Here is a 133,264-nt window from a genome sequence, read left to right as displayed (position 1 = left end):
TCATCTTTTGTGCGGAATTTCAGAATATCTTACATTAAAGCACCGACTTTCTAATAATCTTAAAATATAAGTGGTTGTTTGAAGAAAGATGTTATCTTAGTTCTGTTATTCCAAAATCTGGAAAGAGTTTAAAAATGGTTTAATCTGTCTGCTCCTGTGTGCAAATCTGCTATAATATTCTTCCAAACTCGAGCTTCCAGCTGGTTTTAAGAAGGTCACATTACTAGTTATTCTGTGGGTTACGAAGTCAATTAATAATTTGGCTGAAGAAATGGAGTTATCCTTCTCAGATAAGACTGCTTGTCATTAAGGCCGTGTCCTAGATTCTGACCAGGCATGAACTTTCTCATAGAGGTATATCCTCTAAACTGATTGATCAGCGTTGACAACATGTGTTCTTGCAGACGTTGCTGCAACTTCCAAATTCCTCATCATTGACCATGATGACTAACATTGCACTTAAGAGACATGATACACTCCCAGAGCCTCTTGTCCCTCACCCCAATGTCATTTCCACAATCCAAATTTAGTTTGTCATCCATCTGACCCTGTGTCAAAGACATTCATTCAGAATAATTATATAATTATTCTGAATAAACAATTACATTTGTTCCTTTGTTTGATTTAAAAAATACATGCTGATGAGCGAATGACATGCCACCACAGTTTTATATGTCCTCAGCTTCATAGATACAGGTAGTCCTGGACTTGCAACCGTTCACTTAGTGACCATTCAAAGTTACAATGGCATTGAAAAAAGTGACTTATGACCATTTTTCACACTTACGACTGTTGCAGCACCCCCATGGTTATATGATCACAATTCAGCTGCTTGGCCACTAGTTCATATTTATGACCGTTGTAGCATCCTGGGGTCACGTAATCACTTTTTGTGACTACCTGACAAGCAAAGTCAATGGGAAAGTGGAGATTCACTTAACAATTGTGTTACTAATTTAACAACTGCAGTGATTCAATTAACAACTGTGGCAAGAAAAAATGAGGAAAACTCACTTAACAAATGTTTTACTTAGCAGCATAAATTTTGGGCTCAATTGTGGTCATAACTTGAGGACTACTTGCAGGGCTTTTTTTCTCATAGAACGCTCAGAACGGAGTTCCGGCACCTTTTTTGGATGGAACCTTGTAGGGTAGGCAAGGCGGGTTGTATGACGTGTGTGAGCTCCGGCACCTTTTTCTTTTACAAAAAAAGCACTGACTACTTGTATAAATAAAGTATGAGAGAGAGTAGTAAAAGCATTCCCCTGCTTATGTCTACCCACTGCAGCTTGATTCCACTGTTATTGGACCACAGTTCTTTTCAGTTTCAGCTTCAAAGGGAGGGCCAGCTTGTAAGGCCATTTTAACCCAGCTCATTTCCTCTTCATTAGCTCTTTTCAATTATTATCATCAGATTGCAGTCTGTTGTACATTTGGAAACAGTTCTCCCTATAATAAGTTGCAAATTGCAGGTAACAGCTGCATGTGGGGAGCAATTTATGAAGTACCAAATTAGTAACACTTTAGCTTAAGAACAACATGTTGAGTTAAAAACATTTTACACGACTTCTTAAGTGTCTTAACATTTACAATCATATCTAAGCTGTCTGGGGGGGGGAGAGTTTCCCTTTAGATTTTCTCCTTATTTCCTCCTTAGATCTTTTCAATGTCCAGACAGCTGCCATTCCTTTAGTTTCTGGTGACTGCAATATAGCACTCAGGCTCCGTCATTTCTCTGTCCCAGATCAGCCACCTGTCTCCTCACCCATCACCTATCCACAGTATGCACACCCATTATTAACAACTGATATCCCCACTAGTTTTTTTTTCATGTGAATACATTGAGTAAGAACTGAATTGTTTTATGTGATGCTGTAGGGCAGGGGTCTTCAAACATGGCCCTTTTATGACTTGTGGACTTCAACTCCCAGAATTCCTCAGCCAGGCGTGCCTGGCTGAGGAATTCTGGGAGTTGAAGTCCACAAGTCATAAAAGGGCCAAGTTTGAAGACCCCTGCTGTAGGGAGTGTCAGAGTAACGAAACCCATGATATATGAGAAATAGTTGAACAATAGAGCATAATATTTAAGCACAAGCGTGTCATTCAGAGGTCTCGATTCATGGGGCAATAATGAATTGTAAGTGAATTTTTTTCCTAATTAAGACGTACTGTGAAGAACAGTTCTTAGCTACCATATTGAATTTTTTCCATAAGTCATTCAGGTTCTAATAAATTTAGAAAATTATTAATACATTCTGAATTTTGAATACATTATTTTATGAACATGTTATATATACCACAATAAATTTGGAGCAATGTTTTTGGACTTCTACTCAGATAGGTCTCAATAGTTTGCAGTTGAGCTATGACAGCAGTCCTCAGTGATTTTTCAGCTGGGCCACTTACATGCATGGAGATCAGTTTTGGTCAATGGATTGCAAAAATATGAGAAATGGTAGCTCTCCAGCCTAGAGTAAGATATATTTGCCAGTCAGATTCTGGTGGCCATGAACCTTCCAACTAGTCTGTCTTCTTTCCTCTGTTTGGGAAAAATAGTATATAGCCTAGCAACAGAGTGAATAGTTGACAAACATGCTTATTCAGAAATTGATGGGAGAACGAAGGTTTCTGCGATCTCACTACTCTCTTCTACGTAATTATTGTACTTTGATATGCTGGAAACACTGGAAATATAGAAAAAAATTATATAATGTAAGTCAGCTTTCCACACCTTGGAATGAATTGATGAATTGGGACTTACTGCTTCATCCACACTGGCTGGGAATTTTAAGAATTGAAATTTCAACACATCTGAAGGGCATCCTGTTGGAAAAGCCTGCAATATGTTCCACTCCAAACAAATATTAGAGCAACTTCTAAGGCAGGGTATTAACTCCTCATAGCCCCACAATGGCAGTTTTGCCATGACAGTCATGTGAATCATCCCTTGGTCACCAGCCATGGTGTATACATTTCACACTTTCATGTCCACAAGAACTCATAAGCCATAATCCAGCACAGAGGTAAGCCTGCTTAAGACCATTGAAATCAATAGGCTTACACATGTTTATCTCTGCACTGAATTGTAGTACCAATCTCAAACACCAACTAACATTCCATCTCCAAGCAGGCTCTTGACAGCCGAGAGGATAATTCATCACTTTAACCTGACTTTAACCTTTCTGTTCCTAAGACTACAGAAAGATTATTAGCACCTGCCACACTGGAAAGAAGAAATGGACAGGCACAGTATACAAACTAAAATTGTTTTTGTATTTTCGTTTCTATTGAATTGTTAATAGAATTATTCTTCACTCACTTATTTAATTATCTGGGTCTTCTGTCCCATCAAGAATTGCAATTAGGTAACAGACTTTAGACATTCCTGTAGAGTGCACCCAAAGCTTGGGAATGGAAGTACATGTAGACTTAGGCCTCAGGTTGTACATTGTTAATACTCCTCAAAAAGAAACTATTTGCCCTGAATATTTCGATTGCTCAAATCCCAAAAAACCCTGGTGTCTTCTACTTGCCAGTACAATTAAAGTTTTCCATTTAGGACCACTGGTGTCCAGGGAGAGGTTGCACAACAACACATATTAGCATAGCATCTGTTCTCTTCACTTCAGGCTGCACTGATTCTCCCCGGAAGAAGCCTGCTTGGAAAATTTGTGTGTCACCAGCGTAGGGGAAGAGCCTGTTTCACATTCCACAAGAAGGGATAAGAGAGCGGGTGGAGTCAACCTAGCATCTTAGGGCAGGGTTAGAGCAGCTGTTCCAAAATATGTTGCAACTTGTCATTGTCAAAGCATCAGGGATATATGCTAAGTGAATGGAGATTTGAGTGTTGGTAAGAAAGACAGTAGAAAAAGACCTCGAAATAAAATATAGAATTATTCTTTAAGCATCCAAGAAGCAGGAGGAGATAAATTGGGTGTCAGTTTGACAATCAGGAAACAATAGGCCTATCAGTAAGGAAGAACAACATGAAATATTCTGAAAGAATCTCACTGCATTCATTCTAAATGTATCTTTCAATCCTTTGTTTAGTCAGGTCCCTACAAACTAATAATAGCCATGTTATCCATGAGGGAGACAATGTAAAACAAATTGACTTTAACAGCAATAATTTATATTTCCAAAACTGCAGATTTTACCAATATTTGTTTTCTTTTTCTTCCCAGCAATCATCATGATGTAATTTAGTATCACTTCACAGCTGGCAAGACCCAACTTCTTACATGTCTAAAGGTTGCAGTGTTTCCATCTAACAATGTAAGTGGTATAGGCATGATTCCAAAAACAATAAAGATAAGTTTTCCCCTCTACATTTATATTTTTAACTAACTTACCTGACAAAGTGGAGTTGAAATTCAACAATTGCAGCAATGTTGTAAAGCCTGAGTTCAGTTGCAACTATCAATTTTGAATTGTTTAGGCAGGAAAAAGCTAAGTTCATTCTAAAGCTGTAAGAAATACAGTATACCATAATACTAATTTGTCTTCTCTGAATATGAGAAGCTGGAGAATAGAGACTGCCATTCCAAGTGTGCAATATAGGTTTTCTGCTGTTAAAACTGGGGATGAGGCCTTTGAGGTTATAAAAGAGGTTAATTTAGCATAACTAAAGCATACAGACAAAGAGCCAAATTAAAAATCTGCAAAAAATCTTCTTCTAGCACTGGGCTCTAAATCCAGTGCTTCTGTTTAAAAGTATGAGATAGTCATACAAGTATAACAAACGGAAGATGTACTAAAACAATGTCAAGATGAAAAATCACTATTGCCTTCAGTCAGTTCATCATACTTCCAAAAGCCCTTGATTATACTGTAGTTCCAGCCACACTGGATTCCTTTAATTCTCTTTATTTGCCAAGTTTGAAGACAATAGAAAAGCAGCAGTTTGTTACTAAGGCTAGGATATGGATGGAAGATTGGTGATGTTGCAGAACTATAGTTCCTGGCATCTTTGCTATTGATCGTGTTGGCTGAAGCCAATGGAAATGAAATGCAAGCAACATCTGCAGGGTTGCAACCTTGGACTAAGAATAGAGTTTATTCTGTCAGCTTTCTATAATTTATGGTGCTGCCATCATGGAACTCATGATCCTGGCTTTAAGTTTTACATAATCAGGGATTAAACATTTATGGATCATCCTTAATAGTCCTTCAGATTTTCCCTACATAGCCACCATCTCAATTAACAGGTGTGTGAGAAGGTTTCCATCATGGTATCCAGAAGGAAAAATGTCCTGGCAATACTTTGTCTGACCCTGGATATGCATTGTTGTTCTTTAATCAAAATGCAGGTGGTCCTTGCTTAACAACTACAATTGGGATTGGCAATGTTCATCTGTGCCCAATACTTTCCTCTTCAAAACAGCTGTCTTTTGCTTTTCTTACCTTCAGGTGGAGTCAAAATCTGAATATATTTGTTCTGTTCAAGAATTTCTGTCATTTTGTACTTCAGTCTCTCCAAAAGTCCTTTAACATAATTGGCCTCTGCTGGGTATGTTCCAAGATTACTCTTAAATGATACAGCCAAGTCCAAACAGTTGAAGCAGGATGGGGGCAATGATACAGAAATGGTTTGCCATTATCTTCTCCCACATTTGATTTTGGAGTTTCTTACCTAGATTGAAGGCTTCCTTGTGTTTTCAGAGCCTTAGTTTTATTTCTCCCATTTCAGCCTTAACAAGGTGGATCTTAGCAGGAACTCCTTCTCCCACTGGCAGGGCTACAAAACATACTGAATCTTTGCAATATATCAAGGTGGTTGTCAGCTAGGAAGAAAGAGTTATGGGGAAAGTTTGTGGAGGTAAGGGGGATGGAATGGCATGGATTTGCTGTTAATTTATCTAAGAATTTGATATCTGACAAGCCTCACTTGAGGTAAGTCTAGACTCTGGTTAGGTTTCTATCCATCTGAATGTCAAATTTCTTCAGAGATTCTACAGGTATGTATTTTGGATATTTATTTCCTGAATTCACCCATAATATATATAAAAGTTGAAAAAAAATCTGAAGCAAATATCTATCTACAGTTGGAGACCCTTGAGGCAAATATCTATCTACAGTTGGAAACCCTTGAGGCTTTTAGCAATAGCTCATCTTCCCCCACCAAAACACACAAACTAAAATTGGAAAGTGCAACTCTTGCAATTCATACTATGAATTTTCCCAAGACAACTATCCTGCTAATGCACTATTGTATCTTTTAAATTTTACAAATCAGTAAAAAAGCACACTATTGTTATCATTTCACTCTTCTCAGGAGAAAAACTTCTCTAAAATATTTCCTTGAAATTAAACCCCAAAATGTTTCTGCTTTACAAACTCTAATAAAGATCTAACATTTGAAACACAGCAGCACAAAATCTGCTTGAGCTGCTCATTTCAAAGGTATTCTTAATGTGTTGCCTCCTTTGGAATGCATTTTATAGTCCCAGAAGGAATAATCTTATACTTTGGATAAAATATTGACAGAATGACTTGTTTCAAATATTAACAGTAACCTTTAAAGATCATGTTATCACTAGATATCATGGGTTGGGGAAAATAGACCTCTTTATGCATTAGGTGGTAAATTTGCACAATAGATTTATCATGTAAGTTATTTATCCAAATAAGGCAGCCTGGGGGCTTCCAGACATTTTCAGCTTCACTTTTCATTATTAGTGGCAAAGAATACAGGAGCTGTAGTTCAAAAGGTAAACTACCGTGCATTTCTTGTTTGCCCTTTAGAGGTTGTGTTGTTGTTTTTTTGCTACTCCAGTCTAAATCAAAACCTATGCCACCGAAAGATAGGGCTTTGAAGTCTAGATCCTACTGGCCACTTGCTTACAATTACCGGGGGGGACCCTAAAACAAAAATTAAATTTCTTTTCAGGAGTATTTCATCTCCTTGAATTCAACTCGCAATTATCTTGAGAGTACATCATTTTCTTATTTGATATCTTTATTTGCAGGCCACACTGATATTGACATTATCATTAAATGTAAGTTAAAGATATTTAAATGAGTAACATGTCAGTTCAATTCTTTTCAGGAGAGGGCAAAGAGCTGCAGAATTTTCTCAGTATTTCACCACCTGATACTTTGGACACCTCTATTACAGGGCTTTGGGTCATTTTGGAAGCAAAATCAGATTGGTCTCATCCCACATCTACCTGATTTGAGAGCCAAGTTAATAACTTTTGGATTGTGCTAGAGTTTTCTTTGAAAAGTGATGGGTCTGGGGGGCTTACGGTTTTTCTCACTCCTGGAATTCCCTCATCCCCAAGCCTGGTTACAAAACGGTTGATAACATTTCATATCTTGGAAGCTGGGTTTTTTGAAAATAAAATAGTTGGAGTTTTAACCATACTATCACAAGCCCATTTAACTTTTTGGACCGTACCTTGCAGCGTCTCTGTATAACTATCAATTAAAGGGAAGAATAAGATTGCAGCATGTTCATCACTTGACTTTCCAGAGGAAAAATGAGGCATAACATAAATGCAAATAAAAATCATACGCAGCATCCAAATTAGGGTCTAAATTTGGTTTAGCTATAATTTATTACCAAAACAACAATATTTCTGTAATGTATTGGGATTTTACTTGAACTGTTTCATGTGTCTGTTTGAATGCTGCTTAAGGTTGCTCAATTGGTGTGTCTGTGTAACCGTCACTGACTAGCCAGACTTGCTGTCCAAGAAGATCATTGGATGATTTGGGGTGGGAATGGATTCCTTTAAACCTATTGGCCGCCGCCTAGTGGCCAACCGTATAAGTAGCTGCGCAGAAGCCTCTGTTCTCAGTTCTGTTCCTGTTTGCCTCAATAAAGCAGTGTTCCTGTTCACAACCTCTCATCTCGCTTATTGCCAGCAAAGAACTCACTACACAACAATTTCAGTAAAAGTTATGTATTTTCATGTATTTGTGTGTGTGTGTTAACAGCCATCTTTTGAAATTGAGTCTGAAATGAATTATGCTAGATGAGACATATTTCAATACGGATGAGTGAAGAGTTCCTTTTTGCTCATCCACCATAGTGCATAAACCTCTAATTCCATTGCAGTTACAGAATGTTGTGTATTCCTGCAATTGCTCTAATATTTATATATTCCTTGCATATGTCTGTGTTTTATATCTGTTTGTTCTTTTGATTAACCCTGAGTTGACAGGTCACATTTTTACTCCATTTCCTGAATACATACAAATCAAATTTAAGCAACACAATCCATGTGCAATGCCCCCAGCAGTTTAATTTTTCCTGAAAATTTCTCCATGCTATTCAACTTTAACAGTGAAACTAATTAAAGTTTGCATCATTGAAATGAAATGGGCTCAAAGGTGAGTGGAATGTGTTAAAAATATAGCATGTGATTCCTATAATGTTGTGCCAGAAAGCTACCGTATTAAGAGCAAAGCATGAAAAAGCTGGAAGCAAGATTTTCATCAAAAAGGAGCAGGATTAGGTTCAGCATCCAGGAAAGAAATATTTATTTTTAATCATGGTAAATACTGCAGATATATATAATTGATAGGAAACATATGAATCAAGGTTGGTTGAAATTTTATTTGTGTAGGAGGCACTGCAGCCATTCTCAGAGAGCACCCAGAGCACCAATCAGAATCCAAGGTCTGAAACTATGGCTCTGCTTCCTCAAGAGTGCCAGGTGTTTTGGTGTTTTTTCTTCTTCTTTTGAAACAGGACTCATCTCTGCAACGTGACTACTTTTTGTCCTCCAGTGTGAGCTGCCCCCACTCTGGGCCCACCAACTATTCTCCTCCTTTTAAAACAAAAATGTCAGCCCGTGACAGATTGGAACACGTTCACCTCTTATGTGCACAGTGTTGCCTTTGTGTTCTTACCATCAGTGAACATCCATCATGTTCTAACTTGACAGCTGGCAGCAGAGCTTTAATCCCTCCAGCCAGTTTGGAATTACGGAGCCACAAAAGGACCGTCCCTAGTAGCCTCATCCTGGCCATATCCAGGCATGGATTGGCTAATTAATTCCTTGCCAAGCAAACCAGAAATCCTTCCACACAAACCTTCCCCTATACCAGTGTAACCAAATTTAAGAAAAGGTATCACTTGGCTTCACTAGGTAGTAGTCCATTTTACTCTGGGTTCATCCATCCCCAGGTCAGAGTGGAATTGTGGGACTCTTGAAGAAATGCAAAACAGAACAATTTGAAAACTTTTCCAGCTTTTCATCAACAAAGATGGTTTGTTCCATTTCAATGGGGTAATGCAGAACCAGCTGTGCAGCAACCAAGTTACAAGTTGATCTGTGCTTCTACTTAATCTGCTGCTGGACAGTTAACCTGGATGGGCAACTTCAAGGGTCAGGTTTGTTCTTATTGCTCTTGATCTTTACACTGAATTTGAACATCACAGTCCTTCAGACAGACAATTGTCAAAAGAGAATGCCCTGTGTAGACTACATTGCAACAAGTTGCCAGAGATACATCCTTTCATAAATTATAAAATGAATCTTATAGAGCATATAAAAAACCCAGTGGGGCTCTAGACTGCCATACATTTGTGGTGCATTTACCCAGAGTTAATTAAACCTCAGTATACAAAATTATTCCAATTTTATTAGGATTTTTAGGGTTGCAGGACACAGGGAAACTGTTATTTGTAATTTGATTTATATCTCACCTTTCCTTCAGGAGGTCAAGATAAGAAACATGGCATTCACTTATCCAATTTTTCTTCATGGTGATTTTTCCAGATAAAGTAGACTGAGAGATGGCTGGGTGAAAATCACCCTTTGGGATACCATGGCTGAGGGTAGGAATGAATCTGACTCTCCCAGTCTTGTTCCAATATCTTAAGAAAAAAAACACGTTTTCTGAGTTGGTATAACACGAGTTACAAACTAGTCAACTAAGTTTGGCTTTTAGTCATTTTAGTCTAGTGTGTTGTGCTAACACAACTGGAATGGATTCCATAAGATACTAGTCTGAACTACGGTGGCCACAACTAGAAAGGACTCACAACAATCTATATACAGTATCCAATATAAGAATGACATTTGGAGCCAAATGATAGTTGTAAGGATTGTCATAGGATTCATATAGTTGGAGTTTAATGAACCATCTTCTTTGAGTGTCCCCCCTCTCCCTTATTTCAGGAAGAGAGAATTGGATACAAAGGCCTAAATGGAAGCTGGAAGCTCTGAAACTGAAGATGTGTTGTGCTTCAGTCCCTGGTATTTTGATGGGAAAACTTTGATGGGCTGTTCTTTATGATCGAGTTAAAATGTTATACATCATTTCTTGAACTGTCCAAAATGTACTAAAATACAATTTGCTACCTCTGTTGGTGACCAATACGATAGTCCCTGACTTAGTGATCATTCAAAATGGCACTGAAAAAAGTGACTTACAACTAGTCCTCACACATAACCACCACAGCATCCCCACGGTCACATGATCAAAATTTCAGCCCTTGGCCACCAGCAAGTATTTATGATGGTTGTAGCATCCTGGGGTCATGTGATCACCATTTGTGACCTTCCCAGCCAACATAGTCAATAGAGGAATCTGGATTTGCTTAATGACTGCATAATTCATTTAACAACTACAGTGATTCTCTTAACGATCATAGCAAAAAGGTTTTAAAATCGAGCACAACTCACTTAAAAACTGCCTTGCTTAATAATGGAAATGCTGGTCTCAACTTTGGTCATAAGTCAAGGACTACCTGTGTCATTCTTGCCACAGACATGATACCAGCAAATGATACTGCCCTTCCTTATACCATACAGAGCATGTTAGATTGGTGGGTTTTGTGGGCTTCATTTCCTCAGCTCCCAGCAGATGTTACAACCTGCATGGAAATTATTCAGGGTGGGGATATCTTGGCTAATTTAATACTATTAAAGGTAATGATTGTTTTCTACCTCAGGAGTAGATTGATGATCACATGAAGGCAATGGATCATGACGGCAGAAGAAAAAACTGGTTGCCGTAGACATGTTTGCTTTACAGTTTGCTGCAAGTGAGGTAAAACTCTTTGTCAGCAATGGCTATTATTGTTCCTTACAGGTCTCAATCCTCCTATATACTTCACTTTTCCACCCTGATTTGTGTTACCATTGAGAGAGGCATGCACACAGGTAGCTGCCATATCAGTGCATTTTTCTTAATTGTTTTTCTTGTTCTAGCATCCCAAATCAGATTTTTCTTGTTGTTTATTTTTTTTACCATTCATTGGGAGTTCAGGATATAAACTGCTGTATACATATGAGTGTGTTTCTATGTGTGAAATAGTGTGGATTTTTAATTTGGTTGGCTCTTGTCTGAGTTTAAGCTTCTTTTTTAAAAAAACAAGAAGTAGACTTATTTTTCCATGTTACAGACATAAGCACCTTCTCTCTTTCTACCACTTATGAAAAAAGGACTGGCTGAAAGTGTGAAATTTCAGGCCCCTAAACACCTCTTATATAGTTATCCAATGTATATGGAAATTACTGACAGACCTTCTACAAGTTCTGGGGTACCAGTTTAGAGGTGCTAAAAGGAAAAATCGACAGGACTTAAGTGCTGGATATACTTCATTTCAGGTACAACAGTAATAATAAAAAGGATGAACTTAATACAAATGTCAGAAGTATTGCCAGTTTGGAGGAGAGAATGGAGAAAGAACTGAAAGAAAAAATAAGTCGGGCAAGGAATGGAAATGACCAGCATTTATTGGGTGTGACAAACAGTGGATGGATGAAAATATAGCAGCTCTGTAATGGTAAAACACAGAACAATTAAAGTGCAAACACACTCACCCCATAGATCTGAGAGCAAGAAGTAGACACATAAAAATATATGAAATTTCAATTGCACTATTGTTGCCACCATCTTCACCTTTTTAGCACATCCTGCCTACAGCCAAGTAGTCACAACAACAATTAAGTTTTATACAAAAAAATAGGAGAGCAGTAGTACCCAAATGGCCTACATCCACGTTTGGAAAATGTCTGCTTGTTCTAATCAGAGGTAATTAAGACAAGCCAAATTTAAATCATAAAAAAAATTGGTGTTACAAAAAAGCCCACTGCCAAGAGTTGAGCTGCCATGAATCACAAAAGTTATGAAGGTGTCACTCTTCTTTGTATGCACATTAATGAAGGAGAATGTGTATGTGCAGGATTCCCCTTGATTTATTTCTATCCACTATCTAAAGTTTAGATGGCCAGCTAGATATTGAACCATCACTTAGGTTATTGTTCAGCCTAAACTTGCAGCTGTGGTAGTAAAAGCAACTCCACAATTCCAGGTATGCATGCAATTAAAGCAATTAGAGCAGATAGGGGTGCCCTACTTTTCTTACACTTTTTTAAAAAATGTGGCAAGAGAGGATCCTTTTCCAGATTGCTGCTTTTGTCACCCAACAACATTGTGACATACTCCATTAGATGAAATTCTCTGCTCTGCATAATAATTAAAATGTACTGATTCTTGAAATCCATCTCTAGGTATGAACATGTGATTTAGGGCAGGTTAAAATAAGGCACATACTTGCAAATAAATGCAAAAGCAAAATTTATTCTGAGTGTCCATGTATGTATTTGCATACTGCACAGATGCCAAAAATTTGAATACAGCCCAAAAAATGTGAGTAAGGGAGGCACATTCTCAAAGCAATTATATTTGTGCTCTGTTTAAAATTAAACATCATATTCTGGTCATAACTTAAGCAGCTCAGTTATGAGCATCCCAAAAAGTTGTAGCCTTCCCTAATGAATCATAGGCTGGTGTGGCTGCTAACTGTGTAGGGCAAATTCGAAACATGCTAGAAATTTCCCCAAAGTCCCTCCCCATTGAGCCTGTGGGCTGAGAAATGTGAATAAAATAGAAAGTCCCTCTGTCTGGGTGGGGGGATTTTGAAAGGAAAAATACCACTTTTTTTTCTTTTTTTGCTGACATTCTTTCCATTGACCAGACCCTCAACTGGTATTTGGTCTGAAAGCCATGCTGGATGAACTGGATGGATGGTAAACTCTCATATCCTAGCATTATGCATGCCAATCAGATTTAAGCTCTGTTGAACATAGTGTGAATTATTTCTGCAAAAACAATGAGTAAAGAACGTGGAGCAAATGAAAAATAAAACTTTATTTAATAAGTAGCTAGAATACAAGATGCCTGGGTGGTGCTAAATAAGGAAATCATTGCAAGGTTTTAAATTTCTCTGTATTGAATTGAAATAGCCATAGCTGTGCACTCAAATCTAAGAGAGCTACAATCCTGTCAATGATGGTGCAAAGTTGATGCTAGATGTGATGGACATTTTGGTTGGATTCCTTTTTCTGTGCTTATCCCATACATAGGGAAAAAAATCCATTATATTTTATTTTTTGGAGAGAAAATTGATTTTGCTATTGATTATCTCAGTTCAAAACACAATAATACATCACAATGAAGCAAAATGGGTTCTTTATAACCAGTTATTTCCTTTTAATTCTCACCCAGACCTTTTGAAGTCCTCTCAAAAACATTTTCTGTTATTTGACTAGAACAGAGATGGGACAGTTGTGGCACTTCAGATATTGGTGATTTCTTGTCATGACTGTGCTAGCTGATAGTCTGACAACTCCTAGATGATCACAGATTCCCAAGCCTACCATAAAACAAGTAATTTTAGGAAAAGACTATGCCTGATCAACTCAACTTTTAAACCAAAGAATCCTTGGATTATAAAATAGCAATTTTATTAGGTCCAACATTTCATGGACTGGAATCAATTAGTAGGATGCGTAAAGTGTTTATCTTCAGTTGAAGAAGGGATTGTATGTGCAGCACTCAAATTTATTCAAGAACAGAAATAATCCATTTATATTCTGCAAAGAATATACATCTTTCCATTCACCACTATTCAGTCAGAACTCAAGAAGCTTGTTGGATAAGAAGCAAAACATTTTCAAGGAAAAAAAACAAGCAAGTCCAGTTGTCTTTTGAAAAGCACCTTTGGGATAACCATGACCTGGATGATTGAAAATTTCCATAGAAATCCATTTATAATAGCAGTCCCTTGTGATTATAGGATTACCTACTGGATCCATGCCTATCTGGTTGATTTTTCTACTCTCATAATTGTTGGAAGGTTGTCAAATGGTTGGGGGAGGGGAGCAGACAAAGGGCCTCTAAACAAGTCAGTACTTAGAATCCAGTGCACTGGAGGAACCAATATGGACTAGTGTATAATCCAGTAAATCGATGTGAATACAGCATGGATAGTGAACAAATATCTTTGGCAAATTTGGCTCCTAAGCAGCTTCAGTATGTTCCAGTGGACATACCTAGTGGTCATTTAGAAACAGAACATGTATAGAAAGTCACGCTTCCTCCAATACTATAGGAAGCAGCCAAAAGTTTAGATTTTAGATTAATTCTAACTTAAAATGCATCCAACCTAAGGCTCAAATTCCACCAAACGTTATGCCATGGAACATTTACCCATAGTTTATTAAATAAATCAGAATCACCTGAGCAAAGCCATAAACTATGCCTTTAATATAATTTATAAAACATATAGCAATATGCTTACAACTTGTTTTGACAAAACCAAATAGAACACATTACAATTAAGCATATGTGAGCCCGTCCCAAAAGAAAGTGTTTTGTATAGCCACCCATTAATCTGGCACAGGACCAAACATTTGATACTGTGGCAAGAGGATTGGACAATGGCCACACAGTGTCATTGCAACTTATAGTCCCCCAAATGCAGTCATCCCCCCTTCCCACCTGTTGCTTGCTGGGATTCTTGCAAAGCATGTTAAATACCCTGGAGTCTGATCTAGAAGCACACTGCTATCGCTCTTAAGCAAGGGCCCATTCTCAGAATCACTTAATGGGGATTAGTTATGCATTAAGCACTAAGAGATCCTGACTATGAACTCTCATTTATGTTCTGCTGGTTGAGTTGGTTCACTCCCAGCACCTCGTGTGAATGACAGAATATGTAAGATGAAATGCAGAAAGAGATGTAACAGAAGATGGTGCAATGAAGCACAGCAATTACATTTTCTGTTTGTATTTGTTTACCACAGCGGTTTATACACCTCCTTTCTCCCAAAAGGTTACAAAGCATCTCTAAAATAAATAAAAGGAGTCCCTGGGCATTTACTCCACTAGTCGTTGCCCACTATAGGGAGCAGTGCTCATAAATAGATAACACTTTGGTGGGAAGGTAACTGCACTCTATGACATCATGCTGGCCACATGAACACTGAAACATCTTGGGACAGTGTTGATTGAATAGCCTCAAAACAGAGATAAGCACCACCCTATATAAAATAAATAAAACAAAATAAAAAAGACATCAAAAGGTATTTCCTGCATTCTGGAACAGCAGCTACTTTCCTTCCTATCCAAAGTGGGCAAGGACTGCCCCAACTCCCAGCCTTGGCTAGAGATAGATCCTATTGCCTTATGCAGATAGATGCTTTTTACACCACCAATGCAGCTTAGGCCATGCAATTTAGTCCTTTTTAGGTCTATTAAGCAGTAACTTTTTAACTGTTAGCCAGCTTTGCTGATTTGGTATAAAAGGTGGTTAGTTCAATATATTTAAAGGATGAAAGGCTAGGGAAGTTTAATGCAACTGAAAGCTGGCCATCTAGTAGTCATCTGGATTTTTGCAGCTCAGATTTGGTTGCCCTCAGATTTGGTTGATCTTTGAAGAGGAAAGCCAGGAAACTGAAGTAAAGCAATCTGAGAACAAAGACAGCTGATAAAGAAGTAAAATGCCCTGGACTCTTGGCCCTGAAGAAATACAATAATCGTTTATATCCAGCCTCATGGCTTAGTTCAATGTGTGAACTGAACTGGCTCAAAGTTACATGGTAAGTTTAATGGTTAGTGGAGAGTTGGAAACAAGTCTTCCCAGTGTTAGTCTATGTATGAAGAACTCCTTACAATAATCCCATCTCAAGATGCCTAAAGAAGGAATGACATCTGGTGAATAGTTCCTCCATTTTATGGGTAGAGTACGTTTCCACTATTAGTTGCATGGGAGTCAGTAAATCAGCAGCCAAACATCTCTAGCATGGAACTGCAGTGCTTGGGCAGCTCAGAAGAATCTAGCCAAATTGTGTCACCTGCTCCAAGAAAGAGGTTGAGGTGAATTTTCCTCTCAGGAAATGTCTGGACTCACCTTTGGGCCTGTCCTGGCCCTTTTCTTCCCCCAGATTCTAGGAAGCCTAAGGACTGGCAGGAAGCGATAACTGAAAGGAGCAGATGAGAAAGGAATGCTAAACAGAGTAGCCAGCTCAGCAACTGATCATCAATATCATTGTAGGAGTGCAAGTGAAAATAAATCCGCGGGACTGTTGTTGGAGAGGCGGCTGAGCTTTTCTGGAGCACATGCCAGTTCCTTCATCCACTCACCCCCCCAACCCCCCCTTTCAGCCACAACACTGCCCCAAGCAGCCAACTAATCCCCATAGGGAGAGTACATGAAATCAGATGGACAAGTTTTGATGTGAAGCAGCAGCTTAGGGCAAGCTCAGGTTTCCTAGAGGTTTGCTATATTTATCTCTGTGATTTAATGCCCACACGGGGTTTAAATGCCACCAAGCAGTTGGTGTGAGGAGCCAGAGTTTCATTCCCCAACACAGACTCTGCTTTGCCAGACGCTTGCTATGGAACTCCTAGAGACCAACCCATATCTTTTTACAGACCGGTTCTATGATGGAGAAAACTACCTGAGCCCACACTTACACAACTACGAACAGGCTGCCTATCAAGACCGAACGGCCATGACACTTTGTCCTGATGGCCGGGCAGGTATAGAAGAAAAAGTCTCTGTTGTGGCAGACCATAGTCCTGGCCAGTGTCTGCCTTGGGCATGCAAAGTTTGCAAGAGGAAAAGTGTGTCCATCGATAGGCGCCGTGCAGCCACCCTGAGAGAGAAGCGCCGGCTGAAGAAAGTCAATGAAGCCTTTGAAGCTCTGAAACGGAGCACTTTATTGAACCCAAACCAGCGGCTTCCCAAGGTGGAGATCTTGCGCAGTGCCATCCAATACATTGAACGCTTACAAGCTCTGCTCACTACCCTCAATCAACAGGAACGGGACCAACCGGAACTACGCTTCTGTAATGCCAGCACCCAGCCAGTGGTAAGTGTCAGGGGTGGGTTCAAGCAACTATCTACAGGGACACAGAACTCACAGCAATAGGAGCCCTTCCAACTATGTGGGCAGGCCACAGTACTGTGTGGCAGGCCACAGTATGTTCAAAATTCACACTGATCACAATAGTTTAGCACATACAGTTGATGTAGCTCTAAAAGTGGATGAGGCAAAGATATGGAGGCTACTGATGTAACTACTCTTGAATCACAGGCAATGTTTCCTTAATGGCAGTTTCTGCTAGTGGCAGTGTTTGGCCATTGTACTGTGTAGACTCTAGCACCACAAGGGGCTTTGGACTAATTCAACAGGGCTCTTATGTTCTGAGGAATGCCAACTTTTCTAGCCTAAGATATTGGCATTACCAATACTGAGTACCTATTACTGAGTAATTCTACTGAGGTTAAAATGATTCCTGCCTGAATCTTTGGAGAACTATTCAACATCAATCATCCTGGGTTAGAAAAACTAATAATCCCTTTTTTAAAAAAATATATGACTGTGTTTGACTAGTTTATTGTTTTTATTTACCCAAACTCATTTCTTATGAGATGGGTGCCATTTAAATGATAAATAAATAAGTAATCTGATCCAGCATTACTACCTTTCTATGAGCCTACAAACAGAATAGCCTAACTCAAAGCAAAACAAAGCAAGTCTGTTGTCTTTTCCAATCTCATTTATTACTTAGTCGTATTCCATACAGTTCTCTTTTCCAAAGGAGCTGACAGCAGTTCACAACAGAATATACACTGTCTTAAATGATATCATTGTAATAAGCCAATATGCCTTAAAAAGCATATAAATTACAACAAAGATTTTGTTATATACCATAAGTAATAAGATAACCATGCTCATTAACATATCTGATCAATTAACAAGCATATAGGTAACTCAATCCTGGTTCAGAAAGGTTTGTTTAAACTGGAAGATTATATACCCAGAAGAACGCATTTTATTTTAATATAGTATTATTAAATGTATATGTTGTTAAATATACATTATTAGTGGGCAATCTTTGACAGCATCATGTGTGTTTCTATAAATTAATTAGGAATGCCAGCTTTTCTAGCTTAAAATATTAATTTGTAACTTTTCAGGACTTCTCATTTAAACTGCCTGAACCCACAAAATATTGACACCACTGCAAAGAGTGTGGAAGCACTATAGTAAACAAAGCAACCCCACAATGATCAAAAACATTTTACAATCATACTTTAGTTGTTTAGAGAAATCATGCCATCGCACCTAGATGTATTTTTCAAGATGGGCACACAAAAAAAGGACAATGATTAAAACAGAAGTGACTGATGGGTAAATAGATGACACGTCAGAATCAAACTCTGGCAGATGTGCCAAAGTAGAGTGAGAGGATGAGCGATGGGTGCTGACATTTCTAAGTTCAAGTGGGTTCCTAGACATTTCCATTTGAAAACACGCAGGGACATTTGGATACAGACTTGGAGTATCAATCCAAAAGGAAGAATTATTAATTAAGAATATCAGGAGTGTTTGTGTGTATGTTTGAAAGAATGAGAGAAATGTGTGTTTGAGAGAGATAAAATCCCGCAAAAACTAGAGTTGTTAATAAAGCTATTGAAATTACATTGGGGGGGGGTGCTTGAAATTACAATAAAATATTCAAAACTTGTAACTTTTTATTTCTATTCACTGTTATCTCAGCTGTCATCTTGATTTTCCAAGGATAGAATTAATGAAACTTTAACATCATACAGATTTTTTTTATTTCCCCTCTCTTTCCCCCCCCCCCAAATGTCCACATCTTTGGAAGAAAACATCCTTTTTTGCCCCAGCTGTTAATTACAGATAATCATCAGGGCAATTCTATTTATTAGCACTAGATGGAGATAATTCATTTTTTTCCCTTAGGAAATTCTCCCTACAAATAACACATCCACATTTGTTCTAAATAACAAGAAGAGTGTGCTAGCAGAAATTTCATAAGCGATGATCACTGCTATATGTCATTTTTGTGCCAACAGATCTAATTTTCCCCTAGCATATTTCCATATTTACAAACTATTTGCTGATTCAATTGGCACAGCTTAAGCAAGTTGTCTTAGACAAGTCATCCAACTTTAATAGTCAGGTGTATTTATTTAAGTTCAAAATGCACTAGAACTGGGTCTCTTGACTTTTTCTAAACTATTTTATTTGAGGAATCTTTTCATACTATATAAACCCAAATCTGGAATGTTTGTGTGTGTACACATGCATAGATACATACATACATTTCCAAAGGAACAAGAGGAACAGCTGCATGCCACCCCCACCCCCAAACACACAAAGAAGAAGCTATTGCACCACTAGTATTTAATACTTTGTCATTACATATATTTCTAACTATGTATAGGTTAATAAGTACAACACAAATCATATACAGAATATCTCATTGTGTTTTTATTTTACACACACATATATAATATCTCATATCATTTCACATACTGTATATCATATATCATAATATAATATGTGACTATAATCCTGTAAATCTCATATCTCAGTATCTATTTTGAGGCTTATCTCTGAACCTACCGCAAAACAAGAAGTGGTGGGGAATAACTCCAAGATAAAGAAAAAATGATATCTCCAAATGTTATGTTGAACATTTTTGAGCCCCATTACATTTCAGTTTGGGTTCTTCTTTAAGGCCTTTCTGCCTTTCATGTTCAACACAGAAAAAATATATATACACTGTAACCATTTTTATTTCTGAAACCTTCAGTCTAGCTAGTTATCAGACTATTGTGGCTCTATTTCCCCTTCTGTGTTTTGTTATGATAAGCGTTTTAATCTGTTTCAATAATATCATCTTTATGTTAGACTCATCAATTTTTTCATTGTGGATTGAGATTCTGAACAGGTGAACAGATGATTCTTCACAAAATATATTTTTGAAGAACAAAATGCAATGGTAGGAAAAGAAAGCAATAAAAATGACCTGTTTGATCTAGTACAACAGAGAATGCAAGGAGGGTACAATCAGATTTTTATCTTCTGATTCCAGGTGCCAAGTGACCATGGATCTAGTAGCACCTCATGCAGTCCAGAGTGGAGCACTCACTTAGAGTTCAGCGCTCATCCTACAGGTAGGCTGGGTACAGGTATCCAAACCCAAATCCAAAAAACCTGACCATTCTTATTTGAAATTAAAGTTGTACCACATTGTAACTCTCTGCCAACTTCCATTCCTGTACATTTTAATATACATACATTTTTGATACTATTTCCATGACCTACAGACAGAAAAAAATAATACAATGATAAAACATTTGTGTTTCTTAAGAAATAGCAATAAGTTCTGAATTGTAAAGGAGTTTATTTGCTTTTTTAGAAGCAAGTGTTGTATGTGAGACCTGGAGATCCTTCTGAAGATTGGAATTATATAGTGTTCTCTGAAAAGGCTCTCTACTTAAATGACTCCCTTGTTCTCCACAGATCACTTGCTCAGTGATGATTCTTCTGAAGACCGCAATCTTCATTCTCTGTCTTCAATTGTGGATAGTATTGTGGTAGAGGATGTGGCTGTTGCGTTCCAGGAAGAGAGGTCTCAGAACTGAAGCAGCAGCCAACAGTGGCCATATCTACACTTTTTTTGTCATCTCCAGCACATTGTAAAATAGAAGAAACAGGATACTAGGATATTATAATTAGGAGATATTTCTCTTCTCACTAATACTGAATGATATTCCAAATAGGGAGGAATTCCCAGCTAACACTGGATGGCATTTCGTTTCCCAATGCTGACTGTTCTAGATAACAAATGAAGCCACTTATCCAATTCCATATGTCTGAAAGTGGTTTTGTTTTTGTCCCCCAAACCTAGGCAAGCTAGTGAGAAAGATGCCTGATCATACTCATTTAAGTTTCTGCCTGGTTTTCAAAGAAAATATTGTGATTTCAATGAAAAAATGTGGATCTGAATAGGATGTCCAATGTCATTTGATGTATTATTGCAAACACTAATTAAGGCTGAAAGAAATAACAGAACAGCATGCTAAGGAAGAATTTGTTTCATTCCCGGATTTTAGAAATGTTCCTTTGGGGGCCAATTTTTTTTTATTGTGGGTGTGTGCAAATGTTGTGTGTGTTTTAAAAAGATGCTATTCGACCAACTTCTTTTGGCAGTTAGTTTGCAATTTCCAGATGCAAAAGCTATAGAAAATGCTGCCACTAAAATCTCATTCTCTCTCTCTCTCTCTTATTTTTACTGTGTGCAGTTACCATTTTTGTATTTTGATAATTTATTGTGAGATTTTTTTAAATAAAAAATAAAGGTTTTCTTTGGTTAAATTTATTTTGAGATGGCATGGAATGCTCTCTTTTTGAAAGTACTAAAATACTCTTTGAAAAAGAAATGTATTTCATATAAATTATATTCTCTGTATATCTTTTGAACCCAGCCTTTCCCCTTTCAGTGCTACATTTGATACATCCACTTTTCTTTGCCAGTACAAAACTTAGCAAATGGTGATGAATCTCCAAGTAAAAAGAGACATACTTTAAGTATTAGACCTCCCAGGCTAATTTGTTCTAATTATTATTATACATATTCTAAAAGAAAACACGGAGGGAGGGACAGTTCTATGTAGATGCCATCCTAGGAATAGCACTGATTTTCTTGTTGATTACCTTACAAAATTAATGGGAATACCTAGGCAGAATATCAGTCCATTTTTCTCATGAAAGTTTACTCTCTGACTTTGGGCCAGGCACTCTCTCCAGACTCCAACTACTTCACTGAGTTCTTGTGGGGGGGGAAATGGAGGAAGAAGTGTTATGTATGCTGCCTTGAATTCCTGAAGAAAAAGTGGGATATACAGCTAAGAAATAAATATAGGTGTATAATGACTTATATAGATGTACAATAAACTTATTCTGAGGCTATTTGAAAAACATGAGTTCATTTAGTTTTCACTGCAACCCTCTGAGCCCATATTTCCCTAAAAGAATACTATTTAGAAAGAGCCACGGAAATACTAGGAATAGCAATTCATTTTTTAAAAATGTAATACTATCACAACAGTGTTGTAGTCATACTGTATACTGTTATTTCCCTTATTTCCTTCCCTGAAGCTAAAATTGAGAGATACTATATAGCCAGCATAATTTTTAGCCATTAAATCATAAGGGAAAAAAGGTAGGGCATTGGATATTTTTACTCAACAAGCTCAGTTGAAAAAGGTAAGCTAGACACTGAAAAATAATGTCGCAAAATGTGCTTTCAACATTAATTCAGAAACGTGTCAACTGTTAGCAGTCTAAGATACAATTCCCCTTGTCTGCAGTGTATACTAGTAGAAAAACAACAGAAATAGCACACAGTTGTGAAATTGACAAAAGAGGTCAGCACATCCACAGAGACAAAATGTTCTGTGCAGGGCACCCAACAGAGGTGTTGTGTGTCTACAGCAATGAGCTCATCTTGCCTGAATACCTCACTGCTAAAAGAAAATGGTTATGTTATTAACATGACCGATCTAAAACAGCATACTGAACAGTATCAAGCCATGACATCCACTTTTATTCTCCTACTCAGCCAGAGAAATACGGGAAGCCCTACGCAGCATTTGAGGGACTGCCTGTCCTCAGTCACAATACCCATCCCACCAGGTGCAGAAAGAGGGGCATGTTGCAGGTCCTGTCTGCTAAAGCTCTCCACCTAACAGGACCCTGAGATCAGCCTTTTCTGCTGTAGAACCCATCCTTTGGCCCATGATTCCTCCCAAGGTGAGATTAACCCCAACTTTATTGTCCTTCCAGAAATCTCTTAACATGTGTGGTAGATTTTTTTTTTGAGCAAGTCTGGGGATTACCATGGTAATATAAAGAGCCCACAATATGGTTATATTATATGTGAGATTTTGATTTGTGATTTTATTTATATTCATGTGAATTGTTTTAATGATTAATATTTTTGTTGGTTTTATTGTACATTACCCAGAGTCACATTAGTAAGATGGGCAATTATATAAATTTTATATACTCTGACGATAGTTAGATGCTATGTAGATAGATAGATAGATAGATAGATAGATAGATAGATAGATAGATAGATAGATAGATAGATAGATAGATAGATGATAGATAGAGATAATAAATCTTCCAACTGGAATAAATAAATGAGATAAACCTTCCAGTTTGACTACATTCATGATGTGATTCTGAACAGAGACACTGCATTCACGTAGAAGACAAGTATGAATCAATCAGCCTTGCTTTAAAATCAGATTTATTGGAACACACATACACCCATTCCTGACCTATTTGCAGGGTTTGGAATCCATGCAGTACCAATATAACAAAAGAAAGAGATTATTCATATAAAGGGGTCACTTACTCTGTAAATTAAAAAAATATTTAATACTGTATTAGGCAAGTTGTACACCAAAAAAGACATTGAAACTGTACAGTCTCTTGGATATTGCACTTTCAAACAGCACTGTATGAATATATGGCATTCCAGCCACCAAGAAATACGTCAGTAATAGAGGGAGGGGGGGCACACAAGGCAAAAGGCATCATGAAGAGACAAACAGATCCTACCCTAGGAGAGAGAAATAGTAACAGCTAAAATTTTGTGGGGATCACAGGCTACCTGTAGATGCAGAGAGAAGGAAAGGGAATTTTCTGTCTGTCTATGTGAAAAAGAGAGTACTCCTGGTACAGAGATGTCCAAGAACATCTTCTGCTTTCCCAGTATCGGGTTTCATTTTCTTCCATACATGAACATGGGATCTAAGAAAAGCCCATACAAAACTTGCTTGGTAACCAACTTCTCTCCATCAAGCACCAGTTCATTTTGTTTCTAGCCTGGGTATTTCTTAACTGAGGACCTATGTTGTCCATGGACAGAAATTCTTGTGGCGTGATGAGAAGCTCCAGCAGAAGCCCAATGCACCTGAGGAAGAGTTCAGAGCTGGGCTTTCCCATTTTCATTTGCCTTGTTTCTTGGTGATTGTCTTATTAGGTCCAAACTGTACAGTAGGAACAAGCAGCTTCTGCTGCTCTCAGGCATAATGGCAGAGTGTAGCACAGGCAGACAATGGTGCAGGAACTGCTGCAGACCAGCATTAAGGTGCACCCACTTCTTACCAAACCTATGTCAAAATCATTGTGTCATACATAGTGCAGACTTAGAGACAGAGAAGCCTGTTCTCTTTCTCAATGAGGGTATCTTTAAAGCCAGGGGAAAAGATTTAATTGGGAGTTAAGGATACCAAACAGGAGATCAGAGGGTTGTATACAAGCAGGAGGAAGAATGTTCTGCTGGCCATGAGGCCTACAATGATTGACCAGTAGCTTCTGTTCTTTGGAGCTAAAAGAGCAGGTATAATCTCCTACTCCCGGAAAGCAGCCAGCATGTATCCATAAAGATAGTGGGAATGTGCTGCAAAAGATTAGAAATAATGAGATAATTAAACTTCAGAAAGAAAGGAAACTCTACTGTGTCAAGTTTCTCTGCATTTGTTTTCATTCTCGACTGGCAGTCTAATTTTGCTTTACAACAGCAATCAAAGTTGTCCTGAAATACGTACTGCTTGTTGACAAAATCATTTCACCTTCTGTGCCTAGGCACTTACCAGTAGAATTAGGACCACAATTTTTAAAACTGCATGCTTTCAGGTTCAGTGCTAATATATTTCAAGGGCACCTGCCTGGAAAGACTTCACCTCTAGTATTTTAAAGGAATATCGAGAAAAACTGATTTAGCTTTATGTTCTCATACGGCTCCCCCAATAACTCTATTCAGTAGGGGCAGCTCTAAAGGGTGGCAGGCTAGGCATCTGCCAAGGACTGAATTCGAGTGAAGGGCCCACACTACTGAGAACACACTTGGGAGAATCTCCTGGTTGATGCCTCTTTCCTCTGCCAGGTTACACGATTCCATTAAGGATGCCTCACCCGAAACTTCCAAAACAGTGTAGCTGGCACACCACATCACTAGGCCTTTATTGAAAAGGCAGAATGCATTCTGTATTGATAAACACAGAGCTCAGCAGAACAAGTGGTAGGCACAAGCAAAGAAATGGGTGATGCAGCTAGAATGCCCAATAAACAGGGCCGAGTCTGTTTTTGTCTCTGTTATCGATATCAGTGTTGATGTTGCCTTGGGGAGGAAGGGATAAAGTTTGCTATCTTTATCCAACAGCTGTCATCTTCACTTCCACAGAGACCTCCCCTGCCTTTATTCAGCACATTCCTAATGCTCCCTCCTCTTTGTTATTATAACCCCCTAAGATTTTGTGGACATTTCAGCCACTTGTATCTCTTATAGCATGTAACCAAACTGCTGTGTGGCGTAAACACCCCCAATAATCTGGAATAGAAGAAGGTGCCTAAAAGCTCTACTGTGATAACTGATATGTCCTCATTGCAAATGTTATAATTATTAAACTGGTTTTGAATACAGTTTCCTTTTAATAAAACTTTTGGAAAAAAAATATATTTCACTCTAGGATATTGCTATTGTTATTGACATTATAGCCATTTAAAGGCTATTCTTTTCTGTATAATTGAACTTAAAATATAACTGTCTCATATACTATTAGCATCTCACAAATCCTTTATTTTACATAAAGGGTCAGTTAGTTTTATCATTTCTTTGTTAGCTCATACTATATAACAAGATTGCTTGATTGGAGGTGGAGTGCATTTTTTACTATTATCTCTTGAAAATTAAATGTAGGGAGAACTGGTTTATGGCCTGCTTAAACATGAAGACATGGATCAAACAGATTATTATGAGATAAAACTGATTAAGCCATGCCCAGTAATAGGTTAAAAAAAGATCTGAATTTAGCAACATGAAGATGAAGAACTGAATTTGGAACAGGTAGTCCTTGGCTTACAACCAAAACTGAGTCCAAAATTTTGCTGCTAAGCAAAAGACAACTGTTAAATGAGTTTTGCCCCATTTTATGACCTTTTTTGCCACAGATGTTAAGTGAATCATGCAACTGTTAAGTTAGTAACATGGTTGTTAAGAGAATCTGGTTTCCCCACTGACTTTGCTTGTCAGAAGGGGCAAATGTGAACATATGACCTCAGGACCCTGCAACTGTCATAAATAAGACTCAGTTGCCAAGTGTTTGAACTTTGATCTTGTGACCAGGGGATGGTGCAACTGTCATAAGTGTGAAAAATGGTCATGTCACTTTTTTCAGTGCTGTTGTAACTTTGAACGGTCACTAAATGAATTGTTGTAGTTGAGGACTACCCGTACTTCAAGAAACACCTGGTTCCATCCATTATTTTCTGGATCCTCTATGGAATATGAAGAGTCTGCTTGTTCTGTCCTAGTTACTAAACTTACCTGGAGCCTTGGCCAATTCCCACTGGAAACTGAATTTCAGCAGGAATATGTCCGAACTGTGGATGTTTCCAGCCTTTGGGACCCAGGTGCACCAACTGCAAACCATTTAGCACAGCACACAAAAGCATGCAATTAGTGGGGTCAACAAGCTCTCATGCAAAGCACATTATTAAAATTTTGGTTGCCTGTTGATGACTGCCTATTTTGGCTTATTATGGATTTCAGAATTTAGGTGCATTTCTCAGCAGTTATTATATTTTAATAAATTACTATGCAATGAACTTAAAAGACATGAAATACATAATCCTGGTCTCAACAAAATGTGGCTTTAGGATATGGTAACAGAGATTTTAAAACAGTGAAGAAATGGTATTAATAAACCTGAAAAGTAGTGAAATGAATTTCAGAGTTTATGATGGTGGAAGTAGGCATCCACAGAAATTGTTAGAATTATTTTAGAATCCAAATACTTTTATACTCTATTTTAAGTTCAAAGGCTTAATTCAGTTTCTTTCTTCCAGATGTTAAAAACAAACCAACAAATATAAGGTTTGTTTGTTTGTTTGTTTGTATGTCTGTATGCCGCCTTTATTCTTTTTACAAGCAACTTAAGGTGGCAAACATATTAGCAACTAATCAGTAAATAACATTTTTGTATTAGAAACTTCTAATAAAGTAATTTGTTCTTTCCTTACCCCAATTAAGGCAACTAAGCAAATGCTCTGCGTGGAATTCAGATATATGTTTTTAAGAGATTGTTAATTATTCTTCTATCTTTTTTTGTCTTGTGTCAAACCTCTGCCATATCAGTATCAGATTCAAGGAATTCAAATAAAGGCTTGAATGTTTGGGGGGTAAATATTCAACGCAAAATAACTACCTAGTAGTTAGGGTGGTGCTTAAAAGAACAGAGCACTGGGCTGCATGTCAGAAGAACATACATCATGCACACCAGGGAGGATCCAGAAAAACCTTCTGAGTTTTTAGAATGGTGTCATTCATGTCTCATGAAAGATAGCAGAGTTTCATCCTACCTTCTGGTGGCATTTTCTTTGGTGGTGCTGACGGAGGTGGCAGAGGCACCAAAGAGGTCACTCGAAACCCTGCTGGAAGTGTTTCTGCTGACCCACTAACCATGGTGATACTGTGAAAGTCTCGAGGGCGGAAGCGTTTTCGCCAAGAAGGAGTTCGCCGAAAACTCTTGTCTTCACCCTATAAAGAAAAGGTTACTTACATCATATATTGAACAGAGAAATGCTGGCTGGGGAAATCTGGGACCAGAAGTCCACACGGCTTAAAATCACCAAGATTGAGAAGCACCATCTTAGATCATCGATAAGCTCTGTTCTGCTGAGAGTTTAAATCAGGGTTCTTCAAACTTGGCCCTTTTGCGACTTGTGGACTTCAACTCCCAGAATTCCTCAGCCAGCATGCCTGGCTGAGGAATTCTGGGAGTTGAAGTCCACAAGTCATAAAAGGGCCAAGTTTGAAGACCCCTGGTTTAAATTAACCTAAACCAAATGTTCTACACAGAATTGTTATGTTGCAGGAATTGTTTTTTTTATAAGCAACCCTCCCTCACAGATCTAAAAGAAGAGAAAATAGTGTGTGTTCTGCCAATCCTAAGGCTTTGTCCCTCAGGAAATAAGATGGCTTCAGTTTAAATTTTTGCCTCACTACCTCTTTTATAAACTCTCTCACCCCATATTGTTGTTGTTGTTAGTAGCGAAGTCGTGTCCGACCCATCGCGACCCCATGGATAACGTTCCTCCAGGCCTTCCTGTCCTCTACCATCTTCTGGAGTCCATTTAGGCTCACACCTACTGCTTCAGTGACTCCATCCAGCCATCTCATTCTCTGTCGTCCTCTTCTTTCTTGCCCTCAACCTTTCCCTGCATTAGGCTCTTCTCCAGTGAGTCCTTCCTTCTCATAAGGTGGCCAAAGTATTTGAGTTTCAACTTCAGGATCTGGCCTTCTAAAGAGCAGTCAGAGTTGATCTCCTCTAGGACTGACCGGATTGATCGCCTTGCAATCCAAGGGACTCACCCCATGCATGTTTGCAATGTGGAAGTGCCCTCTTCAGCTTTTCCTTCACATAACTGAATATCACAATGAACCTCCCAGGAGATAACTACAATATCAGTCCTATTCCAGACCTTTAGTTGCTTCATCAGTTTCCTAACTGATACTATCAGCACAATATTTCTTAAATTCCCATCATGTTTTAGTAAATATTTTATACTCACATCGTCAAGTCGTCTGTCAGTACCCAAGGCAAGAAGATTGTTAAATTCTCTCTCCATCACTTGCCGTGCCTGTAAACAACATCAAATAATGCAACAGAAGCAATAGAAGCCAAATAAAACTACTAATGCACATTATTTATTAACAGAACCAAAGAAGATAACTTGATAGTTACACTAATAGATCTCTTCTTTCTGGTGGACCAGCAAGATTTCCCTTGTAACACAGAAGTAGATTTCTATATATCTATTTACATAACTTTAGTATATGACTCAGCAGTTGTGGGAGACTACCAGATCCAACTAGAGTGTTTTTACTGCATGTGATTTCACTCATCCATTTTTAGCTTAATTGCTCCTGTTGGTGGAACTTAGTGCAAATAAATTAGATCTCACAAACAAGAAGCTTATCATTCCTGGCCTAGGCAAATCAATTGCCTCCATTTAGTTCAGCATTCTATCTTTAAAAATAACAATACAAATGCCTTTGTGAGTGTTTAAAAAAAAGATGCATTCATCCATATCCATATCCATATACCTGAAAATCAGGACTCTGATTCAGTTCTCATAACAGTATAGAGATACAGAAAAAGGATTTCATAGACAGATTTGGAAGGAACAGGTAAAATAAGCTTGCAATCTCATAGATTCTGGCTTCCTTAAGTTGAAGAAATGTGTGACTGAAATAACTTATAGTATAACAAAGGAATTTTTATTGTTATCATTTCTGTTTAATTTAACAGTGTTAGATTAAAAATTCATGGAACATGTTTTTCATAATCTCAAAAAGTTTATTAATTATATGAAAAATAACCATCAACTCTGTTGGTGTAAAACATTTCTTCCTACCTGAGTATTCTGAGTGGGAATTTGTAAAATAAGTGCCAGACTATTATAATCAAAATTTTCATCCAGAGCAATAAGCGCACCATGGACCCCACTTTCAATGATGTTGTTGGCATATTCTCTAAGCCCAATAGATTGAATCCAGTGAATTACTTGATCATTTGTCCAGACCAACACATCTAAAAGACATTGAAATTATGCACATAAATGAAATTACCAAGAAGAATGCTCACTATTTTTTAGCTGTTCATGACATAAAAAGAACAAAATACTGATGTAGTATCTAAAAATAGTCCATCTTGTGTATTCAAGTCATAATATTCTTCTAGTATTGTTTCTGGGGAAATAAGTCCCACTGTAAAATGTCAAACAAGTATGTGCTAATTTATTCATACACCAAAAATCTATATTTACACCTTTATCTTGAAGACAGTCCAGAAATAAGATGTAGCAGGCAGAAGTGCTCCTGACATATGATTGAGATTAACTACACAGTACTGTAAATATAAATGAACACCATGAGAACAAATACAGTAAAATTCAATAAATGAATAGTTCAAAATGACATAAGCAACAGCTATAAAATCAGCAAAGCTACTAAAACCAGAAATCAACAAAGTAAAATGAAGAATATTTACAATATGCCATAATATCTAAGGAATTTTTTTAAAAAAATCTTTGCTTCCATGATAATAATTTTGCAAAGATATTATTAAAGTTAGTACCAGACAAGCTTCTCTGGTGATGCATTCCATATGTAGAATAGCATGACTGAATTAATTATCGCCAGGATTATCATATGCTACTATAAAAAAGCTTTTGAGGACCTTCTGATGAAGGATGAAGAGTTGGAGTATGCATTTCCATAAACAGCAAAATTACCGTATATTTTAGGTTTTGTTAGAAAAAATTTCCAGGTCTCATCTCAGATCTGGTTATGAAGTTGGAAACTTTGTGACTTTGGTAGTCTCAGGGCAATTCTGTAGCTTTAGACTAGGCTCCTAAACCGGAAAATGTAGTCTCTGAGCAACCATAGTTAATTAGCCTATAACATCAATATTATTTGAATGTTGAACGTTTGAATGTCTGAAATGGTATAGGGTTTCCTGCCTGAGCAGGGGGTTGGACTAGAAGACCTCCAAGGTCCCTTCCAACTCTATTATTATTATTATTATTATTATTATTATTATTATTATTATTATTATTATTATTATTATTATTATTATTATTATTATTCCTCAGCATGTTAATTCAGTTTTACAGATAATCCTTGAGTTATGATCACAATTGGCACTAGAATTCCCATATCTAAGTGATATGATTGCAAAGCAAGACATCACATAACCACATTACTTAGCAACAGCAATCCTGGCAGTCCCGCTTGCCATTCTAATTCCAGACATATGGGTCATTAGGAGGGAAGTGGAGGGAGTCCCAGGTGTGGCACAAGTTGGCTGATGCAAGTCTGGGGAAGAAGAGTGCAGGGTGCATGAGGCCAAAGAAAGAATAGGCTGCAGCTCAGGGGCTTTTTGGCTCGTTACAGCTCTGAGGCTTCAATAAGTCCCAACCCACAGCACAGTAAGAATCCATAGCTGCCTTGGAAGCCTCAGCTGCCCTGCCCTGGCCTGGCCTGGCCTGGCCCAGCAGCATGGCACAAAGGATCTTCTTGGCATGCTGCAGCATGGGACTGTAAGATGCCCCTGAGCTGCAGCACAGTGTCAAGCTCTACTCAGAACAAAGCCCAGCAGCAAAGTGCAAAAACAGCCTCTTGCCACCCAAGAAACCACAGCCGCCACAACCCAGTCCCAGCCACCCTGCACTTGAGATCCTTGGCAATTACCTATACTCCAAGTCTACAACCTTCCATCAGTCACAATCCCCTGCAAGGACATGTGAGTATGACGTATAAAACCACTGGAAATATATTTAAATATAATAATGTTAAAAAGATTAAAGTAATAAAACCGGGACAGGTTTCAAGCACGACAAATCCTGCTGAACAGTCAGTAACTAGAAAGACTCTGGAGTATTTCTTCTCTCTATAACTAGGAAAATTGTTTTAGTAAACAGCATTGAGTAAAAAAAATGGTCTACATTTCATAAAGAGATTTGACTTTTCTGAAAAATAGAAAGAAAAAGAGCTTTAAAAACTATAATTCAAAATATGAACTACTGTCATGTCCAGAGAACCAGGAACCTTAAGTGGAGTTCTGAGTAGTTCCTTTATTGTTGTTCATCATTAAAAACAGAATATTACCAAACTAAAGCAATTAACTGCAATAACTATAGGTAAACCTCCAGAAGTTTGCCTCCAGAACTTGTGGGTGCTCCAACCCTGGAGGTTTTTAAGAAAAGATTGGAGAACCATTTGTCTGAAACAGTATAGGGCAGACATGTCAAACACAAGGCCCGGGGGCCGGATCCGGCCCGCAAAGTGGTTTCATGTGGCCCGGAAAGCCATCCTAGAGACAGTGAAGGAATGGCCCCCACTGCCTTGGCACTTGCTCCGGTCCCATCTCCTTCTGCCAGAGACCCTCAGATCTGTCCCACTCCTGCCCAGGCCCCCATAGGCACCCTTGATGCGAACAATGTCAAGCTGGCCATGCCCACTGAGTAGGCCATACGCACTCTAGCCATGCCCACCCAGTAGGCCACGCTCACCCTGGCCACACCCAACCGGCCCCCTGAGGGCAATTGCAATGCTGATGCGGCCCTCAATGAAATTGAGTTTGACACCCCTGGTATAGGGTTTCCTGCTTGAGCAGGGGGCTGGACTAGAAGACACCCAAGGTCCCTTCCAACTCTGTTATTCTGTCATAATCTGAGAACTGCTAGGGAGGTTACGACCTTACTGTCTTTCTGCCTCCAGACATTCCAAACTCTACTGCCACTCTGCCCTCTGGGAAAGAGCCCCTCCCTTTTGTGACTCCTGACTATATTCCACTACAACTATATTTTTGCAGCTTGCCTTGAATTCATTTCTAAATTGCTACTTGCCTTTGATTTCATGCTGGCTTTCTTCCCGCCTCTTCTCCAGCTCCTTTCTATCATAGTTCAGTCTTTTGAGGCACATAATCCCATACTGGAGACTTGTTCTGCAACAATGCAATACTTAGAACGAGGCATATCAATTTTCCAACCACTTTTACTTTCAAGAAGTGTGCATCCGAATACATATTTTTTGCCTATGGCATTAATACATAGCTACTTTTGACGCTATTTCAAAAATACTGAACTGTCTACATTATGGGTCCAATTTTCTGATTTTGGGTTTTAATGTAGCATAACTTGAGAGTTTAATATTTATGGGATATGTTGCTACTCTGCCTAAAAAACTCTTACCATGCCTGTCATTATTGCTCTTCCCATCAAAGGAAGGACTGATAAAGGGCAGAGTGTACGAGCTGAACTTCTAGCATCACATGCAACTCTCAAAAGCATGGGATGCGGTTTCCAGAGCCTCTCCACAAGCTGTCACTAAATTGTAGCTTTTCTAATGTAACAGAAGCAGAAAGTTATTAAATACATGGGAAGTAACTCTTATCAAATGATTATTTATCCATTAAATTTCAACTTTAATTAAACTAAATCAAATTTAGGATATGGCCTCAGCGATATTTAATATTTGTTTGCAAATATTTAATCATATTAATTTTAATATGATCAATCATAACTAATACATATAACTGCAGAGAAATAGTATTAATTGTGTTTAAATAAACATAAAGTCACTCAGTGCTTTGGATCTGAAGGCAAAATGGAACAGTAGAATGGTTGATTGAGTAATAATAGATCCCACACACGCCCACTCTAAACCCACCCTCCCCATGTGTCTTTGGTTTTGAATGTTTGTTTTTAACTTTTTATGTTTTAGCTTATATGTAACTGTAAGCCACCCAGTTACCTTATGGTAAGATGGGCAGCCAATAAATTTTATAAATAAATAAATAAACTTGCAGCACATTCATGGAGCATTTTTACACAATTACTTGAAGTAGCTTCATTTCTTTCCCTCATTGTTGCATTTTGGAGCTAAAGTGGGATCGTGAAAAAGATGTGTGATTTAAACTGTTTCAGACAACTGCTATATTTGGAACTGGTATGTTCCAAAACCCGTTCTTGCCTTTGAATCCAAAGCATTGGACAACTATGTTGAATAAAATGAAATCAGATTTGAAGTCTGTCCAGGCTTCACCTCTGTTGGGAGTGTGGCCCTATTCTCCAAAGCCAAATGTGGACCTCAACCTGAAAAAAATCACACTCTCTTTGACTAACTATAGGAATTTAAGGTGGTTGCAAGAGTGCTTCATATTATGTTCCAAGAAAATTTGCTCACCGATGGAAACTGTCTACCATCTTCAAGTGTACTCGAAGGTCTTTCTTAGTCAGATGATCCAACATCCGCGCATCCACAAGACATTCCATGAAGTAACTACGATACTGTGGTAGACCTAAACTAGGAAGCCATTCATTCCCTATCCACTCATGGTTCATGTCCCCATACGCCAAAGTCTGTGAAAATTTTAAAAAAGAAAAAGCAAGTGACATACAGGACATATAATTGGGTTTTTTCCCCTATTCAACTGTATCCAGTTCTCAAAGACTGACTGGACAAGTCCCTACAGTTTTGTTGGCAAGGTTTTTCAGAAGTGGTTTGCAATTTCCTCCTTCCTGGGGTTGTGAGAAAAAGACTGCTTCAACATCACCCAGCTGGATTTGTGTGTAAGGTGGGACTAAAACTCAAAGGCTCTCAGTTTCTTGCCTGGTGCCTTAATCACCACATCAAACTGGCTTTCATATGTCAGTATACCTATTAGCAATACTGACAGAATCCTGACTGGAAGGCCTACAGATTGTAATTATTACAAAAAAAAAATACCAGAGGTAACTGAATGAAATATACTAGTGAGTCACGCTACAGAAAAAAGTGATATAACAGCTTTAAAATGCTTCAGGTATACACTTTCAGTAGATCTGAGATAATTCTATTATCTCAACACTTGTTGAGAAACAATTTGCAAACAGAAATTGTAACTTCTAAATAACATAGTTTCAAATACATTTTTCAATATATGACAGTATGACTTACATTGGACAGTTGTGACATTGTCTCAAATTGATTACTTGAGTATTATTAACCATGCACAATATATGTTAAACATAAATATGTCATACTTCAAAAACCTTAAATACAAATAAAGTATTTAGATAGAGATAGATAGATAGATAGATAGATAGATAGATAGATAGATAGATAGATAGATAGACAAACCTAACCTTTATTGTCACACCATAAAAATGAAATTTAGTTGCTTGCTCGCAAAGTGTACACATACATAACACATTTAAACATACTATATACAACATATGTATAGACCTACATATAAGTAACATATAAATATTAATCACTGTCCATCTTGAATACATAACCTAAGGAGGAAGTTTTAGAGTTCACAAGGTTAATACCGTATGGATCAAAACTGTGACTGGATCTGAATGTTCTGCTTCAGATACCATGGAGCCTTCTCCCGGAAAGTAACAAAGAAAACAGGACATGAAGAGGATGTGTAGTGTCCCAGACAATCTTATGGACCCTGCTCAAGCAACACTTATGTGCTATGTCCTGGATGGGAGGGAGGGAACTGCCAATGATCTTTTCGGCCATCCTCACCACTCTCTGCACTGCCTTCCTGTCTGAAGCAGTGATGCTTCCAAACCAGACTATGATGCTGTATGACAGGATGTTGTCGATCATCCCACTGTAGGAAGTGGTCAGGACAGGGGAAGGAAGATGTTCTTTTCTCATGCAGCACAGAAAATGCAGGCACTGCTGTGCCCGCTTTACCAGTGTCTCGTTGTTGAGCGACCAAGCCAGCCTACTTGTTAACTGCACACCCAGGAATTTGATGCTGGTAACCATCTCCACAGGTGAATCATTAATGCACAGAGAAGTGTGGCTGTGCCTGCCTTTTCTGAAATCGACAGTGATCTCTTTGTTTTTTCCAGTAATTAAAACTAGGCTGCTTTCCTTACACCAGTTCACCAAACTCTCAACCTCCTTGCGGTAAGCCCTCATGAATAAGGCTTACTACTCTTGTATCATCTGTGAACTTCACAATATGGTTGGTAGCAAACCTAGCACAACAGTCCTGGGTCAATAGGGTGAACAGCAGCAGACTTAGGATGCAACCCTGAGGAGAACCTGTGCTCAAGAAAATGGTGTTAGAAATATTTGTTCCAGCTTGCACACATTGGGGCCTGTTAGTAAGAAAATCAAGAATCCAGTTGCACAAAGGAGTGTTTAAGCCTAAAAGGCCCAGTTTGTCTACTAGATGTTGGGGAATGATTGTGTTAAATGCCAAACTGAAGTCGACAAACAATAAACACACATGAGTATTTCTTTCCTCTAAGTGCCTCAAGCTCAGATGAAGAAATAGCATCCTCCATAGAGCGATTTGGTCGGTAATTTATATTGTTTTCAATACCTTAGGAATAAATACACTGCATAGCTTTTTAAATATGCAACTTATCTGAAGGATATTTTTATGTGATTGTTAATCTTATTTGACACAATGAAATAGGATTTGTTACATGCTAAGCACAGAATTAATAGGTAAAGTAAGTAACTGAATTGCTGAAAATATTTGGCTCAGAAGATCTTAGCTGTCAAAGGAAGATCTGTCCTCTTAACTGTCAACATTTTCAGTGGTAAGAAAGCAAAATCTGAAAGGAACGGAGAACTATTCCATATTCATTCCTGACAGAATTCTTTACTTTCTGCTTGTCAAACAAGAGATATCTGGTTTTGTTTTTTTATAAAGTTAAAGAACACACATATATTCATGGTGTATATAGAGAAACAGGAAGAATAAAGAATCTGGTTAGGTATAAATAATGCTAAAATTAAATGAAAAACACCAATAAAAATGTAGAAGGTTTTATATGTTGATATCCTAAATATATATATTATAAAAATTGGTGAAATATTTTGAAGACTTGACAAGAAATTAGTTATTATTAAGTGAAATATGACTAGCTTTCCATTTGGACAAAATAGTAAGGTACTACAATGGTAACCAAAAGGAAATATAGGAAAATTTTCAAATATTCTGCATTTGTTTCCATTATTCTCTAAGAGGATCTTAAATGAATCTAGACAAACTGCTCAAAAAGACAATTTGATATAATCAGATGATTCATATTTGTACGTAACTCCATTTTACTAGAAATTACTGGGTTTCGTATTTCCAGTACAGAGGGGGGGAAATCCACAAAATAATGCAGGAGTCTCACCTGTGCCCAACTGCCTTCCTCAGTATCCTAAGTGTGACAATGTAGCATGTCAATAAAATAAGTAAAGTCAGATACTGCATGAAACCTTGTTTCTTCCCCCACCCCCCAATAAAGCAAACACATTGTCTATCATGAACATGATCAAGAAATTCTCACATAAACACGGTTCCAAGTAAGAGCCTCCCATTGTTCACTATTTCTAATTTAGAGAATCTCATTGTGGTCAGTATTTTGATCTCTCAAGAACGTGCTGATGTTTTGAAAACAGACAAACAACAAACTAAATTCTCAGTTGTTTTCATTGTTAAGGAACTATCAAAATGAATAGCCAAACTTATGGTCTTACAATTGGCTTTGCCCAAATGCTGATTTGGGTGTATGTTGCCACTAGGCACAACTAATGTATTTCTTTGCTTAACCATAAAGAAATGTATATGCTGCATTTTGTGTCATTATAAACCATTCTATTTGTTCTCAGAGCTCCAAACAGATTTAAACAAAATGCCACACGTAGTCATCAAAATGCATGCATTAGATATTTAAGGATATATTACCCACACAAATAGTTAAATAGAAAAAAAGATTAGATAGATGAGCATGTTTCTCTTGTTCTGCAGAAGTTTTTATTTCTGTATATAACATACTCATTTTGGGATATAATAAACTCATTTCCACTTAAATAAGAACAAGTGATCTGTTTACTGACTTGCTCTGGCACTAACATACAAACATTAGTTCAATAAGTTAAAATAGCTATTACAGCCAGCCTAGTGCCAGAACATATCACACAAGAGCCCCTTACTAGAACAAATCAGTTACTATGCATTCAGGTTGGCTTTCTGAACATGAAGTAGACCATTTGTATCAGATAGGAAAGGGCATATTTGGAGTTTTGGCCACTGATGCCCTGTCCTTCCAACTATTTTCAGAATTCCCAACATGGCTTGCAACAATTAATATTAGTTCCTCATGTTATCTCAAAGATTATTCTTATCTAAACCAAAGAATTTAACTGCTGGCGAAAACTGAGCTTTCTTTTCTTTTCTTTTTAATGAGAAGCAAAATTATTTTCCTGTTGTTTACAATGACGACAAGATGGCAGAATTCTCTTACACCACAAAAAAAAATTTACCATTTTGGTTGAAGGAGCCATGGTTTCCATTTCTTCATGAGTAACCCAGACATTTCCAGATGACTAGGGTGAAAATATAACACATATGAATAAGAAAGCAAGGAATATTCAATAAAACTTTTCAACTCCAAACTAATGCTGTGGCCATAGCTTAGGTCATAGTATCAATAGTTGTGACAATGTCAAAAGTAGTTAAAAACTCCCTTGAGTTGAACTCAACTCCTGGCGATAACTTATTTCTTTTACATGATATGGAAGTAGTTAGCATTATTGCACAATATCAATAGCCTGTAGCCTACAGAATTTCCTGAAGATCTTTTATCCAAATACCAGAAATGTCTGCCATCCTGACTTCTTTCATAACACCCTGCTGACACCCCTGTCAAATATTAATTATGGTTTTGTCATAGATATTTTCTCCCAGCTGGTAAACATAGACTGTTTTAGTATCAAGCTGTTGTAAAGTGAATGAAGTACCTTTCAGAAAATCCACATTAAAAAACCTACAGCTATAGTCTGCTTCTTCAATTTTCAGCCTATTACTTGCTCTTCCTGTTGGGTGGGTACAGGAAAGGATCTCAGTACATATTATTCCATATATTTCTGACTATAGTATTAATATTTCTCACACAGCAAGCAGGGAACGCAAAGCAGTACATCATTATATTTCAGGAAAAAATAGGCCTTGTTCACCAAAACCCAACCCATCTTGCAATAGCTGTCATAGCTGCTAGTAATGCATATTTAAGTTGGCCAGCATTTTATATAAAACTATTGTGAAATTATTTCTGGCAAGTATAGAGAAATGGAAAAGGCACAACATCCTTTATTCATTTTACAAACATGGGACACAAATGATACAATAGACTTTTTATGAGGAATATGGGGATTTCAGTTGTCATCAGAATCCTAGCTAGGACCTACAGTCTCGAGTCTGCCTAAAGGACTATGTGGTTTTTTTTACATCTATTCAAATGAAGGTTCTTAGCGTTAAATATGGGGAAAAAAGCCCAGATTATACATCCCAAGAAGCCAAGATAAAGTGCTTACTGTTCTGGAGGTGGGTGGAGCAGAAGGACTTGTGAGAGACACCATTTCCTGGATTGCCAAGCGCAGTTTTAACCTGTGAAGGGCATTACTAATTCCAATTTCCCTCTGGATCTCTGTATCTGACAAGGCAGACATAATTGCCCCACTTTTCACATTAGCTCTGCAAGCTGCAACATACCAGGCAGGCATGCCCACCCAAAGCTGCAACATAAAAGGCCAGAGATGAGTCTGCATTTTGAACTGCACAAGTTTCACATACTAAGAATTTACAATGAATAAAAGCATTGAAATATGAGATTTTGACTGACTGTTAAATTCTTCCTATTCTTATGACATAAATTCTTAAGACAATGCTGTATATTTCTTCTAGCCTCTCCACATTTCATGGTATAAGATACATTATGCTGAATTATTACCATTTGGGGAGGGTTGTCAAAACAAAAATACTAAAAAAACAACAACTATGCTCTATATTTACATAATATTTTCAAATGTTTTATTTAAATTTGATAGTATCCAAAGAAAAAAATATTTCTCTTATGAATACAGCTTAAATCAAAATTTGTGAGAATATATATATATATATATATATATATATATATATATATATATATATATATATATATATATATATATATATATATATATATATATATATATATATATATATATATATATATATATATATATATATATATATATTCTTCCATATCATTTTTACTGCTATTACGCACACAGTCACATGCCTTGCCTTAAAAAATGATCCCGGGGAATTAAAAATCAGACTTTTTTTTTAATCCCATTTGTAAGACTCAGGGTGGCTTACAATCTTAGAAGCACAGATCAATGTGCTTAGCAATAGCCTTCATTCTATGTATATGCCTGCTTATTAGGGCTTTCGCCCCCCCCCCCCCAGCGGCATTTTTACAAAGTCAGCTTATTGCCCCCAACAATCTGGGCATATGATTATACTGCAAAGTCAAGATTGATGATAAAACTTCAGATCCTCACACTATGAATGTGTAAAATGGAAATTCTATTTGCAGATACTTTCACTAAATGTCTTCATTTGCCTTAAATCTAGATATGCATCAGCTTTTTCCAAATCTATCAGTGCATTATGAACTCAGGTTATCTGGCCAAACAGGATTCATTAAACTGAATACTTAAAAGAAACTTACCTCCAACCAGGAGACCACAGTTGGGCCATCCCACTGAGCAAAGGGAATACCCCTTCTTCTAGCATCTTCCAAAAGTTCATGTCTGGAAAGCAAAGCAGTAATACAACAATTTTTACTAGCTGCGCACTACTCCAGAAAACAAACAAAACCCCAAAACTGAATCTGAACCAGGGGTGTCTAACTGCCGGCCCACAGGCCAGATGCGTCATGCCGAAACCACACCCACCCCATTGCCGACAATGGAAAAAAAGTTACAATACATTGTGACACGTCACGGGACATTGCGAGTTTGACACCCCTGATCTAAACAGTTGATAGCAAATTTAGCAAACTATCCCACAGAATGTGGCAACAGGAAAGCATGCAATATGCAGTTAATACCATTTGGTATTATTCTACCCTGATCATATATTTTGAGTTCACTGAGCAAAACTGGAAAGCTAGCAACAGTTTTCCAGTATGACTACTGATACACATTTTGGCAACGTGCTTCCTTCACACATCTCAGCTGTTCAACACCATATGTGCTCTGGCATAAGACACAAGAACAAGCAGCTGGCACCATTGAAGAAAATTGTTTCTATTCCTTGGCAAAATGGGGTTAACAAGCCTCTTGCCTAAGTTTTAGTTTGAAGGTACAGAGCTATAGAATTACATATAAGTGTGGAAGGGTGACCTTTAGCATCAGAACCAGAGTCAACTTTCTGTATGTAAATAATTACCATGTTCTAGGACAGGGGTAGGCAACCTCGGCTCTTTTATGACTCATGGACTTCAACTCCCAGAATTCCTGAGTCATAAAAGAGCCAAGGTTGCCTACCCCTATTCTAGGAAGTGAATGGGTGCCAGATGTAATACCTGGACAGTGCCTGGCTGAGGAATTCTAGGAGCTGAAGTCCACAAGTCATAAAAGGGCCAAGTTTGGAGACCCCTGTTATAAACAATCTGGGAAATAATGGACTACTAGACAAGGGAAACCATATACAACGGGTGCTAAAGACCCTCCTTCCACAATTATATCTAACTCTATAGCTCTATACCAGGGGTGTCAAACTCAATTTCATTGAGGGCCGCATCAGCATTGCGGTTGCGCTCAGGGGGCCGGGTGGGTGTGGCCAGGATGGGCGTGGCCTACTGGGTGGGCATGGCTAGAGTGCCTATGGCCTACTGGGTGGGCGTGGCCAGCTCTACATCGTTGGCATCAAGGGTGCCTATGGGGGCCCGGGAAGGAGTGGGACAGATCTGAGGGTCTCTGGCAGAAGGAGGGTGTCTGGGCCAGGGCCAAGGCAGTGGGGGCCGTTCCCTCACTGTTTCCAGGATGGCTTCGCGGGCCACATGAAAGCACTTCGCGGGCCGGATCTGGCCCCCGGGCCTTGTGTTTGACATGTCTGCTCTATACCTTCCAACTAAAACTTATATACAGTATATACTTGTAAAAGGGGAGGAGAATTTACTGCTTTTTCTTTTCTTTCAGCACCCAGTCAGGGTGGATCCTACATGTTAAATGTTAAATTTAATTAGCCACTTTTTCTTCTTCTTTTTTTGTACACTATTTATTTCTTTTTCGTTGTTGTTGTTAAGGTTGAATGCATGCTTCTGCTTTGTTTCATTTTGCTTCTTCGTTTTATTGTTTTGTATTTTATTCTCTATGATAAAACAGTAAATAAATATTTTAAAAAATCTGGGAAAAGTTTTTCAGAATACACTTGCCTATCACTATTTGGGCAGGTGATCAAGACATACCTCTTTCAGAAACCTCCTAAAAGCCTATTCTGTTAAAACAAAACCTGGTTTAATTTAAAAAAAAACTAAAAAAAAAATCTGGGGAAAGCTTTGTTTTCTGAAAGAGGTATGTCTTGATCACCTGCCCAAATAGTGACAGGCAAGTCTATTCTGAAAACTGTGATAATCCTTTTATGCCAGTTTCACAGCATAGAGAAGAAAGCCTTTGAAATATAAGAATCATGTAGGTTCAAATCTTCCTCTTTCTTGTTAACCTGCCTTCCATGAATACCTCCATCTTTCTGTTTATTTAAATTGTTTCTTTAAAAAACTTGAAAATGTTATGAAGTATTAGTTTCAGGAGAAGGAAACAGAACAGTTATCACAAAGCAGTTAATTACGCTTTACTTACAATTTATTTCAGGAAAGAAATGAGCTTATTCTAGGATGATAATTCAGTTCAATCAGTGTGAAAGCTTGTGCTAAAATACCTTCCAAATATTCTACAGTGACCCGTAATCCATCAAGAGTCTATACCCCAATCAAGACATAAATTTGCAATAATTGCTACAATACTTATTAAGACAGTAATTACAACTGTCCTCACTTTTTTTTGAGCCGTCGATCTTTTTCTGCTTGTGCTCCTAGCTTGCCAAGACCAAGAGAGTCCTGTATGTTCATTTCTGAATCCGTTAGCAAAACTATGAAACACAATAGATGAAGAATTAGACTAGATACTCCTCGTGATATACAATAGTACTACCTTTTTAAAGAAAAACGTCAAAAACAGAAACTATTTTTTGACTACTCAGCAAATTCAGTTTTGTATCGAGAAATTTAAACTCAGTAATTCAATCTGCAAGAATAGCAAGCTTTACTTAGCTTAATTTAAGCTTGAAGATTTAATATTTGGCAGTATCCATGAGAATCCAATAGAATAAACAAGGAGATACTTTTATAGTACCCCAACAATACACTAAATCTTAAATAAATACAATTATAAAATTATCTCTTATCCTCACCCATCCTTTGGCCAATTCCTCTGCTTCTGCTATTGTACTTTCATGCTATGCCACTCCCTATCCATCCAGTTCTATGTGATCAAGCCATTACCTTTATTCACTGCTTCTAGTAATTCATAGTTCAAATTCCTATTTAGAAGATCCAATTATTGCAATCATATTGATAGGCCAATGGCTAACACTTTATTGATATAAGTGGGATATTATCAACATACATTTTTTGCAGCCACGTATTATTTCTTTCTAATATCTTTGATGGATGTCTACAGCTATTACATTTTTGGTATGTAAATGTTCAACAATTGAAACAAATGAAAATATAATCCAGGAATTTGTAAAAACTGAAGGAAACTGAAATTTAACTGCCATTGTCAGTTCTATTTTTACTGTTTCCATCGTATTATTTTCTGTTCTTCCAAGGACACAGAAAGACAGCCCACTATGCTTAAATGGTCAGCTTCCACAAAATTTGTGAATTCTTTTATTCAGAAAAGGTGAAGAGAATCAATTACCTTGCCCAGTAGTGCCTTCTCTGCTCAGTTGGATTAAGCGTCCTTTTTCTTTCTTTCCAAATAGGCGTCCAATTGAAGATTTGATGCCTTTCCTCTTGGAGCCTTTATGCAATGAATCCTGGCTGCTATTACTGCTGCTGGGGTTACTTGCTTGATCCTCTAGAGAACTAAAGGATGAGAAAGAAAAGTTTATGATGGCATTACACATAGTGAAGTTAAGGTCCTCCTCTTGGGATCAGCCTCATTCCCCCCCACACCTGTTTTCAAAATACCCTAGTTCTTCTCAGAGACCATATTCAGCTAATCTCTGTCTGTGGGAAAGGATAGCAGTGCAAAACATCTAGAGAAAACACAGCTGAGACATGTATCTAAAATTTGTTCTGTGGAATCTTTCAGATATGAAGAATTATTTAGTTAGAATGTTAGAACCCAGAAAAGAACCCCCCAATTTTTCTGCTATAGACTATCATACACTGAACGTTATATACTGTAATGAGACTTTCATTAACAGATTTTCCATTCATCATCATTCTATCATCATTAAAGTATGAAAGAAAGGCAACCTCGGTGATTGTAACAACTAGAGGGGCATAATATTGCTATCAGTCCTTGAAAAAGTTCTATGCCTTGTGTTGCTCAGGAGATTGCAGCATCAAGTGGATGCACACCTATGTGAAGAACAAGCAGAATTTGGGAAAGGATGCTCCTGTAAGGACCAAATCCTGACCTTAAGAAATATCATTGAACAGAGTTTAGAATTCCAAAATCCAATGGTAATTAATTTTACTGACTTCAAAAAGGCATTTGACTCAATTCATAGAGAATCACTATGGAATATTGTAAAGTCCTATGATATTCCTCAACATTTTATCAACATTTTTAAGAACCTGCTACTATGTACAAATGGAATCTGGCAACACAACCTTCTTTAATATAAATCCTGGAGTAAGGCAGGGATGTATACTATCACCATTCTTGTTTCTCCTCTCCATGGACTTTGTTATGAATAGACCAATGGATAACCCTGGCTTCGGCACCCTATGGGCAACAGCCCATCTAATAGTTTTAGATTTTGTGGATGACATTGCAGTGCTTGGTGAAACAAAGGGATGCTTGCAAGAAATGACCATCAGTTTAGATAATGAGGCCAACTAGATCAGCTAATATATAAATTACGAGAAGGCCAAGTTCATGCAAATCAGAAGTGCTCAGGATAATACACCTATAATAGTCCGTGACCAGGCTATAGAACAAGTTTAACAATTTACTTATCTTGGCAGGATTATATCTATCGATAGAGATAGATAAGGATATTAATTTTCAAATTGGAATGGCAGCAGCCATGTTTCAATGCATGCACCCAATTTGGTCTATGGCAACCATAAGTATTACCACAAAGATAAAACTCTTCAAGAGTGTTGTTATATCAACTGCAATATACGTTTGGGAGAAATGGAAGTGTACAACCAAGATGATTAAACAGTTAAATGTTTTCCAACAACGCTGCTTGAAAAGAATCCTCCATGCCTCATATTCTTCTACTATTGCTCCACATAGAAGGAAAAAATAATATTAGGCACATTCTTCAATACGTTTTTATAGATGGAGTATACTGTCTATCCCAATTCAATACTGCAAAAGTTTGAAAACACTTTTTTATAATATCTGCCTTTTCACCTCATATAACTCAGTATAACTGACAGCCAATAAAATGACAGAATGCATCTGTTCCTTTCCAAGACTTATGTACCTCTTGCCTTCATCTTGACCAAAAGCAGGATGTCCAAGTTTCTCCAGCCTGAGGCTCCTGGGTGAAGAAGGAGGAGAAGTCTCACATTTGATGGTCGTTTTATCTTCTCGACTCTCATCTCGACCAGCTGGTGACTGAACAGATAAGGTAAAATCAGACTTAGACAGGATCTTCCTGTCTAAAAACTTTCCTCCAATCTCAAGCACGCTTACCTAGCACACTTGTTAATTAATTAAAGGAGAAGACAGAACAGAAACACATGCATCAAGTATTCCATGGGGATTACTGCTCACTGTATGCCCAATGAAAGGACTGAATGGTCAAGTTATACTTATGAGTGTTATTTGGAGTGATATAGTCATAATAGGAGGCAATAGAGCCAACAGCAGCAGGAAGGCAAAGATAGATTATGACCCATTAACAATATGGAGGCAGTAATATGTAGCAATAAGGACAGGAGCCTCTGACTTGCCATCATTTAAACTGCAAGTCATATATTTCTATTTAAAATTTGTAAAAATCATTAGGGGAGTTAAAGTGCGATAGATTTTAATGTGTTTTTTTTAGTTTCTTAGCATATTTTAGTTTAAGTTTGTAAAGTTTATACCCTGTATTCAGCTATGGGAAGTCGGGGGGGGGAGGGGAGGGTAAGGGGGAGGGAAGGGGGAGGGAGGGAGTTTATATTTTTAAAAATGTATTGTAAAACTTTTCAATAAAAAAACACAAAGAAATAAAAAAGACAAAATTTGTAAAAATCATATACAAAGGAGTACTCTATGGGCATAAGGATTACTCTTGAAATAACCATCGCTAATACATCTTTGTCAGATGGAAGCTGGCAATTTACTACCTAAGCCAAAGACCAAGGAGGACTGGAAGAAGTACCCTGCAGAAACTGCCTATTAAATCATCAGAATCACAGTTCAAGGAGCACTGCTTATGTAAGTGAAAATAATAGAAAAGTAACAAAAAATAGATCAATACACTACACTCTTTTGTCAGAACTTGGTCTTGAACAAAGCCACTCTTACTGTCTCATAAAAAATATGTTCACAATTCTCACTCATAGAAATTTCTGAACCATCACTGGCAAATCAGCAAAGAGACTAATTCAGAATATTCTAGAACACAAACCATTCTTCTTAAAGTAAACAGAATTTGACACTGCAAATAAAGTTATTTAAGCATCCAGGAACAAAGAGCATTCCATAAGAGAAATAAATTATAGGCCCCTAGCAGAGAAAAAACTACTTCTAAAATAGGAATTGGCCACAAACCAATTTATTCTGAGCATAGAATCATCAGCCATTCTAGTTAAATGCAAAGATGTAGAAAATGGAAAGGCAGGTGAAAGCAGGCAAGAAATAGCTTAATTTTAATTTTAATTTTAATTTTAATTTTAATTTTAATTTTAATTTTAATTTGTTTAATTGTGGGCTAGTCTTATTTAATTCTATTTTAAAGTGTACTTATTTGTATTGTTTTAACTCGCCCTGTAAACCGCCCTGAGTCCTTCGGGAATAGGGCGGTATATAAAATCAATTAAATAAATAAATAAATAAATAAATAAATATGGCAGCAACAGCACTGGATTTAAATATCAAAGCCCCAAGTCCCAATTTAAATAAGCAGAAATACAATGAAGAGAAAGCTATTAGTTTGCAACTTTTCCACCTCTCACGGAAGATGTTCTCTGTTTACAACATAAGTCTTGCAATATTCTCTAATCTGTTGTAGTTTATGGGATGTAACATAGTTATGGAAAATTAGCAATGTGTGCTTTTTCTTGTCTACTTGTTCTTTGCCTCCAGAGTCTTATCCTTTAATTATTTTAATATCTAATTATATTCACTTTAAAGCTTCCTGTCTAATTTACATTTTAGCACACTTCCTACTGTATTAATAGCTAGGTTTATCTTGAATTTGGGACTTTTGGATTTCAAAGTTTACCTATTTACTTGTTTAATATGCACCCTGCCTTTCTATGCTAGCAAATACTCAAGATGACTTTACTAGAAGCATACATGAACAAACCAAATACATACATCTATTCACACTGATAGGAGAAGCACTCTTGGAATAAGTGTGATATTGTAAACATTCTAATGATTTACAAATAAGCACAGGGACATGAATGCCATATATAAGTTCATATAAGTACTAATTATATGAGTCCATAATATATCAATTACTACTTACAACCCAACAGCAGTAATCTGTTAGGATCTGAATGGCTTGTAGTGAACACATGGTCTCTCAGCAACAAAACTTAATTGGAAAAGATCTGCAACACTTATAGCTCTATACTTATGGTAGACCATATAAGAAAACCACTTATATGACTAGAGCTAAATGCAGTGGTGGGATTCAGCCAGTTCGCACCACTTCGGCAGAACCGGTAGCTAATTTTTTGCTGCCCAGGCCCAGAATGGACTTCCAGAAGCGGCATCCACACAAAGAACCAGTTGTTCACATATTTGAATCCCACCACTGACTATATGGTAACATTTTATCTGCATCTGGGAATGACACATTTTCAAATAATAGGCAGAATAAACATTGCTTTGTTTATTTTAAATATTCTCAGTATAAATTTATTGTTAAGAATACAACAATTGCTTTGTTGTAACCTAGACTAGCCAATGTTTAAGATGACAAAATACAGTTAGAGAAAAAGAGCAAGAATATAAATCTACAAAGAAGAGGAAAGAAACAGATAGACTCACAAGTAGTTTCCTCCGATGTTTCCTCAAATCACTTGGCTGTCAAAAGATTGACATAAAACAGTGGAAGTTAGCTCAACATTACCCTAGGGAGCAAACGGCACACTGTTCAATACAACTGGGACTAGAGAGGGCTAAAGAAACTATGAGCAATAGCTATGGTGGAGGACTTGTCAAGAAAAAAATATGTGGCACTGCAATATTAGACTAAATAGCTTTAGATATTAAATAGAAACAATTAGAAATGCCAATGGCCTTAGTAGCTGGGCAATACAGCAGACGGGTTATAGGATATAAGGGCAGCATTGTAGAGAGCATAGCTTGCCACCAAAAATCCCACTTCCCAGCAGAACACACTTTTTATTTTTTATTTTTCAACTCTTACCAGGGTCATACTGCATATTCGATCAAGGTCCTGAGCTGTGCTGCGAGAGGTGAGTTTTGGAGTGGAACGTCCACTGACAGGAGGAGATGAGCTTGCCAGAGACAGGGCAGTTAAAGATGTGGGGATGGACGCTCTCTTGCGTAACTGTGTCAGATTTAGGGCTTCCATGCTACCACTGGTGACACGGCTTTCTAACTGTTCAGCCCGCAGCTCAGTTGATTCTTTCTCCTCCTGGATCATTCTAGACCAAATCATAATTTAACCTCAGCTGGGATTTTACTATTTTTCATAAAGAGGGACAGATAGAAGAATTCAAGATTTCTACGTTAAACACAACTCTAGTTCACAGAGTAATTCTGTACACCATGCTTATGTACTATACCAAAAGAAACAGGAACCATCTATGTAGTTAGGTAGGCTTACTTGGGTTTATTCAAACAAATAAAAAGAGATCATTTTTAAATAATATTTTGAAACATTTATCCATACAACCTAACACTGATCTGATGCACTCTTTATCTATAGTTCACATTTTCAGTGTTCTCAGAATCCAAAATGCTAGAAAATTCATCTTTTTTTAATAGCTGAAAATTGTGATGTGGTCACACATCTCCTTGTGTTTTAATCTATGGCTATATTTCATTTCCTGCAAAATTATCAGTATAACTTTTATTACAACATTAATGTAATGTAATGTAATTTCCATTACAATATTAAGACTGTCATGTGATTTGTTTCCTGTATGTCATTGGAGACCTTAGGCAAAGCCTTGGTAAATCAATTTGTCATTAGTTAAAAAAAAAACTCTTGCAGGGAGCAAAGCCAAAAAATGTTTGTGATGGACTTTCAACTATGAGATTAAGATGTTAACAGAATTAAAATTGCTCATTAACTGGCTTGGTTGTAGATTCATTTGGGATAAGATATATCTATTTGGTACCATGTTGGTTCACCTTATTTATTCAGTTATCGTTTTTATGTTTGTATCTCTATACTTTACAAGGACTCGTGACTGTTAACAATTAAAACCAGCATTCATTCATGAAACAATCAGTAATTTTGGACTACCTTCCATCATGCTCTAATTGTCCCCTTGGAACAACCCGTGGGTCTGAGGCAACTGAACTAAGAACTCATCCAGGCAACCATTTTAATTTATTTGATCTTGGTATCATCAAACTCTATCACCTCATAACGTAAGAAAGAAAATAAAATTCAATTCAATTCAAAAGCACCATCAGCAAAAAAACCAAAAACAAATAAAAGCAAAGCAAAGACAAGATGGTAAGTCCAGCAAACAACAGAATTCATGTGGCTGGGGTGCCTTGTGAGTTCTGTTGTTTCCTGGGTTTATCATTTTCTCCAAGACCAGGTTTTCAAGGCCCTCCAAAATGCTGTTAGAGTGGGAGCCAACCAGATTGCATTTAATATTTCTCCCTGCTACCTACTCATATTTAATATGCTTTCTTCCAGTTTGTGGGGTGGCACAAAAGTTTGCCAGCATAATTCGCTTTTGGGTCATAGGAACCTACCAAGAAAAGACCAGGCCCTCTTCTTTCACCCCAAACAGCTTAATGGTCATATTTAAAACAAAGTAAACATTCTGTACCATCCTTCAAGTTGCCTACATAATAGGTGACCAGCAGAAAGATGCTCCGCTAGATCTAAATATCTGTCTAGTACTGTTCTGGGAGAGTGATGTGTATTTGTACGCATATAGGCATATTCATGTCAAAGAACCCCAAGATACCAGCCGACAAGTCAAGGGCACAGTGAAAAAAAGCAGAATGCAACACAGAAATAGTCTCAGCTGAAACTTGTTCTGTTGCACTCATAACAAATATTCTTTTCTTACAACTAGCCATGAAGATTATTGTATAACACTGCTCCTAATGCACCCAAATACACATACACACACACACACACACACACACACACACACACACAAACATTTACACATATTTTCATCCAAGTACTCAATATATGTTTTTGAACAGGTCTAGCACTATTTCACAAGAGTGGTGAATACAGGAATTCACGTAAGAGCTGATTTGCATTTCAGAAAGCACCAGCCAGGCATGTTGCAGGCAGCTGCCTGTGGAAACCAGTTGTTATGTCAACCCAGCTACACAAATCAACTGGCCATGAAGGGTTATGCTCAGCAAGCATACAGGATAGCATATATACTGTACCTGCAGCGGAAAGCATCCAGTAGGAGTTGGGAAGATCTTAGTTCCTGGCTGAGCTATTGCCAATATGCCGGTATAATGAGGCCTGCTGCCAAAGACACACACCACTTAGGAAGGTGGTGGATTGGACTTTCAGATTCTTCTAAGCAACGGTCCCTCAACCTTCTCTACTGTTCATCACACCCCTGATGACAGCCTTTTCACTTTGCTGACACTAATCATTTTTTTCCCCAAAGAAATCTCTCTGGTGCTGAATTACTTGGGAATAGGTGAAAAGGAGACTTCCTCTCTACCTTCCTTCCTTCCTTCCTTCCTTCCTTTTCACAGCTTAAGTGGGGGGGGAGATATATGCACTGAGAATGAGTGTGCTGATTTTAAAAAAATGTGTTGCAGGGATAATTCTGTGCCCTAGCAGGAATATGCATGTACATAGATAGATATGAACATAGACAGGACAAATTAACAAAGTACAGCAATGACACATACACATACACACACACACACACACACACACACACACACACCTGATATACATACCTAATCTCCTCATTGATGGCATCCAGTTGTTCCTGCAGCATCATGGCAAGAGTCTGGGCATCAGAGTGACCACTGGGAGACAGCATGTCCATAGAGCTGAAGACTGTCTCTTGGTCATCCTCATCAACATCAGAAATCTCCGGATCACTATCAAAAGTGTGAGCTGAAGTACTCAGGATGCCACTTGTTTGACCATGCTCCCAATCCTGGACACAAATAATTACAAGGTACCCACGTAAGGCATGATTCCCACATAACTGCCATGTCAATTTCACCATCTTGCTGAAATATCTGTTTGAAATGACAGATTGTTATATATGTCATTTAAATGATTTCCAATGTTTCAGCTAAGCAAACCAGCTGCTGAGAACAGGGCCTTAAGAAGATAGATTTAGTTCTTTGAGAATCTCTTGCATTTGAAAGGAATGTATAACGTACAATGCAGGCCTTCCTATTGATGCCAAGCAAAGGAGCGAGCCTCTGCCAGAGATGTAATTTACACATTACTCATTCCCTAATGTATCTCTTCCTAGCCTTATGGACTTGGCTTGACTAAGAATTTAAGAATTTTTGCCTCCAGAAATTGTGGGTGCTCCAACACTGAAGGACCTGATAATGATTTGTCTGAAATGACATAGGGATTGGACTAGAAGACCTCTAAGGTCCCTTCCCACTCTATTATTCTCTTAAAGAATGGTCACATACACAGGCACAAAGCCAGGAAAGAAACAAAAAAGGGAAAAATCGATAGTTCTTCAATGCTTCAGATAATTGAGTTCAGGTTGGGGGACAGATTCTGGGTTGGCAAAATAGCTGCATTTTACTCATAATAAGCTAGCTATATTATGCAACATTAGGAAAATTGTATTTTAGTGATTTAAGTGTTTTATGCAAAATAGCATAAAACACTTAAAACAGCATAAAATAGCATTCATTATGCTACAGAAATACAAACAGCAAAACAATAGCCCTCAGCAATATAGACAAGAAAATATTGAACTAGCAAGTTAGCAAACATATAACTGACTTTCAGCTGATTAAACCAAAAATCTTGGTTCTTAAAATAAGTTTGGATTCTGGGTGGGCAATTTCATCCACTCCAGATGTTCCAGATTGCTTATCTCACCACCTGACATGCTAGAGGCCATCTCAGGGCTGACAGTGGAGTTCCCAAGACTTATGGTTTGGGAAGGACTTCAATCTGCCATCCCTAGGTTCGGCCTCAAAAGCGGCTTAAGAATTTATGACTATTATGGAAGCCATGGGCTTACTCAGATCATCTCAGTGATTACAGACCAGATTTGATCTTCTTGTTGTAGCAATGGCAACACTATCTGGTGAGATTATGTTGCCCCTTGCTCCAACAAGAAGATCAAATCTAATATTTTCCCTCCTGTCATGGTCATATCACACCCTGGTGCCCTTGAGATTTTTTTTATGCCACCCCCTCCACAGGGATGGACCCGACTGAGTTTCAGAGGGAATTGTGATATCCCAGAGACTCTGCTGCACAGTTCTGCTGAAGCCTTGGTAAATCCTGAAATCAAAGATTCATAGCAGAATGATTGTGGAGGAATATGGAGGTGGCCTTGAAGAAGGAATTCAAAACCTTTGTGTAAACATCACCTTAGCCTGGATAGATGGAAGAGAGTAGTGACAAACCCAGAGATTGCCCTGCCTTGATTCTCCTTAGTGTAATAAAAGAGAAGAAAACCTATGTCAGGCTTTCAAGATTGTGTTATTATACCCTATATCAATATTAATTCATTAATACTGTAATTATTATAGTAATTCATGTGGCATTTGTTTTCTGATTTAGCCTATCGCAAAGAGCAGGCAGTGATCCTCTATTAAATTTATAGCAGTCTAATCTTATATGGGAGTTGCAGGCCCTATACAGAATTTTAATGATTTATATTAGAATTTAAGAAATTTATTACCCTTTATTCTGCAGCTAATTCACCCTTTCAGCTCTCAAGATTTATGGGAACAGTTTGGAAATATATTTATTAAATTTATGTATGTATGTATGGTGTCTTGAGTTCCATGAAAAGTACTTTCTTAACAAAAAGAACTTAAGGAAATTGTTAATACATTTGCTATGATACCGAGTACGCTGGATTGAGGAATGACTTAATTACATGATTAAAAAATAGGAAGAAATTTAATGAACTTCAAAATTCATTTCAATATGTCATTTTACCCAAAGTAAGCAATACTTATTTGATCCCCAAAAAACAATTTAAAAATATATACATGGCTAGCTCCAATCTCCAATGTGGCTGATGAAAATAATTATAAAATATAAGAAAATAAATAGCAACACCAGATCCCAACCAAATACTGAAATACAAAAGCTAAGAGCTGTTTCTTTGTTTTCCAGATTTCACAGTATTGCAAAGATCCTTTGAAATTTATCTTACCACCTTCTGTATAAGCCCATCACATAAGTAGTGTCCTGGCCACCATCCAGTGAAGTAGCCTTTCTGCACAACAGGGAGTCTCTTTCCTTTAGAGGGGTTTAGGTTTGCAGCTGTCACTGCCAAGCGAAAGGCCAATGTGCCCCCCCCACTCCAATTTTAAAAGCACAAGACAGCTGTTGCAGCTGTTGCCAATACAAAGATTTTATGGTGTACTCCAAGATGCAGGCGTAACTGGAGCTGCCCTCTAGAGATTTGTTGCAGCAAGGCAAACATCAGGAGTTTCTACCTTGGAGGGTTCTTCCTGCAGAGCAACAAAACGGCTCTTTGGTGCCCGATGAAGACTAGAGGTTGCAAAGGGGTCTGTGGATGGATGGACCATAGTACTCAATGGGTATCTGAGATCAGGAGTACTTCCCACAAAGGACCTATTAAAAAATAAAATGGAAAAAATATTTATTTTAAAGAAATAATGGAAGCTGTATTGCTTAAAGCTTAGCTTTCTATAGAGAAATCCTACAACAACTTTATTGATTAGCCCTTGGGCCATATCAAAGTGCAAAGTTCCAGCAACAAACCATCACCAAAACTTGATAAAAGCAATCCAAAATGGAATTTGATAAAATACAATTTAAAATGGAATTAAAATAAAATACAATTTAAGATGAAATAGTAATAAAATACAAATTTAAGATATAGATAAAATATGATAACATTATATTTCGGAGTCGCCCTTGTAATCTACCCCAATCAGTCCCACATATGCAGTTCTTAACCGGATCATTTTGTTTAAATACTGTGCTACGTTAAATGTTATTTTCAAGTTCTGACCGGACATAAGATAAGTTATTTTGATATGGGGATCCCGATGGGTCATTCGTTTGGTATATAGATCAAGATACCTATCTCTCACCCTCTTATACAGACAACAGTCAAATAGGATGTGAGCCAGGTCCTCTACCTCTGCCGCTACGCAAATGCAGAGACGCTCATTGTACGGTATGGCATGAAATCTCCCATATCTGACCATTGTATCAAGCTGTTCGAATCTCGCTCTCGTAAATATCTCCCTAAGATGTTTTGGGAGTCTGAATTTAAATACATCTAATATGGTTTTTCTTATCCTCTATCAATATTCTAAAATACACACATATTGCCAGAGATTATGCATTGAAAATCACAAGACAGGATGGGTTCCTTATTCTTCCTGGTTATTGAGAAAAGTTTGTGCTAATAAACATTTCTAGAGAAATTGTAACTATGTAATAGATATTCTTACACAAAGGTTGCAATGATGAGTGTGTCCAGTCACAACCCACCTACATATCAAAGGGCAATACTGTAAAGAACTGGGCTATTTCATTGTCTATGAATGTTCTGTTTTAAGTCAGGGCAGCATTATTCAAGCCTTTCTGGGCAGGTGGTTAGTAGTTTTCCAGAATGCTACCTAGGTGGGTACTGAAAAACATCTGCAAGCAAAACTCAGAAAGCACCAAGAACTCCACAGTAATTTTTTTTGGAACAATAAAGAACTTCTAGAAGCTAGCAGACCCTCTTCTGTATAGATTGCCATAGTCCAGTAGAAAAATGGAACTTTTCAGGGTTTCCTACAACATTCTGTCCTGAGAAGGTAAATCTTATCTAGACTTTATGTGTAGATGGTGTTGTTGGAAATATAGTCTTATATTTAAGACTTGTACTTTGCCTTGCAGCGTCTCAACTTCACATTAGGTTTTTTTTTTAATTGAAAGACTTATTTAAAATAAAATAAGGAGGGGCAGGATGCTTGGCAAATACTGAGGAAAATATCAGCAGACATGTCCTTTGGTTTCCCAAGGTCCTTATCAAAGACTAAGGCAACAATAATATCAATATTATCTAAGAAACAACCAAAGCACTGAATACATTTATAAGCAAATGAGCATCTTTTGTATAAAAATCTAGCTTACATTATCATAATCTATATATATATCAAACATATACTTAGATAATGGGTGCTAAATAAGTATCTCCAAGACTACCAAATCCTGAAACAAAAATACAGTCCAGGTGGCTCAGAAAAAAGTATTTTTAAAAAATATAAATATAAGAATAAATTTAAGTAGCAGCTAGGATAAAGGTAAAGGTAAAGGTTCCCCCGCACATGCATGCTAGTCGTTTCCGACTCTAGGGGCCGGTGCTCATCTCCGTTTCATAGCCGAAGAGCCAGCGTTTGTCCGAGGACGTCTCCGTGGTCATGTGGCCGGCATGACTAGACGCCAAAGGCGCACGGAACGCTGTTACCTTCCCACCGTAGTGGTCCCTATTTTTCTACTTGCATTTTTACGTGCTTTCGAACTGCTAGGTGGGCAGAAGCTGGGACGAGTAACAGGCGCTCACTCTGTTACGCGGCACTCGGGATTCGACCCGCCAAACTGCCGACCTTCTGATCGACAAGCTCAGCGTCCTAACCCACTGAGCCACCGCGTCCCTATAGCAGCTAGGATAGAGTACTGCTAATTATCAGTGAAGGAACACCTGGTGTCCTGAAGATCAAGACCTGTTTCAGGAATACTTTTTCATCTCCAGAGAATAGAGACACAATTGTTTCTCTCTCCTTCCTTCCTTCCTTTCTTTCTTTCTTTCTTCCTTCCTTCCTTCCTTCCTCCCTCTCTCCCTCCAACTTTAAAATTTTATTTAACAACAATACAGTAGAAATACATTTATTTCCTTCTTATAAGAAAGAAGCAGAGTGTGTTAAGTTGGTTTTATGAAGTAAAAAGTATAAGGAATAGAGGTAAGTATTTAATTTCTGATTTCCTCTTTCTATGATTCCAACCAATTTTACAATACCTGATGGCTTAAGCTTTAGAATCCATACTCTGGAAACACAAGCTATTTTGGATGAGATATGAATGGACTATAACTATAAGGGAAGTTTCGGAAGCTATAAAAAAAATAAACCAGGAAGAATACCTAGACCAGGTGGATTATCAGGTTTTATTATACATGATTTCAGGATTTTACAACCTTTACAAAACACGATGAACTCTATATTGCAGGGAGGAAATATGCCGGAGAGTTGGAAAGAGGTCAACAGTAGAACTAATATTTAAAGAGGGACAATTTTGACTTTAAAAAGAAAGTCTCATTAAGACTGAAAACAATTTTGCAAGAATTTATATTTATTATTATTAGATTCACATTCCACATTTGTGTTTGTACAACTCCTATTTTCTCTGCAACAAGCTGAGCGAGGGAGGGAGAGAGGGAGGGGGAGAGAGGGAGAGGAGAGAGGAGAGAGAAAGACTTGTCACCCAGCTGGCTTTCATGCCTAAGGAGGACTAGAATTCACAGTATTTGGATGCTAGACCAGCAACTCAATCACTACAAAAAAGTGGTTCTTTATTTTATCTTGTGTATGTGTAATGAATAATTTTAACCACCAGGAGTTCTTTGTTCATCTAATGCAGTTGCAGACATGTCAAACTCACGACGTCACGTGACGTCGCGAGACGTATCGGAACTTTTTCCCATTGCCGGCAATGGGATGGGCGCGGTTTCTCCGTGACGCTCCGGCCTGCGGGCCGGCAGTTTGACACCCCTGATCTAATGGTATATAAATGTAATAAATACGTAAATACGCAAATATATACTTAAATGTAACATGTTCTCCAAGGTAAAATTGGGTATAAAAATAAGATAAAAATAAAAGACTTAAAGAATTTGTACCTGGATATCAAAAGAAATTCAGAAATATTAAGCAGCCATTGATGATACTTAAAATTCAACCCAGGCCTAAAAATTCCATGAAGTATTCCACAGGATTTCAGTGATTTAAAAACATCCTTGAAATGTACTGTCTAAAAATGATATTTATTTTTTAAATAATGTATCTGTGCATGTTTAAAATTAATTATCCCCATGACATAACTGAAGTCCTCAACTCTTTTTAAAATATTTATCTGTTAAGCTTGTCATATGCCACATTAAGCTCCCACCCAAGCCAGCAACCAATCTCTCACCACATGGGATATGCCTGAGATCCTCATTTCATTCTGGAGAGAATAAAATCAAAAGGAAAAGCAACAGCTGTGATATCTACTGGATATAAGACTTTTCAGTCCTACCAACTGGCTTCTTCTTACGCATGAATTCCAACTTCATGATCGGCCAATACCTGACAGGGAACCTTCAATAAGAGCCTTGGTGGAGCAGTGGGCTAATGCCTCCTTAAGTAACACCAGCTGCCTGCAATTAGTGCAGGTTCGAGTCCCACCAGGCTCAAGGTTGACTCAGCCTTCCATCCTTCCCAGGTAGGTAAAATGAGGACCCAGATTGTTGGGGGCAATTAAGCTGACTTTGTAATAATGCCGCTTGGGTGTGTGTGTGAAAGCCCTAATAAGCAGGCATATACATAGAATGAAGGCTACTGCTAAGCTTGTAAGCCGCCCTGAGTCTTCGGAGAAGGGCGGGATATAAATGGAATTAAAATAAAAATAAAATAAATAAATAATATTCGATAGTAAGTACTAACATCATCACATGAAACACAACAATATTATTTTTAAAGTGTTCTACTTTATTTTGCATCGCATACAATTTTTGTTATATTAGTACAAGCAGAATATGAAATCCTAAGTATTTAATATCAGTGGTGAGCAGTTGGGGACTTGTGAGGATGTGTTGAAAATACAGCCTGCTCAACATGAAATGGATGAACACCAAAACTTGAGTGCGCTTTTTAATTTATATTTCAATTTTATAAAGCTTATATACCTATTAAGATAATCTTGGACAGGTTTCCAAAACCATCAGTTCAAGTTAAAACACTGCAACCATCATAACTGTGAGTCAGTTGCCAAGTGTCTGGATTTGGATCACGTGACTATGGGGATGCTGCAACAGTCATAAGTGTGAAAAAGGTCAAAGTCACTTTTTTCAGTGCCATTGTAACTTCGAATGGTCACTAAACAAACTGTTGTAAGTCGAGGACTACCTGTATTGGGCAGTGTTGGCTCATCAGAGGGGGGGTGTCACTCTTTAGAACACTAATGCAGAAGTTAAAAATGTTTTTATGGAATTTTTATGGAATTACAATCCTTGTAACCTATTATTTATTTATTTATTTATTTATTTATTTATTTATTTATTTATTTATTTGATTTGTATACTGCCATTCTCCCTAAGGACTCAGGGCGGTGAACAGTGACATAAATATCAGAATGCACAAATACAGATATTGAAAACAAATTAAACCTTAATTTTGCCCAAATGCAGAAGATAAGTTACCTTAAAACAATAATTACAACAGAACCCGTCAGACCAGACCGGATTGCTCAAACAGATATGTTTTTAGGTCACGTCAGAAGGAGCGAAGGTCGGGAGCCATCCGGAGCTCAACCGGTAAACGGTTCCATAGGTCAGGTGCGCCCACAAAGAACGCCCTCACTCTGGGAGCCACCAGACGGCATTCTCCGAACGGCGGAACCCTTAGGAGGCCCTCTCTGTGGGAGCGCACTGGACGGAGGGACGTTGACGCTGGCAGCAGGTGGTTCCTAAGGTACTCCGGACCCATGCCATGTAGGGCTTTGAAAACCATTACCAGCACCTTGAATCTTACCCGGAGGACAACTGGGAGCCAATGCAGCTCACGGAGTAGAGGTGTAACATGGGAGTATCGGGAGACTCCCAACACAACTCTCGCGGCTGCATTCTGTACCAGTTGGTAACCTGTCTCACATGTAACCTGTCTACAGGTTCTTTAGCTATAGGCTGTTCAGGATTGAGATGCCTTGAGACAATACAAAACAATTCCAACTGTAGCTCAGTAATAGAAAGTGATCATATCAATTAGGCATAGGTTTTCTGTTTGTTTTTTTGGTCTGGTATAAACTGCAGTTGAGAGCTCTGAGTCATAGGAATGGGCTCCAGTTTGGACAATGATCCACACACCTTAGTGTGAATGAAAAAAGAAGAAGCAATGACCAACCCAGTGCCAGGTCAGAACAGAAAAAGAGAGCGAGAGAATGAATGCTAATTCATTAAATGGCAGGTATCTGTTGGGGATAGCTATTGGAAAGAGCTATGGGAGTGCTTCCATTGGTGAAGTGTAATTCAATAATAGGGTTTTTGCACAAATGGGGAATCCATATTTGGAATGTGATGCACAGAGACCAAAATTAACCAAAAATAATTACTAAAATGTATAAAACCAAAATAATTATTAACTGAGAAGATTAAAAGAGAAGATCAATTCCTTCTTTAAAAATTGTAATATGCTACCGACCCCTCCCCACACCAACTATTCAATCCAAGGGAGATATCTGTCTCCCTTTTCCTCCAATTAGAATCAAGGGGGGAAAAAGTCAATGTTACTTAAACCGGGGATTAATCAGACAAAAAGCTTAGGCAGAAATAATATTCTTTAGACCACAGTGACTAAACATACAGAGCTACAGTATATTTCATACATTTTTCTAAGAAGCAATGGCAAGCTTACAAAAATGTTGTTTGCTTTTTCAGTAAAGGAAGAGTGCACGATTTTTCTCAGGCAGAGGGCCTCATAATATATTGTCTCTACAAATCTTACCAGATAAACTGGAGTCTGATTTGGTAAGGTGGCATCAACAAGGGTTAAAGCAATCAGCTACAACATGAAATGTACACACAGTTGACAATCCAGATAATGATTTCAATAAATTGTATTACATTCAAGTAATATTCTCATATAAAGTATAAATGGAATGAGGAAAAGTTCAGTACACTATACAGAGATAATTCCTATGCCAACATTACAAAATAAAAAGTAAACAAAGCAATTGCATTTTATGTGTTTGTCTGCTTTACTAAATTTGTTGGCATGTTATATAAATGCACCCTCTACTGGATCCCAAAATTACAGCAACTATCCAGATTTTAAGATAAGGATAAAATTTCTCTGAGCAAAGTTCACTTTATAATGACTACATGGGCAAATTCATGTTGTTTTCTTATTAAAAAATATGGGGGGGAAAGTTCCCCCTTTCTTATTGTAGGATTTGTTTGTTTGTTTTTAAAAAAATAGTCTTGCCACCATTCCTGCAGTTTCCTAGTGGTCTTCCTGTTGGGATATATAGAGGACACCTAGTTCTGAATATATAACTGACAAGCCAATTTCACTTCAATCTGAATTTCATTAGCCTTATTTTGCAACCTGAAAATGCAGGAGAATGGCAAACACCTTATCCTGGAACATAAAGTAAGATTTAAAGTCATTATTGTAAATCTGCTTTAAGGGTCTAATAGCCATCCCCCAAAAGAGATCTTTTTGTACTTTGGGGTCTATTGTGGTTACCCAAACTCTACTGACACCATCCTTCTTGTCAAGTGTTATTTGGCTTCATAAAGGATATACACTAAATGTATTTGTTGTTAATATACAATTTACTTCATAATTTAGTAAAAGTCACAGGCTTTTCAAATCTCAAAGACTGGCTCCCAAATTAGTGGCATCTATAATATCCTTCTTACATAAAAGAATGCTCCCGGTAGTAGTCAGCTCTGATCAGGCTTACAAAATAATTTTATTGAATGAAAAAGAGAGAACTATTTATTTTCCTTATCTGACCATCAGGATAGCATATCCTTCTCCTATCTTGAATGGGATGCTATCTTAAGCCAAATCAGACTTCAATTCATAAGAACGAATGCTTTTCCTTCAGTGTTTCAGGCAAGAGTCTCTTCCAGGTACCAGGAGTCAGTCTGAGTGGCAAATTGTATATTTTGTCATTGAAAAAAATAGCACTTTCCTGCCAATAAATGAATCACTGTGAGGTTGATCTCCTTGTTGTGTTCCAAAGAGTTTGAGTGGTGCTTAAGAGGCAGATGACTAACTTCCTGGCATTGTGTCCTTTGATGTGCTGTCCCTGAAGCAATCCTTTCCCTATGCCCATAATAATTATTTTGGGGAAAATGAGTTTTTTTTCCCACCTTGAAACAGATAAGTAAAATTTGTTCTCCCAAGTAGGCAAGATTCTAGTCATGATTTTTTTAAAAAAAAAACCTATGAGTTTAGAACTTACCAATAAAATCCAAACGTACAAGAGACTATCATAAAGTGCATGTTGCTGTGAAGCAACCACTGAGTAAGTGGAAAATATGAGTTTGAACTGCCTTACATAAAGACAATTTGTGACTCACTTGAATCCAGGTTGCCTTTTTACTTCTGAGACACAAAAATAATACAGCATCTATCACAATAACATTGGATGTAATGAAGGGGAACAGTCTGTATTGGATAACAAGTTTTTTTTCCCAAGTTTGAATGAACGCAACCATTTCCCAGCTTCTTCTGTTCAGTGTGAAAAACTCAAAAAGGTGCAAGAAACCTCCTACTGATAGGTTTTCAGCAAACTTAATTTTTATTCTAGAGAAAATCATACATAAATTTTTTCCTTACAGACGTATTCAAGATATTAATTTATGAAAGTGTTTATAAAATAAAAAAGAAATGACTGTCCTCACCTGGTGTGTACACTGTCAAGTAAAGGTCCACTTCTTGCCTTTAACTGGTCAATTTCTAGTCTCAACCTGTCAATTTCATCAGAAAGCCTCCTCTGTTCAGAATAAAAGCAGAAATTGTTTCTCTACAATTGCTACAGTCAGCTATAACTAACCTTCAAATTAACTGCATTTGTGAAGCTAAAATGCATACAAGCAGATAACAATGAAACAAAGCAGAAAACAGAAAAATACTAATGCAAAGAGACAAGATAGAAGGGACCAGGGCTTTTTTTCTCATAGAACGCTCAGAACGGAGTTCCGGCACCTTTTTTGGATGGAACCTTGTAGGTTAGGCAAGGCAGGTTGTATGACGTGTGTGAGTTCCGGCACCTTTTTCTTTTACAAAAAAAGCACTGGAAGGGACACTTCTGAAGTGCTGCCCAAAAAAAAGCTGAGAGTCTGCTAGAAAATAGTCTTTCAGAGAAGAATCTATAACTAAATATAGAATAAACCTAATCTATGTGACCTGTTTATCTAACTTTTTATTGAATGTAAGTCTCGACAATATATTTTCTAGATTATGACTTTGTACTCAATTTACTTGTGGTTCATTTGCATGGAAGTTAGAATTATGCTTTTCTAATCAGGAAAAGAAGCACCAAGTGCTTCATTATACAATAGTTACATTCACTGTTGGTTATTACTATGAAAACTATCAGCCATGCCAGTTTGACTACGTTATTTGAAGATATCAAAAGTAACTCTGATAAATATGCCTGGTATTCCTTACACAAGGTTTAGTAATAGCATTTACCTTGTCATGCTGCTGCTCTTCAATCTGTTTTTGAGTATTTTCCAATTCTTGCAACAGTGTGTTCTTAAAAACCAAAAGATGAGTAGTTAGAAACATAAGGGGCCTAAGATCAGATCGTAGAAAGTAGACCCAATTACCATCAAAACTGACAGCATTTGAAGATAATTTTTTCTCAAATGGGCAACAACTGGATTTTCAGTCCAGAAATACATATATTTATTTAATAGGACTAACTCTTCACAAAAATCAACCAATTGGCTGTAAATCAAAATTACCTTTCTTGCCCATGATCATTCAACTGCATCTCAAGCAACCAAAATCTGGCTTTTTGATAGTGTGTGTGTGTGTGTGAGACTATGTGTCACACACACAGATATTTATGTACAGAGAAGTACATGATAAGTTTCTCAGAAACTCACGATGTGAATATGGGTCAATGAAATAAAGGGATTTCAAAAAAAAATTTTTTTTAAGCCAGAATTCTATTCCATTTTTATTGCAGCAGCTACTTAAATCATACTTTCATAGTTCATGATAAGAACAAAGAGAAAAATCCCAGAAAGGAGGCAAAGTCTTGTAAAAACCAAGGCAGCAAAGAGTCAACCCCTCTAACCAACCTGTCCCCGTGCTCTAATACTCTGGAGCAATAATAATTTTCTAATATTCTTTTTACATAAATCACTGGCTTGAATACAGCTGTTACACTTACTACAGGTAGTCCTCGACTTGCAACCACAATTGAGGATAAAATTTCTGTTGTTAAGTGAGACATTTGTTAAGATAGCTTTGCCCCATTTTACAACCTTTCTTGCCACAGTTGTTAAGTGAATCACTGCAGTTGATAAGTTAGTAACCCGGTTGTTAAGTGAATCCGGCTTCCCCATTGAATGCTTGTCAGAAGGTTGCAAAAGGTGATTACATGACCTTGGGACACAGCAACGGTCATAAGTATGAACCAGTTGCCAAGCATCTGAATTTTGATTACATGATCATGGGGATGCTGCAAAGGTTGTAACTGTGAAAAATGGTCATAAGTCACATTTTTCAGTGCCGTTGTAACTCTGAACGGTCACTTAAATGAACTGTTGTAAGTTGAGGCCTACCTGTATTCAAAACATCTATGATATGACCCATTAGCTTCTTTTTTTAAGACAGATTTTTGACGTTATGAACATTCTAGTACCATCTTAGTTATCAGCAAAATTAATTTTCCTATTTGAATATATAATAATAAAAAGATCTGCACTATACCTTTTCTTCAAGGGCTGCCATTCTTTCTTTAAGATGAAGCTGAAGTCTCTCATTGGACTCACTCAGCAGCCTGTCCACAGTATCAGAGAGCCTCTTGTTATGTTCCTCATTCATTTTTTCCCGTTGACGGGCCTGGGGGACATATCAAGATCAGCCAAATATTCCCAAGCACTTTGCTTTGAGACTGCATTAAAATTAACCTTAATGATTCAAGAAAACAGTAATTACTATTCACTATAACTAGCCCATTATAATGTAAGAAAATGTTTGCAACAAATGTCATGGTCATTTTACTGACTGGAAAATGTTAAAAGAGAACTACCCTCTAATTTTTTTTAACTTACACCAGTTGAGAAAAATATAAATATTAAATGCACTGAAAATCAGAGATGAGTTGCGCTATAATTTGAGCAAATATTTATTCTAGGATATAATAATATTCAAAAAAATATCTCCATTAACTATTGTTGAAATTTTAATTAGCATATCACAGAACTATAGGGTTGGAAGTCTTCTAGGGCCATTCCAGACAAATGACTTAAGCTGACTTTGTAATAATGCCGCTTGGGGGTGTGTGTGAAAGCCCTAATAAGCAGGCATATACATAGAATGAAGGCTACTGCTAAGCTTGTAAGCCGCCCTGAGTCTTCGGAGAAGGGCGGGATATAAATGGAATTAAAATAAAATAAATAAATAAATAAAAATAAATGGTTGTCCAACCTTTGTTGGAAAACCTTGAGCTATGGATGGAGTCACCCACAATTCTAGGTGGGAGGGAGGCTGTTCCACTGCTCAATAGCTCTCAGAGTAGGAAATTCCTCCTTATTTCAAGTTTGCATCTCTTTATATAAAGCTTGTCCTATTGGTTCTTGTCTTACCCTTGGAAACTATGGCGAATAAATCCACACCTTCTTCTAGTATTCAACTATTGGAAGATTGATATCATGCCTCACTTTTGCCTATTTTTTTAGGCTATACATACCCACTTATTTTAATTACTCTTCATAGGACTTAGCCTGAAGCCTCCCAACGTGACTGTATTTAGCTGTACTCTCTTTCCAGTTCTTCAGTATCCCTCTTGCATTATGACAATCAAAACTAGATACAGTATTCCAGATGCAGTCTGACCAGGTCATCACAGGCCATGATCTCAATATTACTGATTCAGGCCAAGGCTGCAACTTCTGCTAGCTCATGATTAATCTGTATTCTATATGAAGGGCCATAACATGACATCTCAGAAGTAAGACAGATCACTTTGCTTGAGGCAGAAACAGGGAAAGGGAATGTAGAAATGGAGTTTTAGACAGAGGTTGTCATAGATGGGACCAGTGCTTTTTTTGTAAAAGAAAAAGGTGCTGGAACTCAAACACGTCATACAACCTGCCTTGCCTACCCTACATTATGGAACCAACTGCCGGTTGAGCTCCGGATGGCATCGGACCTTCGCACCTTCCGCTGCGGGCTGAAGACCCACTTATTTGAACTAGCTGGTCTGGCCTGATGGGGGAATATGGGTTTTTTTAATGGGTTTTTTTAATATTTTATTGTTGTTGTATTTTAATTGGGCATTGGTTTAATTTCTTTTTAATTTTTGTACTGCTATTTATATATGCCCTGTGAACCACCCTGAGTCCTTCGGGAGAAGGGCGGTATAGAAATCAAATAAACTTAAACTTAAACTTACAAGGTTCCATCCAAAAAAGGTGCCGGAACTCCGTTCTGAGCGTTCTATGACAAAAAAAGCCCTGGATGGGACCACCTATGGTTTTTAAGAAGAGAGTGGACAGCCACTTGTCTGAAATGATATAGGGACTCCTGCTTGAGCAGGGGGCTGGACTAGAAGACCTCCAAGGTCTCTTCCAGCTCTATTCTCATTATTCTTATTATCTTATATTATAACATTAAATTAATGTTATAATAATTTAATAATTAAGAAGTGCAGCTAATTATTTAGATAACTACACCCAACACAATTATACTACATTTGCATACAGTAAACATGGAACTTAAGTGATTTCTTCTATTGCTTCAGTGCCACAGATTTAACTACACTGTAACAACCTATCGCTTAACCATAACGTGAATGTGGCTGAAGATGTAAAATGTGGGCTATCCTTTCTCACAACAAGCAATCCATGTGATGCCACATTTGTAAGTAAAACATTAATATCATACAAGCAAACATAACAAGTAACACCAAATTACCATTTTCAATTTAACAATACTATGGTCTGAAATAAAATAAAGCTACGTTCTCTAGAGAAAACAACTTACCCGTGACAACTCTTGGTTCTTCTCCTCCAACTGAGTTTCCAGTTGCCGCAGTCGTTCTTCAATACTGCCATGCCTTTCCTCAGCCTATATAAAAAAAGATGTTCTCTAAAATGGTGGTTCTCAACCTCCTCAACCAATGTATCAAAGTACCTGAATCCCACCAAAGTAAAAAAAAAAAACTCTGGCTTTTTAAAGAAGATTTGTATATTTATATTCATTGATTATTGTAAGTTTTAACTACATGAAAAATTATTCTTAACAATAATTTGTACAACTATAACTGCAAAACAAACAGATAATAAACACTTTCATATGAGCCTATAGTTATATTTCACTGACTGGCATCTCAATAAAAAAAACCCTAATATTTACTTTAATTGGATTAAGACATTGTGATTGTATTCTGGAGGCTCTCTTTATTTTATTTTTTTATTTATTTTTTATTTTAATTCCATTTATATCCCGCCCTTCTCCGAAGACTCAGGGCGGCTTACAAGCTTAGCAGTAGCCTTCATTCTATGTATATGCCTGCTTATTAGGGCTTTCACACACACCCCAAGCGGCATTATTACAAAGTCAGCTTATTGCCCCCAACAATCTGGGTCCTCATTTTACCTACCTCGGAAGGATGGAAGGCTGAGTCAACCTTGAGCCTGGTGGGATGCGAACCTGCACTAATTGCAGGCAGCTGGTGTTACTTAAGGAGGCATTAGCCCACTGCTCCACCAAGGCTCTTTTACTCCAGTGTTAGAAGAAAGCTGATTTTCTTCTGAGATATTCAAACAATCAGAATGAAGTTTCTGTTTCAGTCCAGATATAGTTTCTGCACAACCCTAAGTTAACGAAATATATACCTTATCGATGAGTCAAAAGATCAATCTTTGTCCAATAAACAGCTTCTTTTAGCTTATTTCATTGCCGGCAACAGCTAGAAGTTGGGAAGGCCCTTCTGCCTGCTATACTGCTAAAACAGGAGAGTGATTGCTTGCCCTTCTATCGGTCTCTCCCATTCTTTCCCATGCATTGATTTAAATACAGGTAGCCCTCAATGTACGATCACAACTGAGCCTAAAATGTCTGTTGCTAAATAAGACAATTATTTGTGAATTTTGTCCCATTTTATGACCTTTCTTACCACAGTCGTTAAGTGAATGACTGCAGTTGTTAAGTTAGTGACATGGTTATTAAATGGACCTGGCTTCCCCATTAACTTTTCTTGTCAGAAGGTTGCAAAAGGTGATCACATGACCTTGAGACATAAAGAGGAGTCAGTTGCCAAGCATCTGAATTTTGATCACATGACCTTGGGCATGCTGCAACGATTGTGTGAAAAATGGTCATAAGTCACTTTGTGCTGTAACTGTCACTAAACAAACTGTTGTAAGTCAAGGACTACCTGAAAATTAATCACATCCTATCCAGGGAATATCTGTAGCTCATCAGTGGTACAAACATTACCTATTATTAAACACTGCTCTAAGGAATGAACAAATCAGTTGTGGAAATGTGGGTTGGGAAAAATGGAGAAGACTTGTTCTTACCGTATATAAGATCACACTTAGCATCTGGGATATAACCAATGTGGATTTGTTTTTGTAAAGTATTTGGAAAGGCAGCAAACTATTCTCTGAGAGATTCTAGAAATAGACCTTCTCAAGCTCAGGGCACAGACATGAGTTCCTTGTTGAATTCATTACTTTATGGTTGAGAAAGCTTTTTGAACCTCACAGCACATATTTCCTCGGTAGTTCTGGTTTATATCAAGCCTTATATTTCATTCAAGTGTACAAAATGCTCGCATCAGATTCCTTATATGCATCTATGTGCAAATAACAGACTTTCTAGCAATACCATGGACTTGGTAAATGGATCTTAATCCCAAACTAAAATAAGCACACAAAATGTCTGACAATTTAATGGGCTAAAATATGCTTTAAAGCATCCTTGGACAGCAGTTACTGCCCTCCAGTTCTGTGTGCATTAAACAGTAAAGCCTAGTATAATCCACTAAAAAAGTTCAGCACAACCAATCTTACCTAAATACCAGCGTAGGAGGCAGCTATACACAATCTGAATATAAACTGGATTTCTCAATCAGTTCCAAAAAAATTAACTCAAAATAACCCAATCCAGTGTTTTAGATATTCAAAGCCTCAGTTTTTCTGATTTGGACAGCATCAACTATTTGAATCATATTGGATCTTAACTGTACATCGCTAGTAGCTACTTCTTAGGATAATTATGTCTCTAAGAGAACTTTATGCTAGTCCAATTGATAATGATGAGCTTTTCTTTTTCTTTTTTTAACAAAAGTCAATTTTTAGAAGACAAATGAGTAATTCGTGACCTTTTCCAACTTGCTTTCCATCCCAAGAAAGTCATGTGGCCTGGACCACCTAGTATCCTAGGTTTTATTGAAAGCTCACTAGAGTCCTGTCTACTTGCCTTGGTAAGAGCTGCTATTCTTTGTGCTAGCTCAGCTTCCACCTCAGGCAGAGTCTCAGCTTTCCTCATTGTCTGCTGCAGTTTCTGCTCCGCCAGCTCCAGAAGCTCCTGAAGATGCCTGGCCTTCTCTTCACACTGTGGAATGATGCAAAATGGCAGCAATGTACTCGTATACCAGGAGCCAGAAATACTAAGGATAGTTCCAAACAATGCCAGAGCTCTGTACTCTAATGCATATATTCCAACCAGAATCAAAGAAAAAGCTTGAATGCTGGTTTTCATTATACACGCTTTTGATTCTGACTTTAAAAAAGCTGTTTATCAACATTTACTGGTACAGGGTTGTGGAATATTTACATTATGTTCATTAGAACATGTTTTAATGTTCTGAGTTCAAACACTCTGACTCCAAAACACCCTGTCTCTATTCTAACTGTGTACGACAATTATTTAAAATATAAAACAAACTGTTTTGAGCATTTTAATGGTTCAACCTGAAACAGGGTGAATTGTATTTGAAACAGAACTGTTCTCAGCTTAAAATGTTTCTGAAATGCTCAAAATGGAATGTTTTGACCCAGAATGTTTCAAAATCAAAACATTTTGCACACCCCTACTAATTTTACATATTACCAAGTTTCTTCATAATGGGAGTTTAGCAGATATCTTCCCAAATAAATAAATAAAATGTTAAGCAGCAAATTCATGCAAAAATTTTAAAATTACAGTCTTGTAATTTTAATACTCTGAATATTAAACCACTAAGGTAAACGGATTTGGGCCCTGTACAAAACCAAGTTTAATATTAGGTATTGCTTGGAACCTGTACATAAAGATCAGGTTCTTCCACACGAATCAACATAATAGGCCATTTTCTAAATGTTCCACAATCAGAAAATAGGGCTTTTCAATTGCCATGTCCCATTTGGGAAAAGGTTGCATAGCCAAGGAATCGTTGGCAAAGACAAGGCTTTAAACATTTTTTACTCAAAGAAACTTTTAACTGTGTTTACATGTAAATATTATTTTTAAATTCTGTAGTTTTATTACAGGTTTATGTGCAAGAATAAACAAGCCCAATTGTTCACTTGAACAGTACATACAGTACTGAAGTCATGAAGGCAAAGCTCCTGGGAAAGAATCATCTCAAGAAGAAGGATATCTAGGAAGAAAATTCTGCTAAAGAGGCAAAATGGGCATTCAAAAATAGAGCACATCATCCACGAAGCTCTCTATCAGACTGACACTGGCATTCCATTTGCCACGATATTAGACCCCATTACCTGTCGATGGAGAGACTCTTTATTGGCAAGCTCATTTTCCAACTTGTCATTAAGGTCATGAATGGAAGTGGCTTCTCTCTGGGCTGCCAGATAGCGTTTCTCTAGGGTAGTTATCCTCTCCTCCATGTCTTCTTTTTGTGCCAAAGCCTGGGAAAGAAAATATTAAAAGCGCAGGTTTACTTCTAACCATCGAGTCTAACATGATCTAGTTCCATTGTAAGTCAGATTCACCCTGTATCCATTTTAACATTGTTATAGTTGGAAGTGGGCAACAAGTTAAATCCTCCGATATGTGGCAGCAAAGTATATTCTACACATCATTTGCAGCTGTAGAATATCTGTACAGTATTGATTAATTAAATTAAATTAATTAATTAAATTAGTGCCTTTCAATATCTGTCGAAGATATTACCACAGGGGGCTTCAAGAAGCAAAGAGAGATTAACAAGGAAGAGAGGCTGGTAGGAAAAAAAATGTAACCTGGATTTTCAAGAACTTGCACTAAATATATAAGGAACCTGCCAAGCTTTTTCAAGAATTTTAATAGAATATTCTAAACTAGATTAGCTTTCCGGGAGGGCTTACAATAATTTTATAATTTATCACTTCATAACTAAACCCATTTCTTCAGTTACTTCAATAAATGCAGGCTGCTATTTGGCTTCAGTCTAGCTAGAAAAACTGAATTATTTTAAATTAATTTAGAAGAGGGGTTTTTTTTGTATGCCATCATTTTCACAACTGGAATTTAGCACTCTGACCTCTCGCAGGTCCCTCTGGTACTTGCTGCTCATTTCTTCAGATTTGATGAGGTCCCTCCTGGCTGTGTTTAGATCTTCTTCAAGCTCAGCAACACTGGCAGCCAGACCAACTAACCGTTCTTTAGCTTGCGCTAGTTCAAAGTTTTGTTTCTCTAGAAGCTCCTGCAATTCCACAATCTGACTTGCTTCATCATCTGGGTGTATAGAGCCATTGGGGAGTCTCTGTCAAGTGATACAGAAAAAAAATCCAATTTTTCATATCCATAGAGAATAGATAAATTAGAACACTGAAGAAGTGTCATTGCATGTTTCTAATATCTACTCAGCAAGTGCCAAGGTATCAATAATTCTATTTGTCAACAACATAATAAGGTGAGTTTTTTCTTCCATTGAATTGTGTCTGCTTCTCAGAGGCTGCCTGGACAAATTCCTGCAGTTTTCTTGGCAAGGTTTTTTAGGTTTGCCATTGCCCACTTCCTAAGGCTGCAAGTAAGTGACTAGCCCAAGGTCACCCAGATGGCTTTGTGCCTAAGATAAAACTAGAACTCCCAGTTTCCTGGCTTCTAGAGTGATTCCTTACCCACTACACCCAACTGGCTCTACACAAGTGTATAGCTCTACACAATATAACTTTGGAAAATAAAGTGTCTAAATCAGATGAAATCTTAGAACAATTGGGAAACTGTTCAATCAGCCTAGTTCAAAATTTTAAAAACACAGCAAAGAAAACACAAAATTTGCCTACAGGCTAAGGAGTCCCATGGAAGATTAATTGTCTAACTCACAATTGCAGACATACTGTATTTCAGTAGTATCTTGGCCATTATCCAGTTCCCAGAAAGTTGCCTCTCACCTTCCAAAGCATTTTCTGCCCAGATTCTTTGCCCTCAGTCCTTTTTTCATCTTCCCCTACAGGTGCTTCCCTTTGGGAAGATCCTTGTTGAAGAGCATTTACCTGGAAAATACATATTCAGTAGAACTTACACTTCTCATAAACATGGAAAAAAATGTGAAACGCATTTATAGAACAAGGGACTTGAAACATTTCTGACAGTTAAACCAATATTTTAAAAGCTTTCAAAGGAGGCGTACCTACTTTTCACTTATGACAAATTATTGGATAGAACAATCCACATCCAATAAGTTATTTTGTACAGTTTAAACCACGTGATAAAATAAAGCATGCACGCATTTATCTAATCTTACTCCTTACATTGCTGCCATCTATTCTGTCATGTTCTTTTTTTTTTCTTCCCTTCCTTGGATATGACACTGTCTAGATATCATCTATTTAATTTGCACCCGAACTAATCAAACACACCTTCCTCATCCTATTTTTCCCACAACAATAAGCTTGTGAGATGGGTTGGACTGAGAGACAGTAGCTAGCCCAAAATATTATTATAATGACAGATCACTCGCATTTTTACATTAGGCTTTGTTGCTCTGTGCCGCGTGCTTGTGCCCTGTGCTTGTGGTAAACAGAACTGACAGATTACTTGAGAAACATTCCTACGAAATCTGGGATAGAAAATGAAATGCATATTTACTTGCTGGTGGGCACTGGATAGCTGTTCTTCTAGTGTCGCTACTCGTTCCAGTGCTGCTCTTAGGCGTTCTCTTACCTGAAAATGTAAAGAAACTGAACTGTTATTTAAAAGGGAAACTGATAGAGCGGTTTCTTGCAATTTATTGGACTAAGGTGCCAGATTTAAGAACACCTAGCATCTGAAACTCCATTTCATAATACAAACAATTTAATGAGATCACTCTCCTCTCAAATTATTTGCCATAAGGGTGCAGAAGTGTCAGGAATAGGAGCCTGGACCACATTCAAATAACAAAGGATTCTCTTGTGGGAGACTATGATCTTTCATATAGTGACTTGGTCTGCATCTGGAAAGAGCACTGTCTGTAAGCATAAACAGATTTCAGAAAGTTGTCTCAATTAGTATTTTTCAACTTCAGCAACTTTAACATGTGTGGACCAACTCGCAGAATTATCCAGCCAGCATTCTGGGAATTGAAATATAGAGTTGAATTAGAGTGGAAGCGGACTGCTGGAATATCCCTTTAGAGGAGACTTGTACAAATTCAGTTTTGACAGTAGCTTCCAGGAATGTAAAGCAATAATATTTGAGAATTTTCTTCAAAGGGCAAAGCCTTTTAATATGGAAATCATTTAGTGGAAGGATCATAAGAGCCTTGGTGGAGCAGTGGGCTAATGCCTCCTTAAGTAACACCAGCTGCCTGCAATTAGTGCAGGTTCGCATCCCACCAGGCTCAAGGTTGACTCAGCCTTCCATCCTTCCGAGGTAGGTAAAATGAGGACCCAGATTGTTGGGGGCAATAAGCTGACTTTGTAATAATGCCACTTGGGTGTGTGTGTGAAAGCCCTAATAAGCAGGCATATACATAGAATGAAGGCTACTGCTAAGCTTGTAAGCCGCCCTGAGTCTTCGGAGAAGGGCGGGATATAAATGGAATTAAAATAAAAAATAAAAAATAAATAAGATGCATAAGAGAGCTCTAAGGAAGTGCTGAGCCAAAGCAATACTAGAGATCACAACAACTTTGTTACTTAAAAAGATTATGAGTTAAAAATAGATGGCTTTATTAAAGCTAAACTTTCTCCCACAAAACTAACCGCTACGTAAGTCTCACCTTCTCATCCAATGCTTTATGATGTTCAAATAAAGACTTCAGGGCTTTCAGAACTTCAACCTCACTGGAAACCCCTGACGGAGACTGAGCTTGCCGCTTCACTACAGTCATCCTCAGAGAGCGTTCATGCCTTGAGACCAGGCACTCCAAGTGCTCCAACAAAAGCTGAAAATCAAACAGCAGCTCCAGTTATTCCTTATATAAGTCACCATAAGCAAGATGAAGCCTTCAGTCCTTGATTTGAATAATTAACTGCAAGAGCATTTTCTGCACCAGAAATATAGACATCAGACTAAGGCTGAAGTCTTAAAACCTACTAGATAAGATTTTGTGTATAAAAATAAATTAATAAGCATGCATACATGGAGAGATTGTTCACAGGTAATGTAACACAGGGAGAGATGGGTAAGTTTTTTAAAACTATCCTTGGATTAATTCAGAAATTATCCTCCTTTTTTTAAAAAAATGTATTATAAGATGATTTATTACATTGGGGTCCCCAAAATGGGGGTTGTAATACCCTAAGATGGTTACAAGCTATAAGGGACAGGTTTTTTTTTAAGTTGATCAAGTTTGTGCAGGCGAAGTGGGAGTATTGTTAAAATTCACTCATACTTTGTTTTGGCAGGCTTACTTTGGTCTTGTGCAGCCAAAACTGAGACAAAAGCCCAGACTGAGTTTTGAGAGATGGCTAAACTCCTGAGTCTAGCCATCTGTCAAAACCATTTGCCAATCATAACAGCACTGTGTCTGGCAGATGGTTTCCTGCTAGTGTGGCATGTAGTAGTACATCCAATCTTTGAAGCATCTCTAAGTATAGAATTAGTGAAGTTCAATACTTCTATTTCTCATTTTAAATTTCTAGCATTTCAAATGGAAAATGCATTGATGTGTAGCTGAGAAAGCTAACAATCTTCCAGTAATGCTGAAAACAGTAAACCTAAGCAAAGAAAGTAGTGTGAAAGTTGTGCATCTCATGCCCAAGTTTACTTTCAAAAGAAACTTTACGTATATTCATGAAGTAGTCGTATAAATTATCATTTTAAGAGTTGCAGTATCTCATATTTTAAGGACCTCTATATTATATTACTTAAGGTATGGAAATAAAAACGCCAGGCAAGCTAGCAATTTTCCTTTCTAGAACTTGGCTTTTCTTTAGAGACTGGCTTTCTTCCCAGTTCAATTGTGTCCGATTCTCAGAGACTGCTTGCAAGTTTTCTTTGCAAGATTCTTCACAACTGGTTTACAATATCTTCTTCCTAGGGCTGAGAGAGAGTCACCACCCCAAGGTCACCCAGTTGACTTTGAAATGGAACTAGAACTCATGCTCTCCTGGTTTCTAGCCTGTTCCCTTAACCACTACACCAACCTAGCTATCTCAGAACTTGCCTTTAACAAGTCCCTAATGTTCTTTGCAGTGGTTTACAAATACTTGAAGGATTGTCACAAACAGAAGGGTATGAATTTATTCTCCATAACTAGACATGGTCCTAAAGTGCCTTTACAGGTATGAAAACCAAGCTGGATTCTAAGAAATACAACAAAGAAGGCCAACATTCTATAGAAATTACAGTGGCTTTAACAGAGATTATGTTAAACCCTGCCATAATCAAAAGAACCAGAGAACAGTAATATCAAATATTACTGAAGATGGCAAATTCTACAAAAAGCTTTCAATCCTCTTAAAACTTGGGGATAGAGAAAACTGCACATTTTCTGTATGGCTGTCGATTAGTGTCGGGGAGAACCTCAGAGAAAGGCAGACCATGCTGCATCTCAATTAACCTCGGTATTTAATTCTAGGTTCATTAAAGGAAACCATATGATTTCTTTCCTTTTGGCCTAATGATGCTCAAATCAGGCCATTCTGGTACATTCAACAACTTATGATTAAAGCCCGGCTGAATGTTATCTGCAAATGTAAATGTTGCTGTTGGATTAAGCTACCAACAGAATGGCATCCAGCATAAAACTCGTTTATTACTCACCCGCGTATTGTTGCGTTCTGCTTTCAGCTCAGAGATCTCCTCTTCCCTTTCCAACAGCTGCTCTCGACATGCATTGAGTTCCCTGGTCAATGTGGCAAATTCCTGCAAGACAGCCATAAACTCCACAACTAAGTTAGGTTTCGATAGATTTTGCCTAAAGAAACATAATGCCACAAAAAAGGGAATTGCACCCCTATCCTTCCCCGCCTGCCTAAGAAGATCATAAAATATTTCAATTACCGAAACTGGATTTTTGTTACACATCTGATTATGAATTATAAAACCAGCTGAATAGAATGCATAGTTGTTCTTCAGCAAACAAAAAGCAGCACTTTTGTTTGTTCTGACACTTATCAGCAGGTTTTTATACTTCACAAGGCATTCAAGCATTCCAAAGTTACATTTATTATTTTAGTGTAATCTGAAATGGCAGTAAGATTCCATTACCATCAGTACTTCTGCCCTCAGTTCCTCTCCTATGTGAATTCAAGAAAATAAGAAACATCAGGTAAAGAAACAGCAGTCTGTTCATTTAAGACAGTTACTAGTAAGTCCATTTTTGGTATATAAAAAGTGCATTTTGGTAGCAGAACAATACATAGTTGCTTTTATTTGTTTGTTTTCCCACCAAGCAAGATTTTGATCAGCTTTCTGAAAGCCTCTGAGTTTTGAACATAGCTTACACTGGGGCCTCTCTTAATTTTATTCACACAACAAACCCAAGAGATAGTCTGGGCTGAGAGTGGCTGCCTAACATTATTCCATGAGTTCTGAGCTTGAATTTTGGCAGGTAAGACCTTAAGACAGACATGTCAAACTCGCGACGTCACGTGACGTCGCACTACATATTGGAGCTTTTTCTCCATTGCCGGCAATGGGGTGGGCGCAGTTTTGGGATGATGCGTTCGGCATGCGGGCCAGCAGTTTGACACCCCTGTCTTAAGATGACCGTAATCATTATGCTATGTAGATTCTGTGGTGTAAGCATTTTTTTCATTATCAAAGGGTAGTATCACCAGAAAAGGAGGGGACAGCCCTGGCGTGAAAGATTGTACTTGCAGGCCTGGTGTGATTGGAGGTGCTTCCAACCACATGCAGAGAGGTATAGTTGACTGGTGCTCCTGGCTCCCATGTAGAGATATCCAGATCTCCCACCCTCAACTGTCCTGCACCCTCCTACAATTTCTGGGCAAGAATCGAATCAGTAAATATTGCCATTATCCATTTCATTCCAGATAAAGTCCTTCTTTGCACTGACTTATTTGGAGAGGGCAGAAGTACGGTAACAAACTATCTCTTCTGCTTTCTTTTCTTCATTATTGCTTAGCCAATTAGCCAGGCAAATGATAGAAGTTAAATTTTCTATCAGAACAATTCAATGAGAAATGTAACACTTTCTAACGAGTAGCAAAGTTAAGGAACTAAATGGAAGATAAAACCAGAAAGAGAAAGTCTGTAGGATTTGTCTCAGTGGCTGCTCCTCTAGACAGGAAATGCATATACAGAATACATAAAACAAGGTACAGCTCAGATCATTTCCCATTAAACAAATTAAGGTTGTAATTTGCATCAAGCTTTTACTAATTCCTAGACTGATTATTGCATTCTCAATTTCCAACTTCTGTGGAAATGGAGTGCTGCTTTTCTAGTTGTGAACCAGCTGGGAGAGATATTCTGTTTTCCCATGAGAGGAAATCACAAAACCAAGACAAAATTGATTTTGCCACCACCATGCACGCTCTGAGGGAAATCTTCTCACTGCTGATTGCTCTTTAAGGGCATCATTCTAGACTGACAGGTTAGATGTTGGTTTTTCTCTTATGTTTAAACCCTTTGGGATGAGATGTTTTTCAGCTTACTTCATCTGGCATTCCATGGTGGCCTCCCATTCAAATACTAACACTGGTTAGCTTTTAAACCCAGACAAGATCAAAGAGGTGCTGTCGCCTGCTAATGTGAAAGAACTAAACCATAGTTCATAATTGATCATTTGCCATTGAATGTTGGCGACACTGTCCTGGGGGAGAAGCAAGATAATCAACAAAAATGTTCTGATTGTCGCTGCCCTCTTTGACATACAATATTGTCTCTGACAGTGCAAAGCTACAGCTGCCCTTCAATGAAACTTTCACTACTATGAGACACTATCTATTTCCAAGAAAACTCGGGTAAGTAGTCTTTTTACCTTTTTATTACAATGGTGTTGCCAGGTATTTGTCAGTTAGAGAAGCTGCAATGATGATGACTCTGTTAGAGATGTAAAACATTCCTGATGATGGAGAGAAAGGAAGCTAATAACAACACCCATTTCTTACTTTCTCTCACTCAAATGTTCCTTCTATAATTTCAGAGGACTTTAAAAATTAAATGACAATTGGAGAAATTTCTACAGACACAGATTACCTTACAACAGAAACTATTTTGTGAGATTCTTTATACTTGTGAAAATACTTGATTCTCTTTGGGGAGACATTAATAAATTGTACTTTCATATTAAAGAGCATCTGAAATAGTTCAAAGTGCTCTTAATCGGACATCTTTCCTAAATGTTAGAATGCAAACAAGAGAACAGCATTCATATAATCAGCTTGAATTTTCTCTGGCTTGATATTTTAGTAAAATAAGTGTAGTGTAGCGTAAGAGGTGAGAAGGGAGAAATCCTCCTGTGTGTGTCTTTCACTAAGACAAAATCCAAATATGTGTATATTACAAGTAGTACTTGGTAAGGAAAATTAGGAAAGTTAGTGCAAATGGTAATTGTCTGATTTATTATACTGTAATGTAAGCAATAGCAGGCTGACTTTCAAGGCAACCTTTCAGCCAGAGATCCTTGCTTGCGTAATGTAATGTGAATATGCCTGGGGTGGAACTGCATTTCATTTGTGCTTGAGGCACATTAACCAATATGTGCCCAACTGATGGGTGTTATGTCCTTACTGTTAAAATGGAATGCTGCATCTGACATGGTTAAAACTAAGACTGGTAACCTACTTCTTGATGAGTGGTGGAGGTCAATATTCATGAGCCCATCGGTTGACGAAGATGGTTTATGGAAGATTGCAACTTGGACTGTAACAGAAGTAAATGATAAAGCATATGAATTAATGAATGGAATGAAAAAAAGAAAGAAAAAACAGATATATTTTTGTGACTGTGAAACAAAAGAACGGGGAATGGTGAAATAGATATGAATGAAAATGACCTGACTTAAAGCAGTAGAGTTGATGAATACACGCAGGAAATGAAGGTGTAGGTTTTATTATGAACAAAAGCACTTAAATATATCTCAGAAAATATTATTTGCTTTCACCTAAGTTACTCTGCATGTGTGTAGGAATTCATAGGTAGTGAAATATGTGTGCAATAAAACTAATGAGTGGTGATAAAAGAAACTCAGAGATTATTTTACAGGAAAACTGCAATTTTCTGAATGAATGCATCTCAGAAGCAAAAGTTATTTCATTTGAAGAGATGAAAGGATTTGTCAGAAAGAGTGAAAGAGTAAAAGAAAATTGTTTGAGACACCCAAAGACCCAAACCTGAAAGAGAATGATGACTTATGAGTAACTGTTTTAAGCAGTTGATAAAGTCAGCTTCAAATACATGATTAACGTATGTATTGCCACCTGTACATACAAGAAATAATTGATTCATTCACAAGGAATAGATCTAAAAGCACAATTGTTTGATTAATTAAGAAACAGTGAGAGAATTAGTGAAGGATACTAAGATGAAGAGAGATTGTACCATCATTTGGTAGAATCAAAAATCAATTTTGGGGGGAAATGGACATCCAAAGAACTAATTTATGTTAGAATGAAAGGAGAATGACTACAGGGAGAAAAAGGTTGAGCCCTATTTTAAAGGTGATTAGAGGATAAATTTATTTATTTATTTTATTTTATTTTATTTATATACCGCCCTTCTCCCGAAGGACTCAGGGCGGTGTACAGGGCAATGCAATAAAATACAATATACAAAAATTAAAAAATATTAAATACTACAGCCCTATTCAATAAATTAATACAAAACTATAAAATACCCCTAAACCCATCAGACCAGGCCGGCATGTTCAAATAAATGTGTTTTTAGGTCCCGTCGGAAGGAGCGAAGGTCGGAAGCCATCCGGAGCTCAACCGGTAGACGGTTCCAAAGGTCTGGCGCGCCCACAGAGAACGCCCTCCCCCTGGGGGCCGCCAGTCAACACTCTTTGACTGATGGCACCCTAAGGAGGCCCTCTCTGTGGGAGCGCACTGGACGAAGGGAAGTTGATGCCGGCAGCAGGTACTCCCGTAAGTAACCCGGACCCATGCCATTTAGGGCTTTATAGGTCATAACCAGCACCTTGAATCTTACCCAAAATGATTGGCAAATAGCTGTAAAGAAAGACAATGAAATTGCATGGAATGAAATAAAAATAATCATGTTACAAAGTGCTAGAGAAGCACATGGAGTTAGGTTAATGGGAAATATGAAAAAGGTTGCTTGATGGAATGATTAAGGGAAAGGGGTGTGGATGAGAAAAAAAATCACATGTAAGAGAATAACTGCTGCAAAAAAATGAAGGGAGGAAGACAGAAGATTGACAGAAGACAGTTATTTGAAGGGAGGAAGACAGAAGATTGAGGGTGGAATCACCAGCTAAAGGAGAAGGGAGCACCTCTAGGAGGAGTAGAAAGACATTCCAGCTTAGAGTCAATTCAGGGGACAAAACATCTGAGGTCAAACCCTTAGGTTTATATCTGTCATTTCCCAAGGGAAGTCTGGTGAGATTTTTGTAATATAGGTAAGCAACAATAAAGTATCTACTTGGGCTTGTTCATGGAATCGTTCTGGTTGTTTGCACCTGGTGTTTAATGAGAAAAGGGTCATAGCAAAATATATATCAAAAAGAGTTAGGAACTCCAAGGTCCCTTCCAACTTATTATTATTATTATTACTAGTTAAGGTACAGTTTTAATGGAAATAAAATATTGTTTGGAAATCTATGACAAAGGCTATGCAGGAAGGCTTCAGAAGAGTAAATAGAAATAAAAATAAAAGTGATTGTAGGAGATGATCAAGCTGAGCCAGCGAAGTCAAACATATCATCAGTCTTGAGTCCCTTCTCACCCACAAGAGGTCTAAGTACAGCCCACTGACTCTTATCTGCCGCCAATTTGCTTTGAGTTCAGATTCTTGTAGAGAGCGTAACCTTGCAATAAACCTTTATATTCATTTGAACTGCTTGGACTTCTGATTTTCCTGCACTTGACAGTGGTGATAAAATTTGGAATGCAACTGAAGTGAGGGGAATGTTGGAAAGATTGTTTTATAGCTTTCTATCAGAATTTATAGAGTTGTAGTAGAATTGAAATAATTGCTATAAATTATGAACATCAAAAATGCTGTGAGAAAGTTAAAAAATATAAGGTTGCAAGAATAGATGATATAACATGGAGAAATACAAAAATATTTGATATGATTTGTTTATGGAGAAGCTAGGTAATTAGCTGTTGCACCTTATTGTAAGTACTACATCTATGCCTCATGGTTAAAAATATACCATTATTATTCCCTTATACAAAAGGAAGGGTAGCAAAAGTATATCCAAAAACTACAAAGTGATTTTTTTCTTAAGAATGTCAGAAAGATTTTAGCAGAATTTCAGGACATATGAAAGTTGTTTAAAAGAGAATAGTGTGATTGGTATACATCACAGTATCTAAAGTTTTTTAAAGAAACATGTCAGTATTTTTGCTTGGGACTCATGTTTCCTTTGGTCTTGCAAGGTACCGTTCAAGTAAGTTAACAGATAGTTAGTGTTCATGGTTGTGCTTCTTATCTGGACAATCTCAAATAGTTAACCTAAACCTTGCAAGATTAAAAGTACTTTTCCCCTCTTTTCTCTTTACTCTTCAGAAAACTAGGGAGGACACTTTATCTGTCTACCTGTAGAATGAGATCACATGCCTGTGATAAATGATAACGCGTGTTGTTTTTAAATTTAAATATTTAATAATTATTAGTGTATGTTTTTTAGAAACAAATCGACAAAAATGCAGTAATATATGAAGATGTCATATATTCATTCTTTTTTAAAAAAAACCTTTTAAAGTATTTGAATAGGATTCATACATCTAGAATAGCATACCCACTAAAATCAGTGGAATTTTGAAATGATTGAAATGATTAACTGGAATACCATCTATCTGAATAGATCAGTTCTAAGCATGACTATGTCTGCATGGAGTCCATAATAAACCATTATATATATATATATATATATATATATATATATATATATATATATATATATATATATATATATATATATATATAATGTATATATATATGGGACGCGGTGGCTCAGTGGGTTAGGACACTGAGCTTGTCAATCAGTTTGGTGGATCAAATCCCGAGTGCCGCGTAACAGAGTGAGCGCCTGTTACTCGTCCCAGCTTCTGCCCACCTAGCAGTTCGAAAGCACGTAAAAATGCAAGTAGAAAAATAGGCACCACTACGGTGGGAAGGTAACAGTGTTCCGTGCGCCTTTGGCGTCTAGTCATGCCGGCCACATGACCACGGAGACGTCCTCGGACAATCGCTGGCTCTTCGGGGAGAAATAAATCAGGAGTATTGGTCTCATTTGAGGCATCTAATTGCAATTATGGTTTCTGCCAAACTTATTTTGTAAATCAAAACAGATGCCAAAGCAATCAGTACTATTGACTAAGCATTACAAAATTAGCCCAATTTTTAGCAGCCAGAAAAACCCTTGTCCCTCAAAAAAGAAAAAAAAGGAAAAGACAATATTGTCCCAGTCAATCAGCACAGTGGTTTCAAACTTCTCATAACTGTCAATATGACTCTTTAGTTTGCAGTAACAAATATTAGCTGAAATCTTAGAAAATAAAATAGCAGTAGTGATAGCTGTAATAATAATAAAACAACAAAATTTTCTGTGTCTCTGAGATTACGTATGAGAACAGCCTGAATATTTTCAGAATTGTCTCTGAAGCCATTCTTTCAAAAATAAAAGTCTTTCTGTTGGATTATCTTTAAAATCACCAGTTCACCATACTATTTCTCACATAGTAAAGTGAGAAGCTTTAGGAAGCCCACAATAAATATGACAACACCTTTCTCCTGTTCCTCCTCATTCAAAGTATTTAGAATGGGGTATTCAAAATGTGCTACCCCGGATTTTGGCAATAGCATAAAAACATCTTCAAAAAGAGAACAGTGAACAATCATTTGAGCCCTATGTTATCATTAGAACTTAATTTTGTGGCTATTTAAACATATAGACTGAAGTGTGTGCATGTGTGTGTGAAACAAGACAGATAAAAGCTAAGAACTAATAATTAAGATGAAAGAAAAAGTAAAGAGGAAACAAAGCAAAAAGTGCAGAAAGAAAAGGAAGAAAAAAGAAATATAAAGAATGGCTTCTGATTTCCTTTTACAACAGTTATAGGTATAAATTTAAATTGACTTCTTTAAAATTACAATATACCGTAAGTTTCTTTAGAGGGAAATATTAAAACTGTCAAAGTACAATATACAAAGAAGCAAAACTAATCTTGTCTCTGGCGCTAACTTATCAAATCGTGCAAGCTTATTTGACCAGAAACTATAAAAGAACTGGGGGGAAATTAATTCCAGGATTTCTTTAAATATCCTAATTCTAACATAACATTTCTACATATGATTTCTAGGACTCTTGGTAATTGCCCTCTGGGAACATAGGAGTATAGAACAAAGTATAAATGTCTGCCCTTTTAATCAACAAATACAGCATGCAGTTTGAAACAGCAGGGGGGATTTAACAAACTGCAAGATCATACTCACTCAGCTATTACTCCCTTCCAGAACCCTACACACAATTTTCTCTGATTGTTCAAGTACCCTAAAGCAAAGAACAAGCATTTCTAGATGAGTAGCTTCCAAAAGTCAAGGGCCCATTTCTTACATATAAATACCAATCCCAGGAAACAACCCTAGAACTATTAGCGCTTAATGCTGGTGGTATAACCAGTAACACTAACACTGCCCAAGTCCTCTTGCCCTCACAAAGACCTTTGGAGCTACCTATCGTAACACCTTTTCAATTCCTTAAAACAAAGAAAAAAAGCAGGATGTCATGCCCACAAATAACTTCTGAAAGAAGATGCAAGTCTGTTTGAAAGTATAGACAGGCCTGAAAACCTAATAACCCTGGAGTATTTCTATCTAGAAAAAGGAAGTGCTAGGATGGATAGGTATTGCAAGCAATACCCTGCTTACCTGAAACATGAACATGCTGAAATTAATGCCATTGGGAAGACAGATGTTTATGAATTGGTTCCCTGTATTCATGCAGGAAGATCATAGCCACCTTGATCAGTAAATCCATAGCTCTACAGACTGAAGGGAGAATAGCAACTAAATCCAGGAAGGAAGGTTAGAAGCAGCACAGATTCTAGATGCCAGTGCACACCTTGGTTTGAGATTCCAGTCAGTAGGAAATCACTTCCTATTGTACCTAGAAGGATGAGGAGGATTGGGCACTGTAACTGTGTCATCAAAGCTTGCAGAAATTTCCCATCTGCTGCCTGTGTTAATCACATCGCTTTTCAAGATACAGAGAAGGCAGATGTATGATTTGGTAAGAGAGGCACAGGAGCTACAAGCAGGAGCTGGGAGCCAGAAGAGCCAGCAGCCTCCCCCAGAGGATCTCACAGATACACAAATGACCTAGTTTGCTTTGCATTGCTTGCATGTTCCCTACCCTGAATGTTAGAGGCAGAGGAATTGAAGCAGGAGCAGAAAGTAAATCACTGGATAGCCCCTTAATCCAAGCGGCTGCAGAGCCCAGGAGGCATAACCCTCCCTTGGTGACCTGGCATGCTCTTTGCCCAGCTGCTGAGCGTGAACAGACACCATTGCTAGGGCTCTCACTCCAAAAGATGAGCGCTTAGCAGGAAGGTAGCAAATTGGAGGCAGGAGACAGAGTTATCCAAAAGTTAGTTGGAGCCTTCAGCCTGGGCCATCGTATACTTACTGATAAAACAGAACCGTATGACCCAGCTAGAGAATGGCCAAAAGACAGATTGTTCAGTGAAGATGCAGCAAGACCATAACACGAGGAGGCCAGCTCAAGTGTTTAGGTTTTCCCATACCTGTCAAGCTCTTAGAGGATTCTGTGGTGGCTTAGCAGCAAAAAGGGGTTGGCACCACCATAAAACAGCAAGTGGTGATGTCGAACTCCTTACTTTTAATGAGAAATCTCATTAAAATACAGACGCATGTTAATTCAAACCCCAACCACTATGATGCTAACAGCACTTTCAAAGAAGTCTCTTGCCCTTAGATTAATTTTATTTTTCTGTGAAAAAATTTCCCATCCCAAGAATAGTGTTAAGTAGATAAAACAATGAAATACTGACAATTATATTTCAATATACTGCTATCTATATGACACTTTGTCAAGTCTACATTTCTCTACACTGCTACCTGGCAGTACAGTAATCAGGCCAGGTGCTTAGACCAAGAATTAGTAAGTTCAAGTATCCATGTATAAAGTAAAAAATAAATATTTTTATTTATTTAAGAAAATTTATATAGCCGCCCAACTCTGTGACCCCTAGAGGTTCACAAGGATAAAATATTACACAGGCATTTGTACATGGTCTCACTGAAACCTACAGTTTACCCAACCATTTGGAGGGGAGCCCTGCTTCACATATGTACTAAATGTAGCTTCCACTGAATGCCTTCAGTTCCTAAGACCAACAGAGTGAAACAAAAGGAACAGTGAAGTCATTATCAATGTACTTGTTATCTATCATATTTATATGCCATACACTTCTAGTATAACCAACTAAATCATCTAAGATTAATCAAGTTAGCAGACTGGGTTGTGTTTATTCACAGATGACCACTCAAAGAATTGTACTTATAGTTGAATAACCATTTTTTCCCTTTCATTGTGGATTTTCGTGAGTCACAAACTGTGTAAATAGCCAGTTTACCAGAAAAAGAAATTGATTATCATATGGCAACTGAAAATGGATGAGCTCTTTCAAAAATTGCATCTGTCTTAGAATGATATTCAATCTACAGCACTTAATAATTGAGCTTATATGGTCACCAGATATGATTCCAGTCAAGAAATATATGGTTGAAGAAAAAAAAGTTAATTAGACTGTCTATGGAGATACTCAATTAATTAGATTAACCAGACCACCCATCCCCAGTCACCTTTCCTGGTTTCTTAGAGAAGCAATAAAAATGCTTACAAGGCAAAAGGATTCTAATAACAAGGATAAAGCATATTTGGTGGCAAGGAAAGCTATGACAAGCAAGAGGAGACAACAAAACGACTCACTAAACAATCTTTATTCTAAAACACAGAACCTTTTTTTCTCAATAAACCATTATTTATTCTCATTACCTCACTACCTCTAGCCTCATGGATATATGCATGTTTTGATCTACAAAAATATGTATACAGGGTTGCATCCCTGCCTTTTTAGGTTTGTTACTATAGTTTCCAATTTCAAAATAAATGCAATTTTTGCTTTTACCAATTGATAGGTATTGTGGTCTCTGTTATTAACAAACCCATCAAGGAGAAAGTTTTTCTACAATACTACTACTGCTTTGTGGTGTCAGTACAAAACATAAAAGGGCATAGGTATTTAGCTAGTCCATAGCAAAGCTTGTCATCTGGGGAAATATTGAGATGAAAAAAATTATAGCAGTTAAAAAGGAAAAACATAATAAATCTCCAAAAAATAATGAAACAAAATGAGATGAAATGAAATGAAGAATGAAATTTTTCCAATGATGTTGAGGAGTTGGCAGACAATATAATGTGTTCAGTAAAATGAAAGAACTTTAAAATGAATTTACAAAAAATAAAGTATTTTGTAAAGGATTGTTTTTTGAAAAAATAAGGAAGGCAAGATTTCTTCACGACACATAATTTTCCAGCTCAATAAATCCAAAATAATGGGTACTTAAAAACCTATTTTCAATGAGTAAATTCAAGGAGATAAAAAATAGGGTGTTTTTTTTAGAATTAAACAATTCCAAAGTGGCGCTGTGAAAGAATGAGACCTATCTGTGTGAATCTTGAGACCACAATGAAGAATACATCAATCTGAAGTCAGCCTTTGAAAGACTCTTCTTTACAAGTTTTACTAATTCTATAAATATATAAAAGGAGGATACACTCACATTTCTTTGTAAATCAGATACTAGATTACCTACCAGGCTCACGAAAGTAACTTAATAGACCACTGTGTGATTGATTCAACTTTTTAAAAAAAATTTAGAACAGTAACTTCAATTGTAAAACCAAACATAAAAATAAAGTCATGCATAAAGAGGAGTTAATATTTGCCCTTTCTAAATATAGTTTGCATATTTTATTTATTTTATGTGCAGGAAAGGAAAAGTGAACAGATAACTAATCTTTCTGAGGCGGGAAATATCATAACCCATATTCATTTATCAATAGATTACATTAGTTGCTTATAAATTATCGAATCCTCCATATAAACTTTGTTATATATAATCCTGCACATTCCGCACTTTTCTGTTTGGCTGGCAGGATGACAGTAAAATTCAAGCAGAAACTTTACTTAATCAGATATAGACAAAGATACTGTCATTTTGCTGAAAATCAGTTTGGTGCATGATTAAAATACTGACCTAGAAGCCAGGAAATGGTCACTCTCAGTCAGCCCAAACTATTTCACAGGGTTATTGTGGGGAAAATAGGATGCAGGAGCATTAGTTATGTTTGCTACCTTGAATTATTTATTTTTAAAAGTGGAATTAAATAATTATTATTGTGGTTCATCACACAGTCAGCCTGATGTTTAGACTGGTTTGGCATTTTGATCTACCAAGGTATTGTTGCAGGATGTAAGCTGCTCTAAGTAAAGCTGCCTTTTGCAATTGACTGACAGTGATTTCAATGCTGTTCAAATGGTGCTCCAGATGTTTTGGGATTGCACCCAAAGAGCCTATTACTACTGGTACTATTTTTGTTTTCTTTTGCCACAGTCATTCTACATAGTCTATTTGCAGGTCTTTGTACTTTGGGATTTTCTTACTCTTCTATTCTGCCATCTTCATATACTGCAATGACTACTATCTGATGTTTTTGTCTTTCTTAGTGACAATTGTAAAATCTGGGGTGTTATATGGCAGATACTTGTCTTTGAATTTTAAAGTCCCAGAGCACTTTAGCTTCTTCATTTTCTATGACTTTCTCTTATGGTCCCATCAGTTCTTGCTTGCAGGTAAATGGTATTTCTTGCAGATCTTCCAATGCATTATTGTTCCTACTTTGTCATTTATTGTTTGTAATCAGTCTGCGTGATCTTCTTGCACAGAATGGAGCAACTCACTATGGCCTACTCTCCACAGGACAACTCACTGTGGTCAATTCACCACAGGACAACTCTCCACAGGACAATTCAGTGATGTTGGACAGCCATAACCTGATTTGTTCGGTATTGTTAACAGAGGAATTAATGCAATAACAAACAGGAATGGTGACAGGGAATCTTCTTGAAAGATTCTTCTCTTAATATTAACCTCTCTCAGTCTGTCACCATTAATCAGCAACTGTGTCTACCATTGCACTGATGGTTTTTGCACAAAGCTTCTGATGTTTCTACTGATTCCTGTTACTTCTAGGCACTTGATTATCCAATCATGTGGCAGGGAGTTGAGTGCCTTCTTGTGATCAGAGCAAGCTATATTCAAGTTGATTTTCCTTCTCTTGCAGTTTTCCAAAGTCATCTTGTCAATTGGAAATTGATCTTTTGTTCCTCTGCTTTTGGATAGTTTCCTTTCAGCGTAGGTAGAAAGAGCTTATTTTCAACAAGATGCTATTGGACTGCATCAGCTACAAACCAGTTAGCAATTTAAAAGTTGTTGGTAACTAGGTAATTGGCTTGCAGTTGCCTGGTGCTACCGCTTTTGCTGAATTTTTCATTATCAAGTTGGTTTTGCCAGATGTTAGCTACTCTGAAATTTCACCTCCTTGCAATATGTTGCTAAACTGCTTGGTAATGTATGGGTGTAGACCAGTAAGATATTTCAACCCAAAACCATGCAGTTCATCTTCACCTGTTGCTGACAAATTCTTGATCTTCCTTGCTCTTTTCTCTACAATTTCTGTTGTTGTTACAAGTTCTTTCATCTCATCTTTTAACCAAGCTGCATCCTTGTTGTATTTCTTTGGATTATCCCATATCTGCGCCCAGAACTGTACTGTTTCTTCCTTGTCAGGTATTAACTAGTTCATTGCAGTTTCTCCATGAGTGGATTGGTAGAAATGTTTCTGATTTGACTGAAATTGGAGATTTTACCTATAGTGTGCAATTCAAATTACATGTATGATGATCATCTTGCAATTAAATAATTGTTATTTGCTGCTTTATTATTTCCAGAGGTTCCTTAATCTTCCTTGTTTCTAAGTGATACTTCTTGATGAAGTATTCTACAGTCTTCTTGTTTCTCAGCTTCTTTTCTTTAAACTGCTTTAACTTGTTTGCATCTGATTTTAGCATGCTGATTTTATTTTCCAGTCACTGTATATGCAGTATTTAGCTTTCTTTCTTTTTCATTGATTCTGCATTCCAGGTATTCAATTAAAACTGCAGCCATACTGTATGGTATTCACTTTGTTTCTTTAAGTGACCTAATGCCTATATTTGATATTATAGTATTGGCATCTTTTAATACTTGTGCTCACTTTGGAACAATCTTCAATACAGGCAAACATGTTATTGTTTTATACTGTTCTTTTCTTTGTTTAATTCTTCATTTTCAGTTAGAAGGCTTTGTTCTTTCTGAAGAGAAGGCAGAGGAGAAAGTGACTGGTTTGGGAATGAAAATGATTCAATAGATATGCTGGCTTCCTCTAATGTTGGTTTCCTCTGGTTTGCCTCTATAGTCTGAGGCACCTTTGGCAAGGTTTTGATTTCTTTACCCTGGGTAGACCTTTGTAATTCTTCCAGTTCTGCTCCTGTGAATACTTTGCTTTTGTATTATAAATCACTGTTGATCTGCTATCCCGTTTTGTTACTTTCTGATTCTGGATGTTGCTCTTTCCAGAACTGCTACATTCTTTTCAGATATCCTTTTCTTGCTGGACTTGAATTGTGGTAACATATAATTATTTCTTTGTTTTCAATCTTTCTATATTTCTGACTGATAAACAACTTTTCTTCTAGTAGTCCTGCTGGCCTTGGATGCTCAGCCAACAGTCCTGAGAGTCCTGTAGCCCATTTGTCACCAGATATCCAGGAACTCCAACACCTAGCATGGTCCTTGTTGACCTAGGTCAGGGGTAGGCAACCTCGGCTCTTTTATGACTCATGGACTATGCTGGCTCAGGAATTCTGGGAGCTATGCTGGCTCAGGAATTCTGCGAGTTGAAGTCCATGAGTCATAAAAGAGCCGAGGTTGCCTACCCCTGACCTAGGGTGATGACCAATCTGGTATGGATTACTGTAAATTACTGTACACCTCACCATATTATTAGTTACTGGAGAGATATTCTTTGTCTGGGTCTTCTGATGAGATCTGCAAATACAAGTAGAATAACTGTAGAAAAGGTCAGGGAAAAATGTGCTACCATAACCAAATCTTCCTTGAGGGAAGTAATTTTGCAGTCGTTGCAAAACAGACAACGAGCTAGACATTTTGGAGTATTTAAACAACCCTATTCTTGTGGCATAATTTTTTGGAGCAAAAATCCAGGCCCATAATGCTATGATATTTAGTTCTCAGTCAGTGAAAAATTATACAATAGCAAATGTACCGTGATAGCAGAACAACATGATAATGTGACAAAGACAAAAACAAAGACTGCAAAGAGGCAAGCTAATGTGCTCAAAAGAGAGAGGATGTCCTCCTAGATACAGTGCGAAGGAAAATGAAATGTAAGAGTGTTAGGATATACTGGACTTCATATGGAACACTTCAGTTGCTGAAATACTTTTTTTATGACTTCCTACTTTCTTTAATATATATTTCAATACGATAGCCAACAAAATGGATGCACACGGAACATTATAAAAAAAAAAGCCAGACCATTGAATTCACTATAGCACAAACCAACACAAACTTGAAAAGGATAAAACTACTATACATTAAAAACATCCCAGAAAAAAATAAACAGACTAATGCCACTTGAAATTATTGTAGCATACAAACCAACTAAAGCTCTCCAAACCATCTTAAGAAACTCATGTAGCCCAAAAATAAAAACAGGAATCATCTATAACACATAGTTTAAGGATTGTAACAGCCACTGTGTAGGACAGATAGACAGAAGACTAGCAAAATGCATCCATGAACACCAACTAGCTATCAGACAATACGATTAAAACTCTTTAATTTCATAACTTATGGACAAATGTAACCATAATTTTGATTGGGAAAGCTTCCTAGACCAAGCTAAATCCAAAAATAGTAGGGAATTCCTGAAAGCTTGGCACTCAGGCAAATCGGCCATTAAAGAGGCACATAGAGATAAACAACACTTACACACCATTCCAAGGAGACAATAACAAAGCTAAAAAGGGAACCAAGAGACCAGAACACCTCCTTGAAAGTAATCAACATTTAGATAAGCACAGAGTAACACTAGGATTATCACCAGACAAACAATCAAGCAGTAAACAACAGCCTAATTGCCAAAGAGAAAACAACACCTCCACCAACACTGACAAGGCAAGAACAGTATATAAACACATAAATTTCATTCACTTCTAGCACTGAAAATGTTATCTAGTCTGGTAAGAAAATGTTTGCAAGCAAATAACCAAGCTCAGAGAACATCAAAAACTCCACAGTTCAACCTGAGCTACATAAATTTTCCTGCATTGGTATATCTTTATTACTTGTCATTCTTGCAATTTTTGCAAAAGGTTTATCCTTGAATATGGTCATTCCTTCTTGTCAGTGTATCCAAATCTTATTTATTTACATTTATTATAGCCGCTCAATTCTTATGGATTCTGGGTAGTATACAAAACTGAACCAAATAAACAAGCACAATCCAAATCCATAAAAAACAAGTAAAACCTAAAACCGCAAAGTCACCCCAGACTAAAATGATCAAAAAATAACACAAAACAAGCAAAACACTACTACTTCAAACATCAACCCCAGGTCTGGGTCCAAAGTCAGGCTTTGCAGAATCATCGGACACAAGGTGCTATCTTTTCATTAAATTACTATAGAATTGTAAATCCCTTTGGAATCCAACCTAGTAAAAATATGTGCTTTCTGTAGTTATTATAAGAGTTCATACATGAGGGGGACAATGTAATACTTGCTGTCAAGCCCTTATAGAAGGAGACAGAGAGTTTAATATGGAATTTGAAAACATGAATTGAGGGAAAGGTATAAAGACTTGAAAATGGAGTTGCTATTGATTAGATAAACCACTAATGAATCTTGGCATCAACTGATTCTTTATTGCTCCTCCTGTTTATCTTTTTTTTTAATTCCATTTATATCCCGCCCTTCTCCGAAGACTCAGGGCGGCTTACAAGCTTAGCAGTAGCCTTCATTCTATGTATATGCCTGCTTATTAGGGCTTTCACACACACCCCCAAGCGGCATTATTACAAAGTCAGCTTAATTGCCCCCAACAATCTGGGTCCTCCTTTTACCTACCTCGGAAGGATGGAAGGCTGAGTCAACCTTGAGCCTGGTGGGACTCGAACCTGCACTAATTGCAGGCAGCTGGTGTTACTTAAGGAGGCATTAGCCCACTGCTCCACCAAGGCTCTTAAATCAATCTTTTACGTCCTCACAATTCTTACAGAGTTCAGAAACCTGTAATAAGGAACAATCCTTCTTTTTAACAACAGTTACAACAAAACGAATGTTGTCTAAATATGCAGGAAAAAAATGAAGCTTTTTTAACAGGTGTCTTTAGCCAATTCTTTCAGTTTTTGATATGGGTCAGCAATATTCTGCAGGAATCTGAGGCCCAAGAATAAGGTTTATGATATAGTCACAAAACTGATGGGGGGGTACAATCTGTGCTTCCAATTCTCACACACATGATCAAAGCCAGAATATTTAGGATAAAATGTAGGGAAGTTCTTTCTGTGCTGTGCTGAGCAAAGGTAAGAGATGTGAAGCAATGCAGGTAATGAACTTTGTATGCATGGGAGCTCAATGTAATGCTTTCCCAGTTTCAGCAAATGGATTGTGAGCTTGATGACAATCTATTCCTGCAACTATCAGAAATTGTAATAAGAAAACCAAATAAAGTTGAGTGACTCTTGATGATAATAGATGATAAATAAGAGAAGATTCATGAGATTTTAGCTGAACCACAAACACTGGAATCAACAGATTCCATTCTCACAAGGCTGAATGTGCAAGATATGTACATTACATGCAACTGAAGATTTTATGAAGTTGCCCATGGCACCAGAATAAAATAAGTTCTGGCGCTTTACAGTTGAGCAACTAGGCCTTAAATGTTACACAAATGATTAAATATCTGATCTTTTTTTAAATTTTCAGATGTTACTGTGTCAGATATTGGGATTGATTTGTTTCCGAAGAAGCTAGATCTGGTTGTTTATTTATTGCAAAATGTAAAATATTTTATTGACATTTCAGAAGGGGGTGGTCTCTTGGAAAGGCAGTCTCCTGAAATGTAACTAGATTCTTCAAATAATACACGTACTGTAGATCTTGTGTGCATTGACCTAGCTCACAGGTCTGCAACCCGCGGCTCCGGAACCGCATGCAGCTCTTTCAGCCGTCTCCTGTGGCTCCCAGTCCTCTGCCATGTACAGTCCAAAAAAAAAAGGTGGGACTAAAAAAGTTCAACCAATCAATTCAAATATGCAGGGTAGGTGCATATCTCGCCTTGGCTCCACTCTTCAGTCAAACCCTGTTCTGCACATACGCACATGTACGCGCATGCGCACACATTTTTTGCGGCTCCCAGTTTTTCCTTTTGTGAGGGAACCGGTTCTGAGTGGCTCTTTCACTGTTTCAGGTTGCTGACCCCCGACCTAGCTCTTCTCAGAAAGAGGAGCTGTCCAGTCTCCTAGCTACAAGAGCTCAATATTCAAAACCACTAATGAAAGAGAGGGGGTGGGAATGATGGAACCAAAGAAAATAATGTACAGAACACAAAGAATATTTCTTCTCTTGGCAATACAGTGCCATAATTCATCACGTATTTCACTGATCCCCAAGTAGAATTGCATTAATGTATACAAAATCTTTGCGGTAATGTATGCATTTCTCCTGTACTTCTCCTGGCACACCCTTTTAAATTGGGATTTAAGCCTCATTCATTCCAAACCACATCTGAGTTAACAATTGACAATCAACATTATCTCACTGAGCATTTGTCTTATGTTACAACTTTATGGTTGGCAGTCACCTGTTTGAAAGATTCATTAAAAATAGCCCCGTACAATGTCACAAAATTGACATAGTTGTTCACGTCTGGACTATAAATTGGTTGCCGGTCCCTCTGTCAGAAAGCTAATTATAAACCTCACATTAAATCAGTCCAAGTGGTCTTAGAAAGATGTACAACTCATTGAGAAAGGAAATAAATTTCCCTGATTTCATCATACATCAACCAACAAAGCAACTGAGAACTGATACAGCTCGCATTATGGCTGCTGGATCCTGGATTGCAGGTGAGTTGTCACTGGGGATAAATTCCACCACACTTGTGGCACTAGTTTGTTCCTCATTAACCAATCAATCTGTTTAGTGATTATGACACTAAAAAGGTGGTAGCAATCTGTTCCACATACATTTCAAGCGATTTACAAGTATATGCATGGTTTATTTCTGGAGTATTTCGTGCTTTTTCTCATTCTTGTGGATGAGATGAGTAGCTGATAGTACTGTTAGAACTTCATTCAGGCCACGTTTAACAGTGGAGGAGTTAAAGCTAAAGCTGAGATTGACATGTTGTTTTATTATAGATACAAAAAGACCTAATAATAAACATCACATACCACAGAATCCAAATCACATACCACAGAATCCAGCCTCTATTTTTTGTTTTTCTTTCTCCCACCCTTATGTGGTGACAGACTTCTTGCTATTTGTTTCACAGCCTTGGATAATAATGGCACCTGCATTGTCTTTTGATAAAAGTCCAGCCTTGTTTGCAAGTTACTCTTAATCTAAAAGCTCATAGATAAATCATAGATAGATCTAAAAGCTTACATAAATTCACACATAGTTCTTACATAGAAGGGGCGTTGTCTTACCTGAATGCCTTTTCTCAGCATGATGATGGAGAATAGTATATACGAACATGTGTTATGTTACTAGCCATCTCACATGAACTTATTTTATATACTCAAAATGCTACTCATCAAATAGCACACTGCTGCAGCACTCTACCAAAAAATGTGTAAGTAAGCACTGCAACAGGCTACAAAACTAGTTTACATAACTTCAAGTACACATGGCACCACACAGTTTAAGAAAGCTAATGAGGAGTAAACCATAATTTAAATAATTACAAATGTTGGAAATGTACTATGGTAATCATACTATTACTACAAAATTGCTATACATTAAATATGAATAATTATGACTAAAGAGCTCTTTTCTTTAGCCTGAGGCATTTAAAACTTCCTGTTGAAAGAAGCAATTACAAAATAAACTAATTCCACATGTAACATCAGAGAAATTTTCAAGATTTAAGATTTTAAGTTCATCACATAAACTTTATAAAACTTGTTGCCAGAAGTAGAGTGGATAATCTCAGCAATAACAAATATGCAGCCCAGGCCATTTATGACTTATATACTACTATAGTACTTGTGATCCTTGAATGATACCTGAAAAAGCCGATATTGTAACAGACAGATGGGTGAAGTTACCAATTACTGCTATTGTAAAAACACTAACTGCTAAATACTAAATTGAGTACCTCAGTCATCTTAGCTAGATTAAATTTATATTTATTAAAGCTGGACAGTATTTTGGTTTTAACTCAAAAAAGCTGCTTTAGAGTGCTTAGGAGTGTGAATCAAACACCTGTCTGTGACTCATTAAAGCAAACTTTTCCAGCTGCAGCTGCATAATCCTGAAAACCGAAACAGGTACTATAATTTCTCACAGATACAGCATTCGCTCTCCCATTTTTTTTCAAACAATCTCTTCCAAAATGAGCCCAAAGCAATACACAGCCCTAATATTTATTCTCTCTCCATTAAATTGAAATTAAATCTATTACTTTTCAAAGAATCTAATGGATATTCAGCTGTTTGAGAGGGTTTTTCATTTTCATGGTCTTCATTTTGCATACCTAGAGAGCCTATTTTTTCTAAATAGTGATGGTAGAGAATTGTTCTAAATGAGAAAGCCAACACTACTTTAGAAGCATTACCTCTGTCAAGCACTGTTGACAAATAAGAAAGTAATGAATACAGTATCATCTTTATGTCTTAGTGCATTTAGTGATTACAGTATAAAAGCTGTTTTCTCTGTATTAAATCACACATGATCAATACACTTGAATCTAACTATTCCTGCTGCTTGCTTATATTTCAGCTAACAAAAATCTGGTATATTTATCTTCTTACCTGAGGTAGAGCAGAGTTTAACTGTCTCTGCAATTGGTCTCGCTCATGCAAAGTCTCTTGCAGCCGGCCCTGAGTCACAGATAGTGTCTCACGTGTTTCCCGAAGAGTCTCTAGCAGTTTATCTCTCTCATCAAGCATGTTCACCATCAGCTGTTCAAAGTTGGCATCAGAATCAGAGCCTGGCTGTGGCCCTAAGGGGTCACCCTCACTAATGGTAGGCATTACCTCACACATCATGGCAATACTTTGCAAATTGCCTGTGCTAGAGGAAGAACTTGAACAAGGAAATCTCCCTAGGATGCCTCTTACGGCAGTAGAAACAGCAAGTTAAGGTCACATGGTTACTGTAGGCCACTGCAGATTGTGGCAACTATCAAATGTAGATGAAAAAGTCCATAAAATCTCCATTTCCTTTTGCAAATAACTGAAACTAACATTACATATCTAGAAAAATCAGAAAAAGTCATCACATCGTTATGCTCAAAGTATATATAAAGTACCGGTAAATATGATCAGCAAGGCCCCTAGATTGAACTGACAATGTGATCTTGTGAGAATCATTCCCATAATCTTTGACAGATCTTTGTTTGAACTCTCCAGTGATGACCATCAACCAGGGCATAGAGTTCTTTGTTGTTAAAAATGTTCATTGTTTCCATTCAGCACCAAAATCCTTGATGTCTTAAGATCTAGAGAGGATTAGAAAGCCTACAAAACATTTCACTTGTCCTGATATGATCAATGAAAATCAACGTAGACAGATCAAGCAATAGTTTGTGAAATCCAAAGGAAAAATAGACTGGTCATTCTTGAAGCAAGGTTAAACTTTTGCCAAAGATTTGTCTTTCATTCTTCATTTAGAATCTGTTGGAAAAGAAAATATTACAGGTTAGAATGGTCAGTTTTGTTTCCTTTCTAAGCTTTTAATTTTCAGAGAAAATTCAGAAGGGGAACAATTTATGGAGAATTCTACATCACAGATTAATACAGTTTACCATTTGTTCCCCTTAGCCATTCTTAATTTAACCATCAGGTTTTTAGATGTAGATACCATGAAGGATTTGTTCTAATTTCAGAGCTTTAATATTTATTGTACATTGTATCTTTTGCAGACTTCTTTACTGTAATGTATCTTTAAATTAAGTATATTTTGCCTAGATCCATTTAACCAAAATTCGATTGCAGAATATTTGCTTATTTTTATCAGAATACTAGACAATGCAGGAGTCTTTGGATCATCATTTCAGAGATATTTTCTTATCAGATATCTCAATGCCTTCAACAATGACAGTTTCTACTGCCTTGCCTTTAAAAGAACTAGAACAGTGGTGGCGAACCTATGGCACGGGTGCCAGAGATGGTACTCAGAGCCCTGTGGGCACCCGCGCCATGCCCCGGAGGTGGCAACTGTCCCTCTTCAACCAGCCGCCTGCCAATTCGCCGAGGTCCCACATGGCTGAATGCATCCCGGCACGGCTGGTTTCCCTCCCTCCCCCCATCCCATCCCTCCTGGCCTCGCATGCTCTCCTTTTCCCAGGCACGACCCACTGCATCACCTCCTCAGCTGTTGGCCAACCATCCATCTCGGAGGCAGCTTCTTTGAACTGCTGGCAACGGGCTGCGGAGCTCCAGAGTGCCTGTTAAGGGGCCAGCAGGCTGTGGCTAGTGACGGACACCGTTGGCCCCATGTGCTTGCTGGCCTCTGTGTGCGGGGGCCGATGGTGTCAGGCAGCAACTGCCCCAGCCCTTGCCTTGGCCCACGGCCATGGCATCCCCACCCTGCCTCGCCTAACCCCACAGGATGAGTCTCCTGCCTACCTCCCCAACCCTGCCCACCCCCCACAGGTGTCCCTCCCCACGAGCAACATTGAGGTGACCACACCCACCTTGGCCACACCCACCCAATCTTCCATGACCACCACGGCCACACTCACCCAGTGGACCATGCCCACCTAGCACCCAGCAATAAAGAAGTGGGTTTTGGGTTGCAGTTTGGGCACTCGGTCTCTAAAAGGTTCGCCACCACTGTGCTAGAATAAATGCAGAGATGTATCTGTTTCAAAATAGCCCAGTCAAATATCAGCACAGGAAATATTTTATGACATTTTATATTATCATAAACTGTTTTTATTATCAAAGTGTTTTATGATTATATTATCTCATAAAATGATTTATAAAATTTGCCAAATTTCAAATCCATTTGAAGTACCTTGGTTCAAAAGGTTTTGCACTATGGTGTACAATTTCACCCAATTAAAAATTACAGAAATTAGAGTTGTAATACTATATAGATTTTTCATATTCTTTGTACTGCCTCTTGCAGGGGTGTCAAACTGCCGGCCCACGGGCCAGACGCATCATCCAGAAGCCGCGCCCACCCCATTGCCGGCAATGGCAAAACTGTCCTCACACGTTGCATGATGTCATGTGACATCACAAGTTTGACATGTCTGCTAGGTTAATGACTTGGTTGCTTCTACTGCCACCATCCAACTTTACTGAAGTATATCACTTCCAATGTGTGAAAAAGAGGGATCACAAACTGTACTATTTTTCTTGCAATACAAAGGTAACATCAACATTAAAATAATTTCTATAGCACCACCTCCTGATCATATAGTGCCAAAGCACATGAGTAAACCACTGAATTATTTTTACTTCCTGGAAATAGTCTCATTCTTTTAAAAATATGATTAATACAATTTATTGAACAAATATTTTCAGTTTACATTCTATGGGAGATGGGCAGTCTAGAAATATGAAATATAAAAAATTGTATGGAAATAAAACAATACAACACAAGAACCAGAACAAAAAATAATTTAAAACAAGAATAAGTGAAAAAAAGAGGGTGCATCTGAATGTTGTGGCAAAATGGAATGAATTTTTCTCCCACCAAAATTAAGAGTAAAAATGGGAATAGAATACCTCAGAGAGTCCTGACACCAAATCCTATTTGAAATCCCTAATAGTCCTAAAATTGCCATTTTATAGGCTGGTTGCAACTCAATGTTTTTGCTGTGTTCAGATTTTTAAGAGTTTAAATGGAAGTGAGAAATATCTGCAAGGCAAATCCTCCCACCTATCTTTCAACCCTTTTCTCCAAACCTAAAATTGGCCTAAAATGGCTGCCGGGGAAAAGTTGTTTTAAGAGTGCGCTTTGTCCTTCCCAGGTGTCTTGTTCCCATCACCACCCCCAAAACACTGAAAATACACCCACACACAAACACAAGCAGAAAAATATCAGCCTCACTTTCAGTGGCATAAACACATCAGCAACTTCTGCAGTCTTATACATTCAGAATAGCAAATTCTGCCCCCCCCCCAAACATTATCCATGCCTATATATAAAAGCACTAGCAACAGCTAAATCAAATAAATATATGGCAGGTTGGGGTATTGATTTGCAGTTGAAATTCATCTTGAAATCTTGAACCTGGCCTGGAATGTCATCAAAAAGAGAGCTAGTTTAAGATATGGCATTCCAAAACTGAATATATTTTTCAAAAAACTTACGCTTTTATCAAGAAATGACAAATAAATTTGAATACTGAACAAGTATTCTCAAGATTATACAAGGTACCTGTATTTTTTGTATCCCAGAAAAAATTCAGAATGGCAACAATAAAATATTTTAAATTAAACAAATAATGCACTAAAGCTGGAACCGTTATCCAGTAAGCTAATATTCTCCATGTGTATGGAATTATATCCGAATATATATTCATGGACTAAGTAGATTTTAGTCTTTCCACTATTATGACAGCCCTCAGCTCATGAAGTCCACTAAGATATATTGTCTACAAAAAAAATTGCCAGGGAAAGCTATCCACAAGTCACATGAAAACACACTTGAGGGGAAAATTTATCATACTGTAAGATTAATGGAAGCTGAAGTAGTTCTACCGTTAATACAATTCAATGTATTGCCAAGTATTTCTGAGAAAAGACTCTTGAGTACCACTCTTCCTAAACAAAAAATACCAGATGCCACTGGCAAAAGATAATATACATTCAAACTATTCTCCAATTAATTAACATGTAAATATAGTTTTAAAAGCTCAGCTGTACTGAAGGGACTGTTACTGAATGCTAGAATTGGAAGAATGCCCTGTTCAAATTAAGCTTTTCTGGTCAAGCCCAGATATACATTTTAATATAGAAGCATTAGTACCACAGCATTCCCATAAGTTCCTTCCCAAAATGAAAATCAACTTGTTATAATGATAAACTATGATCTTCGCTGAGATGAAATGCTGGCCACAAAAAGAATCAATAATATCTAGCAAAGAAATTAAAGCATTAGAAACAATCACTGTTTGATCAGCATCCCAGAAACCATATTTCTTAAAAATAAGACAAATATGAAGAACCAACTGAAAATGTATAAATGAATGCACTGAATTTAACAAAATTCAACATGCTCTTACAACATACAATTCAGCACTTATGGACATGATCCAACTTTATTCTATTTTTTTTCATTTTTTCCTTAAGTTTAGTACAGCTGGAAAATAATCAGAATAAACTGTTTCCAATCTTGTGTTCAACAGATGGTAATATATAAATATCAATAGCAGTTTTCACTTAATAAGGAGATATGAGATCAAAACACAAGCAGATTCAAGATGAATAATGCTATTTTCCTTGGACTTCATTTTATCTTATTTGTACCCCACATCCAAAATGTGGAAATCTGACCATAAGAGGCCAAGAATAGAGATTTCAAGACTTGTCCTGAAATCCGCTTCTGAAATATCACCTACCGCTAACTTGCATTTTTAGGTGCTTACGTATATTGTGCTGTCATTTTCCATGGGAGGCTAGAACTCATCTGAATTTTACCTGTACAGGTAGTCCTTGACATACAACAGAAATGGAGCCTGCCCATTACAGTCATAGGTCATAACAGACATAAAATGGATGAGTCATGAGACTGATCCAATTTTATGACCTTTTTGTGGTGATTGTTAAGCAAACACTATGGTCGGTAAGCAAACCAATTGTTTGCTATGGGCACAGTTTGGGCAAAAACCAGAAATTTCAATTTTTGGCAAAACCATTGTAAAATGTAATCACATGCTGCTGCAAATGGCCATAAATGTGTCCATGTTGCCAAGCACCCAAAGTTTGGCCATGTAAATGCAGAGAAGGCCTGAGAGAGTGTCCCCCTCTCTATTTCAATACCTACAATGGTTGCGGGTTGGTTTGCTGGTGCAATTCAAAGTGCTGATTATCACCTATAATCCCCTGCATGGCATGGGGCCTGGTTACTTGAAACACTGCCTGCCTCTATATATTTCTGCCCTTCTGGTGACATCACCTATAGTGGATAATTCCAAGTCCCATTAATTAAGTAGTATCATTTTATAGGACCTAGAAAGCATGCCTGCTTGGGGATGACTTATATACTGTGGAACAATTTTCCCCCAGAGATCAGTACTACTCCCGCTCTTTTGATCTTATGAAACCTGCTAAAGACCCAGTTCTTCAATGGTTAGATCTCATTGGTTTGATTTTTTGTTCTTTCTGGTTCTCCTTCCAGTGAGTTATCTTTTCTTTTTCTTTTTTTTTGGGGGGGGGGGAAAGTTTCTTCTTTTTTCTTTTTCTTGAGATCCAATCCTATCCTCCCAGCAATTTGCAAATACTCTGACTATGGTATATTCCAAGTTCAGTAAACTGAATTTCTGAATAGATCTAACATTGTAACATATAGTACAATTTTTCTTCCTTTGTGCAGTTTCCATTTCTTTGGAACAACAATATCATTCACTATATTCCACATATTGAAATTATGCCATTAGGTCTCCAGTATAGTAATTAAATCCTATCTCCCTTCCTTTGAGTTCAATCTTAACTGGTTTATTTCCATACTCTAACATTACTGTATAGACAATTGAATACTACGGTACAAAAAGAATCATAATGTGGCTTATGAGTTTTCTGGGATGCAATCTACTGTGTCTTGTACCATCAATCCATCATCCTGATACCTGAGACTAAAATTCCAAGCCCCAAACATTTCCTAATAAAACAATTTGTATAACTACTCATTCACCTGCAGCATTCTTTCTGTGGACTTCTCTTCCACAGAATCTTTCATCTTGATTGCCTTTCCTAGATCTTCAGATTCCACAGTAATAAGATTGCAAATCATCTCATAACTATTGCTGATTCCCAGAAGGATTAGTAAGTTTTCTTTCTAATTGCCTGATGAAAACATCACCACTGAATATACCCATAAATGTACTAGGGAGCACACAGGAGCGTATAGCCATACAGTCTATGTACTTACCCAATTCACTCAATATGTCTTTCTAGTATAATAAAACATAAGAACAGATTCATGTCTTAGCAGGTGAAAATATGCAGCTGAGCCTAACAGATAAGCAGAGGTGGGTGTAGTCAGTATGTACTCAGGTGGTAGAACTCCAACAAATATCAAGGCTAAATGCTAGACTAGGAAAATAATATTTATTTATTTATTTATTTTATTATATTTATATACCACCCTTTCCCGAAGGACTCAGGGCGGTTTACAGGGTGATTAAAACAAAAAAATACAAAAGTTAAAAACAATTTAAAAAATTATATCCGTCCCTGAACAAATAAAACCCCAGTTAAAATTAAAATTAAAATTCTCAGCCTGGGCCAGAGAGCTCGAAGAGCCAGGTCTTCAGGTCCCGGCGGAATGAACGGAGGTCGGGGGCAGTCCTAAGCTCCACTGGCAGCTGGTTCCAAAGGGCAGGCGCACCCACTGAGAAGGCCCTCCCCCTGGGTGTTGTCTGCCGGCAATCTCTTACCGGCGGTACCCTGAGAAGACCCTCCCTGTGGGAGCGCACTGGACGAAGGGAGCTTGATGCTGGCAGCAGGAGTACCCTCAGATAACCCGGAGGGGTTTTATGCTTATACATATAAAATATAAGCAAATCAATTCAGTAATTTAATACAATAGAAACAAAACTGAGGAACAACTATTGCACAATTCAACATTGAAGAGCTAATGTCTTACATAATATTAACACTATGTTTTACACTTTTGATTATATTATAAAAATGCTAGAGACATTTGAAAGTTAATTGCAAAATGTTTGCTTTTTTCTGTTTCTCAATTTTTCTCCCTCTCAAATGCATGCACTTTCTGTAGTCATTTTATCATTATTGCATATCATATTTTATTCAGTTTTTATGAGAATACTATTTTAACTATTTTATCAGAATTTTAGTCACATTTGCCCAATCAACTTGAAGCAATGGAAGGTAGAATTCCCTTCACCTGCATCACTAACTTTTTCCCAAAATCTGAGCTAACGTAAGTGTGACTTTGTTCTATACTGTAAAGTGTAAATTAAACTACTTGGTTTATTTTGATGTAATTTACATAACATTTTGGAGCAATATCTTCCTCTAATAAAGGAGAATATTTGTAGCTCAGGGCTGAAATCTTCCTCTCTCTAGATACAAAGATGCAGGACAAAATGTTACAACACAGCCTCTCATTTTATAAGGAATGTCCAAGTTTCCTGAAGTTTTTTAGCCTTTGCGGAGTCACAAGAGGAAAAGGGATAAAAATTGTATTTTCTCTTCCCACCTTTCTCACTCCTCAAATTCGTTTCCTATGATGTGGGATATGGTTCTAGAATACCCCTTCTTGTTACAAAGAGTGGGACTCCGAACATAAATTCAGACAGAAAGCAACACGGTGCAGCTCAATCTAGAAGACAAATGCACCACCATAAACTGTAGTTTAAAATGGGCATCTGTTTGAATAGCCTCCTTGTGCTACAAATGCAACTAACTAAATACTAACATAGATTTACTATTCACTTTAAAATATCAGGACAGGAAAAACACTTAATGACATTCTAATATCAATATCTGAACTAGCAAATATTAGTAACTAAATGATGCAGCTATGCAGCTGCAGCAGCCTCTGATTTCTGAGCACAAACACGTACAATTCCTCCTCTGCATTAGATCACAATAAGTGCTAATTTATTCAGAGGTACCAGCACTAAGCAGTGCTGCCAAAGTCTACACTGTAACACACTAAAGCTTTGACGAGACAAATAATTATGCCTTGCTCCACATCAGTTGAAAGCTTTAATATATCATGTTGCTTGCCTTAGCACCAAGTTACAATAGAAAATTATTTGATTTCAGCCTCTAGAAAACAGACAACAAAACTATATTGCTATAGGACCAGATTTAATCTTCCAAGCTTTCGGACTTGTGCTGGAACCCATCTCCATAGTTTTATTGAAATAAAACTATATTAGTTGAAAAGGTCTGGTTGTCCATTCAGTTTGGAAAATGAACAAACCATTATCAAAAGAACATATTCCATCAGTTGCTCTTCTATGCATCAACAGAACACATTGCTCTGCATTTACTGGAAAATATTCACAGCATTTAATCTGTGAAACTAACAGGAAAAAAGATGTGCCCATTTTCCACCAAATTCATGATTCAAAACAAGCCAACGAGACCTAATGGAAGCACATTATATAACGAATATTATGCAGCATCCAAAATCATTGCAAGCCAGATACAGGTAGTCCTTGACTTACAACCATTCGTTTAGTGACCGTTCAAAGCCACAACAGCACTGAAAAAAGTGACTTATGACTGTTTTTCACACTTATGACCATTGCAGCATCTCCATGGGTCACGTGATCAAATTTTGGATATTTGGCAACTGGCATGTATCTATGACTGTTGTAGTTTCCTGGGGTCATGTGATCAACTTTTACGACCTTCTGATAGGCAAAGTTAATGGGGAAGCCAGAGTCACTTAACAACTGTGTTACTAACTTAACAATAGCAGTGATTCACTTAACAACTGTGGAAAGAAAAATCATAAAATGGAGCAAAACTCACTTAACAACTTGTCTTGCTTAGCAATGGAAATGTTGGGCTCAATTGTGGTTGTAAATTGAGGACTACTGTAGATACCTTTCTCCTTCAAGTTTTACTAATCTGCAATAGCAATTAGTCATATATTTTTGTCAAAATGTGTATTCATGCAAAGAAAGGCAAGGATTGTAATTATGAATGTGTACTTTAAGAGTCACACAGGCAGAAACATAGCTCAGATCTAGCTCTGGATAACTGTCTGACAGAGGGGAAAATAGAAAAGAGAAAGGAGAAAAGTGCTTGGAGAAGGTAATATATGCACAAGTTTTCATACTGCCAGTAAAATGGTAGCTTCTCTTTTGGGAAGATGATTAAAAACTAAAATCGAACTAAAGTGCCATGAAAAATGCAAAATGGTAAAAATATAGGCTGTCAACAGAGAGAGGCATTGTCTATACTCCCTCCTCTACTTCTAAAATCTGTGCTTGTTTTTTTTAAACAAAACAAAACATCTAAATGCTGTAACTAAAATAATCATACAAATAAGTTTATAAAATTCAGTTAACGAGGAAAAGAAAGGCAAATGAAAGTAGGTTGATTGGCAGATTGTATTCTGTTTTCCAGACATCTTGGTTAAAAAAAAACTAAGAAGGCAAGGATCCTCTGTAAGCCAGTGGCTCAGATGCTATGCTACTCATGAACATAACATAGATCTAAATCCATATAAATCTAAAAGTAATACCTTGATTGAGAAAAAGATGTGAAATACAGCACGTTTCTATTCAATTCTCAATTACTACTGTTGACACTTCAGAAAAATTGAATAAGCCTCTCATTTTTATAAGTGAGTGAGTGATCTAAAATTTGCAAGGAAAGGAAGAATTACCATGTGAAGTTTAGCAAAAAAAAAAAACTTTCCAAATCATTTTGAAAAATACTGTGCCAAAAACTGGTTACCTATATGTAGAATTTTATATGACAACCCAAAGAACAAATTGAAAAAACTAGCAACACAACAAGATACAAGAAGGATCACTGCACAGTTTGGTCATCATTTCCGGTTCTAAAAGATCTGGACTTCATAAATATTTCTGTCACTTTGATTTTTTGGAAAGCTGAGTGGAAGACATCAAAAAAATCTCAAGTGTAACACTATAGCATTGAATTGCTGAGTATACAACCATTTGGGTGGAAGGGAACCTCTTTCTTTTTTGGAACACATGAGTCAGATTCTCTATTACTACAGCTCCAAGCATTATTTCAGCTCAATTCCCATTAAGTCTTTTCTGAAAATGTCAAACACAACAGTCTCAGTTAATTTGGTAACCTCTTGCATATTCCATCACGTTCTTTGAACGAAACTGTAATATTATTGAGCACTTTTTTTTTCAAATTCCCCATCTTCTACACTTGCATCTCTGAAATTTATGTTGTAGGAAATTTTCCCCACCTTTTTTAATCTCTGACTCTAATCCAGTATCTCCCCATTGACTCAGATTTTCATCTAAGTCTCTGCCATTCGGCTTATCATCTTTTCCAACATTGTTTTCTTGTTCCTTTATGGTTTTAATATTCTTCTTTAATATTCTGTATTGCTATAATATTTTAAGGGATGCGGTGGCTCAGTGGGTTAGGACGCTGAGCTTGTCGATCAGAAGGTCGGCAGTTTGGTGGGTCGAATCCCGAGTGCCGCGTAACAGAGTGAGCGCCTGTTACTCGTCCCAGCTTCTGCCAACCTAGCAGTTCGAAAGCACGTAAAAATGCAAGTAGAAAAATAGGGACCACTATGGTGGGACTGTAACAGCATTCCGTGCACCTTTGGCGTCTAGTCATGCCGGCCACATGACCATGGAGACGTCCTCGGACAAGCGCTGGCTCTCCGGCTTTGAAACGGAGATGACCACCGGCCCCTAGAGTCGGAAACGACTAGCACGTATGTGCGGGGGAGCCTTTACCTTTTACTATAATATTTTGCTCCTTCACTGAGCTCTACTCATTTTAAAGTACTATCTATTCCATTTTGACTTTTTTCATTCTTAGTATAGTTTGAAAATAATTACCCAGTGCTATCAATTTTATTTATTTATATAAACAATTTATATAGCCACCCATTTCACAGTATTGATACTGGGCAGTGCTCAGGGGATCAAAACTAAAAATCCATTTTTGTTATTTCTACTATCACTACATGCAATAATTCTCTCCATTCTCCATTAGAAAGTATAAAATAAAACAGCCTGAATAATAAATAAAATGACTCATAGTGAAAAAAGACTATATAATGAAAATATTTCCTGTTTTTCATCCTAGTCTCGCTCTCATTTTACTTACTTCAAACCTGTGAGTTCTGAAAACCGAATAACAGAGTTGGAATGGACCTTGAAGATTTTCTAGTCCAACCCCCTGCTCAACCAGGATACCCTATACAATTTCAGATAAATGATTGTCCATTCTTTTCTTTAAAATCTCCCTTTGTTAGAGCTCCCACAACTTCTGAAGGCAAGCCATTCCGCTAATTTATCCTTATTTCTAGGTTGGTTCTCTCCTTGATTAATTTCTTGTTCTGCCTTCAGATGCTTCGCAGAATAGGTTGACCCCTTCTTCTTTGTGGAAGCCTCTTAGATAATGAAACACTACTATCATGTCATCCCTATTCCTTCTTTTTGTTAAACTAGCCATACCCCAATTCCTGCAACCATTCTTCATATGTTTTAGCCTCCAGTCCCTAATTATCTTTGTTACTCTTCTCTGAACTCTTCCAAAGTTTCAACATAATTTTTATATCATGACAACCAAAACTGGATGCTATATTCCAAGTGTGGTCTTACCAGGGCACTATAAAATGGCACTAACACTTCATATGAACTTGAACCTACCTTCAAAGAATTTCATGCAACAATACTGCTTGAAATTTGCTATAATTCTTAGATTCAGTTGCCATATTTATTAAGATATATTCTGTTATAAGTAGAAAAGCTTCTTCTGATGTATATCCTCATCTATCTCTTTCTATAGCTACCTTTTGATATAATAGGTTCAGAGCTGAGTTTTTAAAATTTAAAAATGGAAAATATACTAAATATTGTCAGCATATAAATCAAGAGATGATTCTTGTGCATTTAAACCTTTTATGTGAATCCAGTCTATTCACAAATTCATTGGTTCTCATATTTTTGTTTGCCTGTATGTTCAACAGATCACTAGGTATGTCTCTATGCCTGCATATTCAACAGATCAAAATGTTCAGCAGGATTTATAAGATTCTAATGATTATTTTGAAAAGATTCTAATTATTTTCTCTACCTAATTATTTCAGGCTAAAAAGACCAACGTGATAGCAAGGCAGTTTATATACAATGTCAAAGCAGATCAGAGCAGCCAGTTAATGTTTTATGGCCAGGCTATGACATTGTCAGACAATTATGAAATTGCCTCCAACAAACTCTGATTTGTCCACTCCACCAGGACGTTTTGTTTGAAGAAGAAAATGATTTGATAAATTATGGTTTTGATGATTAGAAAGGTTACAGAAAGAAGAGAATTAGAATGAAATTGGAGAAAACGGTTTGAACTGTACGTATAATTACTGAGAGGATATCAGAATTCTGTTCTTTATATACATAATTTTTTCATGCTTTCTTTTTTCTATGTTCCCCTTCCTGTGTTTTTCTTTTCTTTAACACACTTACTTTGCTTTATTTTTCTTTCTTTCTTCCTTCTTTGATTGTATTACTTGTTATCTAAGAAGATCCAATTCCTACCGTCACTGTAGCTAGATCCTATACCCAATCCATAAACAAAGAACCACCAAACTCTTCGAGATGATGGTGACACCTGGTCAAAAGCCTAATATCAAAGTGTTACAAAAATGTTTAATTTTAAAGAGGTTCACTCTCCACCACCACCCAATCCATGATAGCAAAAATGATCTTTTGCTTTCCAGTAGCTCTGGCTGGTTTAATTTATGGCTGGTTATCATCACCTGGATTTATAGCTTCATATGTGTAAATGTTCTGCCTGAGAACAGTTACCTAATAATATTTATGATCTTGAGATGTCATGATTTTAAAACACAAATTCTGCTACTGATCTCCAGTACCACTTGATCTTGGGCCAATGTGCTCACAATAAAAAATGACAATAAAGGTTTATCTATCTTGCTGTTGCCTTAACTATGTTTTACCACTAGGTTTTTGGAGCAGGATAGTAATGTTCACTGTAATATTAACTTGACTTTCAATTTCTACTTCAACTATTATATTTGTTTGCTTCTTACACCATAAACCAAATTCCTATACTGGGCTGAACTTTCACTGTAATTTGTCAAATTATAAACTGCTATGTATGCATCTGACACCAAATGGATTGACCTTGCCCACAATGGCAACCACTTTGTCTAAGACAGGGGTGTCAAACTCAATTTCATTGAGGGCCGCATTAGCATTGCGGTTGCCCTCAAGGGGCCGGGTGGGTACGGCCAGGGTGGGCGTGGCTAGATTGCGTATGCCCTACTGGGTGGGCATGGCCAGCTCTACATCGTTCGCATCCAGGGTGCCTATGGGGGCCTGGGCAGGAGTGGGACAGGTCTGAGGGTCTCTGGCAGAAGGAGGGTCTCTGGGCCCGGGCCAAAGCAGTGGGGGCCGTTCCCTCACTGTTTCCAGGATGGCTTCGCGGGCCGCATGAAACCACTTCGCGGGCCGGATCCGGCCCCCGGGCCTTGTGTTTGACATGTCTGGTCTAAGAGTAATCTTTTCCATTCTAGTCATTTTGTGAGAATATATACAACATGATCTTAAAATTCTAGATGTTTGTTCAGAGAAGTCTGTGTACCTATATTGTAGAGTTTCATTCATTAAGAACCTAATTTTCAAACTGGAGTAACAGCAGTGGGGTAACTTCTTTGATCAGCTGTTAATTTTGATCATTGATTCTTAATTATACAATTCTTAGTGGCCTACTTCTAAGGAAAACAGGTACAAAGAGCTTCTTTATTATAATTCCCACCAATTACAAGTGCTTTGTGTCCTATGCTATAAGATCCCTTCATACCCACATAGTATCTTGTTCAAATATGTTAGAAATTTTCATAATATAATAACTGCCTGCAGGAAAATGATAAACTATAGGAAATTATATGAGCAAGACATTTAAAGATGCATACTAATAGCACAATTCAAAGAATACAAACAGAAAATAATACTTAAATGATTTATATTCTGCCTTTTCCTCAATCAAAATGTAATGGCCACATACTCTCAAATTTAAAATACTACCAATATGTCCTAAAGATGAATATATGGCACAACATTTATTACAGCTAAACAGAGACTACAAATCTTATCTGCATTTCAAAACAACCGAGGAAAGTAATTTCTGCTTATTCTCTGAAAATAAAAGTATCTTCCACAAAATCATAGAATTGGAAGGGCCATTTAGTTAAATCCCCTGCGCCACTCAAATATTCAATCAAAGAATCCTCAGCAGATGATTCTCTGCTTGAACAACTCTAGCAAAGAGGAACTCAACATCTCAAATGTATATTGAATAAATAGCATCAAAAGAGTTCACTAGTTTCCACTATCAAACAGAAGAAAAGCTTTCCTAAGATTCAACTGGAATATATCCTTCTGGTAACATATTATGGTTTTATGCTCTCTGGACTGTCAGAGAACCAGTACTTTGGGTGGCACAGTCTTTTGGGTGCTTAAAAAGTGCTATCACATCTCACTTAATTATTGTTTCTTAAAGCTAAACATTTGAGATTTAGTTTTCAGTCTCCTGATCATTGTCTAGATGACAATGATCATATTTTTGCATCTATGTCAGTTTGTCTGAATCTTTCTTCAAAAGTGGTTTCCAGAAGAAGACACTATACTGAACATAGAGCCCGAACAATGTAGAATACAGTGGAGCTAGGGATCAAATCAAATTACCCATCAAAGGAGATAGATAGATAGATAGATAGATAGATAGATAGATAGATAGATAGATAGATAGATAGATAGATAGATAGATAGATAGATAACATTTATTTTCATGTGGGCACAATGGCACACATTAAAAATGAAATTTAGTATGACCTTAGATTTGGGTGGCATGGATATTTGTGATACAATAAAGTCAAGGTTAATGCAGATTTCAAAAATCATTATGTTAGATATGGGATAGAAACAAATACAGCCTGTGCACAAAAAACATCTTTGCAGCTGTCAGCCCAAGAAGCACCCTTTAGATTAGCCTCATCACAACTCGTGAGAGGCAGTTTTCTCTATGTCTTTGAACCTTGAGTGAGCTACTTGATTTGGAGAACTAAAACCTTCAAAACTGTAATTTATATTTCATTAAGAAAATATCAATTCTGTTATCATGATAAAGACTCCGTTTTTGAATTCAATTAACAATCAGTGGAATGACTTGCCTACAAAAGTTGTGAATGCTCAACACTGGAGGTTTTTAAGAAGACACTGGACAGCCACTTGTCTGAAATGGTATAGGGTTTCCTTTTTGATCACAGGAAAAGATTCAAGGTCCCTTCCAACTCTGTTATTCCATTATTCTTTAATAAGATGGCATGCTTCCGGGTTTCAGCCTGCAAAAGGTGTTTCAAAGCATGTGGGAGCATAAATATAACCTCTATCTGCAATACCAAATAGCTGCTGCTCCCTTTCCCAGGATATCAAGTGGCATCCTCAAAATCACATGACTCCAGGAAAAAGTAAAGGTGCATACAAATATACACACAGATTCACTTTCCATATCATTACAAGCATTCTCTCTCTCTCTACACACACACACACACACACAATACTTGACCCACGCAAAGGCATCATCCATATTTGTCTTAATTGTTAAACCAGAGGCACCAAGGGGGTACTGGAAGATGCTTTGAAGCAGGCACAGAGACGACTTCAATAACTTGTTAACTCAAGTACATATTTTTCTGGGATTCCAGGAAAAGATGTTATTTTTTTCCAGAGATACTCTGTCTATTACAGCATGAACACCCACTTCTACTTCAAAAACAATTTTTCATCTCCAAAGCTGAGCACCTCACTAATCTCATGCTGTACAATTCCTCTGAAAACAGGAAGCACCAAAGCTACAAGTATCTAGTAAGTGTACAATGTTTAAGATAAATGCAAGTATGAAAGTAGATAAGAGACTAAGTCGAAGGAAAATACAATGTACTAGAGGACGTAATAGAAACTAGTTTTCAAGAGAATATGTTTGACTATATAATTTACTTACTGTACTGTATATTACTGTGCAGAATCTGATCTGGAATGTATGTATTCCTCCAATATATTAACAATTGTGACAAAATATAATCTCTATAATTTGGAAACAAAATCTTTATTTGACTAATACTTCTGGACCCATTACCAATACATTCATTTCTTTGTGTGGGTCAAATTAATTTAACTCAGTTTTTTCAAGGTATGAAAAATTAACAAATACCCTATGATACTAAAAGAGGCATAATTACGTGGGAGCTCTAGAAAAATGCCAAACAAATATCTGATTTTGTATTAAGCATATTGTACAATGGATTCTTTGTACTTTTTCATATTCAGTTAAATTCCAGCTTGTGCTCCTAAATATGATATATGTGATTTGAAACTGATTTCTGCCTTGGTTGCTAGGTGACTGCTTTGATTTAAAATCTTACTGTTCATTGACACTGATTACTGAATAGCAGAACTCCTAGATTAGAATTCAAGTGACATATATACTAAAGCAGACGTGTCAAACACAAGGCCCGGGGCCCGGATCCGGCCCGCAAAGTGGTTTCATGCGGCCCGCGAAGCCATCCTGGAAACAGTGAGGGAACGGCCCCCACTGCATTGGCCCTGGCCCAGAGACCCTCCTCCTGCCAGAGACCCTCAGATCTGTCCCACTCCTGCCCAGGCCCCCATAGGCACCCTTGATGCCAACGATGTAGAGCTGGCCACGCCCACCCAGTAGGCCATATGCACTCTAGCCATGCCCACCCAGTAGGCCACGCCCACCCTGGCCATACCCACCCGGCCCTTTGAGGGCAACCACAATGCTGATGCGGCCCTCAATGAAATTGAGTTTGACACCCCTGTACTAAAGAATAGTTTTTTGCAAATTTAATAATAGGGAATGCCTTTCTAGAGTGCTCTATCATTCCATCCAGAAAATATTATGATTAAATAATCTGAGCCCCTATATTTTGTCACAGAACAATTTAGTGATATCGTCTAGATTATTTAAATAGCAAATATATTGAAGATCAGGAGTGCAATATCAGTTCACAAATATATTAGGACATGTTCACTTTCACTGTACAAAAACAATTTCAGAGATGATATGAAATAGCAGACATTGTTATTAAACAAATAAAGTATCGACAACCACAAAACAATTGTTCTGCAAGGCAACATTTCATTATTTAAATCCCAAACACAATTTTTAAAAGCAATTTTACAACCTCCACCATGACAATAAATATATCACTTTCTGTATTTATATTTCCTACTACTATTATACAATTTACAAAAATACTGTGAAATCTGAAATAATTAGAGGGGAATCCAGTTGGTATATTGTAGTTGTTTTGTTTAGCTGTTCAGACTGTAGGATCTTCAGCATGCAACAGTAATAGATATGAGTTTTAATATATATTGGACTCTTTTAGGATTGCAGGCTGTCTTGAGCATGGTAAGTAGGTGGCATGCAAATTATTGTACTATAAACAAAAAAATGGATAGAGTGTTCTTTTCAAGAATATGCTTAACAGGTAACACATATTGTTCTTCAACTACTACAAACTTTACACAACATAGGGACAATAATACAAATTGCTTATTAAGTATACTATATGCCTATATAAACGTAATACAGATTTCTGTTTCCTTTCTCAGCAGACATTTAAGAATACTAAGCAAAATTATTTACTTAAAAGATAGGACAGCATGAAATTGATATTCTTTTGCTGATAGAAAGCATTCACCAGTTAAATAGAACAATTTTCAATAATTCTGCCTCCTACCAAATAAAAAAATCTTTGGATCAGTATAAAGGTATGTGAATTGTTCTTTCTATTCTACCTGCAAATGCTTTTATCAACAGAAGGATCTCAACTGGATATTACTATCATGCTGTACCCATATTGATTCATATTTGCAAAGCCCTATTATCAAAGGATTTATTTCTGAGCACTAAAGATAGGATCAGATTGTAGTGCTGATAATTAAAATGTTTAAGAAAAAAAGAATGGTGCAAATAGTAAAGTCACTAACATACATTTAGCATTTCTGAAATTCCATAAACAAATTTCAACAGTCGGCAGAACAGTTCAGGATCATGCAAATAGACAATAATAATAGGTAATTACCCAAGGTTCAGCTGCATATCCTCTTGCCCTGGTGCCAGAATGGCCCAGTTACTGTTTGGGAGACATGAATTCAAAACATCATCATCAATTGACTCCTTACTCATCTCAAAGGCGACAACCATCCATCTCTTCTGCCTCCAATAATAACAAGAAAAGTGGCATGTCCCAAACCCTACAATGGACTGGTGAAATCCTGAGCAAGCAATTCCTGTGCTGAATTGGATATCGGATTAAATGATTTTTGAGATGATATTCTAACTGTATAGGTCTATGGTTCTATGACTGTTGAATGCTGTTTACTTATGCAGATAGAAACTGTGTTTACAAATAGGAATGATTGACATTTGCTTTCCCAGCATGAGTGGATGAAGGAGGAAAATTTATCAATGGGAGTTTGTGGTAACTGCTGTCCTGACAGAACATCTAGCCAATATTATTTACCAAACTTTGACATCTGGAGGGTGATTTCCCAAGTTAATTTCATTTCTACCTGATAACCTGTGAGGTAGACAGCTTAAGCCCCCTGTAGAATTGCTCTCTGTCTTTTCAGTAGCACTGTCCAATAGCATTCTATAAAAACAGGGATCTTTTCAAAGAAAAATCTCAGTGGTGGATTAATTGTAAAAGAATACTGCATTGTCCCACAGGGGAACACCAAGGTTAATATCATATAACCACACAAAAAGATAACGTTTCTGTTCTCAAAGCTCAAATAACATTAATGGAAAATTTAACTGAGGGGGCAAATTTAGTATAAATACAGCAAAGCAATATATATATGACTCAATGCTTCATTAACACTTCTGTCAGAAGCACTGAAAATAAGAAGTGGGAACTGTTCACTAAAGATAGTATTAAAGAAAATCTTCACAACACAACACCCTGGGGAAATCAAATAGCGACAAAATATTCAACCTCAGCATAACATACCTTTCCATAAAAAGAACTAGAAAAGTAATGCCTATTCCTTATTTAAGCTGATTAAATGAGGGTATGATGAAGGATAATAGCTTCCTGTAAGCTATCCATGGACATTCTGTCATACAGGTATACTGTAGTTCTAGAACTGAAGATGCTTCAGTTGAAAGCTTCTTCAGGATGAAAAGCAAAACGTTTTCAAGGGGAAAAAACCAAGAAAGTCCAGTTGTCTTTTGAATATCACCTTTGGGACTTCACGTAAGCTTTTTTAAGAACATCAGAACAACACCTTCAAATACTGTCAAGTGAAGAAACTAATGCAATAAAACATGTTTTAACACACAAAAAGCATTAATAGTTCACAAGGTGAGTGTTGCTTTGGTGCAAGTATCTGTATAATCACTGTGTATTTAATCTGCACCATAAGCTTTAAAACGCATCAATGAATACAGTTTGTACAAAAAGAACAGAAAGTAATAAAATAAAAATCTTTTATTTGCTGTTACTCTAGTGTTGGCTTTATACCAGCCTGACACATTCCAAAACTTCTTGAGTCCAGTAATCCTAATTAAAGGTGAAAACTGGAATTATTTGAGACCTTACTCTTGGGAACAGGGAAATCTCCTGTACTGATCCCATCCAGATTCAAGAAATAAAAGGGGGAGAAAATCTCTCCTCTTCAAACCAGTTGGTAGCAGCTTACTTAATGACTCTGAGTAGAGCCTGAGAAAACAGGTATACCCAAGCATTCCACAATTCAGGTAAAAAGCTTAGGAAGGCAGAGATCCCAGGGGTGCAATCAGCAGGCTTGTATTATGTTGTGTTTAACAACAACATGCTCAACTGCTCAACTAAAGAGAAGATACAGATGATGCAAACTACAGATTGCAAATTACAGATTGGGGAAAAAAAGTAACTCAAGTAATACTGACAGGAAACTTTAATTACCCCAATACCTGCTGAGAAACAAACATATTTCTTTCAATAAATTCCTGAATTGTGTTGCTGACAACCTTGTCCATCAGAGAGTGCAGGAAAGTACAAAAAGGTCAGATATTCTTTACTTGATGTTGACCAGTAGGAAAAACTGAATTGAGGAAAATGAGTATGCAAAAACACTAAAAAATTATGCAATTCTGAAGTTCTTAATTTCAAGAGAAAGTAAAATTAAGTATAGTATATACACAATGTATATCCTGGACTATAATGAAACAAAATGTAATAATCCTAGAGCAATCATAAGTAGGGTCTCATTAAAGGAGAAGTAATGGGGGGGAACCCCAAGAGTTCCTGAAAAGAAAATACGGTAGATACAAAAAGCAATGCTCCAGATAATTCCAATCAAAGGAGGATAACAGATAAAACCAATTTAGCTACCTAAAAGGCTAACATGTATAGATACTGTAAAGAGGACAGATCCCAGATCTCTTCTAAGCTTACAGACAAATATCCAGAAATATAGAAAAGAAGCTAAAGCTTCAAATGGTCTGACATTGAGGAAGGATGCTGAGAACAATTAAAAAGTCCTTGTGATTTTTTTGGACTTGATAGGTGGATAAAAATGCCAAACCCCAATCTAAACATCTGGCTGACTATGCAATGAATAATAATAATAATAATAATAATAATAATAATAATAATAATAATAATAATAATAATATTCTTGGTTTTTGGTTAAAAACTTGGTGTGTATGAAGGCCAACACCTGAGGAAGAAAATAATGGTTTCCAGCAAAACAAAAAACAAAAAAAAACCCAACCCACCCCAAACAGCTATAAATGCAGGCTGGGTACCAAGTGCCCAAAATGCAAAAATGTGTTCATGGGGTGTGTGGGGGGGGGAGTTGTTGGAACTTTGAAACTGGGTCATAAATAGTTCTGGGGTGTCCATCATCACTTCAAACAGTCGCTAAGTGTCCTGTTGTAAGTCGAGGACTACTTATATCTAATTTTGTCCCATTTTCTCCATCATTGTTATTATTAGTCCTTGCAGATCTTTTGCATTTGGTTAACATAGTGTCATAGGACACCATAGGACAAGTTATTGATGTTTTTTCCTCCAATTTCAAAAACATGCTCATCTTCTTCCAATTTAGCTTCCCTTAATACGTATTCAGCATAAAAGGTAAATAAACAAGGGGAGACAATATAGTTTTATCTTATTTCTTTGTCAACCTGGAGCCAGTCTTCCACAATGTTCTGTCTATACTGGGACTTCCTGACCTGTATATAGGTTTCTCATGAAAAGAATGAGATGTTCTGGGATTCCCATTATTCTCAGCATGTTCCACAGCTGCCCCGATTCACAATAACTGAAGGAATTTCTACAATGAGAAGCATGAAGTGACTTCTTTTTGGTACTCTTAGATTTCTCAATTATCCTGCATGCCTTGTGCTCCTCAGCTTTCACTGATGTCAAGGAGGGAATGCAGTGTACTGTAGGGGCTCATGAGGTTAGGACGATAGATTGATGATCAGCAGGTTCACATTAAAGATTCAGTTGCTGCCTTGGGACGGGGTGAGCTACCACAAGCTCCAGCTCCTGCAGACCCAGCAGTCTGAGTTGCCCGCTTTCACGAGTAGGTACATGGGTACCACTTCAAAGGGCAACTTAATGGGGATATGGAAGGAGGCCCAAACTGGGTGGTCCCAATTTATACGTCAAAATACCTTGAGAATACTATGTACTGTTTTGGTAATAAGAACTGGACTTCCAGAGTCTAAAATACATATAAATCAGCTGAAAGAATTGTTTTGTTATTATTATTTAGTAATAGATTGTATTAATTAGGCAATATAATAAACCAAACAGACAAATCTGTTTTTCCTGAGGTTAAATTTAAAGCATACACAAATGAAAAGAGTTTGGGACATACAGCAAGAAAGCTGGGAGGAACAGACATTTACAAACTTTCTGACACCTCTTTATTCTCTGCCTGATGCCATGGCCTTGAAATTATTTTTCTTCTGGTACGTTTGTCTTAAAAGGCAAAAATTGCAAACTCCCAATGACTCTCACTTTTTAATAAGCACTGGAAAATTTTTCCTGATGCCTCAAATGATCTTTCTAAGCTAATTCTATACAAAGCCACAATACTGTGTATGGCAATGATTGGCCTACTTCACACTGTGTGCAAGTATTAAAAACACAGAAGCAGGCAGTCTGGCTCTTCAAACAAGCTTCTGCCTTCGAGTTGAACAAGAGGGTGCACATGTTTAAATCTAACATACAATCAAATAACAAAAGATAGTTTTGTAAAATCTAATTCAGAACACTGAGAATATTTTAATCTGATAGTGGGATCTGTGTATATACATATAAACAGTTCTAAAATCTGATGCTTACAGAACACACAAAAATGGTTTAGCAGCTGCTATGCTATGGCAGCTGTTTCTCTTGTTCTGTACTGTCATGCTGTCCTTGTTTATTTCAACCATTTGTCAATCCATCTGTTATTTCAAACTAGATTTCAAAAGCTTCTGGATGGAGGGAGTCTATTCAAGTTACAAACTACCTTTGGAAATGCATCTGGCCCATCTGAGCATTATGATAATCAAATTAAGGTTATCTTTTCATCCCATCCCCTCAAGTAAGCAATTAATCCATGATACCCTTTTTCACAAGAATATGTCCAGGGATTTGATATATTATTTATTTCTAGGAAGAAATAAATCATATAATACTACCTGGTTTCACATAAGCTTCTGATAACACCTAATGCTGTCACAGCCTAAAAAAACCAGAACCTTCAATAGGAAGACATTCGATGAAAACAGTGCAATAAATGCGAATTGCAAAACTGCGTTAAATCTTAGCCAAGAAAATCGATACGCCCCGGTCTATGTTATTCAAAGACCTTTTTAAAAAAAAGACGAATAGATTCAGCCCTTTTTTCAGGTATCAATACCTCTTTTGAGCGACGACAAAATGATTTGGCTTTAAATACTATTCAAGACATCATAGCAAGAGCGGCGGCTATGGCTTGCCTTAAAGAGCAACAGGCTGGGGCTTTTTCATCCGTTTTTTACAGTAGTTTTCCCCGCGAAGAGCCGCAAGCCAGCCTCGTACCGTCGGGGTACAAAGGACGCACGTACCCGCTCCGTCTCTCCCGGCAGCGTTAATTTTCCGGGCGGAGCTGGCGATCTCCAGCTTACCACATCTCTTTCCCTGCGCTCAGCATCGCGGTCGCCGTCTGTCTACGCCCATCGCCTCTACCGCCTTTGCTCGGAGCCAGGCTGCCGGCTCACTCCTTGGAGCAGCTGCCCAGGGGCGATGGGCGGCGGGAACCACCAAGCTGGAAGGCAGGGAACCCGCCGCTCACCCCTCCGGAGAGCTGTACGGGAAGCCCACCGTGGAAGCTCCCAAGGGGCGGCATCCCCCTCCGTGGCAGAGAGCCCAAGGCGAGAATCGGGGGAGGGGGATCGGGCATCCAGAGACGTCCACCCCGAGCACGCTGGCGCTCGCCGCCTCGCTTGCTCTCCACTCCCGCGGCAGTATCAGGGGAGGGGGCTGACGTGATGCGGCAAGGGTGGATAGGCGGAGGCCTCTTGGAGCGGGCGGCGCACTTGTCTCACGCGCTCAGGCCGGGAAAGCGCCGGCTCGCCGAACCGTCCGGGCTCCGGGATCCACTACCGACTTAACCCCAGCGCATCACGCCGGCGCTCCCGCCACGATCAGCCCAGATTCCCTCAGACCAATAGAAGCAAGCAAGTACCTCGCCCATCCGGGCATGTCGCCCAGTGGGAAAGGGATGAAAGAGGGAGCCAGCACGGGGACGCAAACGCGTTCGGCCCCGCCGGATACAAATCGCTACTCACCGCTTGGACGGCAGCTTCGCCTCGCAGTGGGTACAACAGCGTCCCGGCTCGGCCGAAGCCACGCCCCAAACCCGTCCCTGTCCCAAGTCTCGCCACGCCCCCTTTCCTATTCCAACCCGTTCTCCTGAATATTACTCAACGCTGTTTCTATTGGTCGAAGCGACGCGCTGCTTCTGCTCCCCCTGGAAGATGTTTCCTTAGCCCCGCCTCTCCCCATGCGGATAAAGGAATGACAGCACAGAGGCGGGCTTCTTTCGTTTATGCTATGGACGACCCTAAACGTTTATTATCACACACACACACACATATGGGAACCTGTTCTACTGAATAATCAGCGATACACACACATACACACACGACACACGCACACACACATATACAAATATGCATCTGAAAAAAATCCGTCAGATAAACTTCCTCTCGTTGAGAAATTAAAAAATGGCATGCACGTTCTAGTGTATTTAATATATTTCCATTTATTCCCATTTATCAGCTTGATTTTAGACTTCTTTTGTTAAACTAAATCCATTATTTACCAACCTTACAACATTATTTAGCTTGAAAAACTTGCTTTGATTAAATAGGCACAGATCAGGTTGTATTTATTGTACTTAGAAATCACGGTGTGTCTCACTAAGGATCCAGTCTTATTACAATTTAGACAATATAGAAAGTATAGAAAATATAGACTTAAAGTTAGTGTTATTCAATCAGATAACTCTCTATGTACAAGAACAACATCCAGAGGCAATGCAATAATAAAATGACACAATTACATAAAATGTAACACAATGTACAATTAATCATAATAGCAGTTCCATTTCTGGCACATGGAGCTCCACAAAATTCACATCTCCAAAGGTCCCCTGAAGCAGTCCTATTTTTTACAAGCTTCTTTTTGTAATAAGCTTCCTTCTTGTAATAAGCTACATAAAAGTATTCTACTATTTTAATTCTGAATTTAAATTAATATAATTCTGAATTTTAACTAAATTCTGAATTTCAATTGATTTAAATCCTGAATTTTAATTGAATTCAGTTCTGTAATAAGCTTATTCTGTAATAAGCTTCCTTCCAATAAGTCACAAGATCTTCTACAGTAAGCATATCTTTTTTTAAAAAAAAATGGCCTCTCTTCAAGTTTTTCTACCTTATCCCACTACTTTTAAGTGTATTATGAGAAATACATTAACTATATCATGAGGGGTTTGTACAATGTCAAGCCATCTAAACAGACATTTCATTTACAACTAAACCCAATATGAAATTTAATAATAAAAATGAATGCATACATGACATTGAAGCAAGGTACTTCATTAGGTGCCCAGTGCTTTTTTGGTAAAAGAAAAAGGTGCCGGAACTCACACGTCATACAACCCACCTTGCCTACCCTACAAAGTTCCATCCAAAAAAGGTGCCGGAACTCCGTTCTATGAGAAAAAAAGGCCTGGGTACATCATTTATAAGTGGCTTATTTTTAAATTGCTTTTTCAATTAATTACAATTTGACTGCTAGTAAAGCAGAGAATATAAAGAAGCTTTGACTGAATGTTGTAGATCAGACAAGTCAAACACAAGGCCCGGGGGCCGGATCCGGCCCGCGAAGTGGTTTCATGTGACCCACAAAGCCATCCTGGAAACAGTGAGGGAACGGTCCCCACTGCCTTGGCCCTGGCCCAGAGACCCTCCTTCTGCCAGAGACCCTCAGATCTGTCCCACTCCTGCCCAGGCCCCCATAGGCACCCTTGATGCGAATGATGTAGAGATGGCCACGCCCACCCAGTAGGCCATATGCACTCTAGCCACGACTACCCAGTAGGCCACGACCACCCAGTAGGCCATGCCCACCCTGGCCATACCCACCCGGCCCCTTGAGGGCAACCGCAATGCTGATGCGGCCCTCAATGAAATTGAGTTTGACACCCCTGTTGTAGATTACCGTAAATCATAAAGATATTTTTTTTAGTTGGCTGGATTCATACAATATACTAGACTAAAATGAGGCTGGCTACCTTTACCCCAGTGTGATGCAAACTAGTTCAGTAATTAATTTATGATTTAAAGCAGTTTTACAACCTTTCCAGCTTTGCAGATCATGGGTGGGGAAGCGGGGATGGTTCTGTGCAAGTGGTGGGCAAGCACACAAGCACAGCTCCATTTGCGCAAGCAGGAGGCATGCACTCCTGCCACTCATGCAAATAAAGTGTGCACACACACACTCAACCAAGCAGGATGTGCGCGCATGGGCTCACCTGCCACTTCCACGTTCTAGTTCTGAACTGTTCAAGGCCCAATAGTGGGCCGCAACCCAGGGGGTTGGGGATCCCTGATTTAGAGTGTTCAGCAAGCCAAATCAATTTATTAATTCTTTATGCTTTATGAACATACAACATATACAACATAGTAAAGTACAAACTGCCTCAGCAATTAAAGATGCTGTGCTTGTCAGCTGGAAAGCGAACAGCCAGGTTCAGGACCTGAGCGCCACATGACAGGATGACCTCCTGTACTCACCTCAACTCCTGCCAACCTAGCAGTTCAAAAGCATGCAAATGCAAGTAGATAAATAGGTATCACTGACAGGAAGGTTACTGCATTCCATACGTTCATGATGATGGAAGCATCTCTCAGACAATGCAAGCTCCCCTGACTAAGAATCGAGATGAGCACCACCTCGAGTCAGTCACAACTAGATAGGGGAAACCTTTATTTTAGCCTAATGTGTTCTGGAAACTCAACCACTATGAGTAGTTTATGGTTTGATAAGTTTCTATAAATTCAGGTAATTGGTATAAGCAAACTAGGATTCGATATATTTATTGAATGAACATAGTTTTATAATTTCCATATATTGAATTACACAAAAATCCTAATTTTGATTAACTTCCCAAGATCTGTAAACAGTGGACTCATTGTTTGTGTGTGTATGTGTTAGCCCAAACTACAGCTAACAGATATGGATTTTAAAAAAACAGGCAATCTGAGCTCTTCCATGCCATTTAGAAGAAATCTGGATTTTGCTGTTTTATGCTCTCTAAATTCATAGTTAAGCTGGTTTAGCTAAAAAATTCATCTACGAACCAGTTCAAATGGAAGGAAGGAATTTCAGCTATTACATGAAACAGATGAAGAAATGAGTCTGAAAAGTATTTCTTGTCCAGAAGTACGGTATCTGCAGCTAAGTTTACTAGGATAAATAACATGCTTGGAGGTTCCTGCTAGGAGATATTTTAATATAAAGCACATTCTACCTGTGCAGCCAGGAAAAAAAGGAATTATGTGTTCTGCTTGAAATTATGGAAAGAGAAATTCTTGTAGAATGAACACTGCATTCTTGAACTTGGCAGTAGGAAACCAAGAAGAAAATTAACATGTACTACCGGTATGATTACTTCTCACACTGGGAACTCAATGGAGATTCATGTTCAATTTGGTTTTCCATCCTGTCTACCTCTTTTCCCCGATTCACTGGAAGAAAAAAGAAACGGTTTCTCTCTGGTTCACAGAACAGTTTCCTTCGTGGAAAGGCAGAACCAAGGGTGGCTCAGTGAAATGAGGGAAAAACATTACGAGTACAACTAAGGGTGAACGTGGCGCCTACGACCATTATAGGAGTATAATGCAGTTCTGTTCACTGCTGTGTCCAATTAATCCCCCTTCCAGCCGAAACTACCTTTCTCGCCTCTTTCTTTTAAAAAAAAAACATTGAAAACGACCGGGGGGGGGAGGAGTGCTAATTCACAAGTTGAACAAGGATGCTACCTGCCGTGCTATTCTTCGTGTAAGGTAGGAAAATTCGAGGCTGAGAATGGGGGAAAAATATCCCGCCGAAAAGAGATCACCCACTGGTCCTATATTTGAAAACAAACATCGTGGATGAGAAAATTCAAAATAACCCGAGCCCGCCTCGTAGCCCAAGAGCCTGGAGCAGGGGTCGGCAACCTCGGCTCTTTTATGACTCGTGGACTTCAACTCCCAGAATTCCTGAGCCAGCATAGCTGGCTCAGGAATTCTGGGAGTTGAAGTCCACGAGTCATAAAAGAGCCGAGGTTGCCGACCCCTGGCCCTGGAGACTGAACCGCTCCGGCAACCCCGACCGCGGATCCGCCTCCCGTCTCGAACCGATGACGCTTCCATAGGCGCAGTCAGATCGTCTGTCCTTTTCCCCGAGCCTGGGTGTTTCTGGGTATCGCGAGAATTGCTCTGTCGGCCGGTCACGATGCCGGCAGGGACGGGATGGCTGAGGAGCTGCGCTGCGAAGCCCCCCGGGTAGGCTCAGCCCCTCGGCCACCTGTGACGAAATGGCACCTCGAGATCGACCGGTAGTGGCACCTCCGTCCGCCATGCGCAAACGCGGGGCTCGAAAGCGCCTCAAGTTTCGGGCCGAAGACGTCTGCTTAGAGCGGAGTGAGTAGTGAGGCCTGGGCGTCATTTCTGATGGCAGCCATTGTCCCCTGATCAGGTGCCCTGAACAGTCGCTTTCTTTCCGCAGTGACCGTGGCCGACTATGCAAACTCGGATCCTGCTGTAGTGAAATCTGGACGCGTGAAAAAGGCTGTGGCCAATGCGGTGCAACAGGAAGGTGAGTTTGCTCGAAAATGCTGAACTTAACACCTGTTCCTACTGAATCCAGTTTTCTGGGTTTATATAGCATTCTGAAGCACGAAGTAACCACTGGTACATTCCACGACAAAACAGGTAAATTTGTGGCTCAGTGACACCTGGAAACGCAAGGCTACCAGTGGTGACCCAGCAATAAAAACAATTACACTTTGTCCTTTTTAAAAATTTAATTTAATTTAATTTAATTTATTAATATTTCTATACCGCCCTTCTCCCGAAGGACTCAGGGCGGTGTACAGGGCAAGAATAAAACAAGAGTTACAAAAATTAAAAGATAATTAAATACATGCCCATAAAAACAGTTGATACATTAATAAAAACCCCAATAAAATGATAATAAAAAACCCCCACGATATTTGCGATATTTGTGAGGAGTCTATAATTCTTTTGTCCTATAGTTTCTTTGGAAAACTGTCAGTATCTTGCTTTCTGACACAAAAAACACTTTAACAGAGTATGCTTGCACACTTCTCTGTATTATGTTTTTAACGTTTTGATTGATGCTATTTTCCCTCTTGCTAATTAATCATATTTATTTTATGCAGTCAGACTTCTAGATGGCAAATATATCACAAACTCTTGTCAAATGTTAGATAGATGTTTCCTGTTTTTTCAAACCAGTTAACTCTTATTAACTTATAAACCATGAATATTTTCTTGCATCATGACAGCTCTTATTTTTCAAGGATAAGGGAGCAAAATCATTTGCTTGAAAGATGTTCCTAAAATATAGAGAACGTAAAAAGTTGTTCCAATAGTGAATGGATTAACAGTAGCCTAAAAATGGCTTAGGATCTGTCTTGCTTCTGGATTGAAAGACTGACAGTTACTATAGTAGTTCACTTTCTACTCAAGGACAAACAGGTAGCAGACAAAGCAAGCAAACCAAAGCAGTCTCTCTTAACAGACACTTGCCTAAATAGTTTATTTTTTAACAAGAGCATGCAAAAAATAGTCCAAAATTAATCCAAGGTTCTGAGAACCAGGTGCAGGTTGTCATTGAGTCCAAGCTTTTACAGGTAGCATCCATGCAAATTGCCACACAAAAATCAGAGGTCAGACTTTTTTTTTCCAGCAAAAGAATATGAGTTAGTACTGCCTCGTAAATAATGCTGCAGCCAGCTATCACTAATCAAGAAATTTACTCCTTTGCTTGGCAAGAAGCATCATAGACGGGCTCTAATCTTCTCTCCATTCACTGGGGTACAGGAGCTGGGAAGCTTTACATCATCTAACTCAGAGGCCCCCAACCTTTTGGGCACCAGGGACTGGTTCTATGGAGAAAGATTTATCCACGGACCAGAGAAGACATAGTTTTGCGTGCTGCCTGCATCCCATGGATGGGGCTTCGCTTGTTTGCGTGGCCCGGTTGCTGGCATGCCTGGTGCTGGTCCACAGATTGGGAGTTGAGGACCCCTGATCTAACTGTTCCAGTTGTCTTGGTGCTGATCTTTATCACTCTCATGTGATTCTTGGCTTTATGTTTCCTGAGCCTGACATTCCATAGGTTTTGCTGCAGCCTTTTCAAAGTTAGTCAGCATCTGAATGCTGGCCCGTGAAAGGATCGAAGTACTCATTTTCTTCATAATCATTTAACCTGTCTAGGGAAATCATGTTTGTGGTTCCACAGGTAGGTCTTGTAGCAACATCATGGCAAGGATATTGGGCTTTCTCTGTGACAAGGCCTCAACTAATAACTTTTCTCCTAAGAGAGACATGAATGCCTATACTGTTTTAGTTAGCGTATCTAATTGGTTTATTGAAGATTTCACTACTTTTGAAATCTTCAGAAGGGAGAACAGGATGAAAATAGAATAATATTTGCTTTAATTTTAATTTTCTTGTAATCTTTTTTGATTTTAAAATAACTATATCCCCTCCATCTGACCAGAAGTTTTCCTCTTGGTGTTGATAGACAAAAGTTTTTTGGGGGGGGAATTCATGGAACTTTGTTTTTGTGTATGATAACCACAGTGACAGTATTGAACTTTGTTTTTGTGTATGATAACCACAGTGAGAGTATTGTATGCACAAAGATAGAAATATTTGACAATACTTACAATAGAGGAATGATTAATGGAACTTGCTGAGATGACCAAATTAACTTGTTTGATTAGAGAAAAGACAATATCTGTATTTATTGCTGAGTGGAAACCCCTTGTGGATTTTTTTGTATAAAACAGGACAAAATAACTTAAAATTATAGTTTTGATAATTAGGCAGGATAATTATTGAAAGAAGAGAGTTATAATATAACTTTAAAGAGAGCTAAATATCTGTACTTATAACTGCTATAAAGAAGTTCACTTTATATATTTTATTTGTTTTTCTTTTTTCTATATATTAGTTTGTATGTTTGAACTTCATTGGGAAAACTTTTTAATAAAATTATTTTTAAAAAATGTGAAAGATTATATGAGCATCTTTAAAATAACACCAGCTCTTAATGCTGCAGTACATGAAATCTTCTATTCCTTATATTTCTACTGTGTTTAAATGATGAAATATCTAAGTCAGTCTTCAACATCTTCTTAATATGTTGATTTTAAAGTTGTAATGGCCAAACAAAACAGAATCCCTAGGCTAGTATATAGAAAAATGAAAGTCTACCATAATCTTAATACAGGGGGGAAAAATGACATCAAAATGTTAGAACTACTGTTACAGGATTTTTCACCTACCCTGTATCTTGCTAATTCAGCTTGTGCAAATCACTATACATTCTGGCGGTGTTTGTTGTCCTAGTCTAACATATTTCTTGATTCTCTCTTATCCACTATTCACTGATTCAGTATACTTGTTTTCAGGTCACTGCCCCTTTTCCCATTTTCTCTGTCAGAATGTCTGTTGGCTGGCTTTCTTTGGTCCCATTCTAATTAGCCTGTCTCTGCTTTCCTCCAGAACTTAGATTGTTTATCACCTCTCTTTTTCTCAAGCCTCATGTGCCTAATTTTTCTTCATATAAACAAATGCTTGTGTATGGTATTCTGCCTTTAATGTCCCTGCCTTAACTTGTCTGATTCTTGGGGTAACTTTCAGCCTTTCACTCTCTCTCGTGAAACTTTCCCTCTTAAATGAATCTTAACTACATGTTTCTTAACGGCAAGCCACGCTACCAGGCCATTTCAAGCAACTGGAGGCTTCCTCACCACAATCAAGGTGACAGGATGACCTCCAACACCTTTCTTTGTCCTACTGTCGCCAAAAGGAATTTGTACTTGGATCTTCCTGTTTTGCCTGCTTGTTTCTTCTCTGTGGTTTGGATTATCAAAATGAATTTATTTTACACTCTTCATTCTAGGACATTGCTAATTCTTATATCTCAAATTCTTCCATTTATTTTTGATTATAGTGAAATCTCTATGTGGCTTGGAAGCATCTTTTGTACCAACTGATGAAATACTATCTGTGGGAGAGTCCTGTGATAGTGGCGATGAAATGGATTCTAATGAACATTTCATGACCGATAGAAAAAAGAAAAGCAAGAGGCATAAAGGTAAGGTCTGTCGTTTTAACTGTTATTTTGACATAATTTCACTTTAACAATAAAATACTTTTTATCTCTTCAAATAAAGTCATGCCACTTTTTTCTTGAAACGTGGCCAGTTACATTGCTTGTTTTTGATTTCAGAAAGCTCCGAGTGTGTGGTAGGCAAAGAATATCCAATTGACATATGGTTGATGTTGGCATCCTATATACGCCCAGAAGACACTGTGAATTTTTCTCTAATTTGCAAAAAGGCCTGGACTGTTACTTGTACAGCTGTATTCTGGACCAGGCTTTATAGAAGGTATGACAGTTAGTAGAATCTTTACTCTGTACCGTATGTATTTTTTGAGTTGAGGGGCTTTTTATAGATTATTTGTAGTGGAGATCCTTATAAATAGTGTGCATAGGAATTTGGGCATAAAAGATAAATGATGCATTTTATTCTGAAATACAGTTTTCCCAGACTGACTCTTTTATATCCTTTTTGGTTAGGATATATTAGGATTTGATATAAGAGATAACATATCAAAATATTAGGGCTGTGCATCACTTCAGATTTGATATAAAAAGGTATCTCATAGCATGTGGAGGACATATTGTGAGTTGTTGGCAAATCCTTAACCAAGGAACTATTTTTTACTGATATTGCACAGTAATTGCCACACAGTTCCAGAAAACAATGCAACTGCTTTAAAGTGTTCAAAAAGCTAATGTGTTTACATTCTGATAATCCAGATGCTTTTTTGTCTTTGAATCCAATGCCTGCATAACTGTATAAAATATGCATATATAATTGATAGTGTGGATTATAAAATATACATACAGTATAGCAATGATAGCGAACCTATGGCACATGTACCAGAGGCAGCATGCCCCAGCCCCGCCTCCCCTGTGGCCCCCTCTGCCCCAGCAGCCGCCCCCCCGGAGGAGAGTCGCATGGCAGCTAGAAAGCAGGGACAAGACTCCGCCCTCGTGCCCTGTTGTTCGCAGATGATGCTGCAGGGTGCGGACGGAAGGCATAGCTGCCATGGCGCTGGAGGGCTGCCTGAGCGATCTGCTACAGCAGGGCTTTTCAACCTTTTCACCCATTGTACCACTTTTAGGATATGGCAACATCTGAGTACCACCAGTCGCCTAGCAAGGTGTCAAAAACTTGATGACCAAAAACAAAGGAAAAAAGTGATGTACAGGTAGTCCTTGACTTACAACAGTACGCTTAGTGACTGTTCGAAGTTACAATGGCACTGAAAAAAGTGCCCACCAAGCTTCAGCCAAGCAAGATACCTGCCTTCCCCCCTGGCGGCGCTCTTCCTCCTGTCCAAGATTTTCATTGTTGTGAGCATTTCTCTTGAGGATTGGCAGTGGGGGTGGGGTGGGGGGGTGTTTGCTTTTTATCCCCCCCCCCCTTCTGCTGGGTGGTTGCAGCAGGTTTTGGTTACTTCACATGACCTGGGACACTGTAACTCATAAATATGAATCAGTTGCCAAGCATCTGAATGTAAATCACAAGACCCTGGACATGCTGCAGTATTCCAGCTCATCGGTGCTTCTTCTAGGCTCAGCAGAAGTGCCAGGATAAGCGCTGAGCTCCAGCTGGAGCCTGGCGCTGATCCTGGCACTTCCGCTGAGCCCTGACAGCCCTGCAGCTTCAGCCATCTCTTGCTCAGGCTTGTGCAGTGCTGCCACCATTTCAGCTCATTCCCCTCCCCTGCTACCACTTTTTCTAGGATGGTTGTGTACCACCTGCCAGGTGCCAATGTAGCACAGGTGGTACCCGTACGACTGGTTGAAAAGCCCTGTGCTACAGCAAGCCATGGAGGCGGTAGGTGGCCCTGTGGGTGGGGGGCGGGGCAGGTTTGGGGCACTCGGTATCTAAAAGGTTCACCATCACTGCAGTACAATATAAAAACAACTGCATTATTGTCAGAGAAATTACTGGGATTAATAGGTACTTGTTAAATCTGAGAGCTAGTAAATTAATAGTTGCTACAATTCTTTGAAAGAGCTTGCAGAACTTCTGTGATTATGAAATCAACTTCCATTATACAATTGCACTGATTTTCTTGAATCCGTTAAAACGGATTGTTTTAGATTGCTGACTATTGCATGATAAATGAGTCATATGATCCTCCCTTGCATATAATATAAATTTACAGGAATGGTTTCAATTAGAATTGGCAGTGCTATGTTGATAAGAAGGAGCATTGTGCAGGAATTTTTCTGTTTTTTGTAACTTTCCTTGTTTAATTCTTCAGTAAGAAATAGAATTCAAAGTTGTCTTTCTTTTTGATAAACATAGTATTCTTAACATTAGTCTTTTAGCTGGCAACCCATGATCTGTTGAGTCATTGTTTCAGAACTATTTCCTTATCAGATTCCTCAATGCTTTCAACAATGGCTGAACCTCAAATTTAGAATAATCAGAGATGTATCTGCTTTCAAAGTTGAACTATATAGTACAGTTAAATATCAGTGGTTGACAAAGTCAACCAGAAGTAATATTTTATAATGTTTTGAATTATGTCAAACTATTTTAAAAATTGGTCAAATTTCAATTTTAACGAAATCATGGATCCTGGAGTTAAGACACATTCTATGAGTTATCTATTTGTTGCGCTGTGATGCATTGTTTCACCTAATTCGAGGTTATGGGAATAAGAGTTTTAGTAGCGTATAAATGGCTTAGAAGTATTATTTAACCTATAGAAGAGTGCCTAAATGCAACTGACAGAGCAAAAACGGAAGTATTTGATAAGAAATAGATAAATGAGGATTAGGGAAGAGGTATCATGATAGTTGGAGCATTCAACTAGAATACCCTCTTAATGTCTTCTCTATGAGAGTTCCGGAGATGCACCTTGACCTTCTGGAGGACTTCAGTTTGCAGTGATGATTGATACAAGGTTGGAACTGCACTGCTTAAGTTGTACCGTTATTATTATTTTGTTTTTGAGAAGTTAAGGATGGGATTGTTGTCAGGAGGTCTTTAGTCCCCAATCAATGCAATGTCAGTGCCATAATAACTTGACAGTATGATCTCATAAGCATCACAGAGAGGGGCAGTTAAAAGTGAGAATGAAAACAGTTTACTTCCCAGATGCCTCTTGCTTCTTCTATTCCTATCCTTTACTTTGAAAAAAAATGCCACCAAAGTCAGCTATTATGCTTCCAGATTTCAGTGGCATGATCTCAAGAGTGCAGGGTGTGAATTTCATCCCTATCTTACAATTTTGATTTTTTTTTTATTTAGGCATTACAATAGGAGTGCATCCCTCCCAATCCGTTTACAGCCAGAATCAATGGAAAAGATGCATTGCCTTCGTGCATGTGTAATTCGTTCCTTATACCATATGTATAGACCTTTTGTTTCCCAGATAGCCAGAAACCCAACTATCCCGGAGACTACTCCAAGCAGTCTAAAAAATTCAAAAGTAAGTAACACTTTGAGAAGAAGAATTATTCCACTGAATATTAGCAGATTTCTTTCAAGCTAGTGAAAAGCATGCAACTGTCCAGTTTCTAATACATATTTTAGACAGATGTTGCCTTTTCTAGGGGTGATTTTGTAACCTCTACAAGCTTGTTATTAATGCTTGGCTACTCATTCTACCAATGCAGAAATCAAAATGTTAAACCTTAAATACAGGTATATTATTTTTGGTTTCCTGTTTGAGATCATAGTTTTTTTGTGGAGTATCCCTTAATTAATAAGATAAGCGATGACTATCATCTGGATCAAGCAGTTTTATATTGTATTAAAAAATAAATAACAAATTCAGCTCATTTAAGTGGATTTAGTTGATGCCCAATCCAGTATAAAAAAATGGATTTGTATCTTAAATGCTTTGTATTCACATCACAACGGCTTTGGTGTCCACAGTATCATACTAACCATTTGTATATCCTTTTGTGGGTAAAATTGGCATTAAAAAGGAAATTAAATGTAAAAAATCTGTATTGCAGTAACAGTTACAAATTTGGTTACATTCCAAAACCATAGAAATGATTCAATTGCTCCTTAAAATCTTCCATATGTGCGTGGCACTATCTTTGTTCACTGTATAGTTACTGAGCCTCTATGCTTGGACTTAGTTTTTTATTCATTGAGAATCTCCCCTCATTTGTGGAGTTCACCACCAACATTGAGTATGCAAAGTAGGAAGAGACTGGTATTTTTCTTTTTGGTTACTGAATCCAGCTTTTTCCTATTTAATTTCCTTTTCTCTTTCTCAGTGTAGCTTCTGTGGGACACGAGCTGTTGTGGTGTCAGCAAAAGTTGCCCTTGGAGCAGCATACCAGTTGGTACACATCTGAAGGGTAGGACAGCTGGCATGTGGATAATTTATGTCTTAGGAAATTTTTAAGCTACTTTCCTCCTTTTAACTAATACTCCAGGTTTCACAGAGGAGAGGCCTAATTCCACTAGCTGCATCCCTCTGAATCTAATGCAGATAGTCCTCTTTAGTGACTGCCTGGTTTAGCAACTATTCACGCTTATGACAGTAATAAAAAGTTAGCGTTGTGACCAGTCCTTGCATTTACAACCTTCACATGTCTGTAAAGCAAAGGAAAGCTGAAGTAAGATTATAAGTATAGTTGCAATTTTTCTTAGTGATCGTTTTGCTTGTGATCGCTAAATAAGGGTTACTCGTATGCACCTATAATAATTGGTTTTCTAAAGATGAGGTGCTTACTCCTTTATTAAAATATATATATTGCTGTGCATATCTAGACAATACTTTTGATAAAAGAATATTCTATCAGTTACGTTAAGATCTACCTCTACTTATTAACTTATTCAAACTTGTATGCCACTCAGTTCCCAATAACTCTGGGTGGCTCACAACAATCAACGCAAAAAAATTGCAATAAAAGGATAAAAGATTAAGCTGGGATTGTATTAGTATTTTCACTGTAGATCAGCTCTTGTCATAAGAGGTGATACATTACTTTTCAAATGTGATTTTTTAATAAAGCTGTGAATGGGCATCTTGTATGACAGTTACCTTCTCCATAAACTTCTGGAATGTCTTTGCCCTATTCTGGTTCCAGTAGTTTCCTGGTTTTCTCTTGATAAAGCTAATAATTAGTGATTCTTAGCAATATTTTGAAATCATTTACCTCTAGATTCAATTGTGGAAATATTTGTTTAAGTTCAGCCACAGCTTGGATTTTATTTCCATTTATC

At 37.7% G+C, this 133,264-nt stretch overlaps 3 protein-coding genes across 5 annotated transcripts in view; 2 read left to right on the top strand and 1 right to left on the bottom strand.

Moving 5' to 3' along the window:
* Positions 1-16,568: 16,568 nt before the first annotated feature.
* MYOG (myogenin) lies at positions 16,569-21,363 on the top strand (the record flags this gene model as incomplete). The annotated part of the gene is made up of 3 exons (XM_081325968.1): positions 16,569-17,120; positions 20,161-20,242; positions 20,592-21,363. The coding sequence occupies 3 exons, from the start codon at positions 16,569-16,571 to the stop codon at positions 20,711-20,713; spliced, it is 756 nt and encodes a 251-aa protein (XP_081182094.1). The 3' UTR covers positions 20,714-21,363.
* A 2,004-nt stretch (positions 21,364-23,367) lies between these two features.
* PPFIA4 (PTPRF interacting protein alpha 4) lies at positions 23,368-96,248 on the bottom strand (the record flags this gene model as incomplete). Its single annotated transcript, XM_081325439.1, has 29 exons — positions 23,368-24,543; positions 26,470-26,564; positions 27,504-27,681; positions 28,716-28,784; positions 29,562-29,737; positions 32,556-32,653; positions 33,895-34,070; positions 36,852-36,878; positions 37,984-38,046; positions 39,034-39,234; positions 40,215-40,296; positions 42,544-42,637; positions 43,471-43,637; positions 45,221-45,354; positions 47,947-47,982; positions 48,329-48,569; positions 51,055-51,260; positions 53,764-53,902; positions 61,959-62,050; positions 64,003-64,134; positions 66,280-66,363; positions 68,725-68,859; positions 70,008-70,154; positions 70,769-70,990; positions 71,622-71,723; positions 72,319-72,393; positions 73,433-73,597; positions 75,421-75,522; positions 96,012-96,248. The coding sequence occupies 28 exons, from the start codon at positions 96,246-96,248 to the stop codon at positions 26,506-26,508; spliced, it is 3,639 nt and encodes a 1,212-aa protein (XP_081181565.1). The 3' UTR covers positions 23,368-24,543; positions 26,470-26,505.
* A 27,912-nt stretch (positions 96,249-124,160) lies between these two features.
* The window catches only part of TMEM183A (transmembrane protein 183A), an 11,869-nt gene continuing 2,765 nt past the window's right edge, over positions 124,161-133,264 (top strand). For 2 of the 3 annotated variants that reach the window (XM_081322618.1, XM_081322617.1), the window contains exons 1-5: positions 124,161-124,370; positions 124,456-124,545; positions 127,939-128,082; positions 128,218-128,377; positions 131,327-131,507. In XM_081322618.1, the coding sequence (XP_081178744.1) occupies positions 124,265-124,370; positions 124,456-124,545; positions 127,939-128,082; positions 128,218-128,377; positions 131,327-131,507 (681 nt within the window). In that variant the 5' untranslated portion in view covers positions 124,161-124,264. Of the gene's footprint in view, positions 124,371-124,455; positions 124,546-127,938; positions 128,083-128,217; positions 128,378-128,416; positions 129,267-131,326; positions 131,508-133,264 lie in introns of those variants that run through there. The other variant, XM_081322619.1, reaches the window with a different exon arrangement.

This window comes from Vipera berus (assembly GCF_964194415.1).
Source record: "Vipera berus genome assembly, chromosome: 3".
In the NCBI taxonomy this organism is placed as follows: domain Eukaryota; kingdom Metazoa; phylum Chordata; class Lepidosauria; order Squamata; family Viperidae; genus Vipera; species Vipera berus.
Note: the sequence above shows the minus strand (reverse complement) of the source record. Positions and strands in the feature narration are given on the sequence as shown.